This window comes from Bos javanicus, chromosome 6 (genome assembly GCF_032452875.1).
Source record: "Bos javanicus breed banteng chromosome 6, ARS-OSU_banteng_1.0, whole genome shotgun sequence".
NCBI lineage: Eukaryota > Metazoa > Chordata > Mammalia > Artiodactyla > Bovidae > Bos > Bos javanicus.
In genome coordinates, this window is record NC_083873.1 from 15,775,593 (window position 1) to 15,919,771 (window position 144,179).

General features: G+C 40.0%; 3 protein-coding genes across 3 annotated transcripts in view; 1 reads left to right on the top strand and 2 right to left on the bottom strand.

The window, feature by feature from the left end:
• Positions 1–8,065: 8,065 nt before the first annotated feature.
• On the bottom strand, positions 8,066–110,890 carry EGF (epidermal growth factor). Its single transcript, XM_061419399.1, is given in 33 exon segments — positions 8,066–8,931; positions 8,934–9,035; positions 11,019–11,124; positions 15,736–15,758; positions 15,761–15,852; positions 18,808–18,978; positions 24,130–24,274; positions 25,597–25,719; positions 27,710–27,835; positions 28,872–28,986; positions 34,296–34,417; positions 37,392–37,556; positions 38,269–38,438; positions 42,603–42,824; positions 44,292–44,316; positions 44,319–44,395; positions 49,878–49,962; positions 49,965–50,052; positions 56,760–56,804; positions 56,807–56,901; positions 57,992–58,117; positions 59,087–59,209; positions 65,754–65,876; positions 67,549–67,674; positions 78,989–79,191; positions 83,478–83,676; positions 83,679–83,704; positions 84,109–84,286; positions 85,066–85,069; positions 86,560–86,605; positions 86,607–86,757; positions 110,765–110,857; positions 110,860–110,890. Coding segments are annotated over 33 exon segments (3,666 nt in total). The 3' UTR covers positions 8,066–8,791.
• Positions 110,891–118,058: 7,168 nt separating this feature from the next.
• Positions 118,059–118,454, top strand: LOC133250063 (small ribosomal subunit protein eS26-like). The gene has a single exon (XM_061421218.1). It carries the CDS (start codon positions 118,059–118,061, stop codon positions 118,401–118,403), a length of 345 nt encoding a protein of 114 aa, XP_061277202.1. The 3' UTR covers positions 118,404–118,454.
• A 24,207-nt stretch (positions 118,455–142,661) lies between these two features.
• LRIT3 (leucine rich repeat, Ig-like and transmembrane domains 3) overlaps positions 142,662–144,179 on the bottom strand; it is a 17,389-nt gene continuing 15,871 nt past the window's right edge. The window contains exon 3 of the mRNA XM_061419400.1: positions 142,662–144,179. This exon is cut by the window's right edge and continues 1,191 nt beyond it. The gene's annotated coding sequence lies outside the window, so the exon portion shown is untranslated.

Here is a 144,179-nt window from a genome sequence, read left to right on the forward strand (position 1 = left end):
TCTGACATCCCCCACCAGAATGGTATATTTGTTACAACTGATGAACTTTCACTGACACATCACAATCACCCAAAGTCCACAGTTTCAGATTTACTTCTTGGTGGTGTTCATCCTTTGAGTTTGGAAAAATGTATGACATGTATCTCCCATCATAGTATCACATAGAGTATTCTCACTGCTTTAAAAATCCTCTGTGCTCCACCTATTCATGCCTCCCTCTCAACCCTTGGAACCACTGATTCTTTATAGTTCTGCTATTTCCAGGATGTTGTACAGTTGGAATCTATCGGTAGCTTTTTCCAATTGGCTTCTTTTACTTAGGAATTTTTTTTAAGGTTCCTCCTTTTCATAGTTTGATAGCTCATTTCTTTTCAGTGCTAAATAATATTCCATTATCTGGATTATCACAGTTTATTCGTTCATCTATGGAAGGACATCTTGATTGCTTCCAATCAATTTGGCAATTATGAACAATGGCACCCCACTCCAGTACTCTTGCCTGGAAAATCCCATGGATGGAGGAGCCTGGTAGGCTGCAGTCCATGGGGTTGCTAGAAGTCGGACACGACTGAGCGACTTCACGTTCACTTTTCACTTTCATGCATTGGAGAAGGAAATGGCAACCCACTCCAGTGTTCTTGCCTGGAGAATCCCAGGGACGGGGGAGCCTGGTGGGCTGCCATCTATGGGGTCACACAGAGTCGGACATGGCTGAAGTGACTTAGCAGTTAGCAGCAAATACCCATGTGCAGGTTTTTGTGTGGAAACAAATTTTCAACACCTTTAAGTAAATACAAAAGAGTTGATTGCTGGATCGTATGATAAAAGTATGTTTAGTTTTATAAGAAATCACCAAACTGTCCAAATGTGGCATGTGAGATCTTAGTCCTGCAACCAAGGATGGAATCCACACTCTCAGTGGTAGAAACATGGATTCTTAAACACTGGACTCCCAGGAAAGTCCCTTAAATTTTTAAATTTCTTTAGTTGGTTTAAAACTATTTCTTCCTCTTAAAGTTTGGTAAGCTGATTTTTTTTTCCTAGGCAATTGTCCATTTGGCTTAAGTTTAAAATTTTATTATCAAAGTTATTTATACTTCCTTTTTTAAAAAAAAATTGCTACCATGTCTATAATTTTATGGTGATTGCAGCCATGAAATTAAAAGATGCTTACTCCTTGGAAGGAAAGTTATGATCAACCTATACAGCATGTTAAAAAGCAGAGACATTACTTTGTCCACAAAGGTCCGCCTAGTCAAAGCTATGGTTTTTCCAGTAGTCATGTATGGATGTGAGAGTTGGACTATAAAGGAAGCTGAGCGCTGAAGAATTGATGCTTTTGAACTGTGGTGTTAGAGAAGACTCTTGAGAGTCCCTTGGACTGCAAGGAGATCCAACCAGTCCATTCTGAAGGAGATCAGTCCTGTGTGTTCATTGGAAGGACTGAAGCTGAAGCTGAAACTCCAATACTTTGGCCACCTGATGTGAAGAGCTGACTCTTTTGAAAAGCCCCTGATGCTGGAAAAGATTGAGGGCAGGAGGAGAAGGGGACGACAGAGGATGAGATGATTGGATGGCATCACCAACTCAGTGGACATGAGTTTGGGTGGACTCCGGGAGTTGGTGATGGACAGGGAGGCCTGGCGTGCTGCAGTTCATGGGGTTTCAGAGTCAGACATGACTGAGCGACTGAACTGTAGTTTTATGTTCTTTTCATCCATAACATTATATAGCTTTTCTTTCTTTTTTTCTCTGATTACTTTTGTCATATAGTTGTTAAATTTTTCTCAAACAACTGTATTTTGGCTTTTAAATTTTTCTTATATTTTTCTCGATTTCAGTAATTTCTGCCCTTAATATCTTTGGTTATTCTGCTTTTGGATTTATTCTACTTTGTATTTATTCTGCTTTTTAAAAATTTCTTCAGTTGAGTGCTTCTCAATTCACTAACTTTCCTTTTTCCTATACAAAATAAAGACATAAAGGTATAAAATTCCCTCTGAATGTCAGTTTAGTTATATACCATAAATTGTGGTACAAAGAATTTTCACACTTGTTCAGGTCCATTCTGATTATAATTTCCACTATGATTAAATCTTTCACCCACAAGTTACTTGGAAATGTTTTTGTAATTTCCAAGCATACTCATTATTGCTTATCATTTAACTCTTAATTTCATTATGGTCAGAGAATATGGTTTATATTACCACATTCACTTGCCCTTGTGAAACTTGCTGAAGATACATTATGGACTAGCAAATACTAACACTCATGAATTTCTATGCATACTATATATATCTGATTGTAAAAATTATATTTAAAGTCTTCTATATCCTAATTTATCTAAGTTTATTAATTACCAAGAACAGTATGATAAAATCTCCTACTGTGGTCAGATCAGATCAGTCGCTCAGTCGTGTCCGACTCTTTGCAACCCCATGAATCGAAGCACACCAGGCCTCCCTGTCCCTCACCAACTCCTGGAGTTCACTCAGACTCACGTCCATTGAGTCAGTGATGCCATCCAGCCATCTCATCCTCTGTCGTCCCCTTCTCCTCCTGCCCTCAACCCCTCCCAGCATCAGAGTCTTTTCCAATGAGTCAACACTTCGCATGAGGTGGCCAAAGTACTGGAGTTTCAGCTTTAGCATCATTCCTTCCAAAGAAATCCCAGGGCTGATCGCCTTCAGAATGGACTGATTATAGTTTTCTTTAATACTTCTTGTGAGCTGTAAATTTTTTGCTTTATATATTCGAGGCAGGGTTCTCAGTGTATATGATTTTTGAATTATATTTCTGGCAAACTGAACATTTTTTCATTATGAAGAAACTTTTACCTCTAGTGATGTATTTTATTATTCATCTTCATTTTCCTTCTTTGGAAGGAAGGCTTTGGACACAATCTAGCTTTAGGAATAAGTAAAATGGAAAGAATGTCTACCCCACTAACTTTATCATTTGGGTGTGAGAATTAATGAGATCAAATAAGATAATGAATACAAAAGTCCTTAGTAAATTAAAAAGTACAATGCAAATGTAAGATAGAACTCAGAAGAAAAATATCTTAACAACACAGATATAAAGGTTTTTTGACCCAGTACAAACAATCATATATATCCACATCTATGTCCATTGAGTCGGTGATGCCATCCAGCCATCTCATCCTCTGTCATCCCCTTCTCTTCCCACCTTCAGTCTTTACCAGCATCAGGGTCTTTTTAAGTGAGTCAGCTCTTCACATCATATGGCCAAAGTATTGGAGTTTCAACCTGGGAGTTGTTTTTACTTTGGCTCTGTTGCTTCATTCTTTCTGGAGTTATTTCTCCACAGCCTCTTGATGAAAGTGAAAGAGGAGAATGAAAAAGTTGGCTTAAAGCTCAACATTCAGAAAACGAAAATGATGGTATCTGGTCCCATCACTTCATGGGAAATAGATGGGGAAACAGGGGAAACAGTGTCAGACTTTATTTTTCTGGGCTCCAAAATCACTGCAGATGGTGATTGCAGCCATGAAATTAAAAGACGCTTACTCCTTGGAAGGAAAGTTATGACCAACCTAGATAGCATATTGAAAAGCAGAGACATTACTTTGCTAACAAAGGTCTGTCTAGTCAAGGCTATGGCTTTTCCAGTGATCATGTATAGATGGGAGAGTTGGACTGTGAAAAAGGCTGAGCGCTGAAGAATTGATGCTTTTGAACTGTGGTGTTGGAGAAGACTCTTGAGAGTCCCTTGGACTGCAAGGAGATCCAACCAGTCCACTCTAAAGGAGATTGGTCCTGGGATTTCTTTGGAAGGAATGATGGTAAAGCTGAAACTCCAGTACTTTGGCCACCTCATGCGAAGAGTTGACTCATTGGAAAAGACTCTGATGCTGGGAGGGATTGGGGGCAGGAGGAGAAGGGGATGACAGAGGATGAGATAGCTGGATGGCATCACCGACTCGATGGACATGAGTTTGAATGAACTCTGGGAGTTGGTCATGGACAGGGAGGCCTGACGTACTGCGATTCATGGGGTCTCAAAGAGTCAGATATGACTGAACTGAACTGAACTTCATTCTTTCTGAAGTTATTTTTCCACTGATCTCCAGTAGCATATTGGGCATCGACCTGGGGAGTTCATCTTTCAGTGTCCTGTCTTTTTGCCTTTTCATACTGTTTATGGGGTTCTCAAGGCAAGAATATTGAAGTGGTTTGCCATTCCCTTCTCCAGTGAACCACATTTGTCAGAACTCTCCACCATGACCTATCCATCTTGGGTGGCCCTATGGCATGACTCATAATTTCACTGAGTTAGACAAGGGTGTGGTCCATGTGATCAGACTGGTTAGTTTTCTGTGATTGTGGTTTTAAGTCTGTCTGTCCTCTGATGGAGAAGGATAAGAGGCTTATGGAAGCTTCCTGATGGGAGAGACTGACTGAGGGAGAAAGTAGATCTTGTTCTGATGGGTGGGGTCATGTTCAGTAAATCTTTAATCCAATTTTCTGTTGATGGGTGGGGCTGTGTTCCCTCCCTGTTATTTGGTGGTGGTTTAGTCTCTAAGTCTGTCCCATTCTTTCAACCCCATGGACTGTAGCCCCACCAGGCTCCTCTGTCTATGGGATTATCCAGGCAAGAATACTGGAGTGGGTTGCCATTTCCTTCTCCAGGGGATCTTTCCGACCAAGGGATTGAACCCAGGTCTCCTGTGTTGCAGGCAGTCTTTACCAACTGAGGTACGACCTAAGGTCAAACCATGGTGGAGGTAATGAAGATAATGGCAACCTCCTTCAAAAGGTCCCATGTATGCACTGCTACACTCAGTGCCCCCAACCCTGCAGCAGGCCACCACGGACCCATGTCTCCGCCAGAGACTCCTGGACACCCACAAGCAAGTCTGGGTCAGTCTCTTGTGGGTTCACTGTTCCCTTCTACAGATGAGGAAATTGAAGTTGAGAGAGATTAAGCAGTTTGAACACAGTAACAAAGCTAGTTAAGTGATGCAATGGGATTCAAACAGGGTTCTGTGACTTCAGAGACCATTTTTGTAATCACTACATTTTGTATTGTCATTAAATACATACAAGCATCACCTCGTCTATCTGGACTCGGTAATGTGCACTCTGAGAATTTAGATGAGAAGAGTAAGGAGAACATAAAAGGATGCAACATGTCAAAAGTTTAAGGGCTAAAGTGTAAGTAATACTTTATACTTTACACAGGAAATATTCTTAAATTCTCCTTCAATATTCATATATTCTTTCCTTACAGTGTTAACTTGCTTGGTTATCTCAACATCAAGTTTACAAAACAGAAGCAACAGGGAAGGTGATGAAGAACATCTACAGATACAGGCGTGAGAACAGACAACCTGAAAATTCATAAAAGTAATAAAAGATAACAGGTTAAAGTATTTCAATTCAAGTTCTAAGGACCTTTGTATTTAGCAAAGGAGCTCTGATCATCACAAAATTGTAGCATGCTATCATGTTATGCCTCGTCTGTAACAAAATTCTTTTGTCATCAGAAAAATGTGTAACTGTGCTCCATGTGTTTCATATTGGGGTAGAGAAAGACCATTATTCTAATTTTTTTTTTAAGAATATTTGGTGTTTAGAGCAACAGGCCTTGATTACCACAAAACCTCAGTGGTAGAAAGAACACCTTAGTTTGTATTGGAGTAGTTGTTACTTTAACTTGCTTCGCACAAGGGATGCCTCATTTAGAGCAAAGAAGCCGAGGTGCAAGCACCTGCCTCAGTGTCCTAAAGGGCCTCCCCTAAGGGTTCTGAAAAATACAGTTTTAGTATACTCTATTGTTTTGGCAGGTGAGTGGTATAAATGAAAAATAAGAACCCAGATAATTCAGGCATTGGTTTGGGATTTACAACTGTTCCTTAGAATGCACTCTGAAGGCTTAGTTGTTGAGCAGGGCACATGGTTTTTCCTTCTGGCCCACCAGAAAAGGAAACTGAATCATGTCAGAAGGGCCAAATATTCACTGTAGAGGAGAAAAAGTAGGAAATGATCACCAGTTAGGAAATTTTCCTGTTTGGTAATTTATGTGCTTCCTAAGGTCTCTGGTTCAGATAGGTAAATGATTAAGACGCAATGTCCATAACATTATTTTCCTACTGAGCTATGTTATTGTATGTGAATCTGCCTGCAATGCAGGAGACCCAGGTTTGATTTCTGGGTTGGGAAGATCCCCTGGAGAAGGAAATGGCAACCCACTCCAGTATTCTTGCCTCGAGAATCCCATGGACTGAGGAGCCTAGCGGGCTACAGTCCATAGGGTCACAAAGAGTCGGACACAACTGAGCGACTAACACATGTTATTGTAAGCATATGGCTACTAGCTACAGAAACCCTGTCAAGTTCCAAATGGAACAAAAGAGTTCAGCATGAAACAACGCAGAGAGGATTTCTCATTTAAAGACTTAGAAAAAGAAGAAAGAAAAATTAAACAGCAAGAACAAAATCTTGCCTGTCATAGCTGTTTAAATTACCTAGATAGTTCCCCTTTCTCCCAATCTTTCTTTTTTTTAAGAATTTATTTAGTGCTTTTAATACATTTTCAATGATCACATAATAATCATTTATTTACATGAAAAGGATATAGTTGTAAATCAAGATTAACAGGAAGAACTGGAATCATGTTTCAAAAGAATTGAGTATACTACACCTTCTATTAGGAGCTAGAAAAGAAGGCAGAATGCTCATGTTATGTGTAGCATGTGTTGTTGTTCAGTCACCAAGTCGTGTCCAACTCTTCGCGACCCCGTGGACTGCAGCATGCCAGGCTTCCCTGTCCCTCACCATCTCCCGGAGTTTGCCCAAGTCCATGTCCATTGAATTGGTGATGTCATCCAACCATCCTATGCTCTGTCACCCTCTTCTCCTCTGCCTTCAATCTTTCCCAGCAATGTAGTAGGTGACATTTAGTCAAACAGAATCACAATCAGGCATTGTGCATGAGAGCATGAGATTTAGGAAATAAAAATATTCAGCCTGGAAAAGTGCAAATCAAATATCTTAGATGAACATGCTCATTTTAAAAAATAGATTTTTAAAGGAGGATATTTCTGTAAAGATGTAAAGCCTCAACAAAGGAAAATAACTCTTTAGGGTGACTTGCTGACTAAGGACACAAAATGTGTTTTTTCTCTATTTTGACCAGGGAGATGGTATTAGAGCCTGATCAAGGACACAAGCTCCCAGCTTATGAGGTAACAGAGTCACTGTCCAGCTTGAAGATAACAGTTTAAAGAAAATGCTATGTTAAGGGCTATTACAGTCTCATGTCATCTCTTTGGTTATCATTGGAATCCTAAAAGAGGCGCTAAAACACTACAATGTAATCTAAGGACAGCTTTAAAAATGCTCACTTTTGGAAGAAGAAAAAATATTCACACTTCATAATATGATTTTTGCATCATTGGGAGAATTATAACTATAGTTTTTCTGAGGTCTCTTCACTCATTAGACAAGTCTTCTGATCCTCCAGATTATCAACTGTCATAGGAAAACTAAATGCAGAAAAATCTGAAGTAACTAGAGGAAAGGGTCATGCTGAATAATTAACTGACATAAGTTATTCTCGCCCCACGAAATCTTTACCAAAACTTTTAAGAAGTATCTACTTGAGATGTGCTTCAACTGCTTTTCATGCTGACTTCTGGTATAAACAAAGTTCAAGGAGTTCAAGAGAAAGGAAAGACAAGACAAGAAAGGGACTAGTGTTAATGCATAAATTGAATAACCCAAAGCCCCAAATGATCCACAGATAACTGTATTAAGTTGTATAATTTGTAATAACAATGTCTTGGCTCCAAGAATGATCTTTAATTGAAATACCTTGTGAAATTTTATTTTATAACAGAGAGAAAGATTTCAAATATGTTTTGCTTAAAATAACAATAGCAAGCTAGTCAAACCACTTTGCTTTAACTCTAACATCCCCTTAAGCTATAATTTATTACTTAACCAGGTATACAATAAGATGTTTATGTTATGTACTGGTTTTATTTAAATAATTAGAAGAAAATTGATTGCTGTCCAAAATAAAAATAAATCAGGCAATTTGTTTACAATCTCATATTTTGAAAATAAGTAAAAATTTTGTGCAAACATACAGAGGGGGAATTTACCATTTTCATTAGAAGAAAAAATTCTGTGGGGAAAATGATAGTAATGACAGAAACAGAGAAATCTCTTGGGTAATGGTTTAAAAGTTTTCCTTCAAAGATTTTAAAATAGAAAAAATAAGCCATGTAATTTTGAAGAAATAAGGTTCTAAGTTAGTAGATTTTTCATTAATTTATCAAAATTTATTCTGCAAAATTACCATCATGGACCACACCGATGATGTTAAATGCCTATAATGTATTATAACAACAATTTTAATATTCTAACCACTTCATAAGATTGAGCTAAATGTTCTGTCCAAATAAAAGAAATTATAACTGACCAAACCCGTATGATTGATTGCTTTAACCCCAGATTTCTTCTGGGCAGGAAAATAATTCGTATTTATTATTGAACACTTGAACACAATTTATAAAGCACTATTTCCCCCATTTTGGTATCTAATGAGATACCAAATAATTCTCCAGTTTACTTTACTTGAAAGTCTGCAGTAAGACTACTTGAAGGAAGAAGCAAAAACACAATATATATTTGCCTTCAACACTGAGTAGGTGATTTGTTGTAGAGATTATAGATGGAAAATCTGTATTTTTCCTCAACTTTAAAAATGAAGTATTAACCATCCATCAATACGGTTTATTCCTCATGATCTTACTTTTAATTCAAGTTTTCAGAGTCAGCTCCATTTGGTGTGATCTTTGTTGCCACAAAGGGTGAGCTGATGGGAGAGGACAGGATGTCCCAAGCCCCTCAGCAATGGGCCGTGCCCCTTGGGAGAGGAGATGAAAGCTACACTTCACCCCTGGTCACCAGAGCCTCTATCATTGGATGACGCAATACAGCCTCCGTGTTCTGCGCCCGTATACATCTGGGGCTCCGCTCTCCATGATGACTGTTCCAAGGATGCTATACAACAGAAAAAAGGCATTTCAGTATTCCCACCACTTACAGTGTCCAGCCAACGAGACCCCAACAGTGGTTGGAGAGTAGACCTGAAATATGAGATACAAATGGACCTATTCTCAAGCCATTCTGAACCCAATTTTTAAAAAATTAAAATAGTTTTGGTTAGTTAAGATGATTCAAAGGACTGTGCTACCTGACATTGCTATTTAGCTTTCTCTGTGAACTCTCTCTCTTTCCATTTGGCCCATAAATGCCTTGAAAACAGAGCCCAGGTTTTAAATGCAGTTGCATTCCTATTCCCTGACATGGTATTCTACCCTTAACCTGCTCCAGTTGATGTTGGTTTTGGTCAATGAATAAGTAACTTTGGAGGCACTACTAGTAAGGCTTGTGGTTTAATGGGTTTTCCAGGAATAGACAAAGAATTGGTTCAGAGCCAATCCTGAGCTTTTATCTCATTTTCCACTCTACCTCCCCACCTCCAATCTCTACATGCTCTTTCATAACTGGTATTAAACATTTATGAGCTGGCTAGACATGATTGGGGATGTGATGACTCATATTGGGAGACAGGTATATGAGTGGCTCATACAGAATGGGCCAAACTGTTTGCAACAGAATGAGCAAAAAGAGAGAGACTCTAATTTATTTCTGAAAATAGTCAGCTAACTGAGTCCTCAGTGTTTTCTGGGCTTAACCATACTCTTTCATTTGCAAAATTACATTATATGTACCTCTAAAGAAGATTACTTTCATACCCAAAAATTATTTGCTTTTAGCTCCTCAAGAAAAAGTACTATGTAAGGTATTCCACTGCTTTCAAAAATTACAAAACCTTAAGCAACTTTTGAAAATGCCAAATATTTTCATTATCCAGGTTAACAACACATATTAAAACTACAATAAATATTATATATAGTATATATTTTATATGTTATTAACATATATGTATAATATGTAAAATATTTGCTGTAGTTTGAATGTTCAATTCTGAAATATACTTTAGTATCCAGAGCCTTCCTCAAATTAGGAAATAAAGTCATACTGAATCTGGGTTACATAGCAACATGAGTGAGAGCAGGGTTTGGAGTGAGTTTTTCAAAACAAGAAGCCAGTGTTCTCTCTACAAGGAAGTTCTAGGAGGAGAGAATGGTAATCAGCATATTTATGAAGGGCAAATATCAGAAAATATATTTTCTGAAGTGAAATATGAAGGGGCTGAAGTGCCTCTCATGAGCAGAGAAACTATTGTCTCAAAGTTTTTTCAGACTTTTCTAAAGGTTTATGATACAAAGTGTATTCAACCTTGTCCTGTGAGTTAGGAAATACGACTATGATATATATCTAAGACCCAAGCCCAAGAAGCTTATCATAATGCAACTCTTGGTAAAAGTATTATGTCAAATCATATATAACTCCATTTCTACCTGAAGCAGATTGAGCTCCACAACAGCCTGAAAATGTGAGTTGATTTTATGGCCCCTCTTCTAGGGGTCTGACTGGATTTCACAGATGGCCAGGCATCTGGCTGAGGGCTAGACCCTAATAAGACTTAAATAGTCCTCAATCCCTAGGAGAATCCCCAGATCAAGTTAAATTCACAAGAACCCTTTATTCTAGAACATGAAACACAGTTTCTTGGAGTCATTTGCAATTTCGCTGGAACCATACTGACAGCAGCCAGTATAGGTCCGTAACCCCAAGGATGACCTCAAACTCCAGTGTAATTCAGAATAAGGTGGCACTCACTGTGTGCTTGCTTAAAGGGATCCAGCAGACTGCTCTGTGACCAGAGTTTTGAGTGAATGTGGTAACCTCACATAAGACAGGAATCTGGTCCAAATGTATTTCTCTAAGCTCTATGGCATTCCAATACAGCCAGTTGTTCACATAGCTTATACAATTTCACTATTGCTTCTGTGCATAGATGAGACTTTCCACAGTCAGGGAAACTTCAAGATCCAGATAAAGATAATCATTCACCAGGATCCAGGGGGGAAAACTGGCCAACATCTGCTGCCAGGCCTTCCTTGAGGGCCTCGGATGGACTCGCATTCCCGAGGTTTTGATGTTCCTTTACAACCACGAACTGCAGAGAACAAAAGGGAGACAGAAAACACTTAAAATTCATAAACTATCTCAACATACATTAAAGTCTATGGCTTTGTAATGTTCATCCTATAGGAGGGGAAAGCCAAAAGGAAGGCCCTATCAAATTTGTTTCTCTGGCTAGTGAAGGCTTCAGTTTTCAGTGAGAAGTCTTATGCTACTCTCTCTGAAAAGTGAAAGCGAAGTAGCTCAGTCATGTCCAACAGTGGTGTCCGACTCTTTGTGACCCCATGGACTGCAGCCTACCAGGCTCCTCCATCCATGGGATTTGCCAGGCAAGAGTACTGGAGTGGGGTGCCATCGTCTTCTCCGCTTAAAGCAACTAGGCAGTACTAATACCTTTACTGAAGAATCAATTCTAATTCTGGAATCCCAATTTTTGGGCCATGGATCCCTAGGGACTACTTTTTCCATAAGCAACCCATGAATCTACAAGAGGTCTGAAGGTTGCCCCTAGACCAGATAAATAATGCCTCTTACATGTATCTGCTCCAACTTTCCAAATATGTGTGTAGGTGCTTAGTCAATAAAATTCACCTAAATATGATACCAAGGTCTGAACAATTTGGGCTCCTTAGTGACTAATAAGCACTCATAAATGCAGCTACTATTTTTCAGGGATCCATGAAATGTCTTCTCATGCTTGAACAGCTTGGGAACCAAAATTCTAAAAGACAGGCCCAGAAAACAACATTATTTCTCTTTGGTCAACAGAATTATTATTTATGTCATTGTTTGTACTGTCCACATTTGATTGGGCACTTGCAATGCAGGCTGACCAGAGTTAACTGGCTCACATTCACAAGAGATGAATCCACCTGCAATGCAGGAGACCCCAGTCCAATTCCTGGGTCAGGAAGATCCACTGGAGAAGGGATAGGCTACCCACACCAGTATTCTTGGGCTTCCCTGGTGGCTCAGCTGGTAAAGAATCTGCCTGCAATGTGGGAGACCTCGGTTTGATCCCTGGGTTGGGAAGATCCCCTGAAGAAGGGAACACCTACCCACTCCAGTATTCTGGCCTGGAGAATTCCATGGAGAATTCCATATAGTTCATGAAGTCGCAAAGAGTCGGACATGACTGAGCAACTTTCACTTTCACAAAAGATAGATTAAAGTATTAATAGGTCAAAGATAAAAGGAAAGAAAAGAAGATACCCCATGCCCCAGGATGAAGGATACAGTTTGGTCAACTCTTTCCTTGCCAATCAGTAACCCAGCAGAGAGGCTGCCCCAAGGCTCTGGTTGATTATGCTCCATTGGTTCAGAAATGGGCCCTCCACATAATGAGCCCATAGCTCAGAAATATAGAGAAGAAAAGAAAAACAAATTTCCTTGACCATATTTCTCTTTGAAAAAAGTATAGGAAGAATGAGTGGTTTATTCAGTTCAGTTCAGTTCAGTTCAGTCGCTCAGTCATGTCCGACTCTTTGTGACCCCATGAATTGCAGCACGCCAGGCCTCCCTGTCCATCACCAACTCCCGGAGTTCACCCAGACTCACGTCCATCAAGTCAGTGATGCCATCCAGCCATCTCATCCTCTGTCGTCCCCTTCCCCTCCTGCCCCCAATCCCTCCCAGCATCAGAGTCTTTTCCAATGAGTCAACTCTTCGCATGAGGTGGCCAAAGTACTGGAGTTTCAGCTTTAGCATCATTCCTTCCAAAGAAATCCCAGGGCTGATCTCCTTCAGAATGGACTGGTTGGATCTCCTTGCAGGCCAAGGGACTCTCAAGAGTCTTCTCCAACACCACAGTTCAAAAGCATCAATTCTTCAGCACTCAGCCTTCTTCAGAGTCCAACTCTCACATCCATACATGGCCACTGGAAAAACCATAGCCTTGACTAGACAGACCTTTGTTGGCAAAGTAATGTCTCTGCTTTTGAATATGCTATCTAGGTTGGTCATAACTTTCCTTCCAAGGAGTAAGCGTCTTTTAATTTCATGGCTGCAGTCACCATCTGCAGTGATTTTGGAGCCCAAAAAATAAAGTCTGACACTGTTTCCACTGTTTCCCCATCTATTTCCCATGAAGTGATGGGACCGGATGCCATGATCTTCGTTTTCTGAATGTTGAGCTTTAAGCCAACTTTTTCACTCTCCACTTTCACTTTCATCAAGAGGCTTTTTAGTTCCTCTTCACTTTCTGCCATAAGGGTGATGTCATCTGCATATCTGAAGTTATTGATATTTCTCCGGGCAATCTTGATTCCAGCTTGTGCTTCTTCCAGCCCAGTGTTTCTCATGATGGACTCTGTATAGAAGTTAAATAAGCAGGATGACAATATACAGCCTTGACATACTCCTTTTCCTATTTGGAACCAGTCTATTGTTCCATGTACAGTTCTAACTGTTGCTTCCTGATCCGCATACAGATTTCTCAAGAGGCAGGTCAGGTGGTCTGGCATTTCCATCTCTTTCAGAATTTTCCACAGTTTATTGTGATCCACACAGTCAAAGGCTTTGGCATAGTCAATAAAGCAGAAATAGATGCTTTTCTGGAACTCTCTTGCTTTTTCCATGATCCAGCAGATGTTGGCAATTTGATCTCTGGTTCCTCTGCCTTTTCTAAAACCAGCTTGAATATCAGGAAGTTCACGGTTCATGTATTGCTGAAGCCTGGCTTGGAGAATTTTGAGCATTACCTTAGAAAGAAATATTTGTAAGAGAATGGTGAATCCCCTGAACACATTTTCATTTTCTTATTTTCCATAACACTAAGCATCCTTGCCACCTCCTCCTCATCAATAGTCTGCGGTAACACAATGCAAAATTAATACATGACCCACTGTTTAAGGGCACATGCCCATTTTTCTCAGTGGAGAAGGGAATGGCAAACCTTTCCTAGGTATCATACCTTTCTCAGATGAGCCCCCCAGGTCAGAAGTGTCCAATATGCTACTGGGGAAGAGTGGAGAAATGAATGAATGAAGAAGCTGGGCCAAAGCAGAAATGACACTCAGTTGTCTGGCTCAGGCCAGACTTCAGCCCTCTGCACTGCAAATTTTCCAACCGCATGCCTCTCTGCTAGAAGAACCTAGGTTCCAGGATTCTGGCCTGGGTTGGGGAAGGCAGCTGATGGAACCAAACTTGTTTCTGCTGCTTCTCCTCCTCGTTCAGGTGCTCCCCCTCATTCTCACTGATGCCCACAGCAGCAATTGGTGTCAAGATGGTTCTGACCACTGGGGATCAGCCCCTCACCATGGCCCTGTGTCTGTACGCTGCTCACGACAGTGGCAAGCGTCTCTGAGTTTTTAAATAAGAAGATACACACAGATTGCGTTTTTCCTTCTCTCCTATGATTTAAATAAAATGAACTAAACTTGCTACCTAAAACCTGAAGGAAGTACCATATAGACTAACAATGAAATCAGGGTAATTAAGGATTTGAAGACATGAAGCTTCAAAGATCTGAGGACATTTCTGTAACTAGGTTCACCCAGAACCACACATTTAGGGAATCACTAGAAACAGAAGGGATCTTACAGCCCATGTAATCCAAATGCCTTGGAGTCCTGAGGAGGAAACAGGGGTTAAGTGACTTGCTGAAAATTAGCCAATTGGTAGAAGAGTAAAGTCAGAATTTGTTTCTTATTGCATTTCTGTACTCAAGTTCAACCAAAAAATAAGTACACACTGAATGCCTACAACGGGCAGAGACAGATGGTTGCTTGTCCGTCAAAAGCGCAGCCACAGGAAAGCTATTCTCTGAAATGCATATGAGGTAGAGGCAGGAAAATGCGATATGGGAAGGACCCCAAATGATACCTTTGACCCTCTAAACCCCCTTAATAAGCTTTTCTCTATGTGCCCACAGGTTTCACTTCCCCATGGGCCTGCCATATATTCCAGCTTCTTCCACAATATATGCCACAAATGATACCAACAATACACACTAAACCAGTCAACGTGTCTCTGACAGGATCCTGGAAATGGAAATCCCAACCGTTGCAAGAGAGCTTTGTCCCATGTCTGCCCTCTAGGGTTCTAAGATCAGTGACTGAAGAGGATGATCTGTGAAGCATTTTGAACTTTGCAGTTACTATGCTTTTTGGAAAATACAGGATACCTAGGAATATTTGAATTTAAAATTGAACTTTCAGTATTAGTCTGAATTTAACTAGGTGTTCTGTATTTTTATTTGCTAAAGCTGGCAAACTGTTTTGCTGCTGAAGTTTAAGGACTTAAAATGTGTGTAAGAAAAGAAGTTTTAAGAAAATTAGGAGCATAATCTTCAGTTTGTAAGACATCCATCTGAAAGGGATCACCTAAAAATTGGGAAAGACTTTTCACAAACATATAAAAAGCTAAGTTATAGCAAGAAAGTACATGATAGGAAAAAGGATCCCATAAACGTCTTGGGCCATTACATCATGGCACTAGTTTAGCTCGTCTGATTAACTTAGGACACAGTTCCCCCAGCCCCACTGCCCACCCAGGACCTCCTAGTTGTCGTGGTGTTGGGTAATATTAACACCAGCTGGAAGTTATAATAGGTTCCAGTCTCTCTCAACTCAGCAAAGAACCAGAAAAAATGAACTGGGATTAATAGAAAGCCAATTTCTTGCTTCATGTACTTTGGTTACATTACCCAAGGTTGGGGGCAAAAAGGCATCCAGCCTCGCCATCTGCAGGCCTGCTACGGATCACATCTCTGCTCGGTTCTTCACAAGGATTCTTTGGATTTTTCAGTAGCCACTTCTGAGTCCTGCAATAAAGCCAAAATGTGAGACTATCTCAAAACAAAACAGTAGCCCATTCAACAATGGTCAGGCAATTACTTATGTTACTGAAATTTAGGTACCTAAGATGCATGAGAGAAGAGAAGTATTAAGGAGACTAGGAGCATAACTTTGGGTTTTAAAGCCTTCTTTCCTGCATTATTTTACAGATTCTGTTTCACTATTTGCAAGGTACTGTGAGAAGGGAGGAGGAGGGCATGGGAGGCAGGGGAAGGCACGCGTGCATTCATGGATATATCGACTGAGTACTAACTATATCCTAGGCCTTGTGCTAGTACTAGAGACAAAGCAATGGAAAAACAACAAAATCTCTGCTTAAATGGACTTTGAATTTGTAGAGAGGGGAGTGCCTATAGAAACACTATCACAGCAATTGTGTGACACACAATATTAACTCCATCTTATTAGTGAAGCCAGTGGTGTTGGAAAACAGTAGTGATGTACCCAAGGCACGTGGCTACCAAGGGCAGCCCAGGGGCTGGGTCACAGTGATGGGCCAGCTACAAATTGGCATGCGCCATCTACCTCTATAAGGATTAAGTCATGAGCTGCTAGAGCTGCTGACCTTCAACACCCCCTGAAAGGAGTTCAGGGTGAAGAGCAGAAGTGAAGCACTCTGTGCTCTGGGAAAATCTGGCAGGACACAGTTTCAGAGAGTTAAAAATTTTTCAGGAAAAGATTTTATGAACCAAATTCTTGCATCTCCTTGTACCTAGAAAAATACTAAAATTCTTCATGGTGATATTTGCTCCTCATGACTAGCAATAACCTTCTGCAAAAAAAATATGTGCTTGATCACACGTCCTCCCCCTGCCTTCACCAAAATCACATATATTCTGACGTTCCCCTCTACCTCTTTGGAGCAGTTTCTCAGAGCTATCTGAACTGCTGTCTCCTGAGCTGTAGTCTTCATTTTGCTCCAGATAAAACTCAACTCATAACTCTCCTGTTGTGCTTTGTTTTGTTTTGCTTTCAACAGATATAAAGCCTAGGCTCCATCCAGGTCTATGCTAGGCATGGTGTCATGCCCTAGGGGAGGGGGCAAAAGGAAAGGAGATCTAACAGGGACCCCTGTCCTCAGAGCCCAGCCTCAAGAGGGAGAGAGGCTGGTGCATCACATCTGAGCAGCCATCTAAGGGAAGGCAATGAGGGAAAGGCGGTGGGGAAGACACCAGCCAGCCTCAAGATTCCCAAACAGCGCTACTACTTCAAGGCAGATGGCAGCTCAATTCCCTTTGGGAGTGCAACCCTCAGCCACACAGGCCTGTCTGCCCATCTGAAAGTGAAAATTGCTCAGTCGTGTCCAACTCTTTGCGACCTCATGGACTTTAGAGTCCATGCAATTCTCCAGGCCAGAATACTGGAGTGAAGAGCCTTTCCCTTCTCCAGGGGATCGTCCCATCTGCCCATCTGAGGAAGGGCAATAGGAAGATAGGGGCTGCTCTGGAAGCCCATGCCAGGAGCTGTGAATTCCATGTAACAGATGGAACCCACTGGGAAATTGTGTGGGTTATTATTTTTAACCAAAGGCATCAAAGAGAACAATTGAAGTGGTTAACATAAACAGTTCCAAAGTTTCAAGGTAGTTTGTGGAACATACTTCCTGTTGATTTTCTTACAAAGCAGGCCTTTCAAGAAATCAAGTTTCATGAAGTAATTACACTACCATACTTCAAAAAATTTAGTTTCACAAATAGCCTTTTCAGAGATACACAAAACAAATAGTGTTTGGACAGTTAATCTAAATAAGACAGGCAAGACTGATACAAAGGGAGGAATAACTGATTTTATCTCTTTAAAGAAAATTGCTCAACACACCTAACTGACAAACTCAGTGCTGGAGTTGTATTTACTGGTATATATCAGTGATGTGGCAATATTTAAGTTGGCAGTTTTAATTTGATCCCAAGAGAATCTTATTATGTTGTAGTCCACAGAATAAGAAAAAAAAAAAAAAAACTTAGCAATTATAGTACATGTGGACTTAAGTTTCTTCCTTCCATTTTTTTTTTTTTTACAGTATTTGCCAAACATCTGCTTTTCTTTTGACATTCTGTCCAATGGATGAACAGCTGATTATTCAGTATTCTGTCTACAAACATCCAACATATTGACTGAACACTAGGCTAAAAAGTACAAAGTTTACTGATGGACCACTGAATTAAAATGTCAAATTTTTGCCCGTGAATCCTGTGTCTCAAGATAGAAAAGGGTTTGGAATGTGGGACTCCTTGGGGAAGCTTATAGTTCTTGGAAAATCATAACAATAAGAACAGAAAGCATTTATTAAGCCCTAAATTAGCCAGACAAACTACAATAGTACATAAAATGCTTTTCAATATTGAAAATAGTAGATGACGCTGGCCTACTTTTTAAGAAAGTGGAAAATGAGCAAACAATACGATGCCCAATGTAGTGGGGTTTTTGTGTGTAATAAATATGTAAATACTATTATTCCACAGTTCTGAGCTTTTAACTGGAAATGATTAAAAACACAAACTCCAAGAACCAGAAACTTCCTTCCAATTTAGGGAAGACACTGATATTCTTGAGCAGAAGTTAGTATTTTGTGGGAAATCAACTCAATGGACAGGATGTATGAAAAATTATAGTTATGCAGGCTGGGGACGGGGTAAGGAGAAGCCTGTGATGCTAAAAGAAAAAGTTGGAATATGAAAATGCATGATGTTATATAGCCACCCAATATACTACATACGTCCATGGACAAAGACTGGAAAGGAACAATAAAACCACAGATGTTTTAGAGCAGTGAAACCCTGGATCATTTTTTGTTTTGTTTTGTTTTCTATTTCCTGTTCTTCCAGTTTTTAAATGAAATAAGTATGTAGAAGCAGCTCATCTCCAAGAGCCCCTGGGAGGAGCTTGAAGGAGGTGGAAAGTTCCAGTGGATGCAAAATCACCTGTAGTAGTAGTGAGCTCTGCACAGCCCGAGGAGCAGCAGGAAAGCCAGCACCAGCGCACGGACAGCCACCGGGCTGGTGTTCCACTGATGCCCACGGCCTGCACTGTGCGGATCCCACCCATCGAAGTCTATGTACTCACCTCGCTTCCCAGGGTAGCCAATGGGACAGCTGTGGCAACACACAGACAGAAGTCAGCAGTGAGCCATGGCCAGAAACACTTACATTCTTGTACTAGCCAGTCATCTCTCAGCCTCTACACTTCAGCCTCATACTTTGTGAAGACTATGGGAAATCCATCAGGGCTCAGTTGCTGCTGTTGTTCAGTCACTCAGCTGTGTCCCACTCTTGCAAACCCATGGACTGTAGCCCACCAGGCTCCTCTGTCCATGGGATTTTCCAGGCAAGAAATACTGGAATGGGTTGCCATTTCCTTCTTCAAGGGATCTGCCCGACCCAAGGATCGAACCGTCTCTCCTGTACTGGCAGGCAGTTTCTTTACCGCTGACACCCCAGGAAGCCAAACGGGTCAGTTGAAAGCACTCTGATCTACAAGTTACTGCAGCATAGACTTCCCCCATTGGTCTGTTGGCCCTGGGATTGATTCGGGGTTATTTGCATACCATCTCTATAAGGCACTGCAGAACACTGATTAAAGATCAATTTCTGTTAAAAGACGAACTGCCTCTCTCTAAGACCAACACAAAGCAACCCTGCCCTAGGAGCAAAGGGAGTTTTCAAACAAATGTTTGGCCAGATTGCAATCAATATAAGTCAAAGGAAGGAAGAATTTGAAAGCAGAGTCTTTTACTTGAGACCAGGTTATAAAAGAATGTGAGTAGCCTCTGAACAGGAAGCAGAGGAAACCATTTTTCTTACTTTTTTCTTAAAGGTCATAGATCCAAAAGGTCTCAGTGGTAACAAGAAGCACACACTTACTTTCTTCAAGAGAGAAAAACTAAGTGGAGGGAAAAGCGGCATTCACCAACATCCCGCTGTTCATTAGTGAAACTGTTACTGGAATTATTGTTGTTCATATGGGGCCTCCCTGGTGGCTTAGATAGTAGGTAAAGTATCTGCCTGTAATGGAGACCTGGGTTCGATCCCTGGGTTGGGAAGATACGTTGAAGAAGGGAATGGCTACCTACTCCAGTATTCTTGCCTGGGGAATCCCATGGACAGAGAAGCCTGGTGGGCTACAGTCCATGGGGTCTCAAGAAGTCCAAGACACAAGATGGGACGGAGTGACTAACACTATTAGCAACCAACACAGGCTGTGAACTTTTATGTGAAAGTAAATGAAACAATGCTGCCATCTACTGGGAACGCATGCTTCCAGAGCCTCTCAGGATCTTGAGTAGAATTAATTATTCTTTGAAAGAGCATAAACTTTAAAAATAGTCTACTAAGCATTTTGTGATGCTCACTTGTTAGGAATTTCTTCCCCTTGGCCCTGGATCCACTAACTATATACCCATGCCCCCACTTTATTCCAGAAGGAGATGAAGGCATGAATACACAGAGAATGGACATCAGTCCCCATGATGGGAAGAGGCAGCAAGGGACAAGCTTTAGATGAATCATGCATCTCCTGCATGGATCAAGCCCCAGAAGAGATCTCAAGTCTAGTCCTAGTTGTACCTTGAGTTAGTCATAGGAGCTTTGGCAAGTCACTTTCAGAGACAGAAGGGAAAGAAACCAGCGTTTGCTATACACATTATGTTTCTGATACTGGGATAGTTAGATAGCATCACCGACTCAAGGGACATGAATCTGAGCAAACTCCAGGAGATAGTGTAGGACAGGGGAGCCTGGCATGCTACAATCCACGGGGTTGCAAAGAGTCAGACATGACTCAGCAGCTGAACGCTGGGCACTTTTGTTTTGTTCTCAATGGTAGATTTCCATTTTATAGATGAGGAAAGTGAGATGCAGAGGAGTTACATAATTTGTACCAGGTCACACGGCTAGTGAATGGCAGTTTTGATTCAAATGGTTCTCTGATTTCAAATGGTTTCTCTGTATTCTTTCTACTACGTTGGGCCACATCCAAAAAGAGTTTTCAGTTCCATGCACCTCTGAAAAACTGTTCTGACTCTGCAAGAGCATGCACGATCTGAGTATAGCACCATGGAGGACCATCCAGTTATTCCTGGCTTTGCTGATGCTGTTTTAACACATCCATTTAACAACAACACATGTTTTAACAACAACCCATTGGTTATACACATCCATTATTAACACCTAGCAGCCATTTTTAAACTGGTGGATATTAACAGGCCACACCTCCGATCCTCTCAGAGATCGTAAAGTCTCAAGTAATAAGTCAAGCACATGATAAGAGTCTGGAGAGTTAAGCAGGCTGCGATATCAAAGCCTTTCAGCCTTATAAGGCCCAGAGCAATCAGCCAGCATTTCACAAGGGCAGGCCACACATCACTAATTTTTTGGGTTTTGATTAATTCTTCTCCTACATTAAACAGAAAGTTTCCTAGCCAAATAAGCTTGGTTCCATGGTCAAACAATTTCAAGTTCTGGACTAAACAAAGGTCAACAAGACTTTTTCACATGTTGTGGTGACCATGAATCAAGAATTGAAGGCTAGCGTAAGCAGCATTTCTTAAACTGTGCCACACGATCCTTTTCTCATGAAACATTTCACAGCACCATAGTTTGGGCAACTTGGGCTGAAGAAGACCTGCCCTAGAGGCTGTGGGTTGGTTCAGAGCCAAACCAGAATAAATGAGGACCTCTTCTGTGCTCAAGAGGTTTGGAATCCTCTGAGAACCCCCGAGCAGGGGCCCTCTGAGGAGGCCTGTGGTGTAGAGACTTCCGGTTCTCATATCCTCTGCATCCCCAGGGCAGCTGGGATTTCCTACATCTGGGAGGGGAGCTTCCATTGCCTCCAAGCAAGGAAGGAAGAAAGTTCCTTTACTAACCTGCTCACAACATCGTGAACAGTCTCTGGGCTTCCCAGGTGGCGCTAGTGGTAGAGAACCCACCTGCCACGGCAGGAGATGCAGACGACCTGGGTTCAGTCCCTGGGTTGGGGGAAGATCCCCTGGAGGAAGGCATGCAACCACTCTAGTATTCTTGCTTGAAGAATCCCATGGACAGAGGAGCTTGGTGGGCATGGTCCACAGGGTCGCACAGAGTTGAACATGACTGAAGTAACTTAGCACTCATGTATACATGTGCAGAATGATGCCTGTGAGATGTTTCTAATAACTGTTGGACTGAGAAGCACTCCCTAGAGATGTTTTCTTTTTATGGAATTAAAAAAATACAAGGTGAGGTCATTGGGGCATGGAAGGATGGAAGGGTTGGATATCTGACAAATCCATGTTTTTATTAGATATAGAATTCAAAAACAAATTATGATCCAGATTAATGAGAACTCTGGTGATATTTTAAATATTGCTTTTGATTGCTGCTGCTGCTGCTGCTAAGTCGCTTCAGTCGTGTCCGACTCTGTGCAACCCCATAGACGGCAGCCCACCAGGCTCCCCCGTCCCTGGGATTCTCCAGGCAGGAACACTGGAGTGGGTTGCCATTTCCTCCTCCAATGCATGAAAGTGAAAAGTGAAAGTGAAGTCGCTCAGTCGTGTCCGACTCTTAGCGACCCCATGGACTGCAACCCACCAGGCCCCTCCGTCCATGGGATTTTCCAGGTAAGAGTACTGGAGTGGGGTGCCATTAAAGGTGCTTAAATTTAAGTGTTAGATCCAGTTTAATTGTCATTTTGTAGCAACTCATATTTAAAATATTATTAGAGGAATATGATATTTTCATCGGGTTTTAATGACAGAAACGAAAGCAGTGTGCTAAAGAGTGTTCACAAGTCATTTAATGATTGGTGCTATCAGTTCCAAGTGAAATTGATGTGCTAACTACAATACATAACTCTGCAGTACCCTTCTTCTTCTTATAATGCCTTTAATAATCCAAAGTTAAAGTGTCAGAGAGAAACATAAACCATTGCTAGGATACTTGTTTTCATAATTTCATTACCGGGAATAATAAAAAGCCATGAACAGATGAAAACAATTTGATCCTTATTATCAAAATCAAGAATGATTATCATCAAGTACTAAATTTATCTTAGGTTAGAAAATCATGGCATGAAATATGAATATGAAAACAGATTTCTATTAGGACTGAGTTATTTTTTCTAATATTCACAAACATTTCCCACTATTTTTGTCAGGATGACGTGATTTCTAATGCAAGGCCATATTCTTCATCACAGAATATAATTTATCCTAGTAATTTAGACTATGTTTCTACTAATTATGATTAATAATCAAAGCTTTTAAGCTTATAGCACCTACTCATGAGGATCAACGTACTCTCTCACTCCATCATTAGGCACAGAGAAAATTATCACTGAGTCAGGAGGCCAGCCAGAAGAGACCTATTTATTTTTCAGTATCTATCCATTCCCTCAGATTGCCTTCAGATTATGAAAGTTACTAAAAGTAAGATTTGATACAGAACTAGATCTTCTGGGCGGGGTTTTACTAAACACTGAGGGGCACGGTTTTGAGGGAGTATGGTGGGAGCAGGCTGACACATAACCCACCAAAGCCATCACAGTGACCAAGGCAGAGCAAAGGCAGCCGTGGCTGCATTTATCAGTTGTTAACAACAAAAATGCAAACGCCAACTATTAGGATGTACAGGGAGAAAAATGGAGGCCCAGTGTGACTGTATGTAACACTTTTTAAAATTTAGAAACGTAGCACTGATGCTCCCCATCTATTTGGCATAAAATAGAAGTTTTAAGAAATTCTCTGTTTACTTCCCAGACTGTACCAGTAGTAACAGCAAGTTATTTAAGTCAGAGGGGAAATCACCCAATTCCTTAAATTTCATATTTGCCACTGACACCTGGGGTGTGTGTGAAATATTCAGAAAGAGTGTAATACACACATTATATATATATATATATATATATGTAAATAACAGATTTACATGTGTGTGTGCTCAGTCATGTCAGACTCTGCGACCCCATGGACTGTAAGCCCACTAGGCTCCTCTCTCCACCTCCAGGAAAGAATACTGGAATGGGTTGCTACTTCCTCCTCCAGAGGCTCTTCCCTGACCCAGGCACGGAATCCGAGTTTCCTGCCTCTCCTGCACGGGCAGGCAGATTCTTTATTGCTGCACCATGTGGGAAGCCCAGATTTACATATATAAATTACATATATTTTTCACTATGGAAAAGTTTAATTATAGAAAAATCTCAATATAAATTTTTTGAATTCACTAAAACTTATGGGCTGCAATATCATATCTCTACAGAAAAATAGTTTGACTTACTGGCAGGAGAACAGGTTGGCAATGCCAAAATATATACAGACACGACCATTGAGGCAGTACCCTTCAAAATTCGGGGTATATTCAGGGAAACATTTTTTCAAAAAATTGTGTCCATTCTTCCCAAGGTGAGACAGCAGAGTAGAGTCTAGAAGAATCAAAGGCATTTCTTTTACTTTCTGAAGTGACTGGAGTCTTTCAGATATCAACATCAGGAACTAGTTTCTGTGAACAATTTGTCATATGGAACAATAATTTCACTTTCTTAACCAGACCTTATGGAATTTGCTATGGAGTCACCCATTTTGCTTAAGGTTCAGCACTATCTGATATAAAGTATATTGGAGGCAAGTAAGAGAATGGTCAATCCTAAGACCATATGAACCCTGAGTACAGATCTCTTATAAAAGCCATCTGTCATCTATAAAAACACACCATGTAAAACAACAGTTAGCTTAAGAGGGTCTCACTGAACAACCGTCTCTCTTCATGGCTTATAACCACCCACCACTATACAGTCCATTACTCCCAGTTCCCTGGGAGTCTCAAAATTTTATCCCACAGGATACTTGCTTCTAAACGCAATTTAACTTTCAGGGGAGCCCTCAAAGACAGGACTAGCAACTTTGACAGAGAGGAAATGTTACCATAACAGAGGGGATGCCCAAGTGGAAAAGTCCCTTTTATTAATGGTTCACTGCTCTTTAAAAGAAAAACATTAGGGTGTGTAGCTGACTACATAAATATTAGGAGTTTTTCAATACCTCTAAGAAGAGCAAATTATTTGAGAAAATAATATACTGAAAAACCAGAGCCCCAAACAAGTGCCGAATTTTCCTTTTTCAGGATGTTTTCTGCTTGCAGGGCTGAGATGGGTAAATGGCTGTCAGTGACTAAGCTGATTCTGGCTTCCGGTGTCTTTGAAGCCAACCCCCCGCCACCCTCTGACCACCCCTCCCCATTCTGGAGTGCTGATGGTGAGAAGATACTGCTTTTGCAGGGGGAGGTTTCAGGAAGCAGAAATGGACTATAATTAACAATTTTAAAAGTTCTCATTCAGCTCAAGAAATACTGATTTTTAAAGTTATACTTTAAAATCCTTGAAAGTGATTCAAAATGCCAGCAGACCAGACATCCTCCCCAACCTGTCTAGCCCTGCCAAGTTCTCCCAGCGGCCCCCAAAATCAACATTACAAATCAGGACATTAACTGAATAGTTAAAGAGAACCACCTGTGTTCTCACCTATATTGCATTGTGAATAATAAAAAAGGATTTATTCCAGATGCTATTAAATTAAGAAAACTTGGACCATTTCATTCTCGACCTTATCATCAATCTAATCAGGAGAGGAAACTCACCAGCCTGATTGAACCAAATGATTTCTTGAAGCTCTAATGAAAACACACTTAAGTAGAGATTTTTTGGGAATCAAGTCCCTCCCCTTGGATCCAAACCACCCACCAACCTACCAGGGCAAATCTGTCCAGGCTCAGACAAGTCGCCAGCACACGTGCAAGTGTGGTTTCCCTCCATATTTGTTCAGGTGGCATTTTCCCCACAGCTGTGCACGCCCCGTCGGCACTCATCAATATCTCCAGGAAAAAGGAGTAGGAAAGAGAAAAGTGAGGTGCAGAGGAGACCAGAGGCTCATATAGTAATTGAAAAACCCAATATTCTGGAAAAGAAGCATCTTCAATTTGTGTCGTGATACATGTTCTCAGAGCTCTGTACATTTTTAGATTCAAAAATTCTATTATCCATGTTGGAAAGAGAGATGAACTGGGTCCCTGGGGTGCATACCCATGCAGGTAAACTCCTGATGTCAGGCTGGAAGCTTCCTTACTGCTTGGAAGGAAAGGAAACTTCCCAGCACAAATAGCTCTGTGGGAAAGTTGGAGATGGTAAACTATCTCTAGGTAAACATTTAGAAGTTCAGATCCTATTAAATAAAACATTTTGCCCTTTTAACACAGATATAAATGAAATCATCTCTTTCTTTCCCAACTACCCATCTTTTCTGTTCTTAGTTATCACCACCATAACCTTTAGGTCCTTCCTCTCTTCAATTTTCCATCGCTGTAAGAGGAGTAGCCTTCCTACATTCCCCGTATCCCATCTCTCCTCTACTCTCCTAAGCATCAGTGCCACATTGATCTTCCCCAACCACACCTCCCATCATTGCACCACTGACTCAAATGCCTAATAAAGCGTACTCATGCCCCCAGGTTCATCCAAAGTAATACTTCCTCCATGAAGTCCTTCCCAATACCTCAAACAGGTATTTCTACCTATTCTAAACTCCCACTTCATTTTTAGTTCTCTTATGATGCACATCTTTCTTCACTACTTATCACAGCTGCATTAATTTTAGATTATATTCTAAAGGTGGGGAACAATGCAGAGAACAAGAAAAAGCTCACTGTTTCTATGTGACCTGAGGACTCCATGCCACTCAGGCAGGCTGGGCCTTAACGCTCTGCTACATGAAAGGAGGTATGTGAGTAATAGAGTCGGAATCCAGAGTATACTGACTTTAAACATCCAAGAAAGTATACCTTCCTTTTTCTTCAAAGTAAATGAAATATAAAGCCTGTTTGTCTAAATTATCTATGAGCCTGTTTAATTAGAGCAGTGACATTTTCCTGACTGACAGCCAAATATGTGCTTAAAAGAGCATTTACAGATGTTTGTGGACTCCACAAAACTAATCTGATAAAGGTCTGATTTAAATCAACCAGATCCAGAAAATTGGTAGTTATGACTGATATTTCATCTTTAACCTCAACGTGTGGGAGAAAGCCATGCCATTTTCAGTTTCTTATCAGGGCATCTGCCCTTCACCGTGAAAAGATTTCCATGTTTTCAGAAGGAAAAGAAAACACTGGAAGAGACATTTTAAAGCCCCATAAAACTTGAGATAACTATTTTACTGGGCCAGGATGGCTTCAAGTCAGGTCTTCACTTGTACAGTGATGCTGTGCTATTGGCACCTGGAATGGTACATGATATCCACTAAGTGAACTCCCAACCCAACCAGCCACACCCAGACCTTGGCAGAGGATGGTGATTATGAAAGAGGTCTTAATCATTCGCTGCTTATATTTAAATGTCAGTGGCTTGAACTGATCAAGAGCCAGCCAGCGAACCCTCTGATAGAATCTTCACGCACAGCAGTGACTTCCAACAAACCCATGTCAGCTCTGAAGTTCACCACAGTTCAGTTGCCAAATTCAGTGACAAAGAAAACGCTGTCCGGTTTTCCCCTTGATGGCTCACAGTATGGGGTATTGATCAGGTAGTGATGTCACTCAACCCCCAGAGAAAGAATTAGAAAGGCAGAGGGGAAAACAGCCTCTGTAGAGGGTAGGCGCTAAGTAGTGCGGTCATGGCCAAAGGGCACAGACTTGACTATTTACCACGAACTGAAATATGTCAGTTTGAACAGGTCACACAACTCCCCTTTTCGACTTAACATGTATCACTGCAGTTATACCCTGTCTTTTCTCAAACTGCCACACCCAGCATTCAGTGATTCTCCAAGGCTTGCCCCTATCCACTTCCCTCCACACACAGCTTTCCTACCCAAACAGTGGATTCCATCTCCCTGGTAGCTCTCTGAGCGCCAGCAGACATAGCCGCCTTCTGTATTGACACACTTGGGGGAGGTGGGAGGGCAAACTGAGAGACCCATCTCACGTCCATCTACATCTGCAGGCAAAACAATGAGCTAGTGAAATATGCACGCAATCCTGGTATAAACTACTACAGTAGGAAAATGAAAGCGTTAGTCGCTCAGTTGTGTCTGACTCATTGTGAGCCCATGGACTGTAGCCCACCAGGCTCCTCTGTCTATGGCATTCTCCAGGCCAGAATACTAGAGTCAGTAGGCATTCCCTTCCTCCAGGGAATCTTTTCAACCCAGGGATCGAACCCTGGTCTCCTGTATTGCAGGCAGATTCTTTACTGTCTGACCCACCCAGGGAAGCCCATAGTAGGAAAGAATAGTGTAATCTTACATACACTCATCTAGCCATTTACAGGTACTGTTTGCAAACATAATGCAAGCCTGCATTTGGACCCAAAGTTCATTTCTGAATCAATTTTCACAGATTTCTCAGTGTTTGACTAGCTAAGTATGTGTAAGTAAATCACTTTGTGCCAGAGTTTCAAACCATAAGAACATTTACAACAATGGCCATCAAAATAAAATAGAAACCTATCTAGCCTGGATGGGAGGCGAGGTTGGGGGAGAACGGATACATGTATATGCGTGGCTGAGTCTCTCTGCTGCTGTACACCCGAAACTACCACAACTTTGTCAACTGGCTATACTCCAACACAAAATTAAAAGTTAAAAAAAGAAACCTATCCAGCAAAGCCTATTTAATAAATTAAAACTTATGATCTAAGCCTTTGAGGGGAAAAGTTGTTTTTCTTGGAATTGGGGAGTTTATAAATTTGACTTGAACTCAAATTCATGCTTCTAAAGCTAATTATAAATTCATCTCCTTAATATCAACTATATACATTATGGAATTCTAATATAAACTCAATGCACTAGAGCATATACTCTATGTTTCATTTTTTTCTATGCATATATCCACTACCTTTTAGCTAATATGAAATAATTTACTCATACCTGAGGATAACATAAATCCTCCTGGAGATTTTGAGTCAATACAATCTGAGAGAATCTTTTTTATTCACTATTTTCCAGATATGTGTATTTGGATTTTGCTCTTACCAGAACATTGTTTTCCATCTCCAGCAAATCCTTTCAAACACTGACATGTGACATCTGCTCCCTTTGAAAGGCACTCAGCCTGTGTACTGCATCCCATGGCATCAGTCTTTATTATCTGCAAACAGTAAGAACCCTATCAGATTATTTTCAGATCTCAGAGGAAAAAAATAGACTTTAATGCTTTGCATTCTACAGAACATTCTAGAACTTCTTTTGTCAAGTTCTGGGACAGGTTAACCTCCAAACAGAAACACCATGTTGATCTGTAATCTGTATCTATATCAAAGGGTCCACAAGCCATATGCTTCTGTTTACATGCTCTCAACAAATCTTCAGTCTTAAAGAATTATGTGGTGTTCAGAACCCTCCTGTGAACTTATTTATAATTTTTTAAAGAATTTGCAAATTTGAACTATAACATTTCTAGGAGTAAATGGACTCAAATGTTTTAAATTGTATTGCTTTATTTGAGAATTCCCAACCATCATGAAAGGGTCAACATATTCTTATCTCCCAAAGATAATATGTAGCAAGTAGGTCTATGTACCAACATGACAAAGAGATTTCATCATAAAAAGATTTACTGTCAATTTACTAAAATTATGTTTCATGTATAATAGAATATGTATGTCAAAAATGTATGTTTTACTATCAAGATTTATGCCGTGACTTGCAAACCTCTAGGCACTTTTACAGAGTTATGAACCATACAAACTAAATGCTGTAAATGGATCATTTCATTTCATACTCCATTGAAATGCAAATGCCCCAGGGAACAGAGTTGCCTGTTGAGCCATAAACATGAGCAAGTTTTTTTTTCTTCCTTTAGCTACTTATGTATGAAATCATTCTCCAAATGCCTCCTCTCTGTTGGAGTTGGGGGTATCTGACATACCACAGCAGGATATAAACTATCTTCTGTCTTTTCACTGGTAAACTTGCTCATCTGAATATAGAAGAGGTCAAGAAACCCTCCAAAGTTGCCCATAAATTAAAGAAAGTTAAGTGATCTAAGTAGGATTCAAGTCCCATGAGAATGTAGACATCGGGTAATTGCATTTGACTTGCTTCGCTATTTGAGTGAAAAGATTTCTTTTGTGGGAATACATGCCTTTCATGCTTGCTTGGTCACCTCCTGTCACTCGTGACTCTTTGAGGTGGATAAGTTCAGCCTAAATCAGTTATCCATTGGATTCAGCATTTATTTGGAAGACTAGCTCCCAAATCACAAGGCTGTTCAGAGAGTATGGTGGACAGCATCCAATTACCCCAGACATTTTAAGTCACTAGTGGAATTAGAATATGATTCAGGAATTACTTGGTAACTTGCAATCCCCCAGGATTCCCTGGTGGCTCAGAGGTTAAAGCGTCTGCCTGCCTTGCAGGAGAGAGACCTGGGTTCGATCCCTGGGTTGGGAAGATCCCCTGGAGAAGGAAATGGCAACCCACTCCAGTATTCTTGCCTGGAGAATCCCATGGACGGGAGGAGGCTGGTGGGCTACAGTCCACGGGTGGCAAAGGGTCGGACACGACTGAGCGACTTCACTTTCTCTTTTGCTTTCAATCCCCCAGGCAATGAAAAGCAATGGACATGCGTTTGCAGTTGGGGGGTAGGCCATAGCCAAAGTTCTTTTTGCCACCCCCTGGCTCCAGAAGGAGCGAATGCCTGTGCTCCACGTGCCTCCTCTCTAAAATACAGTGACAGTTTCCATCCAGTCTACTTCACATGGTTGTTTTAAGAACTTGAACAAAAAGTGATTAAAAAAAAAAAGTTTTGAAAATTTTGAAATATACATATCTAGATAAGGGTGATAAAGGAGAAAAGCATTGTGATGGCCTGTATCAGAATTAGCCTTATCACACTAGAAAAGACTCTGCAGTCTGTTAGTAAAACTAACAAAATTAATTCACTCCAAAATGCCTACTATGTGTCAGATCCTCATGAGGGCCAAAAATACAGTGGTGGAGGATATAGATGAGAGTTCTGCTTTCTTACATGATTAATTACTGAAGTTTATGTGTAATGAGCACAGTCAAAAACAATACTGGCTTCCAAGAGGGCTGAAACAGCTCTTGTACTGCCTGGTCAGGAGACTAGGAAAGTCTTTCTGAGAAACAGCATATTATGTTGAGATATGAAGGATTCACAGGACTTGGTGGGGAGGGGGTTAGAAAGAGCACTGTAAGTCAAGAAAACAACACCTGCGTGTTACAGGCAAGGCCTATGTAATGGAAGAAGGCCATCCAAAGCGGGGATAGAAGGGCACAAACTAAGGCTCATGAGGTAGACACAAGTTAGTTTCTCCAGGGCTCAACAGGCTACATTAAGAATTTTACATTTTAGTCATGAATTTAGAAGAATTTGTGATTTTAATAAATTTCACAATGAAACTTTTTATGATTGAATCGCTTTGCCATGTGGTACACAGATCTACTTGCCACATATCATTATGTGTCTTTGGGGAATAAAAACATACTGACCTAAAATCTAATATAAAGTTTTCAAACTCTTTTTATTATAGCTACTTGCTTGAAATGAAAATTTCACTACAAAACATAAGTAAGACCTCTTAACCACACACAGGCAGAACTAAAACTTCACAGGCTAAGACAAAATAGAATAGAATCCAGGGAAGGAAAGATGAGGCAGTTCACCAGGACAATTTCGTTCATTCTACAGTCTCCAGGTAGGAAGCCAAACACAGCCTATTATATGTGTATTCCACATCTCTGGCCATGTTGTCACTTGCTCATTGCACCCATGGGGCCTAGTTTCCCATCTGTCATTCACCTTGGTTTTTGAGTTCCCCAAACAATAGGCTTTCAAAATATCTTCTATCAGCTTAGAGGAAGGTTCTCCATACTGCTGATATTTATTATCTCTACTGTATTATTCTATCATATTGTTTGTCTCAGTATCAGACTGTGACTTTGGAGGCTGGGGCTGCATTTAGCTCAGCATGCTGTCACCAGCCCATAGCACAGCGTACGGCAAATAAATAGTCACCAGATGAATAATATTCCTAACGTAACTATGTTTCCAGTACTTCTTTTCTTGACATGAATTACTGATAACTACTCAGTCATAATTTTCAAAATCTTTGGTCAAGTCATTAACTTAATAATATAGCTTAGTTTCAGTTTTCAAATCTGTAAAATGAGACACTGTGATAAGGGTTAAATTAGAGAATACATTTAAAGGATCTGGTAAACTCTAACGGTCTGTAAAAATTATTACTAAAAATATTCACCTCTTTGTATTATATCAAAAATCACACTGATAAATTCCTATAAAGAGAGGTAAGAGGTTCCAGGGCCTTGTTAACTATACTTTGCCAACAACAAAAGTTGTGGTTGAGTGTATATGAAGTCCTAATATGGAGTTCTCCAATTGATTTTTAAGCCACATACTGTGTTAAAATTAAGATTTACTCAGAAATACAAACAAATAAAATGTTTCAAAGCAGAGCTGCACTGACTGAATGGCAGAGACCTAGCATGAAGAAGAGGTGGGGTTTGCAGGAGCTTTAGGGCTGAGCTAAACCCTGTTTGAAAACCACTACCTTCATGAGTCGAAGGCGATGGCACCCCACTCCAGTACTCTTGTCTGGAAACTCCCATGGACGGAGGAGCCTGGTAGGCTGCAGTCCGTGGGGTCACTAAGAGTCGCACACGACTGAGCGACTTCCCTTTCACTTTTCACTTTCATGCATTGGAGAAGGAAATGACAACCCACTCCAGTGTTCTTGCCTGGAGAATCCCAGGGATGGGGGAGCCTGGTGGGCGGCCATCTATGGGGTCGCACAGAGTTGGACGCGACTGAAGCGATTTAGCAGAAGCAGCAGCAGCTTCATGAGTGAACAGAGTATAAAAGAATTAGGTTCCCTAGAACTGGACATGGAACAACAGACTGGTTCCAAATAGGAAAAGGAGTACATCAAGGCTGTATATTGTCACCCTGTTTATTTAACTTATATGCAGAGTACATCATGAGAAACGCTGGACTGGAAGAAACACAAGCTGGAATCAAGATTGCCGGGAGAAATATCAATAACCTCAGATATGCAGATGACACCACCCTTATGGCAGAAAGTGAAGAGGAACTCAAAAGCCTCTTGATGAAGGTGAAAGTGGAGAGTGAAAAAGTTAGCTTAAAGCTCAACATTCAGAAAACGAAGATCATGGCATCCGGTCCCATCACTTCATGGGAAATAGATGGGGAAACAGCGGAAACAGTGTCAGACTTTATTTTTCAGGGCTCCAAAATCACTGCAAATGGTGACCGCAGCCATGAAATTAAAAGACACTTACTCCTTGGAAGGAAAGTTATGACCAATCTAGATAGCATATTCAAAAGCAGAGACATTACTTTGCCAACAAAGGTTCGTCTAGTCAAGGCTATGGTTTTTCCAGTGGTCATGTATGGATGTGAGAGTTGGACTGTGAAGAAAGCTGAGTGCTGAAGAATTGATGCTTTTGAACTGTGGTGTTGGAGAAGACTCTTGAGAGTCCCTTGGACTGCAAGGAGATCAAACCAGTCCATTCTGAAGGAGATCAGCCCTGGGATTTCTTTGGAAGGAATGATGCTAAAGCTGAAACTCCAGTACTTTGGCCACCTCATGCGAAGAGTTGACTCATTGGAAAAGACTCTGATGCTGGGAGGGATTGGGGGCAGGAGGAGAAGGGGACGGCAGGGGATGAGATGGCTGGATGGCATCACTGACTCGATGGACGTGAGTCTGAGTGAACTCCGGGAGTTGGTGATGGACAGGGAGGCCTGGCATGCTGCGATTCATGGGGTTGCAAAGAGTTGGACACGACTGAGGGACTGAACTGAACTGACTGAACTGAAAGTTGTTACATATTGAATACATTCTTTAGCATCTTGGTGATAAGTGTACAATATAGAAGAATAAAATCTAACATTTGTTGTTTGTGGACTTTCTGGAGCAGCTGAAGCAACCAACCTATATTTGCTTATCAATTACCATCTGCTTTTCACAATGATGGAAGTAATGCTAAATGGGTCAAATACCAAAAACACTAGGCACGGATGAGGATCCACTCAAATCAGATCAGTTCAGTCGCTCAGTCTTGTCCGACTCTTTGCGACCACATGAACCGCAGCATGCCAGGCCTCCCTGTCTGTTCTTGCCCATTTTTCAGTTTTGCCTCCAAGTTAGATTTCTTTTAAAAAAAGAAGTCCAGCAACTTTCATCAAGTAAAGTCATGTCCAGTCTCATATGGAGCCATCTAATATGACAAACCTTTGGGAAGAGAAGGACCAAAGTTCAAGTCCAAAGTCTAGCATCACTCACTTTACATAGACTTAGTCAACATTAAGTTAGAGAGATCATTCAGAATTTCAAATGAGTAGGAGGAAACTGTTGGAACCAAAGCTGTAGCAAAGATCACCTGATTCACACCTGACACCATGATCTCGGCCACTGGCAGGTGTTGAGACTCTGCCATGTTATAGTCAAGCTCTCTGCTGCCGGCTAAGACGTCCAGTGGCAGGACTTCACTACTCAGATTGGCTCCACTACCTATGGGAGGACAACAGATACAGTTAGTTTACCATCTGTGATTTAAGAAATGTTTGAGTTAATTTATATTTATGGCTGCTTGTTGGTTATGAGTTCAGACTCAGAGTAGGAGGATTCAGAGAAACTCGCAAGGTCTAGCTTAGAAAACCTTCCCTGCCACACCACGCCCTCTCAGCTTCCCTCCATGCACGTGAGATGGAGGGTGGGGAGAGCCAGGCAGAAAGACAGGACTCTTTTAGGTACTGGCATAAATGGTAACAGTAGAATACCCAAATCCTTATGCACAGAATCAGCTCATAATCACTGTTTGCCATTATGGAGGACAAACTGACCTCTCCAACCTGCCTTCATATATACTCTTTCTCCTTCAGGCTGCTTTAGACATTTATTTTAGCCTGACTTTGCCAGTATTTAGAAATGTGGAAGAGCATAAAAAAACCATAACTTAACATAGGCATGGGACCTAAGCAACTCCCTAGAACACAGGAGAAATGGATCCCCTAAAACACTGTATATTCTCTAAGTGTGCTCCATGGATCCCTGGGGTCTCATTGCACGCCACCTAGAAGGTCAAAACTATTTTCATAAAAAGCAGATAACTCCGTTATTATTTTCACTGTGTTGACCAATGGGGCAAAAGCAATGATGGGTGAAAGTGTGGTGCCTTAGCATGAATCAAGTCATGCTCCTAGCGGCATCTCTACTGTGGTCATGCTCTTCACCGCCACATACACACACATGCATGCACGCACATACTCTAGCTTCACCTTTAAAAAACCATGATGGAGCATTAAAATTATTGACTATGGCCTACTTGCTGTTTCATATCCTGTATAGTGAAATGGGAGGCACACAGAAAAGACTGCACACACTGAACTCATGATGTCTATCTTAGATGTTTGAGCTAAAACTAGCCTCTTTTTTCCACTGAACATGATTTTTACCTGAAAGAATGTTTGATAAACTGTCAGTAACACTTGAGGATTTGGCATGTTTTCAAAAATGAATGAAGCTATTCTGTCTCTTCAAGGAAAATTAGCTCACAGTGCTTGTTGCCAATAATAAGATTGGAGTTTTCAAGTGAAGAAGTACAATTCTACAAAATTTTCCACAAGAAGTTTTTGACAAAATCCAGACACTCAAAGACTTTTCTGATGAGTTTGATAAATAACTCATGAACATTATTGTAGGTATATTAGTATGACACTCAGAAGATCTGCATAACTCAATCAATCAATATTTTTAAATGACCAAAACACAACAAAATCATGCATAGCAAAAGATTCATGCAAAATATAAAACAAGAATACTGGGTTTTAACATAGCAGAGGACAAGAAGTTCATTGATATGACTTCAGATTCAACATTGCAACGGGCTCTGAGAAACTACCATCTGTCTAGTTCTGAAATAATATCAAAAGAAGATATACAAAAAGGGCATCTGAAAAGGCTATTAAGCAATCTTTCCTTTTCCAGTTCCATGTCTGTCTGAGGCCAGATTTTCTTCATAGGCTCCAACCAAAACAACACAGCAACAGCTTTAACAGAGAAGCAGATGAGAGAATCTGGTTGCCCTCTATTAAGCCAGACATTAAAAATGTAAATGTAAAACAATGCCATGCTTCTCACTACATATTTTTATTTTGAAAAATAGAGATTTCCTTTTCATAAAACATGTTCACATATAATAAATTACTGTAACTTTAATAGATATTAGATTTTTAGTTTTAATTTCTAATGTCATAAATCTTAACAAATAAAACCCACACAAAAAAACCTTCAGTTTTTCAATCATTTTAAAAACATAAAAAGGTCCTGAAATCAAAAAGATTGAGAATTGTTATCCTAAGGCAACAATTAATAGATCTGAAAATCCAAAATATCCAGTTCTGGTCCATGGATAAATTAATCCATTTGCTGTCAATCTGTCACCTAACTTATATCATGCCAATTGGATAAACATGAATTTTATAAACATCTAAAATAAAATTTAGGTTCTCTCTTATTAGATGTCTGTCAAGAGATGAATCCAAATATACCTTACTTGTCTGGATGCACATTCAAGGAAAGTAAATTAGCACCTCTGGTTACCTGTCATATCAGATCTATTCTTCCTCGAACTCATGTTTAAAATGTGGATCACAAGCCTTGTCAGTCTGGATTCCCCACACTTGTTTGGTATCCTCAACTTATTTATTATAAAGCACTTTTCGTTTCATATTAAGACAGTCATGTGGCTGGGGAGTTGTATATGACTGCCTTTAAAATAGAGGCCATAAAACTGGAGAAAATGTCTTTGAACATTCCCTGAGTTGGTAAAATACTGGCATTTATTTCTAAGAATAAGCTGTGTGTGCATACCTGCTCAGTCATGTCCAATTCTTTGTGACTCCATGGACTGTAACCCACCAGGCTCCTCTGTCCTTGGGATTTCCCAGGCAAGAATATTGGGGTGGGGTGCCATTTCCTACTCCAGGGGATCTTGCAGACCCAGAGATCGAACCTGGGTCTCTTATATCATAAATGGGGGGCTGAAGCATTGGAAGACTTTGAATGTTATATTTTGTTCATTAATTTTACAGCTGAAAGTGAAAGTTAAAATCACTCAGGTGTGTCCAATTCTTTGCGACCCCATGAGCTATAGTCCACCAGGCTCCTCTGTCCATGGGATTCTCCAGGCAAGAAGACTGGAGTGGGTTGCCATGCCCTCCTCCTGGGGAATCTTCCAGACCCAGGGACTAAATCTGGGTCTCCTACAGTCTGAACCAGCAGGGAAGGAAGGCCAGTTGAATTTAATTTGTAATGAGGAGCTGAAACTCATCAGAAAGAGAGAGAGAGAGAAAAAAAAAACAGACAGTTGGCACCCCTAAAAGTAAGGGAGCTTTTTATAACACAAAATATTAAAAATCAGCACAAGCACAGGAATCAATATAGAATGATATTCCTGAGCCAAAGTAAGAAAATTCAGCTGCACAGTTTGTCATATTATCTGACAATATCCGATGGCCATGAAGAGCCAGACACAGTTTTCCATCTGGAGCTTTCACAAAACCTTCATGACACAAACACTGAGCAGTTTCATACCTCTCTTTGCAAATATGTTCACAGCCTCCATTTTGATGTAAGCAGGGATCTGCTCCTAGCAGGGAGAAGACACGCATTCACAGATGGGCTTGGAGATGAAAAGGTTGCCGCTGATGCAAAGTACAGCATACAGCTTGGGGGAGAGACACTGTATCTAAGTGGAGTTTATATCAAGAGCTATTTCAGGAGAGTTCCTATAAAGAGCCACTGGTTCTCAGATAAGCTCAGAAAGTTATTACCTTATGAGTATTTATTGAATTTAGCCAGTACTTTTGTTCAAGAAGCTATTTGGGAAGACAGGAATCCGATTTCCAGACTCATCATCCAGTCAAACTGACAAAGGGTGATTCAGAAAAAAGAGTTACAGTGGAAAACCAAGTGGCTTTTCCATTTTGCTTTACCTACTCCTGGCTGAAGCTTACTCACTGGCATTCTCAGGACGTGAGGAAAAGCCCAATGTGGGTAGAAGCTTCCTCTGCAGGCTTCTAAACTGCTCCCCCCACCCATCCCTGCTCCTGGACTTAGTGCCTTTAACCCAAGTCTTTGAAAAGGAACAAGTAAGTAAAAACTAATTAGGAGAAGAAAAGATGAGCTTGGAGGGATAAAGCCCAAATTCATTGCTAGACTGTCTTAATTTAAACAAAATTCAAGTCTCAGGAAATCTTAATAACTACCCAAATTAGTGAGAATTGCAACACCCCCCTCCCTTCCCTGCCATCAAACAATTTAAATAGTTGCAAATGCCAGTCAAAGAAAGACTAGTGTACCTGGTTTTGCCAATGGATGAACTACAAGCAGAGATGAGGGCTTCAGCATGCTGCCTGGGAGACGTACGCTATTTTTGCCAGTTCTCTTGTTCATCCTTGTTATCGATGGCATAGTCCAATCAGAGAACCACACGTGATCCTCAAACACAGCCACGGCAAATGGGTGACCCGGAAGCAGTCAAATCCATTACAAACATCTTGTTTTTATCATAAATATTGTTCGAAGGACAAAGAATACCCAATTCCTACACTAAATCAATTCTTTAATAAGCTGCTAAGCAATGTAATGAGCCACCCACATCAAGGAGAACCCGCGCGATGAGGAAACCTGTTAGAAGGGGAGCCTGGTGGTACGAAGTCCTAGCAAAGCCTGTTGTCACTCCGCATTCAGAGAGTGAGAGAATGTGGGTGACTGACATAATAGCACCAAGAAGAAGGAACCCGGGCAGAAATGTTCCCGTGTTCAGTGATTCTATCACTACTTACAGACTAAAGAGCTTGACTGGGTAAGTTATTTTCCTCCTCTTTGTCTTAAGTTCCTTGTCTTTTTTTTTCAGAATTTTTTTTTTTACTGATTTACATAATGACCAGTAGTGATTTAGAATTGGAACTCTTTTTAATAAAGAACAAGTTGCTGTTATGACTATATATCTGCCTACCCTGCAAAAATACGTTCTTCTTAAGCTAAGTTAGTACCAATTGGAAGCCAACTTTCCCTTTGCAATATTGTGAGCAGTATTTTGACTCTTAACTGGAGCTGAAATGGGAAGATATGGTTTACCAAAAGTAATATAAAGTAATAAGGCATTTTTATTTTCTTTAAAAAAATTTTTTTTTAGGTTCCTTGTCTTTTGAATGGCAGTAATAAGTAGTAGACTAAATTCACAGGTTTTTGTAAAATTTTTTAAAAATCTAAGGTAACTGAATAACAGTCTCCTCAAATTCCCATCTCCAGCACATTTCCATGCATTAAACCCCTACCTCCTTTCCTACTCTAGGACCTTGTTCTGTCAATTACCCCTTTCATTTATTCATTCTCTTCATCTCTCCAGCTTCTTTCCTTTAGCTGATTAATATCTCCAGGTCTCTCCATCTTAATTCCCTCATCCCCTTGACCTCTCTTCTTTTCCTCTCTCTCCTACCCTTTGCAGCCAGGTTCTTTGGAAGTCATTTATTATCTGCTGCTTCCATATTCATGGCTCTAATCAACCCCCAAGTGGGCTCTTCCCATCTTACCTCAACTAAACCCACCTCTCCATGCCACTGAAACTGCTCTGATAAAATATTCCAGTGTTTAGTAAGCTGAGAGATGTTTTAATATACTATCTCAAGTGTTTAGAGGCTATGGCTAAGAACCCCTAAGTTTGGAAGCTTTTTATCACTGCACATACAGTCACATTTCCCAGGCCAGTCGTTTTCACAAATGAGCAATGGATTTGGTGGACTAGGATGAATGTCTCCCTCTAGTGGCAGCAAACTCAAATGATTAGTCCTGGTGAAATGAGTCTGCGCCCATCATTATTGATGGGGGCCCTTAAGATTCATTTTGGTATCTAGCCTTTGTTCCAAATAAAGCCATTAATGCAGGAAGGGAACTTTTTACATAACTTTTGTTTTGTTTTGCTTACTGAGATTAAAAAAAATACCTAACACAAAATTTACCCTCTAAGCCTAAGATAACCCACAGTTTCTGTAGTGTAAAATACATTCACATTGCTGTACAACCAATTTCCAGAAATTTTTTTTAATCTTGCAAAACTGAAAATCTATCCTCATTAAACAACTTCTCAGTCCCTGCCCAGCCAGTCCTTTGCAAACCCTATGTTACTTTCTGTTTCTGTAAGTGTGACTATTCTATTCAATAAATACCTTAAGTTAACAATATTTGTCTTTTGTAACTGGCTTATTTCATTTAGCCAAACGTCCTCGTGGAAATGGCAGCCCACTCCAGTATTCTTGCCTGAAGAATCCTATGGGCAGAGGAGCCTGGCGGGCTACAGTCCATGGGGTTGCAAGAGTTGGACATGACTTAGCAAATAAACAACCTCAAGATTCACCTATGTTATAGTATGTGTCAGAATTAGCTATAGTTTTTCACCACAAACCCCAAACTACATATAATATCTCTTATTTTTTGTCTACAGGAGAGCTGCAATTGTGTGTTAAATTAAGAATGAATTCCTTCAATCTTTAAATGAAAAAACCCTGAATTGGTCATTGAGATGCTACCATTTAAAAACCGGCAGGTGGCACTATAATGATGAGAGTGGTTATTTAGATATTTTCATACCAAATTATTTGTATTTGTGAATGTATTTAATAGGAAGTTGCGTTGGTCATAAAGTAAAGCAATGAAAATTATTTATAAAATATCTGCTATACTTTTTGGCTTAGAATATGGTGTCTTTACATTCTAGTAGGGAATTTTCAAATCCCTTTATATACCGAAGCTATAAATTTACACTTATTTGGGAGATTCATTTTTTAACAATGTGTGGCTCCTGACTAGACTCGGTGACTTCACAGAAACCATACTGTACCCTCCAGTGTATCTCTACTTCCTACAAGATTCTATAAACATCTGTTGGGCGCATGGATGATAAAGCCTATGATTACATACATGTGAAGTATGTCAATTTTTAAGAAGCTTGGAAGTAGGTAGAATTTTTAATTATATTTATCTTGATCTGTTTAATGTATAATGCTAATGCTAAGTCACTTCAGTCGTGTCCGACTCTGTGTGACCCCATAGACGGCAGACCACCAGGCTCCCCCGTCCCTGAGATTCTCCAGGCAAGAACACTGGAGTGGGTTGCCATTTCCTTCTCCAATGCATGAAAGAGAAAAGTGAAAGTGAAGTTGCTCAGTCGTGTCTGACTCTTAGCGACCCCGTGGTCTGCAGCCTATCAGGCTCCTCCATCCATGGGATTTTCCAGGCAAGAGTACTGTAATATAAATCTAGAAATTCATTATCAAAGGGAAAAATTAATACCTTATACAAATTATTAGTTTTGTTAGCTCTTTCCTAGTAGAGAGAGACCGTGTTTTCTCATCTTCTCAACCAACCAGTTTCTAAATTCCTGAAGCATCTTTAACATCTCCCTGGCCTTTATTCTGGCATCCAATCTGTTACTAAATCTTCTGTTTTTCATTCCCAGTGGTTTTTTTTTCCTTAACACTCTAATCCTCCATTCTACTTTTAAATGGCAATGTTCTAGTTCAGGCTTTTATTAACTGTTGCCTGAACAACTGTTGTAACCTCCTAACTCATTCCGTTCTCTCCAAATTCCAATCCAACCATTGTTACCTAAGTGGCTGTCCTAATATACCAATTTTATCAGATACAGTTCCTGCTCAAGAATTATGCAATGGCTCTCCAGTACGTTCAGAATGAATTTCAGTTAACGTATTCTGGCAAGACTACAAAGACCAAATATATACAAAGACCAAATTTTGCAGCCTTATTTCAAATGATAATGTTTTATCAGCATTTATTTACCACATGGTCCAGTTCAAATACTGTCAAAATGAATCCCCCACTGTTACATCATCTCATAACCATCTGTACTTCTAACAGAGAGCATAATCTACAGTGTTTCAAAATTATTTATGAAAATACAGGACATCCTATGCAAAATCTGAAAATATAATAGAAAGGAAAATTTATTAATCTTTGTACAGAATGACTAAAGGGAATGTTATCACTTGTGAAAATGACATTTTATAAAACATAAGAAATGATAACAGCTGAACAAGTTCTTAAGAAACTTTTAAGTATTTAATATTTTCATTCTGCTTTTAAGAAATCTTGGCAAAGAGAAATGATAACGCAGCACTGTTTTTTAATCTAATATTCTGGTGTTCAAATAATCTTCATAGCTTATAAGCCCCTGGAGAAATCTGTTAGCCTGTTTGTTTCTATTCCTTTCTCACCGTGTGTTTAAGGGTATGTGTATGGGGAGGGGGAGGGGGTGGTGAGTGTGTGTGAGTGTGTGTGTGAGTGTGTGTGTGGGGGGCTGTTAACATTCATCAACACTCAATCAAGTTAAAGAAATAACCCATTCCAAAGCTTTACCAGGGCTTCCCCGGTGGCTCAGTGGTAAAGAATCCACCTGTCATGCAGAAGCCACAGGAGACACAGGTTCTATCCCTGGGTCAGAAAAATCCCCTGGAGGAGGGCATAGCAACCCACTCCAGTATTCTTGCCTGGAGAATCCCATGGGCAGAGGAGCCTGGTGGGCAGAGGAGTCCATGGGGATGCAGAGTCAAATACAACTGAAGTGACTTAGCATGCATGCATGCATACTGGCAAAAAGATAATCAAAGCCTTACCTACATCCTTCTGGGGAAGTCTTTGGCATTTTGAGCCATCCAGATTGGACATTTCAATCACAGACTGCTTGGCATCGCACCAATACAACTTGTCAGTTAAGTAATCAACTGCTATTCCACTGTGCCAGACTAGATCCGAGCTAGCTATAACCAGTCGGCCACTGCCTTGAAGAGAAGAACTTTCAATTCATGGATTAATTCCTATATCAGTCCAGAATAATCTCCTTTAATCAAGAAAACATATAACAAAATTTGCAAGGAAAAAAATTCTTTTACTCTTTTATTATTAAAAACATCAATGTAAATCACTTTAGGATAAACTAAAGTGGTACATCAAGGAATACAGAAAACATGGCACTGCATGCTGGACAAACAATTTTCAAAAGCAAAAAATCATCTTCTCTATGTACAACAACTTGGACCGAAAATGCTGAATTTAAGCTCTGATAATTAGATAAAGAGGAATTACTCATTTTTTAAAATGTAGTATATTGTATATTACAAATATACAAATACATCAAAAGTTTTTGAGTGCATATTCTTACTAGTATTTTACATTGCAAAAGACAATGGAATCTTGCTAGTCTATCCCTTGGCTATACATATGTAAAATCCACTGGTTATGCAAAGTGACAACATAAAGGGAAGAGCATATTTATCGATCATCCAGTTTTATATGATAAACTTGGTTAGCTTGGTCAGTTTTAAGTTCTGTGAGTCAGGTGCTGAGAGTTTTTTGAGTTCAGTATGGTTCAATATCTTTGCACTGTTCTAATCACATGGCTAGCTCCAAATTAATGATCTATTTTCTATCAGTTTACTATTTTCTATAGACCATCATAACATTCTCATTATAGATAAAATAGTGTTGGTTTTTATCTTCAATTTTTTAACTAGGAAGGATTGTTTATTCTCTTAATTCTCTAAACATAAACCAATGGCACCCCACTCCAGTACTCTTGCCTGGAAAATCCCATGGAAGGAGGAGCCTGGTGGGCTGCAGTCCATGGGGTCGCTAAGAGTCGGGCACAACTGAGTGACTTTCACTTTTCACTTTCATGCATTGGAGAAGGAAATGGCAACCCACTCCAGTGTTCTTGCCTGGAGAATCCCAGGGACGGGGGAGCCTGGTGGGCTGCTGTCTACAGGGTCGCACAGAGTCGGACACGACTGAAGCGACTTAGCAGCAGTAGCAGCAGCAGCACAATTAACACCTAGAGCCTTCTAACCTTTCACAATTTCTCTTTCCTATTCTCTAAATCTAGGACTGACCTATCACTGCAACTCATGATTTTTCTGAAGAGAATTCATAAGCCATGCAATCCAAATATCATCCTCTCAGGGAATAGTATAGTTTTTAAAGAAAGTACAGAGTGTAGTGGGCTTATGCCTCATTGATTAATGAATCACACCCATTTCTTTTCAAAAAGAAATTGAATTTGCTTAAAATGAAGGGTTTTCTAAACAATAAAATTTTATACAAGAAAAGTAAATCAAAAGACATTAAAAGGAGGAGGAAGTCACGCTAGCCATATAATTTCCAAACACTTGAACACATCTCATGGATTTTCTTGGTTTCTGATTCCACTGATTACCTGAGATCTTAAGACAAATTTTGGACACTAGCACATCAAACATGAAGTGTTCTATGATCTCTGCAAAAAAAGGGCCTTAGTTTCACAATTACTTACTTGGCCATTGGATGAACAGCATTCCTCGTGGCTGAGAGATGCCCTCCTTAATGATTATTTCACAATACTTTCCATTTAAATCACTCCCTTCAATGAGAGATTTCCTAAAATGCATGTAAAGGGGCTTGTTACACCAACTTTACTTTTTAAACAAAAATACTTTCCCTGTTGCTTACTGAAGAGCAAAATAGGCATTCTAAACTACCCTATCACACACGCGCACAAGCACATACACATTCTCACGCACGAGTCAGGAGAAACACTCTCATAGTCTGGTTTGTTTTTTTTGTTTTTTTAGACACAATGTTTTAATTAGTTTCTCAATATTTAACCCACTTTATTAAAATACGCAGTGAAAGGTAAGGTAAGAGGGGCTATGTCAGTGGCCCGACAGTGTTAAAGTCAGGATGTTTAAATAAATACCACCATTCCCTTCTCTTTACAACTTCCCAGCTCCTGCTGAAACCAGTAAGAGCCAGAGGAACCACCAGCCTCTGGCCACAGACCCTAGGGAGCAGGGAGAGCAGATCTCTCAGGGCCACAGAGTCAGCCAACACAAGGACGGGTAGGGGAGTGTTATATTGACTTTAATTTTCTTCCGTGTGATTCTAAGACAAATGAGAGAATTGAAATATTATTTGCTACCCTTCACATTAAAAAATGATAACAACTCTTTGGAATCTGGCTGGGGAGAAAACTTCTGTTTTCTAAGTTTTTCCATTTGCCAAACAAATCTCTATTATCAAATAAATATTTACGAAGCACCTAATGTGTGCCAGGGATTGCCCTAAGCATTGGAGACACAGTAGTATACAAAACCCAGCTCTGTCCTTAAAGAGCTTAAAGATCCACAGAAGAGTGAGGGGAAGGGAGGGGGCCAGGAGGGAGGCCAGGAGGGAAGAGAAAAAGAGAAAGAGGGAATTATATTACGGAATGTGTAAGAATGCAACTGACACAGAGGGAAGTAAGTCAGAAAGAGAAAAATAGATATCGTACGTTGTGCTTAGTCGCTCAGTTGTGTCTGATTTTTTGCAACCCCATGGACTGCAGCACGCTAGGCTCCTCTGCTCATGGGGATTCTCCAGGCAAGAATACTGGAGTGGGTTGCCATTCTCTTTTTCAGGGGATCTTTCCAATCCAGGGATCAAACCCAAGTCTCCCGCACTGCAGGCAGATTCTTTACCATCTGAGCCAGCAAGGAAGCCCAAATATCGTATATTTGTGCATATATATGGAATCTAGAAAGATGGTACTGACGAACCTATATGCAGGGGAAGAACAGAGACACAGACACAGGGAACAGACTTGTGGGCAAAGAGGGGGAAGGAGAGGGTGGGCCAAATCAAGAGAGGGACATTGACATGTATACATTCAGTTCAGTTCAGCCGCTCAGTCATGTCTGACTCTTGGTGACCCCATGGACCGCAGCAGGCCAGGCCTCGCTGTCCATCACCAACTCCCGGAGTCCACCCAAACCCATGTCCATTGAGTCGGTGATGCCATCAAACCATCTCATCCTCTGTCGCCCCCTTCTCCTTCTGCCCTCAATCTTTCCCAGCATCAGGGTCTTTTCAAATGAGTCAGCCCTTCGCATCAGGTGGCCAAAGTATTGGAGTTTCAGCTTCAACATCATTAACATGTGTAAAATAGCTAGCTAGTGGGATATTGCTATATAGCAGAGGGAGCTCAGCCTGGTGCTCTGTGACAACCTCAAAGGGTGGGATAGGGTGGGAGGTGGGAGGGAATCTCAAGAGGGAAGGGACATGTGTAGATGTATGGCTGATTCATGCTGTTGTGTGGCAGAAACCTATGCAACATTGTAAAGCAATTATTCTACAATTAAAAATAAAGAAAACAAGCAAACAAAAAAGAATGCAGCTGGCAGATTCAGGGCCATGGCTTGGAGGGCACCATGAGCCCCAGCAGCTCCCTGGAACAGGCAGAATCACAAACAGAAGGGATAAAAAAGAACCTCCCTTCCCTTCCATGTGAGGCCTGCTTGCCCAGTTTCCCCACTGCAACCTAGAAAGTACAGCTATATTTCATTCAATAAGCATCTGGAAAGGCCTAGCCCTTGTTCTTCCGGGCAGTGTGTGCACACAACAGACCTGCCCAGAAACACAGGGCAGGATCATTCCCTCCTCCCTGTCCTACAGAACAAACGCTAAGGAGATCTTCTCCAGGGGGCTTGCTCGAGTGCCCTTTCTAGACAGGGGAAGGGGCTTGATTTCTTCTTCCTCACATGCCATATGCAAGAGGGAGACAAAGATAACACTGGCTCAGGGCCTGGGCTGGGGCAAGTACGCTTTGCAAACTATCAGCTTAGAGCAGTGGATAGTTGGAAATTATTTGTACTGCAGTGCCACTTTATTCCTAGATGAAGGGGTTGTAGGAAGGGCACTGCTAGGCAGAAGGCATTTTTGAACTCAGTGTGTCAACTTCACTCAGTCCCAGCTGTCACTGTGCCTGTGCCCTGGGTAGGAGGCAAGGAATTCTGAAGCCGCTTGCTTGTGACCAGAGGAGACACAGCTGTCAGTTCTGATCTCATTGTTTTATCATCTCTAAATTCTCACTATTTTGAGCAGGAGTGAGGGGGTGAGAATTGATACAGATGTAAGCTCCTGACTCTGGAGCTGTCTCAGGCAGGACGGCTGGTATTTGCTCTCAAAACTCCCCAAGGGGGTCACCCAAAACACACTTCTGCTTGCTTCAGCCAGAAAGCATATCTTGAATTCCAGTGTTGGTCATGAGAAAGCAAAGACCAGGACGAACATTCGGGTTCACATGAGTTCAAGCATAACCCTCAATCGAGTGGAACATCTTTCTTTTTAGAGTCGTTATCTAATTGGTCTCAATGCCACCACTGGGATCCTCTAAACCAAAGGTCCCCAACCTTTAGGATCTACTGCCTGATGATCTGCGGCAGAGCTGATCTCATAGTAATAGAAATAAAGTGCACAATAACTGTAATGTACTTGAATCATTCCAGAAGCATCCTTCCACCCCTGGTCCATGGAAAAATTGTCTTCCACGAAACTGGTCCTTGGTACCAAAAAGGTTGGGGACCCTGACCTAAATCCATCCTGTTTCCAGGGCAAGAGCTGTCCATCCAGAATTCTAGAAGAGTGATTTTCTTACCTTATAGTGGTTTTTGTCGACTCAAAAAGATGAGCAAACAGATACTTTGTTTTCTTCCTGATTCTTTTTACTAAGGATCTGACTTAGTAAAGAATCTTAGTATCAGAATTGGGACCCCTTATCACTAAATAATAACATTGCCAGGGGAATTACCAACTTCCTTCCTTCCTACAGTTAGATGTTAATATGAATCTGTCTTCTCCTAAGCCAATATAAACCATAAGCATCCATTCTGCTTTTTTTTTACTTGGTTAAGAGTTACTATATAATCTAATACCACAAATCAAATTTCTAGCTAATATCAAGGTTTTCAAACTATAAACCTCTCATTTCCAGACAAATTAAAGGTTTTCTCTTAGCAGCTGCCTTTAGAGGGAAGAGGACTTGAGAAGGGCTTGTTATTACTCAAGTCAGTGAACTAGGGAATTTGAGGTCTGATAGGGTGGTGCTTGTCTATCTCCTGAAGGCACTGCCTTGGCAGTGGGTACTACAGTACTACTAATCAAACACGTACAATTAGAGGTGCCATGAGGATGTGAGAAACTCGAGGAGACCCAGCATCCTTAGAGAGTCCAAAAGTGGCTGACATCTGCTGTCCTGATCAACGTTTCCAAGAACAGCCGTGTACAAGCTCTGTCATTATGCACAGGTAACATTTTAAATGTCCTTTTAAGTAGGTTCAAAACAGAGAAGACCATTATTATGATTTTTATCATTATTACAACTGAAGTTGATTTTCACTTGTTATAGGACTCTGGGTCAAGCATGTTTAATCAACCCTGGTTGTTGGAGGCAGCACGTACCTATGATTATTAAAAACATATTATTTTTAAGATTATTAAAAAGTTTCGGAAATGGTCACCCTTGAGTTCAAATTCCAGATCCAATACTTGCTGGCTGCTTGACCTTGGGAAAGTTGTTTTACCTCTCTGATTCTCAATTTTTTTAATGTTTAAGTTGGGGATATGAAAACTTATCTTTTGGGGTGTCAATATGGATACGAAGCTCTTAGTGCAGTATCTGGTGCGTTTCAATTATTCAATAAATGAATAAATACAAAAAAAATAATGAAATGGGATGAAGGTATGGCTAAATGAATAAGCAAATAAGTGAACAAATTAATTAAAATATACTCGGTCTGGACAGAAATACCGTATTATTCATAACTGAGCACCACGTCATACATCTGGCTCATTTTTAAAAGCCCGTTTGTTTCCCATGGGTTATCCAGGCCAAAAGAGATTTTCTGGGACATGGAAAACCTGCCCTGAAGCATTTAAACCCACTCCCTGGGACTTCTTCCTCTGTGTTGGGACCACTGGTTGAGGTGAAATCCCAGCTCATTCTCTGTTTTACTTTAATGTGGTTGCGGAGGTGCCAGAGGTTTGAGTTGGCCGTCAGGTCCCTCCATAGCTTTAAGATCCTCTGAGACAGTGTCCCAGAGCCTAGAGTCTCTAAGACTCTCCCGTGAGGTATTGTGATTGGCTCTTTCTCACTCAGAAGCAGGAAGTGGACTCTCATTAGCAAACACAAGAGACGCAGCCACTTCTTTTCTCTCCCTCTTCCCCACCCCAACTGTTCCTGGGGCTCACGCAGGACACACACACACACACTCAAGTGCAGCAATGCTTCCTGCAGCCCCAAGAGCGGTGTGCCCAGAGGGCAGACACACCACAGCTTCTCTCTGGTCCTGCTGTCTCCCAGCAAAGAGAAAACACACCATCTCTCCCCCATGAAGAAGACTTTCCTCCCAACTCCAGTGTGAAGTACTTGCTCCCTCCTTCACACTCATTTAAAAGAGCCAACATGTGGGTTTGAATAAATCACTTAGCTTTATGAGGCTTAGTTTCCCCCTGCCCCGCAACCCATAAAATGAAGGGGAAGTTGATCCCCGAAGCCTCTTCCAGAGCCCCCTCTGGGAGTACCCACCTTCATTTGGCAATTATTTATGCATGACCTATGACATTTTTTGTACTGAGATTCAGACCAAGGGTTTGCATTACTTTTTCCTGTGTATATGCCCTTTGTCTCCCTGGTTACACTAAGCTGACCGGAAACATGGAGCTCCTCATGCTCCTGTGTATCTTCCCTGCCACCTAGGTAACAGCTAACCCATAGCAGATCCTCAGAAAAAGCGTGCGGATTGTATCCAGACAGGCTTTGCGTTTCTCTGATTACAACACCCTAAAGTGCAAAAACACACGCTGCTTTCTTGGTCCTCAACATTCACCCTAATGAAAGATACAATCTTGATGAAAGGAGGAAGGTCCTGCTTGGTGGTGGGGAGCGGAGGAAGGGACTGTGGACAGCACTGGGGGCATCTTCCTCTGATGCCAGTCAGGGGACCAGCAATATCTTCCTGTTTTCCAAGTGAAGAATGAGGCCAACTGTACTACATATCCCATCACTCCCATGCCATGTGACTCAGCAACAAAAGAGGAAACATACCCTCTGTCTGTCCAGTAGAGTTTATGGCCAATCCAGTCAACAGCAAGACCTTCTGGTAAACCTACTTCTTCCTCGATAAGCCTTCTCGCTGGGAAGCATCCATATTAGCTCTTTCTATCCACTTCAGGACTGTATGGGCAAAGTATATCAACAAAAGAGAACACAGGCATACAGTCTGATATGTTTAAAAACGTAACGTGGAATATATACAAACAGAGTTAGTAAATCTTTGTATCATACAGTATAATCATTCAGAGCTTGGCTTTGGAGATAGATGCACCTAGAACTGAACTCTCTCTCTCTGCTGCTTCCCAGATGTGTATAAACTTAGGTAAATTACTCAGAGTCTCAGAAGCTCAGCTTCCTTATTGGCAAAATGGGAATAATGCTATCAAGTGCATTAATTTTATATATATATATATATATATTCCAGGTAATTTGCTCATCTTTGATCACTGGTGAATAACAAAGCCTTCATATTTAAACTCTAATGGCTGCTACAGCCTGAAAGGGAGCAAAGATGAGCAGTTTCATGGGGGCTGTAAGCTGAGCTTTATCTTCCACGGCTTAATCCACAGGACTCCACTCCACTGCAAGTCAGGGCACAAGGCTTCATGTCCCTGTTTGGCATTTATTTGTTTGATCACCTTGGTTAAATCATTTTACTTATTTATATATTTTTTAAATTGAAGTATAGCTGATGTATGATATTATATGTTGCATGTATATAATATAGTGATTCACCATTTTTAAAGTTTATGTTCCATTTATAGTTATTATAAAATACTGGCTCTATTCCCTGTGTTGTGCAGTATATCCTATAGCTTATTTTACATGCTACATAATAGTTTAAACCTCTTAATTCCCTTCCCCTATATTGCCCCTCCCCACTTCCCTCTCCCTACTGGTAATCACTAGTTTGTTGTTTTATATCTGTGAGCTTGCTTCTTCTTTGTTATATTCATTAGTTTGTTGTATTTTTTTAGATTCCACATACAAGTTATATCATATAGTGTTTTTCTTCCTCTGTCTGGCTTATTTGACTTAGCATAAAACCCTCCATATCCATCCATGTTGTTGCAAATGGCAAATTTTCATTTTTTATGGCTTATTAGTATTACATTGTTTTATATATTTATACTATGTCTTTATTCATTCATCGGTCGATGGATACTCAGTTGCTTCCATATCTTGGCAATTGTAAATAATGCTGCAATGAACATTGGGGTGCCTGTATCTTTTTGAATTAGTATATTTGTGTTTTTCTGATATATACCCAGGAGTGGAATTGTTGGGTTATATTGCTGGGTTTATTTTTAGTTTATTGAGAACTCTCCATACTGTTTTCCACAGTGGTTGTACCAATTTACATTTCCAATAACAGTGTGCATGGTTAAGTCATTTAATCTCAATTTTCTCAGCTATAAAAATGATAAAATCAGATGAGATATTTGCTAAAGTTCCTTTCATCTCTAACAATATACAATTTCATTTTAAATAATCAATTTTGTTCAACAGAACATACCCTGCAAGTACAAAGTGCCTTTTCAGTTTAGTATGCAGACTATCAAACAGGTACAAGAATAAAAAATTGCTATGAGTGGCTGACAATTTAATGATAGCATATGCAGAATATTAACGGTGAGTACACATATATACATAAGATCAGATCAGATCAGATCAGACACTCAGTCGTGTCCGACTTCTGCGACCCCATGAATCGCAGCACACCAGGCCTCCCTGTCCATCACCAACTCCCAGAGTTCACTCAGACTCACATCCATCGAGTCAGTGATGCCATCCAGCCATCTCTTCCTCTGTCATCCCCTTCTCCTCTTGCCCCCAATCTCTCCCAGCAACAGAGTCTTTTCCAATGAGTCAACTCTTCGCATGAGGTGGCCAAAGTACTGGAGTTTCAGCTTTACCATCATTCCTTCCAAAGAAATCCCAGGTCTGATCTCCTTGCAGTCCAAGGGACTCTCAAGAGTCTTCTCCAACACCACAGTTCAAAAGCATCAATTCTTCGGCACTTAGCCTTCTTCACATTCTAACTCTCACATCCATACATGACCACAGGAAAAACCACAGCCTTGACTAGACCGACCTTTGTTGGCAAAGTAATGTCTCTGCTTTTGAATATGCTATATAGGTTGGTCATAACTTTCCTTCCAAGGAGTAAGTGTCTTTTAATTTCATGGCTGCAGTCACCATCTGCAGTGATTTTGGAGCCCAAAAAAATAAAGTCTGACACTATCTCCACTGTTTCCCCATCTATTTCCCATGAAGTGGTGGGACCAGATGCCATGATCTTCATTTTCTGAATGTTGAGCTTTAACCCAACTTTTTCACTCGCCTCTTTCACTTTCATCAAGAAGCTTTTGAGTTCCTCTTCACTTTCTGCCATAAGGGTGGTATCATCTGCATATCTGAGGTTATTGATATTTCTCCCGGCAATCTTGATTCCAGCTTGTCCTTCTTCCAGTCCAGCGTTTCTCATGATGTAATCTGCATATAAGTTAAATAAACAGGGTGACAATATACAGCCTTGACGTACTCCTTTTCCTATTTGGAACCAGTCTGTTGTTCCATGTCCAGTTGTAACTGTTGCTTCATGACCTGCATACAAATTTCTCAAGAGGCAGATCAGGTGGTCTGGTATTCCCATCTCTTTCAGAATTTTCCACAGTTTATTGTGATCCACACAGTCAAAGGCTTTGGCATAGTCAATAAAGCAGAAATAGATGTTTTTCTGGAACTCTCTTGCTTTTTCCATGATCTAGCGGATGTTGGCAATTTGATCTCTGGTTCCTCTGCCTTTTCTAAAACCAGCTTGAACATCAGAAATTTCACGGTTCACATATTGCTGAAGCCTTGCTTGGAGAATTTTGAGCATTACTTTACTAGCGTGTGAGATGAGTGCAATTGTGCAGTAGTTTGAGCATTCTTTGGCATTGCCTTTCTTTGGGATTGGAATGAAAACTGACCTTTTCCAGTCCTGTGGCCACTGCTGAGTTTTCCAAATTTGCTGGCATATTGCATGCAACACTTTCACAGCATCATCTTTTAGGATTTGGAATAGCTCAACTGGAATTCTATCACCTCCACTAGCTTTGTTTGTAGTGATGCTTTCTAAAGCCCACTTGACTTCACATTCCAGGATGTCTGGCTCTAGGTCAGTGATCACACCATCGTGATTATCTGGGTCGTGAAGATCTTTTTTGTACAGTTCTTCTGTGTATTCTTGCCATCTCTTCTTAATATCTTCTGCTTCTCTTGGGTCCATACCATTTCTGTCCTTTATCGAGCCCATCTTTGCATGAAATATTCCTTTGGTATTTCTGATTTTCCTGAAGAGATCCCTAGTCTTTCCCATTCTGTTGTTTTCCTCTATTTCTTTGCATTGATCGCTGAAGAAGGCTTTCATATCTCTTCTTGCTATTCTTTGGAACTCTGCATTCAGATACTTATATCTTTCCTTTTCTCCTTTGCTTTTTGCTTCTCTTCTTTTCACAGCTGTTTGTAAGGCCTCCCCAGACAACCATTTTGCTTTTTTGCATTTCTTTTCCATGGGGATGGTCTTGATCCCTGTCTCCTGTACAATGTCACGAACCTTATTCCATAGTTCATCAGGCACTCTATCTATCAGATCTAGGCCCTTAAATCTATTTCTCACTTCCACTGTATAATCATAAGGGATTTGATTTAGGTCATACCTGAATGGTCTAGTGGTTTTCCCTACTTCTTCAATTTAAGTCTGAATTTGACAATAAGGAGTTCATGGTCTGAGCCACAATCAGCTCCAGGTCTTGTTTTTGCTGACTGTATAGAGCTTCTCCATCTTTGGCTGCAAAGAATATAATCAATCTGATTTCGGTGTTGACCATCTGGTGAAGTCCATGTATAGAGTCTTCTCTTGTGTTGTTGGAAGAGGGTGTTTGTTATGACCAGTGCATATAAACTCATCAATAATGAGAATATTCATAACATAGTTATTAAATAATGAGCTATCATCTTTCTGGATAAAATAGAAAAGGTTCTATTCCATAATTCAAAAATGGGTACTTCTTATATTAAAAAATAATTCTGCTAGTGCTCTGCTTCACCAGCTTAAATGTGTACATGAATCATCAGGGGAATCTTGTTAAAATTCAGATTCTGACTCAGTGGTCAGGGGTGGAGCCTGAGAATCTCCAGTTCTAAAAACTCCAGGTCATATTGATGTCACTGGTTCAAGGATCACAGCTTGAAAAGCAAGAAGATGGGACCATTGACCAGAGAAATTAAAAAACATCCATAAGCCATATGACTTAGAGTTCATTTTAGGTTTTCTTGTTCACCTCATTGTAAAAATTACTGGCTGTGTGGGAAAATAATTTGGTAATAAACGAGTCTTGAACTGATTCTATTAATTTTTTTCCTGTTAATATAATTCTTCTATGGAGTTACATAGATTCAGTTCATAGAAAAGAAATAATTATTTGCTAGTGTTAAATTATAATACTTCTATTTGCAAAAATAGTTATATTTGGCCACCAATCCATATCAATTAAACACAGAATCAATTTACTTCACTCTGTCTCTTTTGGCCATTTACTAGAATGCTTCAAATCAGAAAAAAACAGAAGCATAAAAATTTTTTTTTTAAGATATTTTATTTTAATTTATTTTATTTTTTAACTTTATAATATTATATTGGTTTTGCCATATATCAACATGAATCTGCCACAGGTATACATGTGTTGCCCATCCTGAACCCTCCTCCCTCCTCCCTTCCTGTACCATCCCTCTGGGTCGTCCCAGTGCATCAGCCCCAAGCATCGTGTATCCTGCATTGAACCTGGACTGGCGATTCGTTTCATATATGATATTATACATGTTTCAATGCCATTCTCCCAAATCATCCCACCCTCTCCCTCTCCCACAGAGTCCAGAAGACTGTTCTATACATCAGTGTCTCTTTTGCTGCCTCGTATACAGGGTTAGTGTTACCATCTTTCTAAATTCCATATATATGCGTTAGTATACTGTATTGGTGTTTTTCTTTCTGGCTTACTTCACTCTGTATAATAGGCTTCAGTTTCATCCACCTCATTAGAACTAATTCAAATGTATTTGTTTTAATGGCTGAGTAATACTCCATTGTGTATATGTACCACAGCTTTCTTATCCATTCACCTGCTGATGGACATCTAGGTAGAAGCACAAAATTTAAAAATTCTAGGAACAAAAGCACCATCTAGTAATAACTAAATCATTATCAGTTCAGTTCAGTTCAGTCACTCAGTCGTGTCCAACTCTTTGCGACCCCATGAATTGCAGCACACCAGGCCTCCCTGTCCATCACCAACTCCCGGAGTTCACTCAGACTCATGTCCATCGAGTTGGTGATACCATCCAGCCATCTCATCCTGTCATCCCCTTCTCCTCCTGCCCCCAATCCCTCCCAGCAACAGAGTCTTTTCCAATGAGTCAACTCTTCACATGAGGTGGCCAAAGTACTGGAGTTTCAGCTTTAGCATCATTCCTTCCAAAGAACACCCAGGACCGATCTCCTCTAGAATGGACTGGTTGGATCTCCTTGCAGTCCAAGGGACCCACAAGAGTCTTCTCCAACACCACAGTTCAAAAGCATCAATTCTTTGGTACTCAGCTTTCTTCACAGTCCAACTCTCACATCCATACACGACCACTAGAAAAACCATAGCTTCGACTAGATGGACCTTTGTTGGCAAAGTAATGTCTCTGCTTGTGAATACTAAATCATTACGAAGGGAGGTTAATAACTATATAACTTCATCATTATTGGGTGATTAATTTTCAAAAAAACACTATAACATGTCATTTCAAGCACATTTTAATCTAGCACAAAGATAACTAAGAAATTAAAGACCAAATAGCTGATTGGGTTGATAATTTAGAAATTGTAATGTTTATACAAAAACACTTCATGTAAAATTATGTAAATAACATCCTACATTGCCATTCACACGTGGACTATAAGACTTATGTTTCTTGATTTTCATGATCAGGAGGTCACCAAATTCCTTCCCTATGTGTGTTAGTCACTCAGTCATGTCTGACTCTTTGTAACTCCATGGACTGTAGCCCACCAGGCTCCTCTGTCCATGGAATTATCCAGGCAAGAATACTGGAGTGGCTAGCCATTCCCTTCTTCAGTGGATCTTCCCAACCCAGGGATAGAACCTGGGTATCCTGCATCGCAGGCAGATTCTTTACCATCTGAGCCACCAGGAAAGCCCTCCTCCCCTTAAGGCCATGTATTAAATGCAAATTAGTAATCCGTACTTACTATGCTGCATCCCAAACTCCTACTTCTCCCAAAACATAAATAAATCGAAACCAATTTGTGGCACTCCCCCAGTGCATATGGTACTGTGCTAGCTTCCCATTCTCACCTCCAAAGAAGAAGCTAAACCTCAGATTCTGTTTAAATCATCCCTAAAGCTGAATCGTAGCAAGGACCAGGGTTGGTTGCTTGTTTAGTTGCTAAGTCATGTCTGACTCTTGTGACCTCATGGACTATAGCCCGCCAGGCTCCTCTGCCCATGGGATTCTCCCGGCAAGAATACTGGACTGGGTTGCCATTTCCTTCTCCTGGGCAGATTCCCAACCCAGGAATCAAACCTGGGTCTTCTGCATTGCAGGCGGATTCTTTACCAACTGAGCTACACAGCTTATGGTAACAGAATCACCCTTAAAATTTTCTCAAGTGACGTTTCAGTGACCATTTAAATTTTTCTTTGCCTAATCATTCCAAGCTTTGTAGCAGATTTTCAAGTAGCCCAAGTTATCTTTTAGGATAAAAATCCTCTATTCTGTCCTTAAAGCACAGCCACGTCTGTTCAAGTAGCAAAACCATACCTTATTTTCCACAGGGTCATGATCAAGGGCAAAAACCATTCCTATCCTATTTGTTGGTGGACCAGGGTTCCATAATCTGTTCCATCAAAATGCATGTATCGAATGTCTTGAGAACTGGCAAACAGCAAAAATGGTGGTGGTCCTAATAACCAAATTTGAATATGGCAACATTTAAAATAAGCCTTGGAACCCACAAAGCCCTTCGGACTCTTTCCATTCATTGTGCCCTCTTCCTTAACTCCTGCAGTACTTGTTTTCTTCATTTCCCACCAGCACTGTGGTACGTTAAAACAGGCAAAAAGACTGCGTTTTTCATGAGTTGACATATGGTCAGAATTTTATCACCAGATTCCTCCCTATGTATCTGCTTTTAAAATGCAAATTACTTCTAGAAAGACACAGTATTAAGTAACAAATATCTCAGCTAAATGATGCAAGTCTTATGCTGTAATCTCCTGAGTCACACATATTGAAACATTAGTATTATTAGATTGTATTGATTCATGTCCAAATAAATTCCCTTCTCTGGACTGGATGCTTTTCAAATGGAGGTAACACTGTGTGAGTTAATAACAAGATCCCTCATAATTTCAGAGCTCACATTAGCTATATTACTGAGAAGTTAAGACTATTGGAGTCTGAGTAAAGCAAGCTCTTCAGGTTCATCACTTACTTTACCCCAGATTACAGGCATAATGAACCTCAGGAGAGATTATGTCAATTTGGGATAAATCCAGGATTTCCAAGGCTATTGAAGGACATGAGGGGTGTAATATTAGAAGATGAAAACATAGCTGGAGCACACAACTTTAATTTTGTCATGGAAAGGACAGAACTTGTCAAAGTATTATGATTATTACATTTACTGGAGAGATGAAAATCATATCAATCAACAAATATTTATTAAATGCCTCTTAACTATAAAGCATTTTAAGGCTGTTCTTATTCGGGTTATGACTTTCATATATACTGAAATGCCATACTTGACATTATAGCAAATCTTTGCTTAATGTTAACTAACTTTAAAATGTTTCTCAAACACACAATTATTATTTATACAATGATAACTTATGTTATTTATACTTATGTGATCTGTTTTCAATTTCAAAAAAAAAAAAAAAATTCAACTGCCTATGCAAAAGCCAAAAGCAATTTAATACTTTCTAAATTAAATGGTGTTTTTCACATAACCTTTTCCCAGAGATGCACTTTTGAATGTTCACAGCACTAGCCTGAAGGTCTATGGCTCTTTTTGTCCAGTTGTAGGTCATACCCAGGAAGGCAGCCACATTTCCAGGATACGGGGCTGAGAGGGGTGCAGGGCTGGCTACATCCCCCATTATCAGGTGATGAACAGCCTACAAAAAGCAGCTCCTTGGTAATGATGCTATGCCACTCAAGAATACACCAATTTTTCCTCAAAATATTGAGGTGAACCAAATATACATTGATTTTTAAGACCATTTCCATTGTAACTGTCATTCATACTGTTACAATCAAGTTTATTTTTCAGAGATTAGGAGGAAAATGTCACTGTACTCTATATTTCCCTATAACCTGACATCATGAATGTTAAACCTTCCCAGTGCCCCTTGCCTTCTTGATCTATCACTGAGTTTGTGAACAAGTGCTCTGGTAGCTGGCTGGAATAAGTAGCATGTTTTGATGAGTTTGGCAGCTGGTCTAAATCTGGCATGTATGCTAAGTCGCTTCAGTCATGTCCAACTCTTTGAGACTATCTGGACGGTAGCCTGCCAGACTCCACTGTCCATAGGGTTCTCCAGGCAAGAATACTGATTAACATATTTTTTTCTCCCTCACATTTTTGGACTCTTGACTTCTTTTGCCCTTTTTGTTTAAAAAAAATTACACGTAACTCATCTGCTAACTTTGAGTTATAACCTTCGCTCTACATACTAAAGTCTCTATGAAGATGAAAGTAGGGAGACAGTCATAGGTACACAGAACAGGCCAAGCACTCCATATCCAGTATCTTGTTTAATGCTGGAGGCAGGTATCATTAACCTCTACAGAGGAGCAAGCTGAGACAAAAGAAGGCAAGTAACTAGTCCAAAACAATACTGCTAGGAACTGATACTACTACCTCAGAGCTGTCTAGCTTCAAAGCTCTGGCTTATAGCTACTACACTATGCTCTCTAAAAACAAGAAACAAACAGAAATCTTAGTTAAATTCATATGTTAATCCATTATGTAAATATATTTCAATGTATAATGTTGGGAAATATGTTTTCCTTTGTCAGTAGTTGTGATTTTTAGGTGTCAGTTAGAAAATAAATGCTTTCAAACAATAGGTAAACAAGCTTACCACTGCATGTTTTTCCATCTGTGTCAAGCACTGAGCCTTCAGGACAGGAACATATGGGACCGTCTGATGTCAGAACACAGTCATGACTGCATTCAGACACATTGCTTGGGCAGGAAATTAACTCTAATGAATGAAAAATAAGGTCAAAATTAATGTTAAATCAGATTTATGGAAATTTGGTAAAATCGGTTGCTAACAAAAAAATGATCTCCTGAAAAGAGTAACTTAAATAAAGACTGAACATGTATGAATTGCTATGGTAATGGAGATATAAAAATAAAGAAATAATTCCAAACCTAAAGCAAATTAATGAAAGACTTCTGCTTTTGGAAAAATGATTCGTTTCCTCAAAGCTTCTTTTCTGTCAAATATTATTTTTAAGTTATTAGTCATCAAAATTCCAAAATATTTTAGATAGAATTTGGGCAAATGATTCTCAAGTTCACCTAGAAAACAAATTATATGGGTATGAAAAATCAAAACATCATGTGACTATCTTTAGATGAAAGAAGAGAATGAGAGGCAGTAAATAAATATCAACATGTATCATAAAGGTACAATAATTAAAACAGTTGGTAGTGTGTAAGAATAGATTATGAGGATAATAGAATCAGATAGAAAGTTCATTTTAGAAAAGACTCAAGTACAGATAAGAATACGGTATGTGATAAAGCTATTTTAAGTCACTGAGCATGTGGGATATCATCCAGTAAATGTAAATAAATGAGGAAAGATTTGGGGCAAAAATTAAATCCCTGTATTATACACACATCAACATAAATTCTAAGTAAATCAAACATTAAAATGTAAAATATATACCATAGAAGTTCTAGAAGTTTGGACAATCAAGTGAGATTATATGTGTCCTGTGTAACGTATTAACATCACGCATCTAAGTACAGCTGCTCACGAGTAAACCATATGGCGTTAGAAGGGCAAGTTCCACAAACAAGCACAAAGGTGGTGGGTAATTTCCAAGAAATTCATTGCCATTCATCCTTTATTCTGTGCCTCATTTGATAAGACATATGACACTTTATCGTCTGTGAAGCAGTACTAGGCCATATATACATTTGGCCACACTGTGACTTTTAGGACCTTAGTTGCCAGCCCAGGGCCAAACCAGGCCCTGTGGCAATAGAAGCACCAAGTCCCTTACCACGGGACCACCGGGGAATTCCCACATCATTTTAAACCTTTGTTTCTATTTACCTATGTTAGTAGATTCAACAAGAAACCTATAAGAAGTTATGTGAGCATGTAATCCTAAACTTGAATTGAGAATATCCATATAAACTCATATTCCTCTTTTTAAAAAGTGCTTTCCTAATTTTGATGCCCCAGAAGCCCTCAAAACAATAACTAACTTTGTAGAGAATTATGTTATCTAAATACAATTTGTCATTAAAAGGAAGCAGTAGCCCTGAGAGATTGCTGATTCTAGGTCTAGAACATAACACATACAAGACAAGACAGGAAAACATGTCCTGCCAGGTAGAGAAAACTATCGAAGACTGCTGGGATCTGGAATCCATTTGGAGAGCCTCCCATCAGCCAAACAGGAAACAATTTGCTCATTGGTAAGCATAACAGCTGCAATGGATTGAAACATATAAAAAATGTTAAAAATTCAGGAGTTCATAATGATACTTACAAAAAAATTCCCAAAGTCCTTCTATGAAGACACTATCACCCTGATGCCAAAACCAGACAAAGACACTACCAAAAAAGAGTTACAGGCCAGTATCTTTGATGGATATAGATGCAAAACTCTTCAAGAAAATATTAGCAAACTGAGTCCCACAACACACACAAAGGATCATACACCATGATCAAGTTGGATTCATTTCAGGGTCACAAGGATGGTTCAGTATATGCGAATCAATTGATGTGATACACCGCATCATCAAAAGAAAGGACTAAAATCACATGATGCAGAAAAAGCATTGGATAAAATTCAATATCCATTCATGATAAAAACTCTTGCAAAAAGTGGGTATAGAAGGAACATATCTCAATAGATATGACAAACCACAGCCAGTACAGTGGTGAGAAGCTGAAAACCTTCCCATTAAAATATGGAACAAGAGGATGCTCTCTCTCACCACTTTTAGTCAACACAGTATTGAAAGTCCTAGCCACAACAATCAGACAAGAAATAAAAGGTATCTGAATTGGGAGGATAGAGGTAAAACTGTCAATATATGCAGATAGCATGATACTTTATATAGAAAACCCTAAAGACACCACACAAAAAATATTAGAATTGATAAATAAATTTGTTACAAGACTAATATACAGAAATCTCTTGCATTTGTTTATACTACTGATGAAATATCAGAAAGAGAAAGTAAAAAAAAATCAATCCCATTTATAATTACATCAGGGAAAAAAAATAGGTAGGAATAAATCTAACCAAGGAGGTGAAAGACTTATTCGCCAAGACCTATGAAACATTAATAAAGAAGATCAAAGGTGATTCAAGGAAATAGAAAGCTACCCCATGATCTTAGATTGGAAGAATTTTAACAATATTGTTAAAATGGCCAATTTACTGAATGTAATCTACAGATTTACTGTGATCTCTATCAAATTACCCATGGTGGTTTTCATAGAACTAGAACAAATAATCCTAAAATTTATTTGGCAACACAGAAGACCCAGAATTGACAAAGCAGTCTTGAAGGAAAAGAACAAAGTGGAAGGCATAATCCCTCCAGATTTTCGACAAAATACTACAAAGCCACAGTAATCAAAACAATGTGGTATTAGCACGAAAACAGACATGGATCAATGGAACAGAAATAAACCCACACACCCAAGGTCAATTAGTCTTTCACAAAGGAAACAAGAATGTACAATGGAGAAAAGACAGTTTTTTCAGCAAGTGGTGTTCACGTGTAAATCGATGAAGTTAGAACACTCCCTCACACCATACACAAAAATAAAAACAGCATAAAGACTTAAATATAAGACACGACATTATAAAACTCCTAGAAGGGAACACAGGAAAAACATTCTCTGATATAAATCGCATCAATGTTTTCTTAGGTCAATCTCCTAAGGCAAAAGAAATAAAGACAAAAATAAACAAATTGGGCCTAATTAAACTTACAAACTTTTGCACAGCAAAGGATACCATAAACAAAACAAAAAGACAACAAGCATTGGTGGGGAGAATATAAATTGATGCAGCCTGTATGGAGGTTCCTTAAGAAATTAAAGCTAGAGTTACCATGTGTGTGCTTAGTCGTTCAGTCGTGTCCAACTCTTTACATGGCTCAGATGGTAGAGTTACCATATGATTCAACAACTCCACTACTGGGCATATATCCAGAAAAAACAAAAGCTCTAATTCAAAAAGATACATGCACTCCAATGTTCATAGCAGCACTATTTATAATAGCCGAGAAATGGAAGCAATCTAAGTGTCCAGCAACCGATGAATGAATAAAGATGTGAGATGTATATACAATCGAATATTACTCAACCATAAACAAGAATGAAATAATGCTATTTTTAGCAACATGGATGGACCTAGCGATTATCATACTAAGTAATTCAGACGAAGACAAACATATGATATCACTTCCTGTGGTCATGTATGGATGTGAGAATTGGACTGTGAAGAAGGCTGAGCACAGAAGAATTGATGCTTTGAACTGTGGTGTTGGAGAAGACTCTTGAGAGTCCCTTGGACTGCAAGGAGATCCAACCAGCCCATTCTGAAGGAGATCAGCCCTGGGATTTCTTTGGAAGGAATGATGCTAAAGCTGAAACTCCAGTACTTTGGCCACCTCATGCGAAGAGTTGACTCATTGGAAAAGACTCTGATGCTGGGAGGATTGGGGGCAGGAGGAGAAGGGGATGACAGAGGATGATATGGCTGGATGGCATCACTGACTTGATGGACGTGAGTCTGAGTGAACTCCGGGAGTTGGTGATGGACAGGGAGGCCTGGCGTGCTGCGATTCATGGGGTCGCAAAGAGTCGGACACGACTGAGCGACTGATCTGATCTGATCTGATCTGATATATGGAATCTAAAAAATAGTACAAATGATTTTATTTGAAAAACAGAAACAGACTCACAGACATAGAAAACAACTTAGGGTTACCAAAGGGGGAGGGTGGGTAGGGATAAACTGGGAACATGGGATTAACAGATGCATACCACCATATATGAAATAGATAAACAGAAAATTTAGAGAATTGTATTTCATATCTCAATACCCAAAAAACTATAATAGAAGAGCATTCTTAGTCACTCAGTCATATCCAACTCTTTGGGATCCCATGGACTGTAGCCCACCAGGCTCCTCTGCCCATGGGATTCTCCATGCAAGAATACTGGAGTGGGCTGCCACGCCCTCCTCCAGGGGGTTGTCCCAACTCAGGGATCGAACCCAGGTCTCCTACATTGTAAGCAGATTCTTTACTGTCTGAGCCACCAGGGAAGCCCATATACATATATAAGAGAATCACGTAGTTGAACACCTGAAACAAAATAATATTGCAAACCAACTATACTTCAATAAAAAATAAAATTAAAAAGCCATCAGGCACCTTTGAAAGGTGTTAAAGAACCAAGCCATTATTCTAAATACAGAAAAAAAAATCCAAGATTTATACTGCCTTATCTGTAAGAATCGTAACTTGAAGTAACCAAATAGTTAATGAGAGTACATTTTCTTTATAAAAGTATTATAATTAATAATTTAAAAGAAATATAAGAACTAGATATCACCATTCAAATCCCTTGATAAAATAATGGAACCAGGAAATGAGTGTTCACGGCTGCTACAACCATTCCCTGAAAGATGACTAGGCTCTTTCTTGCTCCCAGTCATTGTGGCAGCTGCTCTTGGTTAGGGGCAGTCCCGCACCTATGGCAGAAAGATGGTGATCCAAAAGAAGACAAAAAAGTTGCTGAAGTCGATCAGTTCTAGGCTCCAACCTGTTATAACAAGTGGAAAGTCGGTGCTGCAGGTACAAGCAGACTCTGAAAATGTTCAGATAAGGTAAGAAGAAACCAGTCATCCTTACCAACAAATGCCAAATGCCCGAAACAAATGGAAATCTGAAATAGAGTACTATACCATGTTGGTCAAAACTGGTGGCCACCACTGCAGTGGCAGTGATAGTGAATTGGGAGCAGAATGTTGAAAATCCACAGCATGTATGTCACTGGTAAAGCCCACAGGGGTCCTTGGAGGTGCTGGGGGGGATAAGAAAGAATCTAGGTAATAAGGTCTAACCTCTTCTTTGGGTTTACCAGATGGAACAGTGGTAAAGAATCCACCTGCCAAGCAATAGATGTGGGTTCGATCCCTGGGTTGGGAAGATCTTCTGGAGAAGGCAATGGCAACACACTCCAGTTTTCTTGCCTGGAAAATCCCACGGACAGAGGAACCTGGCGCACCACAGTCCATGGGGTTGCAAAGAGCCAGGCATGACTTAGCAACTGAGCACATACACAAACTCTTCTTTGAGCTATTTTTTTTTCAGTTGCCCATAGGGGGCCTTGTGCATAACATATGGTATTAGGGTTCCCAGTGAAGAACTACTGTGCCTGATACTGCAGCTCCCTGGACTGCAGGGGACCTCACGCAGAAGCACTGTGTTCAGTAGCTCAGTTCAACGTGGTAGAGACAGGCCATGTACACAAACCCTAAGACCAGCAGAGAGAGCTGGAGTGTGAGCACTACCGCAGCCAGGAGGCCCAGTGGAAACTCTACCCCCTACCCTGCTATTGAGAACCCTATAAAGCAGCCCTGCCTATTGGGGGAGCCAGAACTATGCAGGTCAGCTCACATTTCTCCAATCTCTGATCAATAAGGCTTTCCTTTGCTGCTGAACCAAACTAGGTCTCTTTCTATTGGCATTAGTGATGCTGGGCAGGAGGACTTTGGTGGGGACTGACTGAAAAGGGTTGGCAACATGCACGCTGGCTATTATTGACCCAGGTGATTCTGATATCACTAGAAGAACGCCAGAACGGACTGGTGAAAAGTAAATCGTGCATATTTTTTCTTCAGTAAAACTGCCCACAGTTTAGAACAAATGTCAAAAAGTGAAACAACCAGATGTTATGTGTCTCCTGATGGGAGTATAAACATACCAATGAAGCATTATTGTCAAAATTTCAAAGTCTAATCTGATTAAGACTGCAGATCTGGCTACAAGTGTTCAGAAGACAGGGACATCATAGAAGTGTGTTCAATAAAATCCAGAGTATGAGAAATTCTGCAGGAAAAAAAATATAGTTTCTTCAGTAAATACTTGCTAACACAACACAAGGAACCTGTTTGCATATTTAGTCAAATAAATCAACTACTTAAAAATATTTTTAAGATAACTTGAAAACAGTTTTTTAGATGTAATAGTGTACTATGATTATATTTTTATATGCTTATCTTTTAGCTATATATAATGAAATATAATAAAATAGATAAACAGTAAAATATATAAGTACATGCTTAATGGAGGTTTTGATTTAACAAGTCTTGGGTAGCATCTAGTCACTTATGTTTTTAAAAAACAAACCAAGATAAAACTCCAAGTTAATTCTGATATATACTACTGATCAAAGGCCACCAAGCCAGACCATAGACATATTATAAACCCTGAAAATGGAGGGAATAAAGTAGTTAACACTTGTGACTTACGGTGACACCATTTCCCATCAGGAAGCAGGACATATCCCTCAGGGCATGTGCAGTAATAGGATCCAGGGATATTTTCACAGTCATCTGTGTAGCCATGATTCCGAAAAGCACACTCACTGACATCTACACCATGGCAACAGCAAAACAGTCAGAAGGTAATTTTTGGAAATAAATTGTAGTATCATTAATACATGAGCAATAAGTAGGGTATCTCACACCTCTGCCTGCTATAACTGACTGCAGCAAGACAGTTTTTGCTACTCTGACAAGGGGTGAAAGTACCCCAATGTTCATCGCAGCACTGTTTATAATAGCCAGGACATGGAAGCAACCTAGATGTCCATCAGCAGATGAATGGATAAAGAAAGCTGTGGTACATATACACAATGGAGTAGTACTCAGCCATTAAAAAGAATACATTTGAATCAGTTCTAATGAGGTGGATGAAACTGGAGCCTATTATACAGAGTGAAGTAAGCCAGAAAGAAAAACACCAATACAGTATACTAACGCATATATATGGAATTTAGAAAGATGGTAACAATAACCCCGTGTACGAGACAGCAAAAGAGACACTGATGTATAGAACAGTCTTATGGACTCTATGGGAGAGGGAGAGGGTGGGAAGATTTGGGAGAATGGCATTGAAACATGTATAATATCATGTATGAAACAAGTCGCCAGTCCAGGTTCAATGCACGATACTGGATGCTTGGGGCTGGTGCACTGGGACGACCCAGAGGGATGGTATGGGGAGGGAGGAGGGAGGAGGGTTCAGGATGGGGAACACATGTATACCTGTGGTGGATTCATTTCAATATTTGGCAAAACCAATACAATATTGTAAAGTTTAAAAATAAAATAAAATTTTAAAAAAATATAGAAAGCAAAAAAAAGAGAAAGTTCAATTATCCCGAAAGCCACCATTTAAACTGTCACAGTTTATTCTTTCAAATATAGATTTTCATATCAAAATTACTCTTGAGATAAAGTAGCACTATTTCCCCTGAAAAGATATAGCCATTTAAGGAAGGCCCATGGAAAGTTCTTGACAAGGACAAGACATCCCACGCTCTGCTCTTCAGCCTTCTCAATGCTGACAGGGGTCCTTTACCTAAACTTGGGAACATTCCCCAGCAGTTTTACTCTGGCTGAAACCCAGCCTTCCAGATCACCGTTCTATGCAATGGCTCTCATCTACTGGTCCCATGTAAGCAGGGGGCCACAATTAACAGGAAGAACCCAGGTTTACCTAAAGTCTCATCCCAACTAATTCCACTGAATTCTTTTTGTCAGTACTTCACTGGCCCTCCCAGGAGAAGGGACACAGCATTTCTCCCTAGGTTCATTACATTGAGTCTGGAGTCTCAAAATAGGAAAAGCCTAATATAACCGGCCCTGGCACAGTCTTTCAAGATCCTGAACAAACGGTTACATGATGAGATGTGGGAATCACATACTCTTTGAGGATCTCTTAAGAGAGCTAAAAAACTTGACAATACTGACATTTTGCACACCATCAAACCAAACCCATGGAGGTCCATGGAGTCCACTCAGAGAATTCCTGCCTTATATTCATCCCTGCGTAGCCTCTGAAAGTATTTTATCTAGGAACAGAAGATATAAAGGAGAGCTGAAAGTGCTACAAAGGCTTTAAAATTGGGGGGAAAAATAACATTCCTTTTCTGGGGGGAAAATATGAGGAAATTTGAATTTGGTTTCACACTGAAGCTCTTGATGACCCACGCAAGACCAGCCACTGGCTAAGCTGAGCTGAGCTCGCTCACCAGATTACCTTCACAGTTCTTTCCATCTTGGCTTAAAGTGTATCCCTCTGGACACGTGCACACTTGGGACTTAGGCTCTTGCTCACACATGCGGCCACTGCAGTTACCTTTCTTCAGTTTGCAGAGTTTCTGATCTAAAAGAGAAGACAGTTAATTTGGTGCAGAGGTGTGTTTTGACAGGGATGGTACATGATCCCTGCCTGGTTCTTAAGAACTCCAGTCTTCCTGCGACATCAGCAGGAGTGTTGTTTCACAGTGGTGGCACTGCTCTAGGGTCAAACCATAGCCCAGATTACTCAGCATTCCAAAGCCCATTTATTTCTCTAATTGTACTCCTCCTACAGTAGCTCTCAGGAGGAACAAAGTGTGTATGTTAGTAGCTCAGGCGTGTCCAGCTCTTGGCGACCCCATGGACTGTAGCCTGCCAGGCTGCTCTGTCCGTGAGATTCTCCAGGCAAGAATACTGGAGTGGTTTGCCATGCCCTTCTCGAGGGGATCTTCCTGACCCAAGGACTGAACCCGGGTCTCCTGCATTTCAGACAGATTCTTTACTGTCTTAGCAAACAGGGAAGTCCTAGTTCTCAGGTTAGGACATACAATTAAATGGAAATGTCATTCTTTGGGTTATAAACACTAAGTACAACTTAATAGCTTTATCTTCTTGACCTGCTTTTATGAAAATATGTATTTATTTAAAAAAACAAGGCACAAAACAAATGTTTTTTGTTTTTCTGATGCTGTTTCTTGTTGAAAATGCTGAAAATGAAGTATGTTTAAGAAGCAAAAAAGGTACAAAATTAAGAACACAATTTCTTAAGTATATTTACAGGTCAGATCTATATATTTATCTATTTTAAGGTCATTATGTAAAGAACAGCATCTTTAAGACAATATATTCTATTGCTATATGTCATATCCTCAAATTTCTGAGTTTATTGCTGCCAGCATTTCTTGTTTCATAAAATAGCCCAGTGTGAGTAGTAAAATCTGCTCAGTGAGGTAGGTGTTTGGGTTAAATTAGCTAAACACACTGAACAACAAATGGCCAACCTGGTACCTTTGGTTATCGGAGTCCTGGGCTAAACTGGCAACACATATATCCCTATCATAATTTGCTCCTCATTTTTTTTTTCTGCCAATTTTAATGACTTTATGAAATACTATGGGATAAGCTTGAGTTTGAGGGCAGCTCTCAAGGTTCATTTTGGAGGCCAGAGCCCTGGCAATAGGAGACGGCAGGGGAAGAGGATTGGGGCCATGGACCAGGAGTCCTGGCATAACTGAGATCAGTGACAGCCTGAGTAATGTGAGGAGCCAAGGACCTACGGAAAGGACCACTGAAAACCCAGCCTTCTGTGAAAGAAACAAGCACAAGCAACCAGTCAGCGAGAGCCTAAGCACGGCAGTGCGAGAGGCCTAAGCTGTCCTCCATGTAGGTTTGTTTTCCTGGTCTCTGTTCATCTATTAGTACCTAGAATGATGGCACCTAACTCTGACTCTGCCCCTTTCCTTCTACTTCAAGTCACTAAACACATTCCTTGACCAACAAACCATCACACGTGCATACGTCACTAAGCTGTGTCCGACTCCTTGCAACCCCATGGACTGTAGCATGCCAGGCTCCTCTGTCCATGGGATTCTTCAGGCAAGAATACTGGAATGGGTTGTCATTTCCTTCTCTAGAGGATCTTGCCAACCCATGGATGGAACTCAGGTCTCCTGCATTGACAGGCAGGTTCTTTACCCCTGAGCCACTTGAGAAGCCCAAAGCATCACATGTTGAAAACATAGTCTTGTCCCCTTGAAAATGTTTGTAATGTACATTGAGGTTTCGTGGGGGGCATGTCACCTTCTAGAGATTCTGACCTGATAAATGAAGGAAAAGGCTCATCTTCACCAGAATCTAGAACAACTGTGATGGTAGGACTCTTCACAGCACATTTTAAGCAACGCTGGCCTAATATGTTAAGGGAACATCCCACTTTCACCTAAGTTACCAACACCTCCTTTTAGCTAATCTGTGTTATTTCTCTGGTTAAACTTGTTTACTCAGATCTCTTGATAGAGTTAAATGCACAATATTTCTGATTGTTTAATACTACTGCAATACTACCAAGTCAGGTAAGATTTACACGGCATAGTTTTGGATATTGATTCTAAAATTTTTGTTTCTTGTCCACAGTTTTTATGCCAATTACACATTTAGTTACATTGTTCATGGTCCCACATGCTTCACATATCAACATCTTAATTAAGAAAATTAAGAACCAAATGACCCAGTTTTTAAAGTAAGTGATTAAAGTCAGAAACTCAAAGACATATTGGAGACAAAATGTACCTACTTCAATTTCTAAAAAAGAGCATGTGATTGTCTTAACTGTACTTTTTATAATATTTACAAGTGAAAATCAACAAAAATCCAGAAAGGTCTGATTCAGCCTTTTAATACCACCAAAGTGCTACCACTTTCTTAAGGTAACAAAAAATTGAGGAATCATGCTTCCTATAAATATCTTTTATAAAAATCTTTCCAAACCAAGCATGATAGATGACCACTGCACTTAAGAGTTGGGAAAACTGAGTTCTGTCTCAGTTCTGCTTTTATATAAAATCACTTTATCTCTTTGACTTCAGTTTCCATGAAATAAAAGTGTTGAAGTAGATAGCCCCTGAAATCTCTCACTGAAAAAAACATTATGGTTCTATACAGAATCAGATGTTTGTTGTAAATTCCTCTAAGTTTACATGTTTAAAGATTCTCAAACCTTAATTACTGCTTATAAATGTTAAGGGATATTCAAACTGATTTCTGAGGAAAACAGTGAGTGTCTAGGGTACAGGAAATTGCTCTTTCATCTATATCCATTGTTATTTATCTCTTTTCTTCTTGTACTTTTCTATTACCTCTTACTTGCTCTTCTGTGTGTTCTTATCATTAACATTGCCATTATCATCACAGTTATATATGTATATGCATGTGCATGTATGTATCTCTTTTTCATTAATCAATAAGCTTTTGAAGATATGGCATGTATCCCATTCACATTTATAGTCCAGGTAGTACCTAACCTGGTGCCTTTTACCACACAGGGGTGCTACAAACATCTGGAAAACATGCACAAAAGTCTGTGCTAGTGAAACCTGCAACGTAACTCCCTTCCTTGGTTTTTCCTTGAATATCCAGTCAACCTCAGAGTTAGAACTCAAACAGATGGTCAGTACTCTTTTTACTATACCACAATGCTGATGGTTTTACTGATACTTATTAACAATATACAATATTATTCAGTGGTGAACATACGAGAAAAGCAATCACTATTGTACTCTGAATGGTTGTGTTAATGATGTGACCTGAATTCACTCAACACCTAAAAGCCATTTTAGGAAGTGGCAAAACAGAGGATTGAGAGCTGTATTTTGCTTAATCTCCTTAATCTTCTGCTGTGCTTTAGCCTCAAATTAGGTTGAAGCCAGCACTCAGAATGCTGCTGCTGACCTCAGATAACACCCCTCCCGGAGCTCAGCAAGTGCAGCCTGATTACCTTTGAGATCAAATTAAAGCTCCTTAATCATGGAATTTAATGTCCACCCCCACCTGCGCCTTCAATAACTATCCAGCACACCCTCATGAGCTTTGCTACAGCCAAGCAAACTATAGATTTTTACCTTGGGCCGGTTTTGAAACAACACATGTGGGATTCCCGAGCCTACTTCTTTCCACTGATCACACCTTTTTCTCAACCTCAAATTCAGTGTCAGATTCACGTCATCAACAAAGCCTTTCCAGTCTCTTCCATTTGAAACCATTCACTTGAGTCATTCTTGTAACTAAATATTTAGCAGCCCCAATGGTCACAAAATTTGACTAATGTTTTATAAAGCATTTATATTATCACATGTATACTTTCATAACAAGCCCTTGAGCTGTGTAGAGCAATTATTGTCTTCATTTTAGATTATGAAATAGTATCTTAAGGATCACATATAGATAATAAGGGGTAGGACTGGGACTCAAATTCCAGTCTTCAGTGATACACCCCATCTCCTTAATACAGATAACATGTGTGTATGTACATGTATGTATGTATACTTATGTGTGTGTATATAGAACAATGGGTTTTATAGAAAAACACATTTATATTAGTGATATTATATATTAATATATACCATCTACTGATATATATCAGTTATTAACATATTAACAGATGTTATACTATATTTTTATATAATATATAAATTATATGTACATAGTATATTTTTCTATAAATGTCCATGATTTTTGTTTTATTTATTTATTGTCTATTTCATTAGTGAGTTTCCTGAATCAATGGTTCACTCACCTTGCTCAAAAAACCTCCCAAACAGTATAATATAGGAGTTCTTTGTTAATAGAAAAGAAAGAGGAAGAAACAAGAAAGGTTATTCTGTGTTATTGCAATTCCTAATTGTAGTAGAAAATCACTTAGCCAGAATTTAGCTACTTGGTATCATTATCCATCTAAACCTAAGAATCAGAAAGTAAACAAATCAACAGCCTCTGAGCAGTTAAAAAATGAATGCCTCTCACTCACAGAAGAGCCTTAACTAAAGGCCCACTCAGTGTTTGTGTATTTTAGACCTGTTTCTGAGGAGCTTGGCCCGCCCACAACATGATGATGGTATGCAGCCCTCCACCCATCTCCTCACTGCCACCCCTCACTCCTCTCCACCCAAGGTACGGTGGCTACCTGATTCCAGAGTTCTTTCTTGCTGAGCCCAGACACAGCCTAGGCCCAGCACTGCAGACCACTAAGGGTTAGTTACTGGTCACTTTTCCCACCACTAGATGCCTCATGTCATGACTCTTCTTGAAGAAAGATGGCATAATTTAGAGTGTAAAAATGATAACTGCAATGAATAAAAACATGTCAAATATTTTTTACATCCTTGAATTTATAAAGATGCTTTACAAAAAAAATAAAAAGTTCACCTCTGGAGGATACACTAACCCTTTATTCTGAAAACAGATAAAGTAAGGGAAAGATTAAATCAAGCATTTAATTTACCTTTTTTAATAAAAGATGCTCCTCAGGGAAATCATATACCTGATTGGAAACGTTCTTCAACTAATAAAGCAGTAATAGAATTAGAATGTCATTACTTCAAGCTTCTAATGAAAAAATGGCTCTAGACAATGATAATCAATAGCTTGTAAAGCCATTATATGAAAGGCTGAGAGGAAACTCTACAATGGACTGACCAGGCTGGTAACACCTAAATCCCTGACCTATCTTTGAGCATCACAAGGAGAATGGAGACCCAGCCGCTACATGCCCTCTGGCCCGGTCACTAGCAGCACACAGTACTACCTGAAGTACCACTTATAGAGTACTCTCGCAAAAAATCTGAATCTGATCAGGCTTCTAGGCCAAAGCCACCAGGTTATACACAATCATGTTAAATGATACCACAGGATAGAATCTGCAAAGTCTAGAATGTGGGGAATTCTAAGGGACAAGATCTGGATTCTTCAACAAACAAATGGCAGGGAAAAGCCTCAGAGAATAAACAGAGGCCACAGCGAGGCATATGGAAACCACCAAGAAGAGACAACGGCAAGAAAGATAGAAAAATGATAGAGAGCTATTCAAAGTATTTAAAAGGCAGCTGTTTGGTGTCAAGGCAAACTTGCATTAAAAAACCCAGCTTTGCCTGAAGTCAGTCCTATTCTTGCCCCAGTGGTGTGTAATCTTTGCAAATGTGATCCTTATCATTAAGAAAATATCTATAACTATCTATAAATGTTAGGAAGCTATAGAAATCCATAATTTGCTAAGATTTCTAGAAGAAATAACAGATCTATAACAGATCTGGGTACTCAAATTGATCATTTAGACTATATGAAAGCAGAGAATGTAAGTGTAGGCGAGGACATGGAGAAACTGGAAACCCCGCGCTCCATCAGCAGGAAAGTAAAATGATGCAGCCACTGTGGAAAGCGGTGTCATGTGCCTTCAGAAAACTGAAAACAGGATTACCACGTGATCCAATAATTCACTACTGACTATAATTCATAAGAATTAAAAGCAGGGTCTCCAAAAGAAATTTGTATACCCACATTTTTAGCACCATTATTCACCATAGCTAAAAGGTGGAAGAAACCCAATTATTCATCAATGAATAAATGGGTGAGTAAAATGGAAGATATACATGCAATGGGGTATTATTCGGGCTTAAAAAGGAAAAAAATATCTAACACATGCTACAAAACAGATGCATCTTAAGGACATCGTGCTGAGTAAAATAAACTAGTCACAAAAAGAGAAATACTGCATGATTACACTTATAGGAGGTACTTAGAGTAGGAGTCAAAATCCTTGAAACAGAAAGAACAATAGAATGGTGGGATCCAGGGACTGAGGAGAGGCAGAAATGGGAGTTGTTATTTAATGGGTGGAGAGTTTCAATTTTACAAGATGATAACATTTACAGAGATGAATGGTGGTGATGGTTGCATACACACACACACACACACACACACACACAAACCATAAATGAACTTAATGCTACTGAACTGTACACTAAAAATGGTTAAGATGAGGGACTTCGCTTGTGACCCAGTGGTTAAGACTCTGTACTTCCACTGCAGACGGCATGGGTTCAATCCCTGGTTAGGGAACCAAGATCCTGCATGCCACACGGCACAGTGAAAAAAAAAAAAAAAAAACCTAAGATAATAAATTGTATATGTATTTTACCACAATTTTTAAATTTCAGAAAAACTACATGAAAAAAATACTTATATATGTAGGATGATTCTTTTCTAGAAGTTTCACAAAACCCCCAAGGTTTTATAGTAGAAACCCTAGCAATCACATAATCGAAATGAATCAGTTGCACCTGGACAGCTTTAGCTACACTAGCTACTTTCATAAACAGGTACATTTTTAGGCAGAAGCAAGTCTTCTCTCAGAATTAATGACATTCAGCAATATTTCTGTGCATGAAATGAATGCAAAGTATTTTAATAGTGTTGATGACAGATGTCCTATATTTTCTAAAGAATATGCTCTTGAAATTCTCTTATGAATTTTAAACTGGAAACAGCATTTTAAAGAATTACAGAAGAATGCAGAATTATTTGCACCTTTTACAAAAGAACATCTGTGAGCAGCAAAACTATAGTTGCAAATTCCCCGAATGTTGAACTTGAAATAATGTCATTAACATTATATACAAAATTCCCACACTGGCTCTGAGATTCATATAAAATCTGCCTTTCATATTTGTGCATTCCACATCTGCAGATTCAACCAACCATGGATTGAAAATATTCTTTAAAAAAATTCTGTGAAGTTTCAAAAAGCAAAATTTGAATTTGCCGTGCACCTGCGATGGTTTGCATAGTATTTACATTGCATTTACAGCTATTTACACAGTATTTACATTGTATTACATATGATAAGTAGTCTTGAGATAATTTAAAGTATAAGGATGTTAGATAATATGCAAGTACTATTCTGTTTTATATAAGGGACCATTGCAGCCTTGGATTTAATATTGGTGAGAATCCTGGAACAAATCCCCATGGGTACAGAGGGATGGTTGTAATTGTACAGCTGTCAAGGCAGCCACAAGAGCACTGTTGCCTCATGGGTTTAATCATGACAACAAAACGTGAGATCAAGTCAGTCTCTTTTCAGAGAGCCAGAGAAGAAAGAGAGAGACTCTGTGTATGTGTGTGAGAGAGAGAGAGGGAGAGAGAGATTGATTCCTGAGTTCCTGAATAGAAAACATTTTTAAAAGAAAAAATAAGATCTGGGTCCCACTGATCTGTGCAAACTGAAGCTTTTAACCACAAGCCATGGATAGACAAGAATATGCCAAATTACAGATTTTCCCAGAACAAGTTAGGCAAATCTAAGATATGAAATTATAGACAATAGCGAGGGTAAGTTGAGGCGGCAGCATGGTGTCAGTCTGCCTGGGTTCAACGCCCAGGTCTACCCCAGTGTGACCTTAAACAAGCATTTGTGACATTGCTGAACCTCAGCTTTTAACCCATAAAATGTACTAATAATCACATGATTTGTGGGGTGGTTAAGATTAAATATATTAGAGAACCATTGGAGACAGAAAACTAGGAAGCGTTGCTTTTTAGAAATGACTATGAAAGCTTTTATCACTGCTATACCCGTAAGAGCCTAAGCTCTACACTTTTTGAAATTTTAGGGAGAGTGAGCCTATAATTTCAAGATAGCTTAAATAGCAAAATTTGAGCCACGTCTTCCAAGTGCCATTCTTCATAAATCTATTTAGAATCAAGCTTAAAAATCACAACCAGCAAATCATTTTCGTAGCGTATATGGCAACTGCACACTCTTCTATTTAATTTTTCAGCACTACTTTATTATAAGACATAGCTTGCAAAAAATAATAAGCTATTTGTATTGTAAGCTGAAAAGAATGAGACTCATAGAGTAGATCTGCAGCAATCTCTTCTGAGGATGGCATGAAAAATAGACGTTTCAACTGTGCCTTTAGATTCACAATCAGGTTGATGGAAACAAATAGCCCCACATCATTCAGCTTAAAACCTAGATAAAGAAACAAACAATCGGCCAACCAGAGTTATAGAACTGGTATAGAATTTAAAGACTCAAGAGACAGTTTTCTATAACAGGTTAACCTGGGGTATCCTCTAATACACATTAATGAAGTCTCCTTTATATACAGTTGGGAAGGTTCCCTGGAGGAGGAAATGGCAACCCACTCCAGTATTTTTGCCTAGAGAATCCCATGGACAGAGGAACCTGGCGGGCTACAGTCCATGGGGTCACAAAAAGTTGGACACTGAGCGACTAATACTAAGATTAAATGAGATAAATGAGATAACATAGCCCAGAGCAGATCATTCTGCACCCATTCTATAGTCATGACTATTCCTATTATTTCTAAGAGCACTACAACCTGTGCCATTTTTCTATTTTATCTCCTATTCAGCAGCCTATGTGATCCCCAAATCTATTATTCCTAGCTCAGATCTTTTTCCCTGAAACCTAGACCAATTAACTAAGGAATTTTTTTAAAAAGTCTCTGAAGCACAAGGGAGTCTAAAAGATTGAAAAAGACTCTCACTAGAGCTTCCCTAGTGGCTCAGACAGTAAAGAATCTTACTGCAATGAGGGAGACCTGGGTTTGAACCCTCCAGGGAAGATCCCCTGGAGGAGGGCATGGCAACCCACTCCAATATTCTTGCCTAGAGAATCCCATGGACAGAGGAGCCTAATAGGCTATACAGTCCATGAAGTCGCAAAGAGTCAGACACGACTGAGTGACTAAAGCACAGCACAGAGCTGAGCTGCAAAGATCTGTTGCAGGGAAAATTGATTTAAAACACTGGGATTCATTCATAATATACAAAAGGGAGCAGCCCCCTGAAGACTATCTAGTAAAGAGTTGGGGTAGGTGTTATAACATGTAAGGAAGGCAGCATGTACTCAGATATTAAATATCTTTAGAACTTGTTCCTTGTGGTATTATTTAGGGGAGAAGGTGTCAAAGGGTGTTTTTTTAATTCTTTTTTTTACCTACTACAGTTTATTAAATGTTCTCTAGGCTGCAGTCCATGGGGTCGCAAAGAGTCGGACACGACTGAGCGACTTCACTTTCACTTTTCACTTTCATGCATTGGAGAAGGAAATGGCAACCCACTCCAGTGTTCTTGCCTGGAGAATCGAAGGGACGGGAGAGCCTGGTGGGCTGCCGTCTATGGGGTCGCACAGAGTCGCACACGACTGAAGCGACTTAGCAGCAGCAGCAGGCACTGGAGATACAATGGAGAGTTGTATTCTCTGTCTTCACAGGAGGAAGCTGAGGAAGTCAGACAATTACAGCAAACCATGATAAGTGCTCTGTGATGGGAAATCTGTTATTTTCTGAAAAGAGCTACTGAGGCTCCAGTGAGCTGGTCAGGGAAGGGGTTCCTGAAAGAAGAGATTTTGGAGCTATTACTACTTCTTAGAGGATGAAGAGTAAGTCACTGCTGTGAATTAGAAAGAGTGTTCCCAGGGAGTTCCCTGGTAGTCTGAAAGAAAGTGAAAGAAATTGTTCATTGCTCAGTCATGTCCAACTCTTTGTGACCCCATGGACTATAGCCTTCCAGGCTCTCTCTCCATGGGATTCCCCAGGCAAGAACACAGGAATGGGTTGCCATTTCCTACTCCAGGGGATCTTCCTGATCCAGGGATTGAACCTAGGTCTCCTGCACTGCAGGCGGATTCTTTACCTTCTGAACCACCAAGGAATAGTGATTAGGATTCATGGCTTTCACTGTCTCAGCCTGGGTTCAATCTGCTCAAGAAATGGAGATCCTGCAAGCCGTGCAGCCAAAAAAAAGGAGAAACCGTGTTCCCAATCATGCTGAAAAGCTGGAGGAGAGAGCAAGCATGCCTCCTAGGCTAAGAGAAAAATCAAAACTTTGAGGATGGCTGCAGCCCTGACGATAAATGAAACTGAGAAACAGGGGCCCTGTGAACCAGTTCAATAAAAAAGAGACTGGGTTTTATTACTGGCAATTGAGTGTTTTGACCCAGGAATGACAAGATTGGGTTCTCCTTTTTGAAGGGTGATGCCCCCTGCAGCATGGCAGAGGGAGTCAGGGACACTAATGAAGTGGCCCCCAGGGATGGAGAGCTGCCGAGAGGAGCACAAGCCAGTAGGTGGTGGAATTGCTAGGCTTTGGAGAGTGATCTCACAGGGATGGATCTATGCCTAGGGATATGGAGATTAAATGCCACTTATCGAGGCCTAGACCTGGAGGTCTTCAACCAGATACTGGAGGGAAAAGAGCTTGGCAAAAGGGAAGGGAAAGTAAGTGAGTCAGTCATTCCTTCTGTGCCTGAAGCACTTGCAAGAAATCCAAGTAGAAATGCTCAGAAGGCAGATAAACGTGGGCCTTGAGAGGCAAAGGGGAGCTGAGCCTGAATATGTACATCCACTGTGCCCCTTTGCTTGGCGTGTCTGAGCAACTACATGAAGCTTTGTGTTAGAGTCCAATGAGGGGAGAGGGAAAGAATGCTAAATCAAATTGGCCAAATAGTGATAGGCCTGGTTACACGTTAAATTACAATCTAACTGCAAAGGAGAGCTTTTGAAGGAATTTAAGTAGAGGAGTTAACCCATCAGATTTACCATTTATAAGCAAGAGGAGAAAATGAAAAGATTAAGTGGCTGCTCCAACAGGCCGGATAAGACAAGCCAGCTCTTTGGACTATGGTGGTGGCAGTGGAAGAGAGAAGTGGACATTTGAGATAAATTAGAATGTAAAATGGAAAGGATTTGGCAGTAGGCTGAAAATTGGGGTGAGGTAGTGGGAGAAATCAGGGATGATTCCTAAATGTCTGTCTTGAGTAAGTGGAGAAGTGGGGAGTACGTGCCGGACCTTGTTTGAGGTCAAAGATGACTCACCAGATGCCCAAGCATCACCCTCTGCCTTGGGCTATACGAGTGGACGAACCACTTTAATTCCACTGGGTGGCACAAATGATGAGTTGAGGGTGATTTTAACCATATCCTTCCCTGTGTGCTTGTTAGCTATCCAAATTGTCTTCTTTTTCCATGTTGAATAGAAGATACAATCTCCAAAGAAGGACTCTGCAAGCAGATTGTGCCTAAAACAACAGGAGAAAAGCATAAAGAATGGCAGAATATTTCCTCCTGGATTTATTAAAGTTTCACTTCAACTTATGGTCTGAATTTTAATCACCTACATTTTTAATCGTTTCTCATTTATGGTTAGAAACAAACATTAAGTTTAAATTTGTATTTGTGTAGCCATAATCTGAATTAATAAGATATATTTTTAGCTTCAGATCCATTATCTCATTTTTTCTTTTTCTTTTTTTTTTTTTTTGCTACTCAGCATGTAATTGTGGTGAAAATAAAATACAGAAGAAAACAGACACAGGAAAAGAGTGGATTGCTGGTTTCATCACTTTCACATGCCAAATTTCTGCTCTTGCTAAAGGCAGCTAGATTACTTGCTGGCAAGATAGGAAATCAAATGAAACATAGATTTTTTACAAACCACAGGACATAACAATTAAAAAAAAACTAACCAGCATGTGAAAACTATAAGCCAAATACTCTTCAGTTCAGTTCAGTTCAGTTCAGTCGCTCAGTCATGTCCGACTCTTTGTAACCCCATGAATAGCAGCACGCCAGGCCTCCCTGTCCATCACCAACTCCCGGAATTCACCCAAACTCACATCCATCGAGTTGGTGATGCCATCCAGCCATCTCATCCTCTGTCGTCCCCTTCTCCTCTTGCCCCCAATCCCTCCCAGCATCAGAGTCTTTTCCAATGAGTCAACTCTTCACATGAGGTGGCCAAAGTACTGGAGTTTCAGCTTCAGCATCATTCCTTCCAAAGAAATCCCAGGGCTGATCTCCTTCAGAAGGGACTGGTTGGATCTCCTTGCAGTCCAAGGGACTCTCAAGAGTCTTCTCCAACACCATAGTTCAAAAGCATCAATTCTTCGGCACTCAGCCTTCTTCACAGTCCAACTGTGGTCATCCATACATGACCACAGGAAAAACCATAGCCTTGACTAGACGGACCTTTGTTGGTAAAGTAATGTCTCTGCTTTTGAATATGCTATCTAGGTTGGTCATAACTTTCCTTCCAATGAGCAAGCGTCTTTTAATTTCATGGCTGCAGTCACCCTCTGCAGTGATTTTGGAGCCCCCAAAATAAAGTCTGACACTGTTTCCACTGTTTCCCCATCTATTTCCCATGAAGTGATGGGACCGGATGCCAGATTTTCATTTTCTGAATGTTGAGCTTTAAGCCAACTTTTTCACTCTCCACTTTCACTTTCATCAACAGGCTTTTGAGTTCCTCTTCACTTTCTGCCATAAGGGTGGTGTCTTCTGCATATCTGAGGTTATTGATATTTCTCCCGGCAATCTTGATTCCAGCTTGTGCTTCTTCTAGTCCAGCGTTTCTCATGATGTACTCTGCATAGAAGTTAAATAAGCAGGGTGACAATATACAGGCTTGACGTACTCCTTTTCCTATTTGGAACCAGTCTGTTGTTCCATGTCCAGTTCGAACTGTTGCTTCCTGACCTGCATACAAATTTCTCAAGAGGCAGATCAGGTGGTCTGGTATTCCCATCTCTTTCAGAATTTTCCACAGTTTATTGTGATCCACACAGTCAAAGGCTTTGGCATAGTCAATAAAGCAGAAATAGATGCTTTTCTGGAACTCTCTTGCTTTTTCCATGATCTAGTGGATGTTGGCAATTTGATCTCTGGTTCCTCTGCCTTTTCTAAAATCAGCTTGAACATCTGGAAGTTTATGGTTCATGTCTTGCTGAAGCCTGGCTTGGAGAATTTTGAGCATTACTTTACTAGCGTGTGAGATGAGTACAATTGTGTAGTAGTTTAAGCATTCTTTGGCATTGCCTTTCTTTGGGATTGGAATGAAAACTGACCTTTTCCAGTCCTGTGGCCACTGCTGAGTTTTCCAAATTTGCTGGCATATTGAGTGCAGCACTTTCACAGCATCATCTTTCAGGATTTGAAATAACTCAACTGGAATTCCATCACCTCCACTAGCTTTGTTCCTAGTGATGCTTTCTAAGGCCCACTTGACTTCACAATCCAGGATGTCTGGCTCTAGGTCAGTGATCACACCATCGTGATTATCTGGGTCGTGAAGATATTTTTTGTACAGTTACTTTTATTTATTTCTTTACTTAATCTTCACAATAATCTCAAGAAATAGGTGCTACTATTATTCCCACTGAAAAACTTCTGCTTCATTGACTATGGTAAAGCCTTTGACTGAATGAATCACAAAAAAACTGGAAAATTCTTAAAGAGATGGGAATGCCAGACCACCTTACCTGTTTCCTGTGAAACCTGTATGTGGGTCAAGAAGCAACAGTTAGAATGAGGCATAGAACAATTGATTGGTTCAAAATTGGGAAAGAAGTACATCAAGGCTGTATATTGTCACTCTGCCTATGTAACTTATATGCAGAGTACATCATGTGAAATGCCAGGCTGGATGAATCACAAGCTAGAATCAAGATTGCTGGGAGAAATATCAACAACCTCAGATACGCAGATACTACTCTAAAGGCAGAAAGTGAAGAGGAACTAAACAGTCTCTTAATAAGGGTGAAGGATGAGAGTGAAAAAGTTGGCTTGAAACTCAGCATTCAAAGAACTAAGATCATAGCTTCTGGTCTCATCACTTTGTGGCAAATAGAAGGGGAAAAAGTGAATGCAGTGACAGCCTTTATTCTATTGGGCTCCAAAATCACTGCAGATGGTGACTGCAGCCATGAAATTAAATTAAAAGTGACCCAGAGGGATAGGATGGGGAGGGAGGTGTGAGAGGGGTTCAGGATGGGAACCACATGAAGACCCATGGATGATTCATATCAGTGTACGGCAAAAACCACTACAATATTGTAAAGTAATTATCCTCCAACTAAAATAAATAAATTGAAAAAAAAAAAAGTCAATTGCTCCTTGGAAGGAAAGCTATGACAAACTTAGATAGCATATTAAAAAGCAAAGATATTACTTTGCCCACAAATGTCTGTACAGTCAAAGCCATGGTTTTCCCAGGAATCATGTACGAATATGAGAGTTGGACCATAAAGAAGGCTGAGTGCTGAAGAATTGATGCTTTTCAAACTGTGGTGCTGGAGAAGACTCTTGAGAATCCCTTGGACTGCAAGGAGATTAAACCAGTCAGTCCTAAAGGAAATCAACACTGAATATTCACTGGAAGGACTGATGCTGAAGCTCCAATACCTTGGCAACCTGATGTGAAGAGCTGACTCATTGGAAAAGACCCTGATGCTGGGAAAGAATACAGGCAAAAGGAGAAGGGGGCAGTAGAGGATAAGATGGTTAGATAGCATCACCAACTCAATGAACATGAATTTGAGCAAACTCTAGGAGATAGTGGGAACAGAGGAGCCTGGTGTACTACAGTCCATGGAGTCACAAAGAGTTGGATATGATCTAGCAACTGGGCAAGAACAAATTATCCCCACTGTATGGCTGTCAGCATAATTGATAACATATCAGGACTGTATAGTTTCTCCTGTCTTTCCACTGAGCCTACCCTAGTCAGGACTGTACTGTGCAGCAAATAACTTCTGTTGTCAAGGGCTTTGCAATTAATTGTTGTTGTTTTTCAGTCGCTAAGTCATGTCTAACTCTTTGCAACCCCATGGGTCATAGCCCGTCAGGCTCCTCCTCCTCAGTCAATGGGATTTCCCAGGCAAGAATATTAGAGTGCGTTGCCATTTCCTTCTCCAGTGCATCTTGTAATCAACAGATACGGTTTAATAGTCATTAGGATCGAGTAGTCTCTATGCTCTGTTAGTCACCAAAAAGTGATGAGGACCTTCATTGTTGTATTTCCAGCACCCACAAGGCTAAGTTATTCCTTCATGCCTCTTGACTTAGGAATGCACTTCCTGTTTCCAAGTATGTACTCCTAGACCCTAGGTTAACTATATACTTGTCTCAGTGGCCCCTTCACAGTGTGGAGTGCAGCTACAAATGCTTTCAGATCATTGTCCACCTGATCCCACCCTGTAAGTTACCCAAAAATATACTGATCCACTGATTGTATGCAGTGGCCTGCCTTCTTTTTCAATCTCAAGATACTTTTTCAGTTCAGTGGGCACTTCTGTTTTCTCCATTCTCCAATACCTGCATTAAAGGAAGCAGGATGAGAGAGGTCATGCAACCTATCAAAGTCACTCACCTAATAAATGGTATACCTGGGACTTGAACTCAAGTCTTTTGGACCTCCAAATCTGTGCTAAACCACTACACCAGTTTAGCTGACAAAAATAAAATTCATTTATCACACAAACTCCAAATGGCAAGTGTTTTATTTTACACCAAAAGCAAAACTTACCTCAGGGAATATTTGCTAAAAAGGACAGAACCCCCGTCATAATCACAGGAACAAATACGAGGATCACCTCCTCCTCTATGGTACTGAATCCAAAAGAGCCTTTTATCAAGCATATCCAATGATACAGCTGCTATTTTCTCTGATGTCTCTAACAGAAGCTTCACTTCCATACCACCAAGATCTGCTCTGTGAAGGCTGCAGCCACCTCTGAAGACCAAAACATAAAACTGAGGGCCAACATAGCACAGAGACACTTCAGTGAGTGTCAGGCCACTTAAATGGTTGACTCTCTCAGTGTTTCAGTAGTCCCCAGATGTCTGCACAGGATGAGTTTGACCATTTGAATGAAAATTCAGTTCAACAAATACTTATTGCAATTCCATGTTATTTCAAGTTAGAAAGAGAATTTGCTTCTCTAGTGGGAAACCTTGGTAGTCAAGATGCTATTGGTAGAGGGAGCCTGCTTCGATTCCAAATCCAGGCAAATGCCCTATTGAAAATGGGATTTGTGCACCGTAAAAGAGGGTCTTTGTCTCAATCAGGAGGCCCCGTTGAGTCAAAATGTTATGATTCCTTGACTTTTCATCAGATTTTGAAATATATTTCAATGTCCAAAGCCAACAGAATTTACCTTGCTACTGGATCAACTGCTATATTTGCAGGATATTTTAAGGCACTTAAGAGAACCCAGGAATTGTTTCCTTTCATATCAGTTACTGTAATGATTCCTTCCTGTTGATTAGACCAAATAAGTTCTTCATTGATCCAATTTATTGCCATTCCTGAAACATTTTTATCTATATTGTATACTTTCCGTAAAACCAAAATTTTAAATTGTTATTAGTATTTCTCCATTCACAACAAAATTGTTTATTTTTATATAACTAGGTTTATTGTTTTAAGTAATTGTCATTTTTATACTTTCCCAAAATTATTTAAATGATAAACTATTCGTAGATACTGTGCCATTATTCAGATGCAGCTATATTCATTCTCCCATATGAATATTTCTGGGCATAGTATTTATATCAGTTTTGAAACGAAAATTAATTCTCTAAAATGAAAATTATCTCTCTAAATGAAAATTTATTCACAGTCAGTCATAGTTGTGAACAATTTTAACTACAGTAATGGCAGAATTTCAATTTTATCTTACTACTACTACTACTACTACTAAGTCACTTCAATCGTGTCCAACTCTGTGCGACCCCATAGACGACAGCCCACCAGGCCCCGCCATCCCTGGGATTCTCCAGGCAAGAACACTGGAGTGAGTTGCCATTTCCTCCTCCAATGCGTGAAAGTGAAAAGTGAAACTGAAGTCGCCCAGTCGTATCCAACTCTTAGCGACCCCATGGACTGCAGCCTACCAGGCTGCAGAATCCATGGGATTCTCCAGTTTATTCAATTCCATTTGCCAGTGGAATTTCCCAGATTCTCACCTGAATCCAATTTCAAGCTTTGCTAAATTCTAGCAAGACTGCCTTGGAGGTTGTGCATAGGGTCATGAAGTGGATTTCGCGTTGGGACCCCCACTTTTCTTCTAGCACCTCCTCCACCAGGTCCTGCTCTTTCTACAAGTCCCCACCCTTCTGGCTATGACCTCAGGGTCCTCATAGCAGGGCTTTTCTTTATGTTTTCTCATGATAAAAACAACTTAACTAAACCTCTTCTAATTTCAGGCTGTGCAAGTAAACCAGTCCTTTAACAGGGTGGAGGGTGAGAGATGGGAGGAAGCCCTGGTTTGCACCACAGCAAATTTCCGTGGTGGAAATAGTCCCACAATCTGTGGTTTTCAGCTACCAACATGAAGTCACTGAACACTGAGTTGGGCAGAAATCAGTCTCCAGAATCTGTGCTATTCCTACATCTCATACAAAGTAATCTAGCCAATCCATTTAATCAGTTGCTAATATATTAATTCACGCAGGTAAACTGTTTGCTTTTTAATGGTTATCTTCTATAAGCAATGTTTTAACCCAAAGGAGGGACTGATACGAGTGGATTTTAGGCTTCAGGCCAATCTGTTCCTAATGATTTGCCACAAATTCCCAACTATCTAATGCTTTTTTCCAGTTCTCTGACAGTAAACCCTCCAGATTCTTAAACTCAAGATTTTGAAGCTAGTCTACAGATGGCTGGAGAGTAATGAGTAGCCATTTTTGTTAAAAGTGAGATTAGCAAGTATTAGAGATGTGATAAAACAAATTATCACCTAATTGAAGGCTTTAGGAGGGTGAAAATTTTGCTTAAAAACAAAAATTAAACAAAAGCACAAAAGCAAACAGTGGGTACTTTGTGTTGGGTATAAATACTGAACGTGAAGCTACCTGCTCTCTATAATTCACTTTCCAGGAGAAAACATTTCTATTAGGACTCATTTAAGGGTTTTACTAATTAAGAAGAAAGATTAAAGAAAAGTGCTTGAACCAAAATATTTTGCTATATCACCTGCTTTATTTTTTTTTTTTTTCCTAGCATGCAAACACCTTGAGAAGGAAAAAAAATTTCTTCCTAAATTTCAGGTGCAAAAACCCATGACAGATTTTAAACAGATAAAACAGGGCTTCTCAACCTCAACAGAACTGATGTTTAGGGCCTGATAATTCTCGGTTTGGGGGACTGTCCCATATATTGTAGGATGGTTGGCAGTGCCCCTGGCCTCTAACACATTCTCTCTTCTCCCCATTCTAGTTGTGACAACCAAAATGTTTCTAGACATTGCCAAAGGTCCCCTGGAGGCAAAATTGCCACCACCTGAAGACCACTAGAATAGAAAGTGATGATAAAATAAATAATCTGTCTTAATCATGAAAAGGTGATCTGGCTTATTAAACTTACATCTTTCCGAAATTACATTGACATCCTCACTTTCTCCTTTGGGGACTTCTGAATATCAATGCCACATTCATGGGCATGTTCAATAATGTGACAGCACAGATGCAGATTAAATACCTACATGTGCTGGATGCATATCTGCATTGTAATAATTTTCATTTATATGAATGTTACAAATTTTGCTTTATCATTTTTGACAGCCCATTCAAAAATCCCTCAAATGACACAGGAAATGGTACTTTACCTCTTGCCTTCTCCCATTCAAATGAACTCTTTGCAAGAGTTGTCTGTAGATCAACCCAATAGATTCTTTCTTCATTGTAATGAAAATCCATGATCACTGAGATGCCAGCATCTGCCACCAATTGTTCATAATTCATTCCTTCCAAATCAATCCTACAGATACTATTTCCATGGGAAAAAATTAAAAAGGGCACAAGACCTGCATAGGAAGAAACCAGTGTATTTTCAATGCTTTTTTGTCCAATTTAGACAAAATAATTCCCCATGACAAATAACACAAGAAGAATTAATTTTTAAGTCCTGATTTTATACTTTAAATAAATATCATTGTTTAGAGGATAAAGAATTCCTGTAGATGTTCACAATTCCTGTAATTCTGTAAATCATTTCCACAAATTGATTGTAAGAAATGAATGTTGCCAAATTACGAAAAGAAAAATGACTGTTTGAAGAGAAAGACACTTCATGGCTTAGGAATATTATATGTTCAAAAAGAAACCACCTACTGTATTCTATTATACAGAGGGTCTGTATGAGTGTCAAATCTAGTTATGTAAATTAGAAATAAAATTGCAGATATTACTGTTTGGGAATGGATCTCTCCCTCCTCTGCAAAGTCACTTCAGTCGTGTCCGACTCTGTGCGACTCCATAGATGGCAGCCCACCAGGCTCCCCCGTCCCTGGGATTCTCCAGGCAAGAACACTGGAGTGGGTTGCCATTTCCTTCTCCAATGCATGAAAGTGAAAAGTGAAGGTGAAGTCGCTCAGTCATGTCCGACTCTTAGCGACCCCATGGACTGCAGCCCACCAGGCTCCTCCATCCATTGGATTTTGCAGGCAAGAGTACTGGAGTGGGGTGCCATTGCCTTCTCCCTCCCTCCTCTAGTCTTACCTTATGAATAGAGCCTCCAGGTTACAGACAGAGAAGAAGATGGTGAAACCTAGAAGTCTTAGGTAGAAGCAGGAAAAACTGAAATGCCATCCATGAAAGCTCTGAAATAGTTTGTTCCTGCTAACATTGCCACATAAAATTTAGGACTCCCAATTAAATTCAAATTGCATATATACTGCATGGGACATCCTTTACCTTTAATAATTGTTCCCTGCTTACCTGAAATTCAAAACTCAAGTAACTGAGTAGCCTATATTTTTATTTGCCAAATCTGAGTAGTGGACCTCCCTGGACACCTTGATTTCTACAAGGCCTTGCCCTGTATCCTAACCCCATACCTGAGACCCTGTTCTGTTCTAGGTGATGACCATCTACCCATTCTGACTCCCAAGTACTCAATACCTGCTTGGGAATCTGATACCTTTCTCTGGAAATTTCAGCAGAAATTCTAGCTGACTTCACACAGAGCTTACCTGTGATGCTCTAAGACAGGGGACAATTTCAATCCCTGCAGCCAGGGTTAGAAAAGGTTGGTTTTCTTGATCTTTCCTGACTGAGGTTGGGGAGGCTTCTTCCACTCTGACTTTAGATAACAATACCAGGTAACCACAAAGATGAGTAGGGAATTAGGAAAGAATTCCAACATATTCTCACTGCCCTGCCAGGGTGACTCCATTCTGTTTTAATATTTCCACCAATAGGAACAAAGTCAAAGAAACTAGCAGACCAATCAAATTAATAAAAGCATAATCTATCCTATGGTAGTTATTTTACTAGCAATAATAATAATGAACTTTTACATCCTGATCTCCTTTGCCCTTAATATAACAACATGGGCTATATAGGCCATACACTACATTTGATGAATCAAAGAGAAAAAAAGAAATCTGAAAAACATTGAAATCCATAAAACAAACCATAGCATTAACTTTAACAGCTTTTAAAAAAATTTATAAAAATACTAAATACAACAAATATTATCTTAAGATTTTTCTCATTCATGGGTGAATTCTAGCATCTAGGGCTTCATCCTAGCTCTCAGAACTAGAAGACCTAGACATGACCTAGCTCGGTGTTTCCCAAAATCGTTCAAAAGAATCACACAGGGTGTTGTGTGATCACTTCCCTGGAGATTCCAATTCAGTAAGTTTGGGCTGAGGACTAGGAATCTGTTTTTTGAACAGATAATCCAGGTGATTCTTTTATCCTACTGAATGTGGAAATCATAGATCTAGTTCAGATGAGAAATTCGATGATGCTTCCCAAAGTCCCACCAACAGTTGGTGGCAGAGTTAGATTTAGAACTCAGGTACTATCTTCCCAATCCAGCACTCTGTCCTGCCTCGCTCTGGGCTGTCATGAGTCAAGACATCACAAGCTTCATTTTACTCAAGTAACTGATTTTAATTCTGGTCCCCTCCAAATGCCGCTCCTATACTGTCAGCATCGTTGTGTGTAAACCAGAGCCTAGGCTGAGTATTGTACAAATGAATTATAATATGATTTAAAAGAAAGTTAAAAGATTAGTCCTGGTGAAATAGTCATTAGTCTGTACTATGCTGGAAATGATAAATACGTTAGTGGTTTTTAAGACTGTGTGGTACAATCTGTGGATGTGTCAGCAGGGTGTGCATGTTTGAACAAGTAAATTCTCCCATGTCAAAGCCTACAGCGTTTATTTTGGGTGCAGTTCAGTGAGAACAAAGTGCATAGGAAATCACTTCTAAGCAACACAAACCCAAAGACAGCAAACAGGTCCCAGCAAATCAAATGGAAACTCTGACTTCTCAACCTGGGGATTAGTAGGGGATCATCAGGAATTAGAAAGGAGTCCAGGATGTTTGGAGCACATCGACAATCTGGGGCTTCCATAGCACAGAGGTTAAACACAAAAAGCGGGCTTTTGATTGAAAGGGTTGGGGTGGGTGGGTGGGCAGCAATATTGCACAACCAGCACCTCTTCATCTGCTCCGAGTTTGGGAGAGTGGCCCCACCCAGGTAAATGAGAAGAGGAATCAACTGTCTACTTTGGGCCTTGGGGGCAAAAGCTCATGGGACCAAGTGAACACATCAAGGATACTGGCAAGCATATTAGCAAGACACCTTAGTCTTCTCAGGCCCACACGGTCACCTGCCCTCAACACCACAGGTTTCCTGCTCTCTGGAGACAGATTGAAGAAGGCTCACAGGACAAAAGAGAAAATAGAGCTCTGGATCTGCAGGATTCAATGACACCCTGAGAAAAGAATGTAGATTTAAACTGCTGCTGCTGCTGCTAAGTCGCTTCAGTTGTATCCGACTCTGTGCCACCCCAGAGACAGCAGCCCACCAGGCTCCCCCGTCCCTGGGATTCTCCAGGCAAGAACACTGGAGTGGGTTGCCATTTCCTTCTCCAATGCATGAAAGTAAAAAGTGAAAGTGAAGTCGCTCAGCCATGTCCGACTCTTAATGACCCCATGGACTGCAACCTACCAGGCTCCTCTGTCCATGGGATTTTTCCAGGCAAGAGTACTGGAGTGGGGTGCCATTGCCTTCTCCAGTTAAACTGATGGGTCTGGTGCAAAAAAGTCTGATGCCTCCTCACCTGCTCCTGCCTAAGCTCCCGATAGGAGTGATTTGTTTCTCCCCAGCAAGGAGCTGACTTGAATATTATCTGTGTCTTATGAAGTGCAAAAGTTTTACTTCACTCTAAAAGTCTGTCCTCATCTTTTTTCAATTACAGGACTTAAAAGGGTATACATTTACTTTTTGGGAAATCACAGCTTACTTCTCAACTTATTCATTAGGGTCAAAACTCAGGACAGGTGAGAGAGAAGCTGGCTGACTCAGAAGTAATACATTGAATAAAAACAGCTCATACAACTCAATAACAAAAAATACCCAGACAACCCAATCAAAAAATGGGCAGAAGACCTGAATAGACATTTCTCCAAAGAAGAAATACAGATGGCCAATGGGCACAAGAAAAGATGCTCATCATCGCTAATTATTAGAGAAAAGCAAAGTAAGTAGGAAAGAAAAAGATGTCACTTCATACCGGTCAGAATGGCCATCATTAAAAAGTCTACAAATAACAAATACTGGAGAGAGTATAGAAAAAAGGGAACCCTCCTACACTGTTAGTGGGAATGTAAATTGATGCTGCCACTATGGCAAGAGTATGGAGGGCCCTCAGAAAACTAAACATAAAATTATCATATGATCCTGAAATCCCACTCTTGGGCATATACGCAGAGAAAACCATAATTCAAGAAGATTCATGTACCCATATATTCATAGCAGCAGTATTCACAATAGCCAAGATGTGGAATGTCCGTTAACAGATGAATGAATAAAGATGTGGTACACACATACAATGGGATATACTCAGCCATAAAAAGAGTGAACTAATGCCATCTGCAGCAACACGGTGGGACCTAGAGATTAGCATAGTAAGCAAAGTAAGAAGGAGAGAAAGGTATCACTTATATGTGAAATCTAAAATCCAGTACAAATGAACATAACTACAAAACAGACCCTCAGACCCAGAGAACAGACTTGTTGCCAAGGCGGGGTGTGGAGGGAAGGATTGGGAGTTCAGGATTAGCAGACGCAAACTATTATATATAGGATGGATAAACAACAAGGTCAAACTACACAGCATGGGGAATTATCCTGTGATAAACCATAATGGAAGAGACTATAAATATATATGTATAATTGAATCACTGTTGTACAGCAGAAATTAACACAACACTGAAAATCAGCTGTACTTCAATAAAATTTTTTAGAAAATAATACCACATCTAGGAAGGTGAGAAAAGAAATGTGAACTTAAATTGTTACCAAACCAAACTTGGGTCTGCTTGCCTGTGTGCAGTAAGGCTCAGCTGCTGATACCAGGTTGTGGTGAAGGACAGCACAGTGTTTATTGTAGGAAGCCATACAAAGCCTGGAACAGCTAGTGCTCAAAAGCCCTGTACTCCAGATGGCTTTCTGCAAAGCATTTATAATAGAAGGGGGGCGGGGGGGGGGGGGCGTCCCAGACTGTGAGATAAGCTCACACACAATTCTCTGATTGGTGAGGTAACCGGACAGTGCCCCAGGGGTTAACAATATCAGTCCTTTAGGCACCAATAGGTGTGTGTCGGGAGGGCTATGTGCTCATGGTCATCAAATAGTTAATTACTTCCATTTGGTGGGGGGGATTAATACCTGTAAAACAACTCAGGAAAAGTGCATCAAATCTGTTATGTAGGTACTTCAGAGAGGAGCTGAAGCAGTGGGTAAGGGGGAGGAGGGGTCTGTTGCAGGAAGGTCCCATTGGGTCCTGCTCAGTTACAAAACCTTAAGTCTGTAAGAAAAGCTCTGAAAAATGTGAAGATTGCCACTGTAGACCCTGAATGGTGGTAAAAATCACCTGAAGCAAAAAATAGCCCCTTCCTGACCCTCAACCACTTGCTAATTATCAGCTAAAGAGAACCCATCGCCAGGTCCTCAAGACAGTAACTGAGGCTAGTAAGTTCCACAAAATTAAATTTGTTCAACAGAGTTGCTCAGTCTTTCCTGTGCTATCATACACTTTGATTCTCCAAGAGGGTGGGTGGTGCCTATTACCATAATAGTAAGAGCCAACCTCTTGAGTGTTACCTCTGGGTAGCACATTAAACACAGTATTTGGTTTCACTGTGTAATGTTAGGAAGTAGGTGCTCTTGGCATCTTCATTTTACAAAAGAAGAAACTGAAGTTTAGAGCCATTAACTTGCTACAAGTCACATGTCCAATCAATAACAACTGGAGATTTAAAGCCATGTCTTTCTGATCACAGCGTTTAACTTTTAAATATCATGCTTATCCTGAACTAAATTCATCAGGAATTCATTGTTGAGTGTCTTGTAGTTCGTATCTGTCCAGACACCCACTTTGGGTCACATGTTCTAGGCATCTCACCAAAAGGCTGGGACCTCTGCATCCATCCGTGTTCTAGGAACTAATTAGAAAGTGGGTCCTTTCAGTGGATTCTATATCATCTGGATATTTTTATACCTAATTCTGTAATATATTGCAACCCATATATAATGTAATCCGTGCATTCATGGCCCCTTTCTCCATCTTCAATTCCACTGGCGTATCATCTTTGAATGTCTCTCTGTTTCTATCTGGAGAAGGCGATGGCACCCCACTCCAGTACTCTTGCCTGAAAAATCCCATGGACGGAGGAGCCTGGTAGGCTGCAGTCCATGGGGTTGCTAAGAGTCGGGCAAGACTGAGCGACTTCCCTTTCACTTTTCACTTCCATGCATTGGAGAAGGAAATGGCAACCCACTCCAGTGTTCTTGCCTGGAGAATCCCAGGGACGGGGGAGCTTGGTGGGCTGCTGTCCCAAGTGATTTAGCAGCAGCAGCAGCTGTTTCTATCATCTTCCTCCTCCTCTGACGTTCTGGCCTCCCTCTCATAAGGATGCTGGTGAGTACATTTGGGATCCACCTAAAAGTCCAGAATAATTACCCTGTCTCAAGATCACGTTTGTGACGTCCCTTTTGGGATGTAAGGTCACATTCACAAGTTCCAGGAATTAAAACATAGATATATTTGGGGTCCCTATTCAGCCTGAAATAATTAACAATGGTGAATATCTTTTCACGGACTTATTTATCATCCTTATATCCTTTTGGTGAATATATCTGTTTAAATCTTTTGCTCATTTTTAATTATATTATTTATTATTATTGAATTTGAAAGGTTTTTTTTTTTATATATGTTAAATACAAGCCCTTTGTCAGATGTGTGTGTGTGTGCTCAGTCACTCAGTCATGTCCAGCCCACCAGGTTCCTCTGTCCATGGAATTTTCCATGCAAGAATACTGGAGTGGGTTGCCATTTCCTGCTCCAGGGGATCTTCCTGACTAAGGAATCAAACCTGAGTTTCTTGTGTCTCCTGCATTGGCAGGCAGATTCTTTACCAAGCCACCTGGGAACCCCCTTCTGTCAGACACATGCTTTGCAACTGTTTTCTCCCAGCACATGACATGTGTTTTCATCCTCTGGACATTGCCTTTTGTGGAGCAGAAGTTTTCATTTTGATGAGATACAATTTGACAGAATTTTTCCTTTGTATATTATGCATTTGGTGTGTCATTTCTAAGACCTCTCAATTCCAGGACATAAAGATTTCTGTTTTCTTCTAAAAGCTTTAAACTTTTACATCTTAAATTTAGAGCTATGATCCATTTTGAGTTAACCTTTGTATAAGGTGTGCAGTTTAGGTTGAGGTTAATTATTTTGCTTGTAGATGTCTAATAAATTCAACTTTGTGTTGAAAAGACTATCCTTTTTCTGTTGAATTGCTTTGGCATCTTTGTCAAAGATCAAATTACTATTTTTATGTAAGTCTCTCTCTGGACTTTCTAGTCTGTTCCATTATCACTCTGCTAATACCACAGCTCAGTATAACTTTTTACAAAAACTAATGATAATGCAGTTTGAGGGACTTTCCTGCTGGTCCAGTGGTTAAGACTCTGCTTGTAATGCAGGGGGTCCAGGTTCAGTCTCTGGTCAGAGAAGTTGATCCCACATGCTGCAATTAAAGATCCTATATGCCGCAGCAAAGACTGAAGATCCCATGTGCTGCAACTAAGACCTGGCAAGGCCAAATAAATAGATAAATATTTTTAAAAATAATGCCGTTTTGAAGAACAGTGAACACTGTTAGAAGGTTCTTATGCTATAGGTAATTGTTCATCTTAAGTAAGCAGGCTTATCCCTCAGCTCATCAGCATAAACTATGCTCAGTTTTATTTAAAGATTGATGCTACCAGACTAAAATGCATTCCCTTAACATTAAAGCATCAGAAGTTTTTCCAGATGTTACACACACACACAGCACGACTTAGAAGTCACCACCTTGACCTGTTCTCTGAGTTTTCCCCTTATATTTTCTATTTTCTGCTGGACATTTCCAACTGGGGATGTTGCACAGTCCCAAAAGTCCTTCTGCATGTTGTAAATTGAGAGTATGCATCACTTTCTGATTCATTTGCATCTACTGAAAAAAATTAAATATGATATGTATTTAGTCACTCGGTTGTGTCCAACTCTTTGTGACTCCATGGACTGTAGCCCACCAGGCTACTCTGTCCATGGGGATTCTCCAGGCAAGAATACTGGAGTGGGCTGCCATGCCCTCCTCCAGGGTAAATATGATATAGGAATTCAAAATTTTGGTTAAAAGTTCATTGTGTTTTGCTATTTAGTCTTTGATAACTGTAATAGACAAAAAGGATATTTCACAATTATATCTATATCAAATACAAGAAAATGCTTCACTGGCTGTATTTATAAAATTGTAGAATAGGCCTTTTTAATTATATCTATCAGCTATTCACAAATTTTATTGAATTAGACTAGCAAATTTCTTCCTTCCTGTAATTTTAATCAGTAAATATAAACTAACCAGGTGTTGCATTTTATATTTTAAGCAAGTGGAATTGAAGGGAGAAAAATCCTTTATTTAGAAGTTTTTAAAAACAGTTTGGAAAATTCTGCATACAGGAGTAATTTTAAGAACGCAGACATGAGTGTCTTTAATAAATGACATATTGACATTGATTCAACAACCAAATCACATGGAAAAAAACATTTCCAACGTCAGTTTTCAAACCACTTTCTTCATCAATCAGCAAATTGCTTTTTCACCAATTAGACTGTCATCTTTAACGTGGAGGGATAAATTTCTGTTGTTTTAGTTATTTTTTGAGTAGCACACCTGTGACATCAACTTATCACAGAAAACGCACAAAAAATTTTTTTAATACTTGTCTCTTTTTTAAAGAAAAATATGCAATATTTGATTGTTGTCATAAGTGCTTTACTTCCAGATACTCTGCAGAAAGCATGTAGGGCAAATATTAACATTTTCATGGTTACTCTCTGTTCACTACAAAGTATTATAAAGAATCTAGTTTAGCCTTGTTTTTATAGGAGTAATGACATCAGTGACATCCCACTGCATTTTGTGCAATTCCAGTTTCAGTGTTTTTGCTGCCCTGTTTCCCTGCAAAACTGTGGAGACTCTACTGCAGGGTCTGCTGGGGTCCAGCCCCGGTGGATCCAGGGAATTCGAAGCAGGGACGGCGTCGGCAAGGATCAGGAAACAATTGCTTAATTAAATGTTAATTAAGGATATAGAGTGGTTAAATAAGGATAGCTCAGTGAGGAAATTCAGTGGAGAGAAGAGGCTGAAATAAGGATAGCTCAGTGAGGAAATTCAGCGGAGAAAAGAGGCTGAATAATTCAGCCAGAAGGTGAGAGAAAGAACGACATGGGGAGACCAAGTTTCGGTGAACAAGGCCCGCACTTTATTTTCCAAAATAGTTTTTATACCTGAAGTTATGCATAGAGGATAATGGGGGAAGGGGTAGAGTCATGCAGTAAGGCAGGCTTTCTTCCTGCAAACTTATCATATGCAAAAGTTTAGGTGATTAGCATCATCTTCTGGCCCGGAGGCCTGTTAACATTTTAAGAAACTTATTTTTCTCTAAAGGTGATTATTCTAAAGTCAGGCGCCACCCTCCAAAAGCATTAGATAAAGTTGCATTCCTATAGGGCAATGGTATGGTGGGCTATAACAAGAATTAACTCAAGGGTCCAAGGTTACAAACATTAAAGCTACTACTTACACCAATCATATTAATCAATACACTGCCAGGGACACAGCAGGTAAAGGATATGGAGACTTAGCAGCAAACATTGGCCCAACAAGTGAAAAACCCTTCACCAATACAATTTCTAATCAATCTTTTAACAGTTCAAAGGACTCTGTATTTAGACAGTTTAGAACATCTCATGCCTCTCACAGTCGGGAGGCTCTGAACAATCACATGTGGCCGGAAAAACCTATTCAGGCAGGCTAGAGGACTTCCAAAGGAGTTTGTAGGTTGAAACACTATCACACCCAGGAACTTTATTAACTGGAGCTGTAAGTTAAATCTTTTTTTCAGAGAGAGGTAGTGGGGGACAGCCCCCCGTAAAGTCAGAGGTGTAGGTGAGAGCACAAAGCAGAAAGTAGGCAAACTCTGGTTTTGGGGGTAGATGCTCGAGAATTTCCAGGGGGACTCCTGAGGCTCGATCCCGCCTTTTCGTATGCCGAGCCTCCTTCCTCATGACCTTTGTCATGGGTGGAGCTCCTGCTCCCGGCAAGGGTCCACTATTATCTCACCCAAGAATTTTTGTTGATGCTCCAGTGAATGCAGTGGCTCTACTGCCCCTGGGTACAGGTGAACTATTTTTTTCATAATATATTTGTTAATATATAAAGAAGTCAAGAAGTCCTTGACTACTGAAAACAGTTTCTTCTCTGATGCGTGTTTCTTTTACTGGCTTATGAAAAGGTATCTCAGTTCTTTGTACACTTCATTGCTGAAGTAGAGAGGTGACACAAATGTGGCTAAGATCACTGGCACTGGAGACACCCATGTGGACTCGTTACTGGCTCTGCTATTAGCTATAATGGCCGTGTGACTTTCAGTTCATTGCTTAACCTCTCTGTGCATAGGTTCCTTCATCCTGGAAATGGAAATGATAATCGTATTTACTTCATTATTATGAAGACTAAATAAATTCATGCCAAGTCCTTAGAATTTTCCCCTACATATAGTGCTGCTGTTGCTGCTGCTAAGTCGCTTCAGTCGTGCCCGACTCTTAGTGACCCCATGGACTGCAGCCTACCGGCTCCTCCATCCATGGGATTCTCCAGGCAAGAGTACTGGAGTGGGGTGCCATTGCCTTCTCCACCTACATGTAGTGAGTTCTCAGTAAATGTTCACTAGTAGTCCCTAGAAAATACCATAACCTGAGATATATCAGAAACACGTTTACTCTCAAACTGTATTATTTTTCTTAAAATTTTAGTAATGCTTTCTGTGAAGCTCTCAGTAGAAGTTGCTGACAAAAGAACACATTTAATCTGTTGTTATGTGGTTTTCCATGTATTATTTTAGGCATGTTTTACCGTGGTGGAAAGCAGGAAGAACAAGTACCATTTTTGCTATAAAGTCAAGAACCTCAAGGAAGCCTTGTAACATTTTATCATTAAGTTTAGTAAATGTAGTCTTACATATTGTAATTTTGAACATAATTGTGAAAATCACAAAAAGTTAATTTTTACCTTCTGGATTCTCATTACTAAATATCTTGCTTGTCTTGATGGCTTCATTAGCTAATGTTTTGAAGCAAATTTTCACTTGTTTCGAGATTTATCACTAATAATAACGATAATAAGTGTAAATCCAAGACTTCCTTCTTGTTAGTTTCTCTTTTTTTGGTCAAATCTAAACATTGTTATCCCTTATGCAGTCAACAAGGAATAAGGGGTCGGTGCTATTCTTCCCTCATTATCCTCTTGGGTTTATTAGCATTATCTGCCATATTTACTTCCTTTGCAGGAGGGTTTTGAAGGCACTCGTCAGATTTTGTAAGAGTTAGTTTTGATAAAAGCCCATGAGTCATGAGGTAAACTGTAGCCTACCCTGCAGCTCACCTTCTATGCTGGGAACCTCACTGTCCCCTCAGGATAGTGGGCATAGTCAGTGATGTCATCACTGTCAGTCCAAACATACAACTGATGTTTAATACATGTTTGTTGAGTTGATTTAAATTAATTCATTGGTGTATTGGTGTATTTATGAGGACATAGTCCTACTTTCCAAGTGCTTTCAATATAGAGACCTAATAAGGGACTTTCCCTAAGCCAAATTAACACTATTAATACTTTTCAGTAGAAAGAAGTAATGAAATCATTACATTGGTGGGCTTTCAACAATCAGTTGTGGGGGGCAGCATGTTCTTGGTAAATTCTGTACAATGAGTTGAGGGTCCTGAGTTCTAGTTCTCTTAGGATCCTGATGCGTTACCTCATCTCTCTGGATTTCAACCTCTCATCTGTCACATGAGGCAGTTGAGTTAGATGATTTTGAAGATCCTTTCTAATCTAACATATCAATTCCCATCCTGCCTGTCTTATAGAACTCAATAGTTTCCCTGTTTGCCTCATTTTTGTAAAGAAGTCTAAGCTTGTGGTAAACCGTAAATAGATATTTTCCATCTTAACCCCTATTTTCTGTGAAAGGTTTCCGATCTCTGCTTCTCTAAACTTCAAATACCAAATCAATAATGTGTCATTATGAGCTTTGATAAGGAAAATAAAATAATAACCTAAAACAAACAACCTCTCCCAAAAGACAAAAAAAGCTCAACTCTTTTAAAGAAGTCCTCAAAATTAACTAATTGATTAAATCTGTAAAAATTTATTAAAGGTAAAAAATTTTATATTGGTCTTATTTATAACTAACACAATTATCTTCTCCTACCTTTACAACAATATTCCCTACATCGAAAGGTTGAACAATTATTTGCCTATAGGTACTACATTCTGAATGTTTCTAGACAGAAACAAAAAGAAAATAAGTATTGGAATTTAGTTATTTCCTAAGTTACCACTTCCATTGTTCATATTCTACCAGAGAACACCCAGGATAAGATGATTGCTAGGACCTGGCTTATGCCAAGAAACAAACTTCACATTTCTCTAAGAATCGTTGTCTGAAGAAATAGGTATTAGAAAACTTACAAAGCAAAGGTGTTTCTAATATGCCTTATCTTACTGTGTTTGGTAGCATAATAGGTAATATTTAATGGGAACACACTGTGTGTCAGGCAAGATTCTAAGCACCTTACGCAAATTCATTCAGTCTTCACAACAATCCTGTGAGCTAAGTATTAGCATCTCATATCAACTACATAATTGGACCTTGTCCATTTCAGGAGTTAAGGCCTAGCAGGACCTGCCAGGCAGGGTGCACTGACCAGGCATGAGAGGATTCCTTCACACGATGCAAAGCGATAAGCGAGTGGGGCACGGGAACCACCACCTGTCTGAAACAGCTCCAGGTTTTCCTGGGACAAAATCAATCCACTTGTGTAAAGCACCAACCAAAATTCACTCTGCTAAAATATATTCTCTGTTTGAAAATGGCACTTTATCCTGTCTCTTTAGTAGCAAAAAACCTGGTCATTTCACATGTGTCAACATAATCTGCATTAAAGAGGAATATCCATGCAGAAGGTGCTTCTGTTTAGCTTTCTGTTGCAGAAGATAACACCTTGATGTTGGAAGACAATCTCCTATTATCCTTACATGAACCTTGTTAGGTGCTTTTTAAATGCGCTGAGGCTCACAATAGAAAGTTTTCTTCACATACCTTATTCTTTCCCCTCTTACATGAAATTTTTGCCATGATTCATTAGAATAGCCAAGAAATATTAAAATTTCAGAATTTGTTTCAAATGTGTTTTCCAAAACATAATGACTTTTAATCCACTTAGCGCTTTTAAAATTCTCAACAACATTGGTTGAATCTTAAAAGACATACATTTCCACACACTGGGTAAAGCACCATTAATGATAGTAACCTTTGTAATTTCCTTGTAAACCAAGAAAAATTTAAGTTCCTATAGTAAACAGAATAATTGTAAGCTTCAGAGAGAAGGAAAGAAACACCAAAAGATCCCTAGTAGGTTCTACCTCTGGGCATGTTTTGAAACCTCATTAGGGAAGGACCCAAAATGCAGAGGATTGGTGTCAGCAGTCACATATTATGACAGTGTTGAGATTCAAGAACCTTCCATCTTTGACCTATTTATTCAAGGATAGTTTAAAGATGATCAATCAAGATGATTCTTCAAATTCTTCAAATTTTAACTAGAAAAGCATTGAAACGAATGAAATAAAATACTATTTCTCAACTGACAAGCCAGGTGCTAAAGAATAAGACAGCTGCTCTGAGGTTGTTAGTGCTGTCTGTATCCTAGCTACCAAGCGTCCACAAAAAGAACCACCTCATGAATGAGATCTACTTACTACACACAAAGCTGATCCATAGCACCTTGACAGGCAGCCCTGAAGTGAGGAGGCAGGTAATGTGTTCCTCTGAAAGCCTTCATCTAGTCTACACTGGATGGGGCTTAGCAAATAAATCAGTGCACACCATGAATCACTGTCACACTCACACAAACTCCAGGGAGTATCCTGGAAAATCCAGACACTGAGTGACATTAGCATGGCTAGGCTTGGGAGAATCCAGTGAAGACAGGTGCGTACAACCAATTCAAACTCCAGACTCAGAAAGGTCAAGAGGTGATGAGAACAGATATTCCCGCCTTGTATTCAGCTAAAGAGACTGAAATTTCTACACATTAACTAATTTCCAGCATCAAAGGAAAGCTTTGAATGAAGATGTTAAGAAAAAAGATCTCCTAAAGAAAAACATACGTCTATGTTTTAGTCTACAACTGCCCGCAGAGGTTAGTAACATTGGCCATATAAAATAAAATATTTTCTGATACAGCAAGACCTTTCAAGAAATATAAAGGTCACTTCTATTTAAAGTAATTTTTTCTTCTTCTCACCTGACAAAAACATCACTCATCCTTCCAGGCCCAGATCTCAGTCATCTTCTTATCATGGATCCCAACAACTGGGACAGCTGGGGACATGCCTGGAGTGATAATATACAAAGCCAATATTTATTAACATTATTGTTAAAAAAGAATGTCTACAAAATAAATCTTTATTCCTGGTTCACCTAATATCCAGATAATACTGTCTTCATGGTGAGTAGTATTAGCATTCTGGATGAAAGTACTGACCTAGAGGCAAGAAGTAAACAGTGGGGACAATTACACTCTGATGGTCAAGGTTTTGTTGTTGCTGTTATTTTTGTTCCTGGTTCTTTCTTAAAGTTAATTTTAACATTAGAAACTACAACATAATGAAGCTCACATTTTGTTCCTTAGCTCTGCTGCTGCTGAGTCACTTCAGTCGTGTCCGACTCTCTGCGACCCCATAGACGGCAGCCCACCAGGCTCCCCTGTCCCTGGGATTCTCCAGGCAAGAACACTGGAGTGGGTTGCCATTTCCTTCTCCAATGTGTGAGAGTGAAGTCGCTCAGCCGTGTCCGACTCTTCGCAACCCCATGGACTGCAGCTTACCAGGCTCCTCCGTCCATGGGATTTTCCAGGCAAGAGTATTAGAGTGGGTTGCCATTGCCTTCTCTGGTTCCTTAGCTCTAGGATTGCTCAAATTTGGAGTTATTACTACAACCTAACACTAAGCTGTTTTATGGAATTTGAGAGTGTCTTGAAAAATATTGAGAAATTCCTTGAAGAAAAGTACATTCTTTAAAACTGGCCTGGACGTTCTGAAAAAGTTCTCTAGCTATTCAGGCTAGTTGTTGAATCTTTTTTTGTTCAGAACAAACAAAACCGCTTCATTAAAATAACTGCTGAAATAGATTAGGTAATTTACATATATTGGAAAGTTACTAATTTCTTCTCCAATTTTTCTCCACTATAATCAAAGTGACTAAAATATTAAGAATGTTGAACAGATTTTAGAAGATGTATTTTCCAGTTAAGGAATTTTTGTTTCCTTTCATCTGAGGTGTTATGTTTGATTTTTTAACTGTCTGGATTGAGAGACAATATGTAAGTTCAGTTCAGTTCAGTCGCTCAGTCGTGTCTGACTCTTTGTGACTCCATGAATCACAGCATGCCAGGCCTCCCTGTCCATCACCAACTCCCAGAGTTCACTCAAATTCACATCCATCGAGTCGGTAATGCCATCCAGCCATCTCATCTTCTGTCGTCCCCTTCTCCTCCTGCCCCCAATCCCTCCCAGCATCAGAGTCTTTTCCAATGAGTCAACTCTTCGCATGAGGTGGCCAAAGTACTGGAGTTTCAGCTTTAGCATCATTCCTTCCAAAGAAATCCCAGGACTGATCCCCTTCAGAATGGACTGGTTGGATCTCCTTGCAGTCCAAGGGACTCTCAAGAGTCTTCTCCAACACCACACTTCAAAAGCATCAATTCTTTGGCGCTCAACTTTCTTCACAGTCCAACTCTCCCATCCATACATGACCAATGGAAAAACCATAGCCTTGACTAGATGGACCTTTGTTGGCAAAGTAATGTCTCTGCTTTTGAATATGCTATCTAGGTTGGTCATAACTTTCCTTCCAAGGAGTAAGTGTCTTTCTATGTAAAGTTAATCTAAGTAAATTAATACAATAGAACTTACAAGTCAATGATAAAAATAAGAGAGGAGACATAGTAATTGCTTTGTAATCCAAACTGTTTGATTCTCCTAATAGTAGACCACTGACTGGGCAATACTCTGCCTCTCTCAGCTTTACCCATTGGCACTCTCATCCGTTCTCCTCCCACTCTGCCCACAACACTGTGAGGCCACAGAGCTTATGGAAGACAGTCCCTCCTACCTGCACTCATTCTCCCATTTCATCTGAAATGTGCGACTGGCCTTTTTCTTGTTTTCCTCAGTGCAAGTGAGATCAATCTCTGACTTTTAATAACCTCTTCTTTAAAAACTAGTGACTAATAGTCACTAGTCACTAATAGAAAGGGGCTCCCCTGAGGGCTCAGGGGTAAAGAATCTGCCTGCAAAGCAGGGGACTCAGGTTCAACCCCTGGGTCAGGAATATCCCCTAGAGGAGGAAATGGCAATTCACTCTGGCATTCTTCCCTGGAAAATCCCATGGGTAGAGGGGCGTGGGGGGCTACAGTCCATAGAGTCACAAAGTCAGACACGACTGATCACACATGCACACTGGTTTAATAGAAAATAAGAACAAGCCACCTTAAAATGGCTGGCTAAGGCCAGACCTCTGAAGGTCTCCTCCATGGCAGTGCCCTGTCTCATTTCTGACCTGTGTCCACCAGGCCAGAGAAAGGGCTCCTCCAACCCCAGAACTCCGCAGCCCCTTCCTAGCCCAAGAGTTCAGGAAAGGTCTCCTCTTCAGATGGTATTCCCAACACCTGGGTCCTGCCTCCAAGATCTCCTCTTCTGTCTCAAACTTAACCTTCTCCCATTGTGGAAAGAAAATTGTAAAGACTGGTTTAATCTGTGGCCAGAACTTCTGAAAAACATCTATTTTGTTTTTACTACAACACTTCAGTGTACTATGTAGTAATTTAAGGTTTTAAAATGATTATTTATAAACAGAGGCCTAGGATATGATTTTTTAAAAAAACAGAATTGGGGGAAGAAGATATCTACAATGTTCTACATAAGGATGTAAGTCATCTGAAATAGATGAAAGAGGCCAAGATAAGAGAAACAGATGTAGATCAAGGGTCACTGAGAGCGAAAGAGGGGTGGCTATCATGGCAGGAGGGTCACACTTAAGAGAGATAACTGGTAACTAAGTATTTTCCACATAAAACAATGATGACTTTTAAGTAGAAGAATGAAAAACATTTTGTTCTAGTTGTTTGATGTGCTGGATCAGGATGTGACCATGACTTTGTTTTTGTTTTGCCCTTAGTTTTTAGTTAAAGTCTGTACCCTCACACCCAAAGCTCTTTGAAGAAAGGAAGCAGGGTGACAGGGGCGTGAGGTGCTGGAGTGGGAAAGGGACACGAGGGAAGCAAGCCACAGAGGCATCAATGATTCAGTGGAAGGACCAAGTGGACGCAGAACCTTTCCTTGCACATCACCATCCCTGCCCAGCAATTCTCCAAGACAGAGGAGGGGAGATGGGCTGGAGATGAGACGGTTTTTATTTTAAAATTCTAAGATACTATGACCCCAGCAGGCCATAGAGCTTTGGAACTTACGAAATGCCAGTCCATTCGTAGGGATGTAGTCTGCTCTTCTGACCCTTAAGGTAGAATTTCAGTGCAACCCTACCATATGCAAGAGGGATCCTGGGGCATGAAGTTAGCCAACTGGGGAGATCAATTTTAATTGCTACAACTACACACCATGAGAAAAGGTATTCACTATAAATAACCCCCCTTTACTTGAAAAATAATTAGCAGTCCTTTTGCTTTTCTCTTCATGCTTAAGTGAAAGGAGCTGAGCTAATAAAGAAGGATGTAACATTTATTCCATCATTCTACTACTTCTCTAAAACAGTCTCTCCCAAGTAGGATGTGTACCACTTAGAGACTGTAAGATGGTTCATTATTGTGTGGAAAGAAAATGTTAGAAATGTTTTCTAACGTGTTTCATAATGTTCATAATAATAGTGTATATAACTAACGTAAGTGATAATTAAAACTGTATTGGGAGCATATGTCCACATTTTAACTTTTTTAAAGTGGAAGGGAGTTTGGAGGTTAAGGAAGGTAAAACAAACAAAAAAAAACTCAGCCATTTATACTATATAAGGAAATATGTTACTAGATTTTCATGAAGGCAAATTTGTAGATGATAAAGTAAGATTTTGAATTTAAAGCCAAATTATGGATCCATTTACCTTTGATGGGAAACACTTGCTCTATTCAAATAAGCAAATATTTCTCACCTTCCAACTTCTAAATTGAATGTCAAATAAAAGGGACAGCCCACGACAAGCCCCCAAATGTAAATTCACTTGAACTAATTTATCATTTCTTTCTATGCCCTCAACAATTTTACAAATCTTAAAAAAGTGGTTCCAAACATAGGAAAATTCTTATGAATTCACATAAGAGATTTAAATGCATACTGGCTTGGTTTTGCTGCTGTTTAAGTGACCGCTGGCAAGAAGCCTAACAAGCAGACTTACTTTGCACTCAGTGAAATTTTTTATCAGTTGACGTCACAGAAAGACAATCGCTGGAGCCGCAGTTCCACGGGGGCACTCACTCAAACCAGTTTGATATGGTTTTGTATTTTTAATAAACTTTTCTTCTGAGCACAAAAATACAAGCTATGTATGTTGAAATTATTTTGAATACAAATTGTAATGCTATAAAACTAGTAGCAAGTTTTTCAACATGGCATTTTTCCATGTGTAAAAGAAATTTAATTATTATAGAAGAAACTAAGTCATATCTATAAAAAATTGTTGTCATTGTTCAGTTGCTCAGTCATGTCTGATGCTTTGCGATCCCATGGATTGCAGCATGCCAGGCTTCCCTGTCCTTCACTATCTCCCAGAATTTGCTAAAACTCATGTCCATTGAGTCGGTGATGTCATCCAACCATCTCATCTCTGTCATCGCCTTTTCCTTCTGCCCTCAATCTTACCCAGCATCAGGATCTTTACCAATGAGTTGGTTCTTCATATCAGGTGGCCAAAGTATTGGAGCTTTAGAGAATACTACTACTATTACCACCAATAAAATAACGTTAACTGCAATAAAAATATTAATACAAGCTAAGATTTATGGAGGGGCTTCCTAGGTAGCACTGGTGGTAAAGAACATGCCTGCCAATGCAGGAGACCCAAGAGACACGAGTTTGATCCCTGGGTGGGGAAGATACCCTGAAGGAGGGCATGGCAACCCACTCTAGTATTCTTGCCTGGAGAATCCCATGGACAGAGGAGCCTGGTGGGCTGCAGTGCCTATGGTCTCAAAGAGTTGAACACAACTGAAGTGACTTGGCATGCATGCACACAAGACTTATTGAGAGCTCATTACATGCCAGGCTCCATTTTATGCACTTTACCATTTTTATGCACTTTACTCAGTTATGTGACAACTGAGCGGTCCTGAACCCAGACTGCCCATTATTCCTGTTAGAAGCACCAAGGGAGGGTTAAAAAAAAAAAAAAAATGCCCAGATTCCACCACCAGAGGAGACTCTGACTCACATTGCCCAGGTGCTAACCCTATTAGTGGTTCTAACATGCAGCCAGAACTGAAAACAAATGTTTTAACACAATCCTGACAACAGTCCTGGGAAGAAGGGGTAATTATCTTTATTTTACAGTGAGGACAATGAGACACACAATTCACAAGCAGCAGAACTGGGATCTGAACTCAGGCCGGCAGACTCCAAAACTGAAGCTCTTTACCACTAAGCTCCCTGGTGGCTCAGATGGTAAAGCATCTGCCCGATATGCAGGAGACCTGGGTTCCATCGCTGGGTTGAGAAGAGCCCCTAGAGAAGGAAATGGCACCCCACTCCAGTATTCTTTCCTGGAAAATTCCATGGACGGAGGAGCCTGGTGGGCTATAGTCCATGGGGTCGCAAAGAGTCGGACACGACTGAGTGACTTCACCACTAAGCTCTACTACCCCTTCAAAGACCGGGAACCACTGAGGACTTCAATTCAGTTCAATCGCTCAGTCGTGTCCAACTCTTTGCGACCCCATGAATCGCAGCACGCCAGGCCTCCCTGGCCATCACCAACTCCCAGAGTTCACTCAAACTTATGTCCATCGAGTTGATGATGCCATCCAGCCATCTCATCCTCTGTCATCCCCTTCTCCTCCTGCCCCCAATCCCTCCTAGCATCAGAGTCTTTTCCAATGAGTCAACTCTTCACATGAGGTGGCCAAAGTACTGGAGTTTCAGCTTTAGCATCAGTCCTTCCAAAGAACACCCAGGGCTGATCTCCTTCACAATGGACTGGTTGGATCTCCTTGTAGTCCAAGGGACTCTCAAGAGTCTTCTCCAACACCACAGTTCAAAAGCATCAATTCTTCGGCACTCAGCGTTCTTTATACTCCAACTCTCACATCCATACATGACCACTGGAAAAACCATAGCCTTGACTAGACGGACCTTTGTTGGGAAAGTAATGTCTCTTCTTTTCAATATGCTATCTAGGTTGGTCATAACATTCCTTTCAAAGAGTAAGCATCTTTTAATTTCATGGCTGCAATCACCATCTGCAGTGATTTTGGAGCCCCCCAAAAATGAAGTCTGCCTCTGTTTCCACTGTTTCGCCATCTATTTCCCATGAAGTGCTGGGACCAGATGCCATGATCTTCGTTTTCTGAATGTTGAGCTTTAAGTCAACTTTTTCACTCTCCTCTTTCACTTTCATCAAGAGGCTTTTTAGTTCCTCTTCACTTTCTGCCATAAGGACTTAGGGGATGGTTTTATTCATGTGGTATTCATAAAAGATCATTCCTGTAATTTCTGAGCAGTTAGTTTGTTTGTTTGTTTGTTTTTTGAAAAAGCTTTTGCATAACTCTAGCTGAAAAAATAAACCAGATTTTGATCATGGAACTACTCTGGTTTGCACGTAACAGGGAAGCTGACCAAACCCTAGCCAGTGCTGAAATCAGTGATTTCACTGTTTACTGCTAAAGGTGACCTCCCCAGATGGCTGACTAGTGCTGAGGTTTGGCCTGCATTTCTTCGTCACTCTATTTACCAGGAAAGTGAAAGTGAAAGTCAAGTCACTCAGTCGTGTCCGACTCTGCGATCCCGTGGACTGTAGCCCACCAGGTTCCTCCGTCCATGGGATTCTTCAGGCAAGAATACTGGAGTGGGTTGCCATTTCCTTCTCCAGAGGATCTTCCCCACCCAGGGATCGAGCCCAGGTCTCCCGAACTGCAGGCAGACACTTTAACCTCTGAGCCAGGAAAGTTCATATAAATAATGCAGGCAGAGACATCAAACAGGAAAAGTTCCTTTTCAATTGCTATTTCTCCTCCAAGGAAAATTTTTATTTTATTTTTATTTTAATAAAATAAAATTTTATTCTCCAAGGAAAATAGGCTTGAAAGTTCAAAAGCCACTTGACAGCACTTTTTCTTATTGCTCTCCTTTTGTAGTGTAGCCCAAACAGAAGTTAACAGAATACTCAGTGATTAGAAAAAAACAAAAAGAAGCAATAGCAGCAGGAGGCATGGGGGAGGGGAGAAATGAAAAGAAAACCCACGTCTCTGTTACCACTTGCTTTATCAGGCTCATAGTCACATTCAAGACAACATGGCATAAAGTTACCTGAATCAGAACCAGGAAGGATTCTTCCTCCTGGGTCAGGCTGGCCACACGTGGTCTGTCTCAATGCCAAGGGTGAGGAATAAGGCAAGTAAAATTTAATTAGAGGAAAAATAGATGATGGCACCATATCTATTTAGAAAGGAGAAATAATATCCTCTGAAATGCATGGGCATAGGGTGCGACCTGGGCAGTTATTGGCTAACGTAAGACATGGAGTGTCAAGTAGAGGCTTTAAGCCTTTGACTTGCAAGGAATGAAGGAGCAAAGAGTCAGAGTCACAAAGTGGCATCCAGACATTCCTCCCTCCATGGGGTCTGGGCCATGTCACTGCAGTGCTCAAATAAGGCATCTTGTAACATGATTTGATCAAAGAGATTTAGCCAAGATATGGAGCCAAGAGAATATTTATTAAGCACAATCTGCCAGCCTCTGTGGTAAGTGCATTTCCCATATTATCCCATGGGATCCCCACAACAATTCCGAAAGGGGGTATTATAATTTTTCAGCAATATTCCACTATGTAGTTGTGGTTTAGTCATTAAGTCATTTCTGACTGTTGCGATCCCATGGACTGCAGCCCACAGGCTCCTCTGTCCATGGGATTTTCCAGGCAGGAATACTGCAGTGGGTTGCCATTTCCTTCTCCAGGGGATCTTCCAGACCCAGGGATTGAACCTTGGTCACCTGTGCTGCAGGAGGCCTCCTGCATTGCAGATGGATCCTTTACTTGACTGAGTCACCAAGGAATTACAATATATTCCACTATAGCTCCAGTATTAACTAGGTAGCATAGATTTGAAATGAGGTATGTTTGCCTCTAAAACCTCGGTTCCTTCCATTTTGTGACACAGTCCTCCTAACTCATTGTCTCTATCCTGGGCTTCAGGTTTATTTCTTCAACCAGCCTCAGTGAAGGCACTTTTGAGCCACCAGCAGGGACTAGTGAGAAGCACGAGGTGTAGGTCCCTTGTTAGCAGCGAGTTCCTTGAGACTCTACAGCCATGTACAGAGGTTCATTTGCATCTTATTTTTTCTCTCTGAAGTTTCTGCTTCTTGACTGGTTCCCACTCTCTTTTTGCATCCCATGCAGATGCCTGGCTGTAGTCACTTGCCAATTACTTTCTCCCAACCCAAAGAGGGTCCAGGCCACTCGACAAAAACTGTGCTCAAAAGCTCTGCCTCCAACAGCTGAGTCACCGACTCATGGGGTAATTTTTGCTTTTTGTCATTTTTTTTTTTTTTGCTGCACTGCACAACATGTGGAATTTTAGTTCCCCAATGAGACTAGGGATGGAACCTGAGCCCCCTGCAGTAGAAGCTTAGAGAATAACCACTGGACCTCCAGGAAAGTCCCTGTCATTCCTTTTTTGTTTTTATTGTTTAGGACTTGCATTATCAAGTCAGGGATACTCATTCATTCAGCAAGAATTTACTGAGTATAAACCATGAATTTACTGAGTATAAACTATGACAGTTTCAGGTGCTGGGGACCCAGAGATAATTAGAACTCAGTCCTGCCTTCTAATACCCTAGGGTTCTGCTCACCCATTCCAGTGAGTGCTCCCTGGTGACAGAGACTTGACCTCCTCATCCATGTAATTTCCTTTACAGGAGAGCCAGGACAGGAGCCCAATGTCAGCAGTTTGGTTCAGAACTGTTCCCTTTATTCCCATTATTTTGTGCTAATTTCCAGAGGCTTCTCTTTCTCTTCTGGGAAATTTACGGTTTCCCTCAATCTACCTCTTCTGGGGAGCCAGACCTCTTCTCAAAAGGGTAAAATGACAAGAAAGGAATATTAAGGCAGTTTATGCCCTTTAGTGAGTGGAAATGACTGCCCTATTTCAGCAACAGGTTGGAGAGCCACCAAGGATTAAAATAAATTCTTACTCAGGATTGCTGTTTTGCATTCAGTAGAATTCCCTCCCACTTCCTCTTAATTAAGAACTCATTTAATATGAGAGGGGTTGTGGCATATTATCATTTCTTAGCAGTTCCCAAAGTTACAATGCACCTGTTACTAAAACTGGCACTGCATCAGAGCCTCAGAAACAGCTGTCGGGGAGAATGCAAGGAGGTTTAATTTGAAATTTAGCTTAACTTTCACAATGAAGGAATTACATCTGTTCCCAATTCCCTCCCCATTTTTCACTGGTTTTTAGCAACCTCTTAGTTCCTACACAAAGTTATTCAAAGGATGATGTTTTTTATTTATGGCTTAGAGACAGTTTCAAAATTTTTAAAAAGTCATCTGTTTCCCCAATTTCCCATATAAAGCTGATCAACTAAGTAATCACTCCTCACATCAGAATCAAGACAGAGGTTTATGTTCAACTAGTTAAAAATGAGACCTATTCACTCACACACAGAAGAATAGTTTGAATTATTATAGTCAGTCCTAATAGCCAATAGGATGTTTATAGTCCTAACAGCCAATAAGGAAATAAACATGCATTGAAAACAAAAAGGAAGCAAATATACACATCCAAAGACAAATTGGAAACAAATGCCAAGTATACAAGATGGAACGAACAGGTATCAGAAGGTAGTTTCTGGGAAGATGTGAACTCCTTTTGGTTAGATTACTTACCTGCACAAGTAGAATTCCCATTTCCAGAGGGAGAGCCTTCGGGACAGTTCAAGTGCGGCAGGGCTGAGAGGCTAACAAAACTAAATTTGAAACTACCAGCAACACAATGACAAGGAAATGCAGCATGATATTGATGGGCTTGAACTCTCAATAGCAAAGAAGCTGACTTTGCTTGAGCACAGCCTGGGCACGGTAGGCACATCTGACTCTCAGTGTGTCCACTCAGGTTGGCCTGCAGCTCTGGGGTCTCTTTTCCTCTGTTGCTCTGCTGTTGCCCTCTTACTCCTTCTCCTTCAACTCAAGACAGCATCTAAATGCAGCCTGAGGGGAAACTCTAAGTTTTTGGGAAGCTGGTAAGAAATATCTGACACATTTATGACAAATTTCACAGAGTTGAACAGCCATGCACTGGAGGCCTGCCGCTGTCTTCACTGTGACAAGGCAGAGTTGTAGGGCCAAGGATAGAAAAAGGAAAATAGGGAAGAATTGGTGGAAAGTTCCAAACACAACCCTTGATGAAATAAGGACATACGATTCCTCCCCAAACATGGTTTCTCATTTTGAAAAGTAGAATGATTCCTCTTTCCTTTTTAGAGCCTCTTTGGCTCCACCCCTCTCCTTTAGTAACACTTGAGTGAGCCTCTGTTTGCAAATAATTCCATGCTCCAGGAGAGCGGTACCACTGCCAAGGAGACAGCCCCACTGTTCACCATGAGCATCTCGGGCAAAACTAGGTGAAGAGCCATGAGGGGGGCTATGGAGTTGCTTTTGGTGGCTTGGAGGTACCTGCTGAATATTGGCTATGTTTTAAACATCTGGCAGGAGGGAGACAACATTAAATCATGTCGTATAAATTAGTGGTGAATAGCACTGCTGATAATGCAAACTTAGAGCAATTGATCATTCATCTGAGCAATACTAAAGAAAATTGACCTTCAGTTCATTATGTGAGTGAATGTCAACACCAGTGCACATTCCTGGAGCTTTATCTTTCTCCCTCCCGTATATTTTACAGCGGAATTTGAAAGAGTATTCTTTCCAAATCAAAGGGAAATCCCTGATGCCAGATGAAGAGTTACAGTATGCATAGTCACCCTTTCCTGCAGCAGGACCATAATAAAACATCATGAGGGGTCAGGAGCGCAGGGAAAGGAGGGGACTGTTATCATAGAGCAGTGTTGGAAAAAAAACAAGCTAATAGCACTGTTCTGCTGGAAGTTTTACTTTTGTTACCTTACGGTAGGCAGAGAGGAGGATCCAGCCTCTTCAACCCAGCGCAGTACATTCTTATCCTTTCTCGGGTGGCCCAAGCTGCAAACATTCAATAACTTCTAAAAGTTTGGCCCGCTTTAATTTGGGGTCCCAGTTCTCACACAATCCAGTGGATATGCCCTATTCAGTAGCTAGCGAGCAGTAAGGCAAATCTTCCTACCTGGGAATAAAAACTTGAATAGTCTTAACCTCTTTCTTTTTAAAGCGTGGCATTTTGTTTCACAAATCCTGCTCACAACGCCAGTTTATGTTTTGCCAAAATTCTTATTTTGTTTTAGGTTCAAGGATTCGTTAACAAAAGAAATCACTTGTTACACCCAAATATACAATTTCAATATATAATAGAGGATTATTTGACTTAATTTCAACATACAGTCATTAAAAGAAGAGAAATAGAAACAACAGAGAAAAGTAACAGCACATACATCACCAAATTGGGATGACGAACATCCAGACTTAGACAGCACTGGGAAGTCTCTTGTTAACAGCAATCTGGAGTTCCAGTTGGGAAAGAGTCCCAGGGTGTATCCACCCCATGGATGAGACTTCAAATTACAGTTTCAGGGACTCCCCATTTATAATTCCAAGCTGCAATCTGATATCGTTATCAGTTTGCGTACAAAAATGCAGCTCTGTTTTTTTTTTTTTAACTTTTATAATGCCATATATTTCACTTTGTGAATCACAAAACTTCTGAGTCCCCAGGGGTTGGCCAGACTCTTAGGGGCTCAAGAATTCCAAGATCCACTCCCTTGCTTATTATCTAAAGTGCCGCCTGACTTGCTATGCATGTAGGCAGGCACGGAATCCAGGCAATGTCCAGGCAGGTCCAAGGCAGGTCAGAGTCCTGCTCTCCTGCCTCTGAAGCCTGAACAAGACTTCCTCCATTTTAATTTCCCTAACAGCTGGCCTTAGGATAATTTAAGCTAAATAACATAGGAATAAGGCAAAATAAAACGGGCAGTCTTCTTAATTCTGTAAGTCAAATAACAATTCCAGATAGTCAAAAGAAATAAAGCGATCAAAGAAATAAGAAATGAATTATGCAATGCAGAAAACAGTTTTTGAGCAGTAGGGCATTTAGTAAAGAAAAAATCCCACCATGAATGAGAAGTATGTTTTTGTACATCAACTTCTACATCCATTAAGTTATTAGCAGCAATGGTAGTAACAACAGAATGTTCTATCAAGGTACGATTATGTTTACCTATGAAATTTTGTAACTCTTTGGTTCCTTGCAAAATCTTACATAACAGTTCTAAGAAGAAGCTAATATTAGGGACAGACAAAGTAGGGAATAATATTTGGGTCCATAATACCTAAGTTCTCATGGGGGGAAAGTAATAAGTGGTCCCCCTCCAATATAAATGATCAACATATGTTAGATATGTGTTTGTGCAGCGTTGGTGGTATAGTGGTGAGCATAGCTGCCTTCCAAGCAGCTGACCCTGGTTCATTTCCTGGCCAAAGCAGTGGGCCAACCTTTGGGCTTCCCTGATAGCTCAGTTGATAAAGAATCCACCTGCAGTGCAGGAGACCCCAGTTTGATTCCTGCTCAGGAAGATCTGCAGGAGAAGGGATAGGCTACCCACTCCAGTATTCTTGGGCTTCCCTTGTGGCTCAGCTGGTAAAGAATCTGCCTGCCTGCAATGTGGGACGCCTGCGTTCGATCTCCAGGGATCTTCCCCTGGAGAAGGGAAAGGCTACCCACTCCAGTATTCTGGCCTGGAGAATTCCATGGACTATATAGTTCATGGGGTGACAAAGAGTCAGAAACGACTGAGCAACTTTTAAAAAAATGTGCTAGACATCTGGAAAAAGGAGTTACTAATTGATATATAGAAGTTGTGTTTATATCATCAGTTACAATACATACTAATTGAGGGGCTATTTTAAAAGATTCTTACAGGATTTAGGGAAGATAGTTCATTCACAATGGTTGGTTGGTTTCCCCAAAGGTAAGAAGTTGGTCCACATAGCAGTTCCTCAGTAGTCTTGTCACAGTCTATCAATGGGTGGATACAACTATTAAAGTAAATCAGCACATAATATTTGTGTTCAGGGCTTGAGCTATATCTTTATCTGTGCTGTGTAATCTAGCAGACACACAAATTTTGTCCATAGAAAGTCTAAGTTAAGAAAGGACAGACCTTGTCTGCCAGAAAGGCAAAATTATCCTGAGTGTAGGTCTGGCTCATGTTTCAAAGACTTAGAATTGGACACAACTTAGTGACTAAACAACAACAAAACAACAACTCTTGTGACAGATTATTCTTGGAAGCCTACTTCTCTTCATATTTTTCTTTTAATTGTAGCATATCCCTGAAGACTGAGGTGTGAGTGACAATCCACATTATAGTCAGGCTTCCAAGAATAATCTCTTCACAAGAGTTGTTGTTGTGTTGTTTTGTATAGTCACTAAGTCATATCCAACTCTAAGTCTTTGACTCTTTGCGACCACATGGACTATATAGCCTGCCAAGCTCCTATCTCCTTGGGATTTCCTAGGCAAGAATACTGGAGTGGGTTGCCATTTCCTTCTCTAAGGGATCTTCCTGACCCAGGGATCAAACCTGAAGCTCTTGTGTCTCTTGCTTGACAGGCAGATTCTTCACCACTGTGCCACCTGGGAAGCCCCATTCTTTACCCATAGGGGAAGCCAAGTGGCAAATCCATTGGCTACTCACCAAGAATCTGTTTATACATATCAGTCAAATTTTCTTCTTTTAAAGCCTACTGTTGACAGGGTTTCCCAGGTGGCACTAGTGGTAAAGAACCTGCCTGCCAATGCAGGAGATGTGAGACATGGGTTCAATTCCCGGGTAGGGAGGATCTCCTGGAGAAAGTCATGGCAACCCACTCCAGTATTCTTGTCTGGAGGATCCCATGGACAGAGTAGCCTGGCAGACTACGATCCATATAGTCGCACAGAGTTGGACATGGCTGAAGTGACTTAGCACACATGCATGCATATACTGCTGACACTTTCAGATTGTGGTGCTGGAGAAGACTCTTGGGAGTCCCTTGGATGGCAAGGAGGTCAAACCAGTAAATCCCAAAGGAAATCAACCCTGAATATTCACTGGAAGGACTGATGTTGAAGCTGAAGATCCAATACTTGAATCAACTGATGTGAAGAGCCAACTCATTGGAAAAGACCCTGATGCTGGGAAAGATTGAGGGCGGAAGGAGAAGAGGCCAAAGAGGATGTGATGGTTGGATGGCATCATCGACTCAGTGGACATGAGTTTGAGGAAATTCAAGGAGATAGGAAGTGCAGGGAAGCCTGGCCTGCTGCAGCTCATGGGCTTGCAAAGAATCAGGCACCACTTAGCAACTGAACAACAACAGCTTACTGTGTATAATTCAACAAATTGACTACTCTTGGTATACTTCTTTCCAGCTTCTGGAAATTTCATATTCCAGAAATCCAAGGACATTATTTTGTCTTATTTTTTCCATAAGCTCTAATTAGCACATAGTTCATTGATAGATACATGTAATTTTATAATCCCTGGGTATAGCTCATGGGGTGGTGGTGGTTTAGTCGCTAAGTTGTATCCTACTCTTGCAACCCCATGAACTGTAGCCTGCCAGGCTTCTCTGACTATGGCATTTCTCAGGCAAGAATATTGGAGTGGGTAGCCTTTTCCTTCTCCAGAGGATCTTGCCAACCCAGGGATAGAACCTGGGTCTCCTGAATTGCAGGTGGATTCTTTACCAACTGAGCCACCAGGGAAGCTAATCTCTATCCAAAGATAGATTACTGAGATGAGCTTTAGAATAATTTAATTAAACTTTTTAGTAATCAAACATAACAGAAAGGAACTATCTGGGAAGTGAGTCTTCCCAATATAGACCTCAATTAACAAAACTAGAATTTACTATTCAGTGAAACAGAAATTTTTTGTGAGGACATTAACCCTGCAGCCAGGGAAGGCTTTATCCCATCAAATAAAAAATGATGTTTGTTAGGGAACCAGGAAAAACCAAGCAGTCTTGGATTTCCTATAGCCCTGGCTGCTTGATTTATAGCTGTTGTCTACCCATTTTAAATTCCTTGATTTAGTAGTAGAGTCTTGCCATGTCCTAAGGGCATCAGGATAGCAAAAGTCTGATGATGAAGGTTAATTTTTTGTAGACACACGAGGAGCTTTATCTTGTGTGTCACAAACTTCACAGATCATTGTGAAATAATATTTATTTACCAAAAGATTTTAAAAACAAATATAAATCACTTAAAGGCAAAGAAATTCATATATTCTGTTATCAAAAGCCACATGTAAGAAAACGTTTTTTTCTCTTAACAGAGAGAGAAAACCAAATCCAGTCCAATACCAGTTTACTGTTAATAACAAAATTTGCTTATCTAGTTAATTTTAATTTAATCTTAAGAAATCCTTTCTATAAAATCTTGAAGAGGTAGTATTTTTGCAAAGGCATCAGAGTGAAACCCATAGCTCTATAATGACAAAAAAGGCTTTAAAAAGCATGTTTAAAATCTGATTACAGGGGTTTCCCCGGTGGCTCAGTGGTAAAGAATCCACCCACCAATGCAGGAGACTCAGAGTTCGATCCCTCATCCAGGAAGATCTCACACACCTTAGAGCAACTTAGAGCAGGCCCGTGTGCTGCAACTATTGAGCCTGTGCTCTAGAGCCTAGGAAGCCCAACAATTGAGCCCATGTGCCACAGCTACTGAAGCTCAGTGCCCTTGGTCGTATGCTCCACAACCGAAGAAACCACTGCAATAAGAAGCCTGTGCAACGCAATGAAGAGTAGCCCCTGCTCACTCCAACTAGAGAAAAGTCCAAGCAGCAACAAAGACCCAGTACAGCCAAAAATAAGTAAATTTTTAAAATTATTTTTTAAAAAGTCTGATTACAATGCAATTGACAAAGTAACTTGGTTACTATAGTGACATGTAACATTTTAAGATAGGAATTGGAATTATGACTGATAATGTTCTACCAGGACATGTCAGATCTTTATGAAATCTATATAATTTCTAGAATACCTATATTAATAACATATTCCATACAACATAACCTGAGAAGATTTATTGCTCATTTGACAATTTGTTACTATTCAGTCACTAAGTCATGTTCAACTCTTTTCAATTCCATGAACTGAAGCACACCAGACTCCTCTGTCCTTCACCATCTCCCCAAGATTGCTCAAATTCATGTCCATTGAATCAGTGATGCTACCCAACCATCTCATCCTCTTTGGTTCCCTTCTCTTCCTGCCTTCAATCTTTCCCAGCATCAGGGTCTTTTCCAATGAGTCAGCTCTTCACATCAGTTGGCCAAAGTATTGGAGCTTCAGCTTCAACATCAGTCTTTCCAGTGAATATTCAGGGCTGATTTCCTTTAGAATTGACTGAGCTGATCTCCTTGCAGTTCAAGGGACTCTCAAGAGTCTCCCCAGCACCACAATTTGAAAGCACTAATTCTTTGACACTCAGCTTTCTTTATGGTCTAAACTCTCACATCTGTATATGACTACTGGAAAGACCATAGCTTAAACTATAAGCACATTTGTTGGTAAAGTAATGTCTCTGCTTTTTAATACACTGTCTAGGTCTGTCATTGCTTTCCTTTCAAGGAGCATTTAACAATATTTCCCATGAACCTAACTAGTTTAATATCTCTCTTTGGGATGTCCTACAGGCTCTTTGAGGGCTTCCCTGTTGGCTCAAATGGTAAAGAATCTGCCTGCAATGCGGGAGACCTGGGTTCAATCTCTGAGTCAGGAAGATCCCTTGGAGAAGGGAATGGCAACTCACTCCAGTATTCTTGCCTGGAGAATTCCATGGGTAGAGGAGCCTGGCAGGCTACAGTCCATGGGGAAAGAATCAGACATGACTGAGTGACTAACACACAGACACACACACACACACACACACACAAGGGCTCTTTGAAGCATCCCAAAGTTAGCTAGAGGTCAAAAGGGCTTCATTAGAATTTGATTTAAGTTATGTCAATAAATATCAAAGGGTTCTTGTCTCTGCACTTCCAAGATGACCAAGAAAAGCAGGAACAGTGGTGCCAAAAAGGGCCACAGCCTCATGCAGCCTATTCGCTGCACCAGCTGTGCCTGCTGCGTGCCCAAGGATAAGGCCATTAAGAAGTTCATTATTTGGAATATGGTAGAGGCCACAGCCATCAGGGACATTTCTGAAGCAAGTGTTTTTGATGCCCACTTGCTTCCCAAGCTGTATGTGAAACTACATTACCATGGGAGTTGTGCCATTCACAGCAAGGTAGTCAGTACTCACTCTCTGGAAGCCTGGGAAAACAGGACACCTGCACCCCGGTTTAGACCTGTGGGTGCTGCTTCACATCCTCCACCAAAGCCCATGTAAGAATCCAAGTCCTTAAAGACTGAAGAAATACTGGTTTTTCTGAAAAGACAATAAAATGAAAATTATACTTAAAAAATATATCAAAAGGGTTTAGAACACTCAAGATCAAAGGTCACAATTTGTTATCATTATCAGTTTGTGTGCAAAAATGCAGCTCTGATTTTATCTTAGCCTTTTTACAATGTTGTTTGTTTCACCCTGTGAGTCAGACTTCTTAGACCCCAGGGGTTGGCCTGACCCTCAGGGGTTTAGTACTTCCAAGACCCACTCCCTCCCTTACCTGAGGTATTTCCTGACTCGCTGTGCATGCAGGAAGGTGTCCAGGCAGGTCAGAGTCCTGCTCTCCTGCTTCTGAATCCTGAACGAGACTTCCTCCATTTTAACTTCCCAAAAAGCACACAATCTGGGAAGCATTGGGAATCCAGCATTTCTAAATGCTGTTCCTTCTCAAACAAATTTGGCTATCTTTTCACAGATTAGTGATAGAAAATAAAACCTTCAAGTTTCCTGGACACTTTCTACTTGGAACAACAGCAGTTATTTCTTCCAGAGTGAACCCAGGACCCAGAAATATCTGGCTCAGTCAAATCATCTACAACAGATTTGATGAATAATGGAAAATTTCTGCCAATTTACTTCAGGCTATAAAACAAGCTTTCATTTAAGTTGCCCAGAGGTAGTGTTCCAAGTGCTAGTCAATTCACAGATGAAGCAATAGCCAGAAAAATAACAGTCACAGTAGTGAACACCACTTATAGAGAATGGGAATGACTCCAAGTCTTTCTACTCATGTTTAATTATGTCCTCCTCATTTCTCACATACTAGGTCACTTTTCTGAAAGTCAGGATTCTTCTGATTTCAGCTAGCCTCCACCAGGTAGCTCTGACCTTTTATATGAGAAATAGACCCCAGGGGCAGCAGGAGTTGTGTGTGGGGGGGATACATGGAATATTCCATTGCTTTCTGGACTCACAGACTCAAGACTCAGAATGAACATCCTACAAATACGCTGCATCAGAGTTACTAACCTTGATAATAAGCTTTCCATCCAGCAAACACATTGTTGTCGTCACAGGTAACAGCAGCGGTAGAAGGAACTTAGAAGACAGGGAGTTAGTGGAGAAGAGAGAGGAGAATAACATGAACACAAGTATAACCTAATCCATAACTACATTCTGTTTGGATTTTGAATCTCTCATATTACTTTTGATTGTAAAAAGCCTTGCTTTCCAAATTACATGGCACTTGGGCTAGTGTTGCCATTCATGTTGAGAGTAAGCTCCTTAGGAGATAATGGAGTCAACATGGATAGAGCAGATGTGAAGACTGGTGACTCATGTTAAAGGTCAACCCCAGCTCATCCACAGACAGCCAAGGGTTGCCCAGATGGCAAACACATAGGACAGAGCAATCCACCTAGAAAGGACATCCAGAGATATTTGATAAATCCACATTCTTCCTTCTAAGTAAAACTGAATCTCTCCTGGACAAATGAATGTCCTTTCACAGTTGCCTAGAAAGCTATACAAGCTTTATGGTTTGAGGCTGCCTAACACCTTTTAGTTTCTGCAATTGAATCAAATTAACTAATTCAGTGATCATTAAAGAGCTCTACGTGACAGGGTGCTGCATGGAACACAAGAAATAGAGGTCATATTCCCTAAGTTCAAGACTTTGCTGAGATTGATTAACCACTACAAAAGGAAGAGTGTATGAGTAACGAGCTAATGAATGGCCAATCACTAAGTATTCTGGGGGAGTCAGGAAAGAAGGGGAACTTCACAAATTCTGTGGACCAGAACATGCAGCAAAGTTTCCTGGAGTAATTAAAAGCCTCAGACAGGCATGGAAAGGAGGAAGGCCATGCTAACAGGACTGGGACAGGACAAGGTCAATAGTGGCTTATTTACTAGATCCATAGATCCTGAGGTGACACAGCTGGATAAGAGGAAACTCTGCTGGCAGGTCCTGAGAGAATCAGATGTTCATGACAAGTGGACAGTTCTGAATATTTTGAAATGTGAGTGGACATCAGTAGGTGAAAGGAGGCTATGAGAGACATGTTTACGTGTGCTGGTCATCATTCTAACTCTTCAGATGAAATTTCTCTATTGACGCTCAAAGCACTTAATTCTCCTGGAATATATATTGGCCACACACACAACTGTTATTAATCATTGCCATCACCACCCCACCAACAGACTGCTTCCAGTGTGTCAGGCATAGAGGAAGTGCAGATGCTTTATTCACATCACTTCCATTCCTCAGCACCACCTTGCAAGGTGGATGTTATTGCCCCATTTCACAAGTGAGGACACTGAAGACCAGAAAGGCTGAGAACTTTCCTTCATAAATTACACATTTATGAAGAATGTGAATTCTGAAACCATGATTCTCTCCTCATTAGAGGGTGTTTTTGATCAACATGATCAGTCTAGGACCTCATCAAAAGAAATATGTATATGACTGTCAGAACAAGAAGTGACAAGACAATGTGTTTTGTTAGGCATGACTATTAAATATCCACCCACAGAAAGAGTACACAGGCTATTTCTATTAATAAGGGTCAATTGCATCTGGACAGTTCCTACAAGATTTGAAAACATTCCCTTATTTTTCAGAAAGAAAACTGTTGACATGTGTTGCATTCTTAACAATACATACATGCCAGAAACTGAAATAGTATTAAGGGAAAGAAATTAGGACCTCAGGCACAGGAGTTAGCTATGAAGAGTGGTTTAATCACTAAATGTCCAATTCTTGCAACCCCATGGACTGTAGCCCACCAGGCTCCTTTGTCCATGGGATCTTCTAAACAAGAATACTGGAGTGGGTTGCCATTTCCTTCTCTGGGGATCTTCTGAACCCAGGAATCAAACCCAGGTCTCCTGTATTGCAGGCGGATTCTTTACTCACTGAGCTATGTGGGGACAAATTACAATTTGTCAAGATGTAAATAACAGATATAAAAATTGTGCTGAAAAAGGAGGTCAGTTGTGCTCCTGGGTTTTTACCAAAATGAGTTGAAAACTTATATTTACTACAGCTTTATTCATAATTTCCAAAATTTGGAAGATGACCTTCAATAGATGCATGGATAAAAAAAATTGTGGTACATGTATACAATGAAATATCATTCAGGAATAACATGAAATGAACATTAAGCCACTAAAGGCATGAGGGAATCATAAATGCATTTGCTAAGTGACAGAAGCCAATCTGAAAAGGCTAAATATTGTATGAATTTAACTGTATGGCATTCTGGAAAAGGCAGTGCCTGAGGAAGCATTACAATGAACAAAGTTAGTGGAGGTGATGGAATTTCAGTGAGCTATTTCAAATCCTAAAAGTTGATGCAGCTAAAGTGCTGCACTCAATATCCAGCAAATTTGAAAAACAGCTGTGACCACAGGACTGGAAAAGGTCAGTTTTCATTCCAATCCCAAAGAAGGGCAATGCCAAAGAAGGTTCAAACTACCATACAATTTTACTCATTTCACACACTAGCAAAGTTGTGTTCAAAATCCTCAAGCTAGCCTTCAATAGTATGTGAACTGAGAATTTCCAGATATCCAAGCTAGATTTTAAAAAGACAGAGGAACCAGAGATCAAATTGCCAACATCCATTGGATCATAGGAAAAGCAAGGGAATTCCCAGAAAACATCTACTTCTACTTCACTGACTACACTATAGTCTTTGACTGTGTGGATCACGACAAACTGTGGAAAATTCTTAAAGATATGGGAATACCAGACCACTTTACCTGACTCCTGAGAAACCTGTATGCAGGTCAAGAAGTAACAGTTAGAACTGGACATGGAACAATGGATTGGTTCCAAATTGGGAAGGAAGTATATCCAAGCTGTATATTGTCACCCTGCTTATTTAACTTCTATGCAGAGTACATTATGCAAAATGCCACCCTGGATAACCTACAAGCTGGAATCAAGATTGCCAGGAGAAATATCAATAACCTGAGATATGCAGATATCACTCTAATGGCAGAAAGTGAAGAGGAACTAAAAAGTCTCTTGATGAGGGTGAAAGAAGAGAGTGAAAAAGTTGGCTTAAAACTTGACTTTCAAAAAACTAAGATCATGGCATCTGGCCCCATCACTTCATGGAAACAGTGACAGACTTTATTTTCTTGGGCTTTAAAATCACTGCAGACTGACTGCAGCCATGAAGAGGCTTGCTCCTTAGAAGGAAAGCTATGACAAACCTAGACAGCGTATTAAAAAACAGAGACATTACTTTGCCAACAAATGTATAGTCAAAGATATGGTATTTTCAGTAGTCATGAGTGGATGTGAAAGCTGGACCATAAAGAAGGCTAAGAACTAAAGAAATGATGCTTTCAAATTGTGGCGCTGGAGAAAACTCTTGAGAATCCCTTGAACTGCAAGAAGTTCAAGCCAGTCAATCCGAAAGGAAATCAACCCTGAATACTCATTGCAACGACTGATGCCGAAGCTGAAGCTCCAATACTTTGGCCACCTGATGCAAAGTGCCAATTCACTGGAAAAGACCCTGATGCTGGGAAAGACTGAAGGCAAAAGGAGAAGGGGTGGCAGAGGATGAGAAGGTTAGATAGCATCACTGACTCAGTGAACATGAATTTCAGCAAATTTGGGGAGATATTGAAGGACAGAGGAACATTGACTGCATGCTGCAGTCCATGGGGTCGCAAAGAGTCGGACATGACTTAGTGATTGAACAAAAACAACATGGAGATAATAAAAGGATCAGTGGTTTCCAGGGTTTGGGATGAAGGAGAGATGAATGGGGGAGCACAAAGGATTTTTAGGGCAGTGAAACTATTCTGTATGATATGATAATATTGGATACGTGTCATTACACCTTTACTGCAACCCACAAAATGTACAACAACAAGAGCTGTAAACTGAGGACTTTAGTTGATAATAATAATGCATCAATATTGGCTCATTAATTGTAGCAAATGGACCACATTAATGCAAAGTATTAATAAGGGAAACTTGAGGGAAGAGGAGGGAAGTCAATATGTGGACATTCTCTGTACTCTGCACAACTTTTTTATAAACCTTAATCTGCTTTTAAGAAAATGTCTATTAATTTTTTTTTTTTAAAAAAGAAGGGGACTCACTATCCAATTAAGTAAACCTATGCTTAATGCACAGGTTAAGTAGTTCCATGCTTCAAACAAATAAAATCAGATTTTTAAAAGTACTTGGTAAACAAGACGTAAAAGGTTAAGTCCTACCCATGTTCCATCTTTTAGCTAAGTTGCCTCCAGTCATCTAGAATGGTTCCTCTGACCAAGAGGAAGAAATGAGCCCCCAGAAACTGGGTGGTTGTTGTTGTTCAGTCGCTCACTCATATCCGACTTTTTGCAACCCCAGGGACTGCAGCACTCCAGGCCTCCCTGTTCCTCATTATCTCCTGGAGTTTGCCCAAGTCTATGTTCATTGAGTACATCATGAGAAACGCTGGACTGGAAGAAGCACAAGCTGGAATCAAGATTGCCGGGAGAAATCTCAATCACCTCAGATATGCAGATGACACCACCCTTATGGCAGAAAGTGAAGAGGAACTAAAAAGCCTCTTGATGAAAGTGAAAGTGGAGAGTGAAAAAGTTGGCTTAAAGCTCAACATTAAGAAAACGAAGATCATGGCATCTGGTCCCATCACTTCATGGGAAATAGATGGGGAAACAGTGGAAACAGTGTCAGACTTTATTTTTGTGGGCTCCAAAATCACTGCAGATGGTGACTGCAGCCATGAAATTACAAGACGCTTACTCCTTGGAAGGAAAGTTATGACCAACCTAGATAGCATATTCAAAAGCAGAGACATTACTTTGCCAACAAAGGTTCGTCCAGTCAAGGCTATGGTTTTTCCTGTGGTCATGTATGGATGTGAGAGTTGGACTGTGAAGAAGGCTGAGCACCAAAGAATTGATGCTTTTGAACTAGGGTGTTGGAGAAGACTCTTGAGACTCCCTTGGACTGCAAGGAGATCCAACCAGTCCATTCTGAAGGAGATCAGCCCTGGGATTTCTTTGGAAGGAATGAGGCTAAAGCTGAAACTCCAGTACTTTGGCCACCTCATGTGAAGAGTTGACTCATTGGAAAAGACTCTGATGCTGGGAGGGAATGGGGACAGGAGAAGGGGACAACAGAGGATGAGATGGCTGGATGGCATCACTGAGTCGATGGACGTGAGTCTGGGTGAACTCCGGGAGTTGGTGATGGACAGGGAGGCCTGGTGTGCTGCGATTCATGGGGTTGCAGAGTCGGACACGACTGAGCAACTGAACTGAACTGAATGTTCATTGAGTCAGTGATGCTATCCAACCATGTCATCCTCTGCCACCTTGAGTTGGCTGTTCAAAACTGGGTATTTATTTTTAAAACAGCGTTAACAATCCACAATATATAATTCCTAATTCTATGAAGCTGCAACAAAATTTAAATTAAAAAAAGAAATATCCTTTTAGATTGCATAATTACATAATCTCAGAACGCTTATTGATTTGCAGCCTTGGAATTTCCCTGGGAGAAACTTGAAAACTGGCCTCTGAACACGGAGGGCAGGAAGAAGCCAAAGAAAGAGGCAGACCACTCCTAACTGGTAGGTGGCAGGTTTAATAAGGGAACTTAGTTATGAGGTTTGTCTTGGATGTCCACAAAATGAGTAAATCTTCACACCTACCCCATAGAATCTTAAAATTTTTATATAGAGGCCTTAACTGAGTTCAGTCACATATTCCATCCAAATGATCTAAATAGCAGATTGTTTTCTCAAGGCTGTGTCCTTGAAACGGCTCCAGCTGTGAGAACGGTGGGCCGAACATAACATGCCAAGGGCAGGGGAGGGGTTGAAGAGCCTCTGGTCAACTGGTGGTCACAACCTCCTGATGACCTCCTTCAACAATCCCTCCTTCATTGCTCTCAGGTATTTTAACTTCTAAGAATGTCAAAGGATAATGGAAAGAACTCTTCTATCACCCACAGGTCTGCCGTCCTTAGGTATCTGAAAGGGATTGGTTCTAGGACCCCCTGAGATACCAAAAGCCAAGGATGCTCCCCAGTCCCTTATATAAAATGGCATCATATTTGCATATAACCTACACACCTTCTCCCCTATACTTTAAATCATATCTAGATTGCTTATAATACCTAATACAATGTAAACAGTTGCCTTCATGAGGCAAGTTCAAGTTTGGCTTTTTGGAACTTTCTGAAATTTTTTTTCAAAATATTTTCCATGCAGGATTGGTTGAATATGCAAATGTGGAATCCACAGATATGAGGGGTCAACTGTAGAATTTTCCCCCTGACCTTCAGTTCTGCTGAATCTATAGAAAGCACCATTGCATTTGATGGCTTGACAACATTACTAGAGAAGCTATAAATTACATATAATTTCACATAATTAAAACTACTTTCTGAGAACTATTGAAAATGCAAACCATAGTTTGCGGCTCTTCCTATGTTTTTATCTATTCAGTTCAGTTCAGTCGCTCAGTTGTGTCCAACTCTTTGTGACCCCATGGACTGCAGCAAGCCAGGCCTCCCTGTCCATCACCAACTCCCAGAGTTTACTCAAACTCATATCCGTTGAGTGGGTGATGCCATCCAACCATCTTATCCTCTGTCGTCCCCTTCTCCTCCTGCCTTCAACCTTTCCCAGCATCAGGGTCTTTTCAAATGAGTCAGCTCTTCGCATCAGGTGGCCAAAATATTACATAAATAAATATAAGTATTACATAAATAAAAATACAAATAAATATATATGTATTATATAAATTATGTATTATATTATCTACATATAATAAATATATCTTATTATATAAATAAATATAAATGTTTATATTTATTAAAATGTGAAGTAATATCTTTGATCCTTTCCTTTTTATCTTCAGACAGAAATTATTAGTACAAAAATCATCATGGTTTACAACTTAAAATTGGAAAGATGTACAAAATGGATGGTGAAGAGAAAATATTTAAGTAAATAATATATTTTTAAATTTTCAGATACCAGAGAAGCAAAATAAAGTTGCTTTCATTTGGTTTACCCAGCCTGACTCCCCACAGAGATGTATTCACTTTTTATTTTTATTGAAGTAAAATTTTATAAAAAGTGAACAGATTTTAAGTATAAACTCTTATGAGTTTTGGTAAATATATATACACAGTAAACCAACACCTTAACCAAGATAAAATGTTTCCGCTACTGCCAAAATTTCCCTTGTGCTCTCTCCAGTCAATCCCACCCAGATCCACAGGCAACCATTGTTCTGATTTCTATCATCATAGGTTAGTTTTGTCTGTTCATGGACTTAGGTTTGCTTTTATGTCTGACTTCTTTTGTTCACCACAATGCTTTTGGTATTCATCCATGTTGTTGTGTGTTCATTCTTTTTTTTTTTTAAATCTCCAGGAACTATTCTTTTGTATGAATAGATCAAAATTTGTTTATCCATTCTCCTGTTGATGGATATTTGGATTGTTTCCAGCTTTGGCTGAATGAATATTTTCTTTTCAGTTAATACCTAATTATTGGTTCATAGGAGAAGGCAATGGCACCCCACTCCAGTACTCTTGCCTGGAAAATCCCATGGATGGAGGAGCCTGGAAGGCTGCAGTCCATGGGGTCGCTGAGGGTCGGACATGACTAAGCGACTTCACTTTCACTTTTCACTTTCATGCATTGGAGAAGGCAATGGCAACCCACTCCAGTGTTCTTGGCTGGAGAATCCCAGGGACAGGGCATCCTGGTGGGCTGCTGTCTATGGCGTTGCACAGAGTCGGACACGACTGAAGCGACTCGGCAGCAGCAGCATTGGTTCATAGGGTAATTATACTGGGGCTTCCCAGGTGGTGCTAGTGGTAAAGAACCTGCCTGCCAATGCAGGTGATGTAAGAGATTCGGGTTTAATCCCTGGATCGGGAAGATCCCCTGCAGAAGGGAATGGCAACCCACTCCAGTATTCTTGCCTGGAGAATCCAATGGACAGAGGAGCCTGGCAGGCTACAGTCCATGGGGTCGCACAGAATCGGACAGGACTGAAGTGACTGAGCACAGCACAGGTTAAGTATATGTTTAACTTCATAAGAAGCTGCCAAACATGTTTTCAAAGTGACTACTCCGTTTTATATTCTCGTAAACAATGCAGTGAGTTCCAGTTGTTCCACAGCCTCACTCGCACTTGGTGTTGGCAGTCTTTTTAATATTAAACATTTTAGTAGGTGTAACATAGTATCACATTGCAATTTTAATTTGGCTTTCCCTGATGTTGACCAGATTTTCAGATGTCAGTTGATGATCATGTATCTTCTTTTGTGAGAAGATGTGTAAATTTAAAGATATTTAAGTATCTTTAAATTTAAAGATATTTCTATTTAAATCTTTTGCCCATCGTTATTGTATTTTAAATTTCTTATTGATTTGTAGAAGTTCTTTACACATATCCTGGATGCAAATCTGATCTATGTATCACATAGATGTAAATATGTATGTCAGACCTTTGAATTACACATATTTCCTCCCAGTCCATGTCTTATCTGTGCATTTTCTTAACAGTATCTTTTTTTTAATCTTAAAACATTCATCTTTCCATAACCCAGATCAAACACCTTCAATCATGCTTGTGTTTACATAATTACATCACTAATCTGCTAAGTCTGTTTAAAATAAGGCCCAATCACATCTCCGACTATATTTCATAAGACTGTTACTCTGTTCAACATTATAAGCAAATAACAGCTGAAAATATAATACAATTCAGTGCAATAAAAAGAAGAATGAGGCAAATGTATCCCTGGTGATATAAAAAGTTCTCCAAAATAAGAATGAAAAGGCAATTTTAGGAGTGTGTGTTTGTGTATAGTATTGTACAGTTAAGCATCTCTCACTTTAAAAAATTTTGGAAGATTACACACCAAGCTGACAATTTGTTGTTATTCGTTGTTGTTTAGTCACTAAGTTGTGTGTTTTTCTTTAATTAACAGTAATTTTTCTGATGGTCTGACTATCTGGTTTTTGTTACAAGAACTAGACATCCCAACCCACTCCAGCATTCTTACCTGGAGAATCCCATGGATAGAGGAGCCTGGTGGGCTATAATCCATGGGGTCACAGAAGAGTTGGACACAACTTAGTGATTAACAATATCTTTTGATGAGCAAAAAATTTTACTTTTGATGAAGTCCAGTTCATCATTTTTTCCCTTATGGTTATATTTTTGTCTGTGTTATCAATTATTGCCTACTCCAAGCTCTCAATATAGTCTCCTATTTTCTTCTAGGCACTCTGAAGTTTTAGCTTTTATGTTGGGGTTTGTGATTCATTTTTATTATTGTTTGTATATTATATGAGGTTGAAATTTATTTTTCTCTATATCTATATTCACTGCATAGATATCAACTGGGAATGGATTGACATTTTAACAATATTAAGCCTCCCAATCTAAGAATATTACATATTTCTCCATTTATTTAGGTTTTCTTTAATTTCTCTCATCAATGTTTTTGACTTTTCAATGTAATGTTTTACAAATCTTTTGTTAAATTTATTTGTATTATATGTTTTTGAATGCTTTTAAAAATGAATAGCTTTTTCATTTTATTTTCTAGTTGTTTGTTGCTCCTTTATATTTATAGAGATAAAACTGAATTTTATATATGGACTTGGCCCTATTACCATACTAAACATTTCATACATGAGTAGTTTTTCCACTGAGTCCAAATCCTAATGTTTTACTGATAATGCTGCTAAGTCACTTCAGTCGTGTCCGACTCTGTGCGACCCAATAGACGCCAGCCCACCAGGCTCCCCCGTCCCTGGGAGTCTCCAGGCAAGAACACTGGAGTGGGTTGCCATTTCCTTCTCCAATGCATGAAAGTGAAAAGGGAAAGTGAAGTCGCTCGGTCATGTCCAACCCTCAGCGACCCCATGGACTCAGCCTTCCAGGCTCCTCCATCCATGGGATTTTCCAGGCAAGAGTACTGGAGTGGGGTGCCATTGCCTTTTCCATTTATTCATAATACTGGAGGTAAAACTTAAAATGCGAACAAAATCATGTGTTTCTTTTTTCCTTCGAACATTAGCTATCTTTACTTGCCATCAGTTAGGAGCAACCATCAGAAAGTTACCACTAGTGCCACCTGGGAAGTCTCACATGGAGATCACAGTGAGTCTTACTATTCAAGGCTAAATAAATCTCAGTATACAGGGTACCCTGGCATAGGTGGATTCGCAAACACCAAGTGGACTCAAGCCAAAAAGAGGCTTTATGCTTCCCCTCTTCTAGCCTTGGAAGCCACCCAGACAAAGAACTGGATCCACAAAGAGAATGAGCTAGAGGGAGACCACAGCTACCTCAGCAGCCACCCAGGCACCCAGAGCACAGACGAGGAGACCTGTCTTCTGTCCCAGCCTGGATATGACCACCACAGGAGACCAGATAGCATGCTTGATGTTTGGTCCCGACCAATCCACAAGGTTGGCTATACAGGAGGAAGGATGAGGGGGGCTCAGGTGGCAATGGCACCCCACTCCAGTACTCTTGCCTGGAAAATCCCATGGACAGAGGAGCCTGGTAGGCTGCAGTCCATGGGGTCGCAAAGAGTCGGACACGACTGAGCGACTTCACTTTCACTTTTCACTTTCATGCATTGGAGGAGGAAATGGCAACCCACTCCAGTGTTCTTGCCTGGAGAATCCCAGGGACAGGGGAGCCTGGTGGGCTGGCATCTATGGCGTCGCACAGAGTCGGACACGACTGAAGCGACTTAGTAGCAGCAGCAGCAGCAGGTTTGTAAAGCTGCTGCTGGAGACCAGGACCAGTTGATGTCTGACTTTCACCAGTCATATTAGCAGCCCCTCTTCCTTTGAAGAAAAGGCTTAGAGGGAAATAAAAAATACAAAGGAAAAAAGAACAAAAGAACTCATTTTTATAACTCTTTGCATGAAAATATCAACATGGAAAAATATATTTTCTCCACTTGAGAGACCATTATTAACTTGTGAAGAATTTAAATCAAATAAAGTGTTTAAAATAAAATCCTTTTTAATAGAATACTACTTAAATGGCCATATTGGTTTTACAAAATGAAAGTTATTAAGAATAATTGGCTGATTTACAGAGGTCCATTATGAATTTTTAGTTTATATATTATTTTCCCCCTATAGAAGTAATACATGATTATGCTAGAAAACTTGGAAATAGAAAAAAAACAGCAAGAAGGAAAAAATTAGTTGCCTAAGGTCCTAACCATCTGGAGACAACAACTTATAGCAAATGCATTCTTTCTGAATATTTTTTTAGAGTTGTAATCGTATGATATAAATGCAAATTTTAACTTAAAAATAAAATGTATATTTTTGATGATGAAAGTAATACGTATTCATTAGGAAAAAAAACTTCTTGACAAATATAGAAAATAAAAATCACTCTGCGTGTGCGCTCTATCACTTCAGTTGTGTCCGACTCTTTGCAACCCCATGTGCTGTAGCCCTCCAGGCTCCTCTGTCCACAGATTCTGCGAGCAAGAATACGGAAGTGGGTTGCCATGCCCTTCTCCAGGGGATCTTCCTGACCCAGGAATGGAACCTGTGTCTGCTGTGTCTCCTGCAATGCGGATGGATTCTTTACCACTGAGCTACCAAATCAATCTAAAATCCACAATTAGCATAGTACTTTATAAAAAGGAAAATGAAAAATGACCACATCTGTGCCAAAGTTTTACTTAACAAAGTTCTCACAAATGTCTCTGATTTTGAATCTGAAAAGAAAGTAGTAGTAGAAGGTTATAGTTCTAAGACGAGCTTCTATAGTTATACTTCTAAGGTAAATTTATAGCTTCTAAATTCTCTCTTTTGTGGGAAATTATTCTGAAAACTTTTTAGCACATGTACATTCAAGGTTGGGAACACTGCTGAAGGTAAAAAAACATTGCACCTTTATCCCCAGTAGTGTTTAGAAATGTATAGAATGTCTTTCATCTAAATGGCAAAATATGTTGCACACTTGTCCCACGGGGTAGATTAAACAGAGATGAAGTGCATTTTTTGGTTTTCCAATTATATTTTTTCTCCTAATTTTTATTATAAATGTATTATATTTCAAACATATATAGTCTGATTCTCTTATTATAAACTTACAAGGAGTATTTTTAAAATTTCAAAACTAGTTCAGTTCAGTTCAGTCACTCAGTCGTGTCCGACTCTTTGCAACCTCATGAATCGCAGCACACCAGGCCTCCCTGTCCATCACGAACTCCCGGAGTTTACTCAAACTCATGTCCATTGAGTCGGTGATGCCATCTAACCATCTCATCCTCTGTCGTCCCCTTCTCCTCCTGCGTTCAATCTTTCCCAACATCAAGGTCTTTCAAATGAGTCAGTTCTTCGCATCAGGTGGCCAAAGTATTGGAGTTTCAGCTTCAACATCAGTCCTTCCAATGAACACCCAGGACTGATTTCCTTTAGGATGGACTGGTTGGATCTCCTTGCAGTCAAAACTAAATTAATATTAACTCACTGATAATTTGTATTATATCTGTTCTCTACTTCATATCATACATACATTAAAATTGTCTAGAAATTAAAAACTCAAAGTTGGGGGAGGAAGTAGAGGGTAGGAGGTATGGAGAGGGTAACATGGAAACCTACATTACCATATGTAAAATAGATAGCCAATGGGAGTTTGCTGTATGACTCAGGGAACACAAACTGGGGCTCTGTAACAACCAAGAGGGGTGGATGGGGAGAGTGGTGAGAGGGAGGTTAAAGAGAGGGGACATGTGTATAGCTAAGGCTGATTCATGTTGATGTTTGGCAGAAACCAACATAACACTGTAAAGCAATTATCCTTCAATTACAAATAAATAAATTTTAAAAACCTCAAAGTAAAATATAGCTATAATAAGTGCAGGAGAGCATTTTGAAAATATATATGCAATTTGGGGATGGGGGTGCTTTTTAATCACAATAATAAGGCCAGAAATTAAAAAAAAAAAAAGTATGAATGTGACTGATTTAACTATGTGACAAACCTCTGTGCAAAACACCATAAATAAAGCTAAAAGATATATATAAAAAGCCAGGTAAGAATTTTTCTGATATATATATATATATATATATATATATATAAGATATACAGTTAATATCCTTAATATTTAACTATTCTTGGGCAAATTAAAAAGGCAAAGACCACCAATCCCAAGTAGAAAAATGTAAAAGTCAAAAAATAAGCTATTCACAAAAGAAATATAGATGACCAAAATATATAGATATTCAATCTCAGTGAGGAAAAAATCACTTCAAATTGAAATTATAAAGAAATGTTTGGCCATTTACAGGACTGTAAGGAGACCTTGGTTCTCTTGGCAGGGTAATAACTCCCAAAAATGGTCTTTATTCACCTTCACCAGTTGTTAACATTTTGCCACATGTGCATCATTAACCTCTTGCTCTTCTGAAATATATATTGAAGAATAGATTGCATACATCATAATACATCACACCCCTCCACTCCTCAGTATTACATGTACATCTTCTATCATCCTTTGTAAGGATTTTGTTTACTGCCATTGAGAAAAAGATAATAATATAGCTCATACTTAGTAAATATATTAGTGGATATCAGAATCATAAAACTATTCTCCAGAAGAATTTCGCTGGTCATCATAACACTCATTAAACACCTGGCAAACGGACAAGCATGGTTGTTTCCTTCTGAGAGTTTGACCTCTAAAACTTGACCACAATGAAGAAACTTGTAGCCATACATCAAGAACTTTATTTGAATTCCAAGAGAGCAGCGCAGAGCCAGTTTATCTAGGAGCAGACTGTCATGTATGCACATAAGCATGAACACACAGATGCACATGCATATTTAAAGAAGTCAAGAAGCTGGGATACACCCCTTGAGCAAGGTTTTGAACAATAAAACCCTAGGTATCCAACTTTACAAATGTGCAAATTGCTAAAGTGAAATAAGATTCTGCTAAAAGTAAAAGGATATCAGGCTTGGCAGGGCTGCATGGGAAGGGAGGTGAAGGAGTCCTAAGGAAAGAGAATTCGATGAATGTTGAATTTGTAAGTATTTCCTTGGGATAAGGAAACTACTCCATTTGTCCAGAAGAAAGAGAATCAGTTGCTGTGTTTGGACCCTAACATATGGCAAAGATCATATTAAAACAAATACCAAAAATGCCTGCCTAAAGCAGTCATATTATAATAATATATATGCACCATTGAATTCTATCTGAAGATTCACCTAAATTGCACTAATATCAGAGTCAATTTTCACTGCTGCTGCTGCTGCTAAGTCACTTCAGTCGTGTCCGACTGTGTGTGACCCCATAGACGGCAGCCACCAGGCTCCCCCGTCTCTGGGGTTCTCCAGGCAAGAACACTGGAGTGGGTTGCCATTTCCTTCTCCAATGCATGAAAGTGAAAAGTGAAAGTGAAGTCGCTCAGTCGTGTCCGACTCTTAGCGACCCCATGGACTGCAGCCTACCAGGCTCCTACATCCATGGGATTTTTCAGGCAAGAGTACTGGAGTGGGGTGCCATTGCCAATTTTCACTACTTTTCCTTAAATGTTCATCTTTCCTTAAGCTTAGGAACCTGATCTAATCGCCTACGTTCACTTAAGCTCTGGTGTATTTTCTAGTTCAGGTTGAACATGTGAAAAATGATAATCATAAGCTCTGCCAAGCTGAAAAATAGTTTCATAACAGATTTCTGTCTGTAATTCAGAGGTGAAGCTTTAGCTGGGTTTCTCTTCCCTATTTCATTCTAATCTTTGATCAACTATCCTGTATTTCTTTTTTTCTTTTTAAAAAAATAATTTTTCTTATTTTTGGAAACAATTTCAAACTCACAATAAGGTTGCAAATGAACTCCAAAAGATCCTTTATCCACACTCAACAGTTGCTGGCATTTTGCCACATTTGCACTACCAATCTCTTGTTTCCTCCAAACATATGTTGAAGTTTGGGTTGCATAAATCATAACACAGCACACTCCTTCACTCTTCAATAATATATATGCATCTCCTAAGAACACAAATGGGCTTCCTAGGTAGGTCAGTGGTAAAGATATGCCTGCCAATGCAGGAGACCCAAGTTCAATCCCTGGGTTGGGAAGATCCCCTGGAGAAGGTAAAGGCAATCCACTCTAGTATTCTTGCCTGGAAAATCCCATGGACAGAGGAGCCTGGTGGACTATAGTCCATGGGGTCTCCAAAAGAGTCAGACATGACTTAGTTACTAAACAAGGAACACAAATATTGACTTTTTTCTCTTTTATAACTTTAGTATAGCTATTCAGAGAATTTAATATTAATATATTGCTTTTACCTAATCAATCATCCTTATCCCAGTTTCATCAATTATCTCAATAATGTCCTATATACTTTTACTCTTCAGAGTCCAGGATCCAGTCCAGGATAATATATTGCATTTAGTTGTTATTCAGTCTTTGTTCTCCTTTAATCTGGAATAATTCTTATTATTTCTGAGAATGTTCTTCAACTGGGGTTTATCTGCTATTTTCTCATGATTAGATTCAGTCTATTGGATCCCCATCTAGAAACACTACATAAGTGATATGGTATCCTTCTCATGAAATGGTATATAGGGGCAGGTTATGTCTGGTGTCTCCCATCAGTGACATTCATTTTGCTATCCAGTCAAAGGATTCTGCTCATCCACTGCATAGTAACTATTTTTTCCCATTGCAGTAGTGAGCAAGCTGTGGGGAGGCATTTAGAGACCATGAAAATATCCTAATTCTCCTCAAAAATTTCCCCTGGATTTATGACCCATTGATGATTCTCACCCAAACCAATCTTTACCATAATGATTAGAAAATGGTGACTCCTGATTTATCAGTCAGCTTTCTGCTATAAGGAAGAGCTTTCACTTCCCATCTCTGTCTACCTATCTATCTATCTACCTTCTGTCTACGATAAACTATCAGTAAAGACTCATGGATTTCTATTGGTTTATAAACTATTACTGTCTTTATTTGTGTTTATGCTTAAATTTTTCCAGTTTTAGCCAGGAGAGCCTTCAAGCTTGATTTATTTTTCCTATCATTTGAGTACCTCCTTATGCAACCCACTCCAGTATTCTTGCCTGAAAAATCTCATGGACAGAGGAGCCTGGTGGGCTGCAGTCCATGGGGTCGCAAAGAGTCGGGCACGACTGAGTGACTAACACTTTTACTTATATGCCGGCACAAAAAGGTGTTATCTTCCCCATCACAGTCTTGAATCAGCTATTTCTCCAAGGAAACGCGGGTTTCTCTTAGTGCGGCATAATATTAGAAGACAAGAGTTTGGTGCTGGGTGTGCTCATTATTGCTGGAGTGTAATTGCTTCTAGCTGTTCCAAAGACAGTGCTAAGAGAGGAAAAACATAAGTACATAGACAGATGATATTGATAGATAGATGTGAAATGATCAGTTCATACCTCCAATTTCAAATTTCAATCCACCTCACAAGGTTGTTTCTTGCCTTTCCCTATCTTGTATTTGTATCTTCCTGCACAGAAAAAACCTTGGTTTCCAAGAATATGAATCCATTCACTCATTTACTTATTCCTACAACTCATAAGAAATAATTTTAGAATTGCTGCTCCTATAATACTCTGAAAAGCAAATCTGAAAAGAAAAAAAAAGAATTCAAGATTCATTTGCAGGTCATTTTCTCCCCCTAGACAGAATATACATAAAGGGCTACATTCAAAAGATATTTGAGGGGAAATTTCACTTCTAGAAAGATAGGATAAACAGGCTTATCTTTATTTCTTCTGTTCAGTAGAATTAAAAACCCTGGACTTTATATATAAATCAAACATAAGAAAACTGAAAGGTGGAGAGAAGACCCAAGGAATAAAATGATGGTGAGTTCCATGGGTTTTCTTTTTGCCTCTGTATCCCACACTTGGAACTGAAGAAGCTGGCAATCCAGAAATTTCAATAGGCATAGATAAACACAGTAAGAACAAAAACTGACTCTCTTAGCCAAAGAACTAGAAATCATAGCCTAGCAAGATGGAAATCATTTGGATAATAAGTGCCCTCCTCCAACAAAATATCACAGAAAAACCTGGGTCCCACCCCCACCCCATGCCAGCAAAGACCAACTGGGGACCCTGGATTTTCACCCTTCCTGGGCTGAAAAGAGATATCCCCACACTTCCCCAATTACAACTACTTGTAAATCTATAATTATCTCAAAATGAGAAGGGTTTATAAATAAATGCAAAGATGATTCAATGTTAGAAAATTTATTAATACAAATATATTAATGCATTGATTGTTCTGAAAAGGCCTCTGAAAAATTTCAACATTCATTTCTAATAAAAACATTGAGGAAAATAAAAATTGGTGAACACTGCCTTTATGTACAATATTCTGATATCACAGATCACAGATTTGGACATGTCAAATACCATTGACATGACATCCCACCACACAGGAGTCTGACCACAACAGACCGTGTGCAGAGCCCTGAAACCACAGAGAAGGGAAGGGACTCAGCCTTCCATGCCTCATTCCCACCAAGGCACTGGACATGCTTGGAGAAGCCATCTTTGAAGTGTATCATCCAACCAAGCTATCCCAGCTGGCACCATAGGATCAGAAATGAACCAACCAGTAGAGCTTTTTCCAAATTCCTCACCCACAAAATCATGTGCAAAATATAATGTTTTAAATCACTAAATTTTGAGTCACAAAGTTTAAACCTCTTAGGAAATAGAGAAAACAGTTTTTTATCTCTTCTAGTCTTAAAAGCCAGCATAGCTGTATAGAAGTGTTTTGGCTTTCATTTTCTCTGGTCTAAGTACTAACCAGGCTCGACCCTGCTTAGCATTTGAGATTAGATGAGATTGGGCACATTCAGGATGGTGTAGTAGTAGATGGTATCTTCTTTCCTTGAATTTTCTGAAAATACAGCTCTGCTGTAGTTTGTTTTATATTTGGCTTTTTAGAAGTCCAATGGCAGCCTAATTTCCTTAACCTTATAACTAATTTGATTTTTTTTTTTTTTTTGCTTGGAGGCCCTGAGGATGTTTTTCATTGTCTTTAAAGAGTAATGGTTTTAATCTTTCTGCATTTGGTGGCTTGCTTGCCTTTTTTGTTTGTTTGTCTTAATTTCCCTTGTTTTTTAAGGAAGGCATGCAATTTGTTTTTGTTGCTTTAAAGAGTTTTTTTAAATACCTTTAAATCTCTGCTCCCCCCACCCCACTTAACATTTTACTATGTGATCTATAGGCTTTCCAAGTGGTGTTAGTGGTAAAGAACCCACCTGCCAATGCAGGAGACAAGAGACATTTGATCCCTGGGTCAGGAAGGTCCCCTGGAGAACCCTTCCAGTATTCTTCCTGGAGAATCCCACTCACGGCGGAGCCTGGAGGGCTACAGTCTGTAGGGTCGCAAAGAGTCAGACACAACTGAAGCAACTGAGCAAACACACATCTGATCTATAATTCTTAAAAGGTGTCCTTTGACGCTCACCTTCCTTCTCTTCCTTCTCTTGCTCTCTAGGCTTGCAGCAACGGCAAGACATCTTTGGAATTTGATGTTTATTTCTCTTACAAGCACTGCAAAGTTCATGGTATTCTCTATCTCCTATTAATGCTAAAAATGTGGTCATATGAAGGGGTTTTGAGTTTTTAGTTAAACTAATAGATTCTTTTGAGGGGCGAATGCATGAAAATAAGAGGATTCAGGTGGCTACCATTATCCTCAGATTGCTATCTTGTTTTTGAGATACTATCTTTCAAAATTCTTCTGTACTTTTACCCTTTTTGCTTAGTTCCTAGGAATCACAGAGAATATGATAAGAAACCCAGCATCAATGCTTATCTATGTAATTACTTCAAGAATTTAACTCCTTACTATTGTCACAGTGTTAAATACTTTGGAAATTCCTTAAGATAAAAACAACTAGCACACTTAATAAGTGGTATATTAAAATAATGCCAATGATCAGAAAATTGCTGCTTTGATGTAAAGACTTAACTGTGTTTATAAATTATATCAAATTAATTCATAAAAACATTGGGCTTTTTTTCTGAATAGTTAAGGAATGAGTCATCTGTGTTATAACCTGTATCAAGGAAAAGAAAAATTACAGTGACTCTCATCCAACCACTTTGGAGAAGGCAATGGCACCCCACTCCAGTCCTCTTGCCTGGAGAATACCATGGACAGAGGAGCCTGGTGAGCTGCAGTCCACGGGGTCATGAAGAGTCGGAAATGACTGAGCGACTTCACTTTCACTTTTCACTTTCATGCATTGGAGAAGGAGATGGCAACCCACTCCAGTGTTCTTGCCTGGAGAATCCCAGGGATGGGGGAGCCTGGTGGGCTGCCGTCTGTGGGGTTGCACAGAGTCGGACATGACTGAAGCGACTAGCTGCTGCTGCTGCTGCTGCTGCATCCAACCACTTAGTTGAAATTAATTGCATAAAAAGAGGACAACACAAACCTACCCGATAGTTTGTAGCCTAATTTTTCCACTATTTAAACAAATTAAGACTCAGATGTTTACACATGAAATAAATTTTATTATAATTAAACAAAAGAGGCTACTTAATATAAATATTAGCATTCTCTTCCACTGAAACCAAAGGATACAATTTTATCGATATTCCTTTCTTTCTGCTACAGCCCAAATGACTGAACTTTTTAGTCCACAATGTCCTTTAGGGTATCTTTCATCATTCCTGACTTCTGGAATATCTATGAAAGTCCTGAGTAATATTATGACAATATGACTTACTCCACTGTTTTCTAATTCTGACTGTTAGAAAAAAAAAATTTGTTTTTAATGTGGAGTAGTTCTGCTTCTTTGTCATCCCAATATTACTTCTATATCCATTGCACAAAACAGTGTTTCTCAAAGTCATTACATCACCTTCATCATTCCCCTGGGTTGAGTATCAAAGTGCAGTTTCCAAGACCCCAGGCTGCGGAATTCATATTTCTACTTGTAGAACCTAGTAGCCTCCATTTTAACAACCCAAGCAGATGGCCCTAAACATAGTCCTCCAGGGAAGAGTTAGCACCTTGTGCTGCACTAAGTTAGTCTGGTCTCCCCACAGTCTGTGCTCCAGATCCTGAACCCTTTCATGCATGATAAAGTTTCCAAATGCTTGGTGATCTTGTTGCTGCTGCTAAGTCGCTTCAGTCGTGTCCAACCCTGTGCGACCCCATAGACAGCAGCCCACCAGGCTCCTCCGTCCATGGGATTCTCCAGGCAAGAACACTGGAGTGGGTGATCTTAGTTGCTTTCTAATGGACAGCCCATAGTTGTGATCAAGGTTCATAATTATTTAAATTTGGCACCCCAAATTAAACGTGATCCTGTAGAAATGTTCTATTAACGCAGAGGATAACAGACCACTTGCCTTCTTTGATCTGTTACCTACACTGCTGCTGCTGCTGCTGCTACGTCGCTTCAGTCGTGTCCAACTCTGTGCAACCCCACAGACGGCAGCCCACCAGGTTCCACCATCCCTGGGATTTTCCAGGCAAGAACACTGGAGTGGGTTGCCATTTCCTTCTCCAATGCATGAAAGTGAAAGTGAAAGTGAAGTCGCTCAGTTGTGTCTGACTCTTAGCGACCCCATGGACTGCAGCCTTCCAGGCTTCTCTATCCATGGGATTTTCCAGTCAACAGTACTGGAATGGGGTGCCATCGCCTTCTCCAGTTACCTACGCTAGAGTAACCTAATGCTAGCATTTTTAGCAGTTACCATACATAACTTGGAGAAGCCCAGGCAGTGCAGTGGTAAAGAATCCACCTGCCAGAGCAAGAGACGTGGGTTTCATCCCCGGGTCAGGAAGATTCCCTGGAGTAGGAAATGCCAACCAACTCCAGTGTTTTTGAGCTTCCCTGATAGCTCAGCTGGTAAAGAATCCACCTGATAGCTCAGCTGGTAAAGAATCCACCTGCAATGCAGAAGACCCCAGTTCGATTTACAGGTCAAGAAGATACCCTGGAGAAGGGAAAGGCTACCCACCCCAGTATTCTGGGGCCTGGAGAATTCCATGAACTGTCCATGGGGTCACAAAGAGTCAGACACAACTGAGTGACTTTCACTTTCACTTTTCCAGTGTTCTTGCCTGGAAACTTCCATGGACAGAGAAGCCTGGCAGGCCACAATCCATGGGGTCTCAAAAGAGTCAGACAGGACTCAGCACACACATGCAGACATAACTGTATCAGTTCATTGAATGATTGTAATCAACTGAAGTCATGAATTTTGCTTTTTACTTGAACACCCATATTTATGCTGATCAAAACATAAAAATTTACATTTATCCCTGTTAGCTTCAATATGCCATCTTATTAAGATACTTTCCAAGATTTGGTTTCTTCACCTGTTATATAAGTGTGTTCACAAATGCCTTCAACAGCATGAAATGGTCTCTAACAGAAAGTCACAAGTCTCTGTCTCTTAACCTTAGGGCCTTAATTTACAACATTTTTATAATAGATTTCCTAATTTCTACAGTTATCTTAGCTACTCTTTCTTCTTTATATCTTTTAATACATACAGTTTGAAATTTGAGATTACTAAACAACCATTCAACTTTCCTAAGCTTTCTCTCACTTTATTAAAATTATTTCATAATTATTCAGCAGAAGTGTGTGTGTGTGTGTGTGTGGGTGTGTGCGTTTGTGTTTAAAATCTCTCTTTGTTAGCCATAATCCCTTTTTGGATTCAAGTCCCTGGGTCAAAAGTTTCTTCTTTGAACTTTTTGCAAAAGTTTCCCAAGACACCTTTCTGTCTTCAGGGTTTGCTTTTCCAGACACTGTGAACAGTTTGCTTGGTGCTCTCAATGTTCTGTATGTCACAGCACATCACTGATGACAGCCTCACGTGTGACACTCCCTCACCATGTATCCCGAGTTTTACAACTTCAAATATATTTTGTCTGAAAGTAACATATTGTAGTCATATTTAATTACCAGATATACTACTATTTATCATTTATGACTGCTCTTCACAATGCATATATGTCAGTTGCTCAGTTGCATCTGACTTTGCAACCCCATGGGCTGTAGCCTGCCAGGCTCCTCTGTCAATGGAATTTTCCAGGCAAGAATACTGGAGTGGGCTGCCATGCTCTTCTCCAGGGGATCTTCCCGACCCAGGGCTCAAACCCTGGTCTCCTGCATTGCAGGCACTCTTTACCATCTGAGCCACCAGCATATAGTGATAGTGAAAAACGGGCTGCTGCTTGTGTGGAATTCCACGCTGCTTGCTATATCAGCCTTCCCCTCCCACTCAAGGAAGCACATACTTGTAAGAACATAAGAGCAATGATATCATCAGGATAACCCTATGTTCAAACCTATGTATTTTTAGAAACTAGATGATTTACAGTTTGCTCTCACTATGAGTAACAAGTTGCTTGTGACTCACCTCCTGTGCCAAGTCCAAGTTGAGGATGACATAGGTGCTTTCCCCTGCCATTCCTATCCCCTCTCCACCACCAATTAGCTTTTCCTTGCTGGCCAAAATGAAGTCCAGGCTGCACTTGATTTTAATTATGAGAGCAGTCAGTAATTCATTTCATCAGGATGATCCAAGTGAAGAAAGCTGAGTGCTGAAGAATTGATGCTTTTGAACTGCGGTGTTGGAGAAGACTCTTGAGAGTCCTCTGGAACTGCAAGGAGATCCAACCAGTCCATCCTAAAAGAGACCAGTCCTGGGTGTTCATTGGAAGGACTTATGTTGAAGCTGAAACTCCAATACTTTGGCCACCTCATGCGAAGAGCTGACTCATTGGAAAAGACCCTGATGCTGGGACGGATTGGGGGCAGGAGGAGAAGGGGACGACAGAGGATGAGATGGTTGGATGGCATCACCGACTTGATGCACATGAGTTTGGGTGAATCCGGGAGTTGGTGATGGACAGGGAGGCCTGGCGTGCTGTGATTCATGGGGTCGCAAAGAGTCAGACATGACTGAGTGACTGAACTGAACTGATCCTTGTATCTTTTCTTGACGAATAGCCTGCCTTTGTACACTTTGGGTGTCTTTTGGCTCAACAGTCTGTAACATTCGCCCACAGCTATATTATTTCTAAGGTGGTAGTATTTTGGCAGTCTGTTTATATGAACTTTTTAAATATGGCAATGAAATTCCATGATGCTTTTAGAGTAAAGAAATGCACGCTTTTGCTATCATTAAATTTAAAATAAATCATGTAACATAAGTTGAACACAAAACTGTCTTTAAAATGTATTTTATTTTTTAAAAAATCCAAAAAATGAATACTGAATTTAAAACTGTTAGATCATTAGACAATGCACATAGTGATGAAAGCACCAAGGTCAAACAGGTTGGAAAGGACAGAAAAGAAGATGAGAAGGCGAGGTTTGGGAGTTCTGAGCGGGACATCCATCCATGCCAATCTTCTAATACAGATAACAGTGAAACTAGATTTCTCTTTTTCTTTTTAACTAAAAGCCATTTGGAATGAGAAGGTTTTCATCCTCTGGCTGCTTTTATTATGATTTCCACAATGTGTTACATTAAAGCCTATTTGTTTCTTATGTAAAATATAATATTTTCTTAGAACTTGCTTCTCAGTATATTTCATGACACCTTTATAAATCTGCTCTATACTCCAAAATCTTCAATGTAGAGAATATAATATTTAGTAAATATGGTTAAAAAATTTCTTTAGAAAAGCTAAATTTTATCAATTCCCTTTCCTATCTAATCATGTGGCCCACTCCAATCAAATTTCCCTGATGTTTTTAACCTTGAGTTTGACTAAATCAATCCACTGAATTTGCTCTTTTAAAATCCTAAGACATCCTTTTTGGATCTAAAAGACTTTCAAAGATCATTCCTTTATCCAGGTATTCAAAATATAACATGGCAAAAGACAAACTCTTTAGCCACGGTCCTTTGGCTGCATGAATATTTTCTGACAAAGCAGAAGAAAAAAAAAAGTGAAGGAAGTAGGGGGAGGGGAGGGAGAGAAGAAAAGAGGGAAGGGGAAAAGAAGTGTAAATATAAAACTATTAAAGAGATTGTTTTAAAATGAGTGCATTTTTTAAAAAGACCCCACACAGTCTGTTAGCAGATGTATTAGAATGCAACAGTTACTGTCTTTTCAAAATGGTCTTACTATTTGCCATGATCTTCTTTTTAACTTATTTTTGGTAGTACCCATATTTCTAAGGACAAGAGAAATTTTTTTTCATACTTTCAATACGAATACCACTATACTATATTATAATGCATAATGGTACTAAGAGCTGGAGCCCTCCCCGTCCACTGGGTTGCATTTAACCATAGTGAAAGCAAAATTATGTACTGTTCCACACTACCAGGCAATGGCAGCAAATGGGCACAGCAAATGCCATAGAGCACTTTGAACAAGAAGGAACATCAAGGCTTAACTGGTTGTACTAATCTTTCTTCACTGCCCCAAAAAGCTATCTTTTTAAAATTCAGAGTTTACTTTTTATGACTCTTTTCACATGAATTTATTTTTAAGAACTAAAGCATTATCCTAAAATATATTATTAACTGACTTAGCACTACCCTAAAAATGATTTCTATGGACATTTTCTACAGAAAAAAAATCAAAATTATTTGTCTTTTCAGTTCAGCAGTCTCATGATTTTTTTAAACACACTTAAAAGCACTCCATCTGTGATTTTTTTCATAAAGGATGTGAAAAGCGTCCAAAAGTCATCCAAACAGAGGGTCAATGATACCCCTAGATCCTTA

Excerpts from the sequence above, each read along its gene's own strand:
- LOC133250063 (XM_061421218.1), top strand. The coding sequence starts at position 118,059 with ATGACCAAGAAAAGCAGGAACAGTGGTGCCAAAAAGGGCCACAGCCTC.